The sequence below is a fragment of the Mustelus asterias genome, chromosome 11, assembly GCF_964213995.1.
Source record: "Mustelus asterias chromosome 11, sMusAst1.hap1.1, whole genome shotgun sequence".
Classification (NCBI taxonomy): domain Eukaryota; kingdom Metazoa; phylum Chordata; class Chondrichthyes; order Carcharhiniformes; family Triakidae; genus Mustelus; species Mustelus asterias.
The window spans coordinates 95602452-95746630 of record NC_135811.1 but is presented as its reverse complement, the minus strand read 5'-3'; the positions used below and the strand labels follow the sequence as shown (position 1 = coordinate 95746630).

Here is a 144179-nt window from a genome sequence, read left to right as displayed (position 1 = left end):
GTGGTTAGCACTGCTGCCTCACAGTGCCAGGGACCCAGGTTCAATTCCCAGCTTGGGTCACTGTCTGTGTGGAGTTTTCATGTTCTCCCCGTGTCTCTGTGGGTTTCCTCTGGGTGCTCCAGTTTCCTCCCACAGTCCAAAGATGTGCGGGTTAGGTGGATTGGCCATGCTAAATTGTCCCTTAGTGTCAGGGGGACTAGCTAGGGTAAATGCATGGGGTTATGGAGATAGGGCCTGGGTGGGATTGTGGTCGGTGCAGACTCGATGGGCCGAATGGCCTCCTTCTGCTCTGTAGGATTCAATGATTCTATGATCTTTCACATGGCCCTTGAACTGAATGGTTTGCTAGGCCATTTCAGAGGATAGTTAAGAGTCAATCACATGTCTGTGGCTCTGACGTCATACATATGAAACACCAGGTAAGGATAGCAGACTTCCTTCTCTAAAGGACATTCGTAAACCAGGTGAGTTTTTATAACAACCAATGATAGTTCCATGGTCACTTTGGCTGAGATGAGGCTTATATTCCAGGTTTTTATTAATTAAATTTGTAAATTCCACCAGCTGCTGTGGATGTTGTTCATGCTTTTCCTTAACATCAGACTATGCTACTAGCTGACAATGAATTGGAAGAATGGGAAGTTGTTCCAGTCTCCTCGACTCCCCCAAAAGTGCCAAAGTTTATTCAGTTTGTGTGTGTGTGTGTGTGTGTGTCTGTGTGAGTGTGCGTGTCAGAGTGCTTTGCTCTCTGACCATAGAACCATAGAACCATAGAACATTACAGCTCAGAAACAGGCCTTTTGGCCCTTCTTGTCTGTGCCGAACCATTTTATGCCTAGTCCCACTGACCTGCACTTGGACCATATCCCTCCACACCCCTCTCATCCATGAACCCGTCCAAGTTTTTCTTAAATGTTAAAAGTGACCCCGCATTTACCACTTTATCCGGCAGCTCATTCCACACTCCCACCACTCTCTGCGTGAAGAAGCCCCCCCTAATATTCCCTTTAAACTTTTCTCCTTTCACCCTTAACCCATGCCCTCTGGTTTTTTTCTCCCCCAGCCTCAGCGGAAAAAGCCTGCTTGCATTCACTCTATCTATACCCATCAAAATCTTATACACCTCTATCAAATCTCCCCTCAATCTTCTACGCTCCAGGGAATAAAGTCCCAACCTATTCAATCTCTCTCTGTAACTCGGCTTCTCAAGTCCCGGCAACATCCTTGTGAACCTTCTCTGCACTCTTTCAATCTTATTTACATCCTTCCTGTAACTAGGTGACCAAAACTGTACACAATACTCCAAATTCGGCCTCACCAATGCCTTATATAACCTTGATGTGGAGATGCTGGCGTTGGACTGGGGTAAACACAGTAAGAAGTGTAACAACACCAGGTTAAAGTCCAACAGGTTTATTTGGCAGCAAAAACCACACCTGTGGCTTTTGCTACCAAATAAACCTGTTGGACTTTAACCTGGTGTTGTTAAACTTCTTATATAACCTTACTATAACACTCCAACTTTTATACTCGATACTCCGATTTATAAAGGCCAATGTACCAAAGGCACTCTTTACGACCCTATCCACCTGTGATGTCACTTTTAGGGAATTCTGTACCTGTATTCCCAGATCCCTCTGTTCAACTGCACTCTTCAGAGTCCTACCATTTACCCTGTACGTTCTTCTTTGGTTTGTCCTTCCAAAGTGCAATATCTCACACTTGTCTGCGTTAAATTCCATTTGCCATTTTTCAGCCCATTTTTCTAGTTGGTCCAAATCCCTCTGCAAGCTTTGAAAACCTTCCTCACTGTCCACTACACCTCCAATCTTTGTATCATCAGCAAACTTGCTGATCCAATTTACCACATTATCATCCAGATCATTGATATAGATGACAAACAACAATGGACCCAACACCGATCCCTGCGGCACACCACTAGTCACAGGCCTCCACTCAGAGAAGCAATCCTCCACAACCACTCTCTGGCTTCTTCCATTGAATCAGTGTCTTATCCAATTTACTACCTCCCCATGTATACCTAGCGACTGAACCTTCCTAACTAACCTCCCATGACGGACCTTGTCAAAGGCCTTGCTGAAATCCAGGGAGACAACATCCACCGCCTTCCCTTCATCCACTTTCCTGGTAACCTCCTCGAAAAACTCTAATAGATTGGTCAAGCATGACCTACCACGCACAAAGCCATGTTGACTCTCCCTAATAAGTCCCTGTCTATCCAAATATTTGTAGATCCTATCCCTTATCACACCTTCCAATAACTTGCCCACCACCGACGTCAAACTTACTGGCCTATAATTTCCCGGATTTCTTTTGGAACCTTTTTTAAACAACGGAACAACATGAGCCACCCTCCAATCATCCGGCACCTCCCCCGTGAATACTGACATTTTAAATATGTCTGCCAGGGCCCCTGCAAGTTCAACACTAGCTTCCCTCAAGGTCCGTGGGAACACCCTGTCCGGTCCTGGGGATTTATCCACTCTGATTTGCCTCAAGACAGCGAGCACCTCCTCCCCTTTAATCTGTAAAGGTTCCATGGCCTCCCTACCAGTTTGCCCTATTTCCGTAGACTCCATGCCTGTTTCCTCAGTAAATACGGATGCAAAAAAACCATTTAGTATCTCCCCCATCTCTTTTGGTTCCATACACAGTCTACCACTCTGGTCTTCAAGAGGACCAATTTTATCCCTCACTATCCTTTTGCTCCTAACATACCTATAGAAGCTCTTTGGATTTTCCTTCACTCTGTCTGCCAAAGCAACCTCATGTCTTCTTTAAACCCTCCTGATTTCCCTCTTAAGTAGCTTCTTGCACTTTTTATACTCCTCGAGCATCTGATGTGTTCCTTGCTGCCTGTACATTTCATACAACTCTCTCTTCCTCTTAATCAGTGTTACAATCTCCCTCGAGAACCAAGATTCCTTATTCCTATTTACTTTGCCTTTAATCCTGACAGGAACATACAAACTCTGCACTCTCAAAATTTCTCCTTTGAAGGCCTCCCACTTTCCATTTACATCCTTACCAGAGAACAGCCTGTGCCAATCCACACTTCCCAGATTCCTTCTCATTTCATCAAATTTGGCCTTTTTCCAGTTCAGAACTTCAACCCGAGGACCAGATCTATCCACGATCAGGTTGAAACTAATGGCATTATGATCACTGGATCCAAAGTGTTCCCTCACACTCACATCCATCACCTGCCCTAACTCATTTCCCAATAGGAGATCCAATATCACAACCTCTCTAGTTGGCGTTTCCCTTTAAAGTTAAAGTTTATTTATTGGTGTCACAAGTAGGCTTAAATTAACACTGCAATGAAGATATGGTGAAAATCCCCAAGTTGCCACACTCCAGCGCCTGTTCAGGTACACTGAGGGAAAATTTAGCATGGTCAATGCACCTAACCAGTACATCTTTCAGACTGTGGGAGGAAACCGGAGCACCCAAAGGAAACCCACACAGACACAGGGAGAACATGCAGACTCTGCACAGACAGTGACCTAAGCAAGGATTCGAACCTAGGTCCCTGGCACTGTGAGGTAGCAGTGCTAACCACTGTGCCACCTTGCCACCAATTCTCCCTCCCTCCCTCCAACCCTCATAGTAAAGGCCTGATCTTCTTTTCCCTTCTTCCTTCTTTCCCTCTCTTCCTCTCTCTTTCTGTAGTTCACTAATGACTCTAAAATTGTCTTGTCAAATAGGATTGGTCTAACTTCAGAATCAAACCAGTCAGTTATAATGACTCAAGGCAGAGTAGGCTGTAGCATAAGAATAGAACCACATTAAAGCTAAGTTACTGAAATAGTCATACCCCTGTAGTTAAACTTAATTCACTTATGAAGATGATAATCAACAGAAGTATTCAGGTCATATGTTATCTTGGCTAACTGCATCAGTGAATCAAACAGGCAGAACGTTCATTTGGGTCCCACTTAATGTTTGTCTATCTCCAAGCACACACAACACAAATCAAAAGGGATCATCACAGGGCAAACGCCTTTTGTCATCAGGGTATCAACTTTTGTACCATTATGCTAAGTTAGGCACTGCAAAACACTTGCTAATCCAATGGCCTGTCCAGATTAAACAAGAATAGAGAAACAACTGATCACATCTGCTAAAGAGGTCAATGTATCATATCGCGTGTCTATGAGGGAAGATACAACAATGGATAAAGGATAACAGAAACAGAACTAAAAACATTGTACCAAACTGAACACCAAAGCAGCTTTGTACATGAAATACCATACAAACACAGGAATGTTTTCAAATTACTCAAGTTCTCCTGCACCCCTAGCTGTGGGGTAGGGGTGTTGGGCATTGATATTAAACAGGCAGTGTCACACTGACCACCCCATGCCCCAAGTAACACTGAGGGCTCAATTGTACCATTGCGTTGAGCCAGTTTTCGGGCACGAAAACTTGGTAAAGTCGGGCTTGAGGCGAGTAGCGCGATCCGAACCCGTCTCCGTGCCGGTTCCCCCTTAACCAAGGCCTGAAAATGGCCACGATTGGGACCGTGCCCGAAAAGGGCGCAACGGCCATTTAAATGCATTTGCATGCATCTAAATTGACTTAATGGGCTGCCCGCCCAACTTTATCGGCACTTCCCGCTTTGCTACCACATTTGTCCATCCAGAATCGGCGCGAAACAGACATGCTCCGTAGAAGTCCAATTTGGGCGCTCCAGTTAGTGAGGAGGTAAATGCCGAGTGTCCGACGGTCTTCTGCTTGAGATCGGTGGGGAGGGGGGAGGGGGGGGGGGGGAGGGGGGTCTGCTGCCACTCTGCCTGAGATCGATGGGGCGGAAGGGGGAGGAGGGGCCCACGATCGGTCTGGGTGGCGGGGGGTGGGGGGAAAGGGGGGTCAGTAATGTTGTGGGGGTGGGGCAATGTCTATGGGGCCCGGGGGATGTAGCAGGGGAGCAGCATTCTATCTTCTTTCTGCGCATGTGCAGTTGGAGGCGCCGATCGGAGCTGCAGGTTTCGAGGGCGTTAAGCCCCGCCCACAGGCTTCTGCAGCGCGATTCTGAATCGCTGATATTTTTTCAGGCAGGGTGCGTATGGAGGCGCCTGAGAACGGGTCTAAAAGTCGGATCTGAAACACTCCCAGTTTCAAGTCCACCCAGCACTTAGAATCAATAAGGCCCTTAGCTCCTTTGAATCAATCAATGGATTGAATATTGAGTTGGGAGTATAATGGGAGGCCAGTTCCATATTGTCTGTTCTGCACTAATGTCTAAGATGTAGTTCTACAGTGAAGTGTGGTTCACTGTCCACAATGTGCTGAGCTATGGGCCATTAGGGTGCATGTTCATGTTTTTCTTTTGAATTGGTGACCTGGTTAATGCATTCACTTCAAATTCCTTTGGTCATGACATTACCAACTCATTTAAAATGATCAAGGTTGACTGCCTCAAAGGCGAGTAATAAGGAACTGAACACAAACACACTGGTTAATGTGTCAACAGAGTAAAGTAAATGCTGTGGTGAGTCCCCAGGTTAAACAGTCACCGCTAGCCACCTTCTCATGCACCCTGGTGATCAGTTACACCTCAGAATTGCCCAAGCTTTTGGAGCGAGTCACCTCTCGCTCCGCTGACAAAAGAAGATTATTTTAGTGTGAAAAAGGAAAAAAATAAATAAAGAAGCATGTATTTCCCTCACATGTGAATGCCCGGGGACTGTACAGCATTTAGTACAACAGGGCTATAACAGATTAGTTGCAACAGCTGTTATAAATGCTTCCTACGAAATCTGTATTGTTGCTTTTCCTTTGGTGAAACGGATTGATCTCGTAGCAAAAGGTTCCCATTGAAATGAGCAATCCCATTCACGGGGTGACTGGCATGGATTGTGGATGCAACAATGAGACCACTGGAAGCTGTCTGCAGCCACATTTGAGGATTGTATGATGGATTATTTTGCCTGATCTAAATGAGAGAGAGGATCAAACACAGGTGGTCTTGTGGGACTCTTCATATTGACAGCTACAGTGGCGTCACTGCCACAGCTTCTACATATTCAACCCCTTTGTCGATTTTCTCTGACACTGATTTTCATGTACGCTCGATCACTGACGCAGCCTATTCACATTCACTGTCGGGTTTTTTGATGCCGAAATAGTTTCTTTAAAAGATAGGTAATTGCTTTCTTGAAAATAGTCATGGCGGCAAAATTGTGATGATGATAAAAATAAAATAAGTAATTGTAATTTAGAGCACAGTTATAGACAGTCATAAAAATAAAGTATAAAATGATAAAAAGATTGCACAATTATGATCATTTCAATATAATTACAATCTGTTGCAAAGTGTTAGAGAATACACGGTGGCAAGCGCTGCTCCCTCACAGCACCAAGGACACAGGTTCAATTCCTGGCTTGGATCACTGTCTGTGTGGAGTCCGCACGTTCTCCCCATGTCTGCGTGGGTTTCCTCCGGGTGCTCTGGTTTCCTCCCCCACTCCAAAGGCATGCTGGTTAGGTGCATTGGCCATGCTAAATTCTCCCTCAGTACCCGAACAGGTGCCGGAGTGTGGCAACTAGGGGATTTTCACAGTAACTTCATTGCAGTGTTGATGTAAGCCTACTTGTGACAAATAAATAAAACTTAACTTAACAAATGAAAGGTCAACTATATTCTGCATGTTGTATTAGAGTCCATTTGTATGTTGAGTTAAATTTTCAGTCATAATATTAATAACTGAGCATTATTTTAGACCTGTTGGCATGAAATTCTACCCCTTCTATAGGTAATATGGGCACTGTTCAGTAACCAAAATGGCACCGCCACAAGAACATTTTGACTATGAGTTGCTCCAGACACCACATTGATAAAGGCATTAGCACCTGCATAGCTAAGATCCTCCAGACTAATGCAGAGAAGGCAGCTATGAGAGCAATCAGCATGCAACACTGAATTGATGCCAACACTGCCACTTTGGAGCTGCATTCTCCAGCCAGCACCTGCTCTTACCCTCGCACAGCTGAACACATCATAAACAACATGAAGGACCCTCCACCAACACTACTTAAAAAGATCAGCAACTACTTACAGGTTTATTGCCAGTTGATTTTTTTTTAATGGTGGTTGATATAATTTTACAAGAGTTTGTGCTTTTCAAAGTAATTCCAAGTAGCAAAGATTTACAGGGAAATACTAAATGATTTTTTTGTTGACTGCTGGTTTTCTGCACAATGTATTTGCAGGCATGATGGCATAGTCGAGCTTCCTTTTGGCATTGAGGATGATGAAGAGAATGACCAGAGGTTACACAGAGGTTGAAGGCCACTTAGCCCTTCAAGCCTGCTCTGCTATTTAATAAGATCATGGCTGATCTAACTAAATCTACTTTCCTGCCTTCTCTCCATAACCCTTAATTCCCCAACTGATTAAAAACCTATCTAGCTCCGCCTTGAAAATATCCAAGAACTCAGGCCTCCGAGGCCTCCTGGGGTAAAGAATTCTAAAGATTCACCATTCTTTAAGAGAATAAGTTCTTTCTCAGATACGTCTTAAATGAGAACTCCCTTATTCTGTGACTACGCCCTCTGGTCCTACACTTTCCAATGAGTGGAAACATCCATTCAACATTTATCCTTTCTAACCCCCTAAGAATCTTACATGTTTTAATCATATCCCCTCTCATTCTTCTGAACTCCAAGGAATACAGACCCAACCTATTCAATCTTTCCTCATATGGCAGTCCCTCCATACCTGGCTGGGATCATCCTAGCAAACCTCCTCTGTACTGCCTCCAATGATACTATATCTTTCCATAAATAAGGGGACCAAAACTGTACACAATGTTCTAAATGTAACCTCACTAGCGTAAGGGTCCTGCACCATAATCTAAGATATATTATGAAGCCAGACTAGACCCAAACAGTATTTTTATTTTGTCATAAATGTGAGGAAAGGATACTTCCTTCTAGGAATGATCCCACTGACAAAGAAGTTTTTTTTATAGACAACATTATTTAATAACACAGTTTAAATATAACTCTAACAAATTAAACAGCTGAACTATTAACAGTTGAATAATATTTAAAAATGAAAGGAAGCAACTTTACTTTCTAGTTTATGACTATCCCAGTTCCAAATAAGCAATATTCTTTTTACATACTTAAATTTCACTTTAAATACAGTTAGCAATCACAAATATACTTTCTATAATAGATGTAGGCAGCCGTGAAACTTTCAGAGAAAATACATTTCAGAGCAATTTGCAGAAGCCTCAGTCTTCAAACAATTCCCAGCCAGAACTGCAACTCTGAACTGCTTTCTGCAAAAGTGTTTTTCCCTCTCTTACAGACGCAGCTCTGCACATTAACCACATCATCACATGACCCTGTCAATTACTCTAATCAGGAATTTCCAGGGGGACTTAAGTAAACAAAGGTCCATTAGCTCTACATAAAATAAACCCTTTCAAGGCTGAAATGAGTAATTATCCTGCTCTCCCAAATTCTGTGCTGCATTCCCACCAGACACACTGACCATCTGAGAAGCCTAAAGCTGAACGTATAAACGTTCCCTTCAAAAACTAAAAAAAATCCACATAAATTGCAGTATGATCATCACACTACTGCCTTGTAAAGTTGCAGCGACACCTCTTTACTTTTATACTCCAGTCCCCTTGAAATAAAATACAGCATTCCATTTGTCTCCCCATTACTTTCTGTACCTGTTTGCTAACTTATTGAGTTTCATGAACAAAAATCCCCGAGTCCCTTTGTGCTACAGCTTTCTTCAGTCTCTCTCCATCTAAATAATAATCCACCTTTTCATTCTTTCTTCTAACATGAACAATCTCACTTCCCTCCACATTGACTTCCATCTGCCAATTTCCTTCCCACTCGCTTAACCTATCAATACCTCCCTGTAAACTATTGACATCCTCCTGCCTTCCCTTCCACCTTTTGTATCATCTACAAGTTTGGCTACAGTACACTCTGTTCCTCCCTCCAAATCATTAATATATACGGTGGTCCCAGCATTGATCCGTGCGACACTCCACTGGTTACTGCTCTCCAACCTGAGAAAGACCCCCTTATTGCAACTTGTAGCTTCCTCAACACTGGCTAATTGAATATTAACCCTCACCTTCAGTGGATTAGGACATTCAGCCAGATGGTGGGGGAGTCCAGAACCAGGGGTCATAATTTGAGGACAAGGGATAAACCTGTTCGGACCGAGGTGAGGAGAGGTATTTCACCCAGAGGGTGGTGAATGTGTGAAATCCACAGAAAGTAATTGAAGCCAAAGCATTGTATAATTTCAGGACGAAATTAGATGTAGCTCTTGGGGCAAAAGGGGTCAAGGGATATGGGGAAAAGGTGGGATCAAGATATTGAACTTGGTGATCAGTCATGATCAAAATGAATGGCGGAGCAGGCTCGAAGGGCCGAATGGCCTACTCCTGCTTCTAGTTTCTATGTTTCTATGCCTTTCCAGTTAGTTCATGCTGCTTTCAGTTGTGAGGCACCTTTTACCACAGGAGAGTGAGTGGTGTGGAATCTGGATAATGAGGCTATTGTATTTGAATAGTTTGCAGTGTTTGCAAGCCGTGCGATGTGGGTGTAGGGCTACAAGCAGGGCTAAGTGTGTGAGGGCGAGGTGAAACAAGATGAATGTTAGGTATGAGTCGGATTGCTCGAGATTGTTAGTGGGTGAGTAACAAGGGTGTGGCGAATTGAGGAGTGGCTGAGCTCAGTGGGGCAATTGGTGGGACAGGGCATTTGAAGATACACTCACTGTCCTTGACTACTCAATTATGTCCTTGAACTTCTTGCATCACAATATCTTCAGGGCTGCACTCATGGCAGTGATTGCCACAACTATCTGCTCCCATTGATTTTCTAGCACATCTTTGGGAGACATGTCTCTGGTGAACTGTAGATACACAACCTCTCTCCTCCCTTCCAAACTATCCACCAAAACTATGCAGCATCAAGAAAGTTTGGAGCCCTCGCTCTTCTGGCATTCCTCGCTGTTTCCTAGGTCAGGTTCACAATTCTGGGGATCTGCTAGTATTCAGTTCCCTTTTACAGTGCAGGTTAGCCAGACAGAGTGTTCGGATGTTATGATTTTGGAGCCCTGGCTGATGTGTGCAGCCAGTGAATCACACAATGAGCATTGGCTGCACACAGAGACCATACCAATGAGCAGACAGTGGTAAGAGGGTGTGTTACCACAACTAATTGTGATTCAAATCCCAAAGTCCATTATTGAACTTGCAAGCATCGTTTAAGACTTACCTGGATAGTCACATGAGCAGCCTGGGAATGGAGGGATACAAACGATTGGTCTAGTTGGACCAAGGAGCGGCACAGGCTTGGAGGGCTGAAGGGCCTGTTTCCTGTGCTGTACTGTTCTTTGTTCTTTGTTCTTATTATATTTCAGAGTTGATGATTAAAAACTGAAATTTCACGAGTGCACTGACACATAATGATCAATAAAACAGGATGCTCCATGATGCTTCCCAAACCTTTTAAAGTAACGTTGATTTATTTGTCACAAGTAGGCTCACATTAACACTGCAATGAAGTTACTGTGAAAATCCCCCAGTCGCCGCACTCCAGCACACAGAGGGAGACTTTAGCATGGCCAATGCACCTAACCAGCTCGTCCTTGGACAGTGGGAGGAAAGCGGAGCACCCGAGGAAACCCGCGCAGACACGGGGAGAATGTGCAAACTCCACACAGACAGTGACCCAAGACAGGTTCCTTTTGCTGTGAAGCAGCAGTGCTAACCACTGTGCCACCTGCCGCCTTTTCTTGATGTGACTCTATTTAATGCCCCAGACTTCACATGACCCCGGAGTGATAATTTAGTGGGTAAGGGAGTTCATGAGCCGAGGTTAGTGGCGGGTGGGAGGGGGTGTGGCTTCAGCTGCTGGCCATGGGTTGGGGGAAGGGGGGAGGAAGGGGAAGGGGAGAGATGAGGGGTGGAAAGGAGAGGGGGAGGGGCAAGGAGGAGGGGAAGGGGAGGGGGAAATAGGGAGGGGGAAGAGGAAAGGGAAGGGTGAGGTTGAAGAGGGGGAACGGGGAAGGATTGCAGAGGGAGGGTATGAAGGGGAGGGGTGGCAGGAGGAGGAGTTGCAGGGCGAGGGTATGAAGGTGAGGAGTTGCGGGGGAAGGGTTTGCAGGGGGAGGGGTTGAAGGGGAAGGGAGGGTTTGGAGGGGCAGGGGTTGCAGGGGGAAGGGGTTGCAGGGGGAGGGGTTGCAGGAGGAGGAATTGAAGGGGAGGGGTTGCAGGCAGAGTGGTTGCAGGGGGAGGGGTTGAAGGGGGAGGGGTTGCAGGGAGAAGGGTTTGAAGGGGGAGGGGTTGCAGGGGGAGGGGTTGCAGGAGGAGGGATTGAAGGGGAGGGGTTGCAGGCAGAGGGGTTGCAAGGGGAGGGGTTGAAGGGGGAGGGGTTGCAGGGAGAAGGGTTTGAAGGGGGAGGGGTTGCAGGGGGAGGGGCTGCAGGGGGAGGGATTGAAGGGGAGGGGTTGAAGGCGGAGGGGCTGCAGGGGCAGGGGTTGCAGGGGGAAGGGTTTGAAGGGGGAGGGATTGAAGGGGAGGGGTTTCAGGTGGAGGGGTTACAGGGGCAGGGGTTTCAGGGGGAAGGGTTGGAGGGGGAAGGGTTGCAGGGAAAGGGGTTGCAGGGAGAGGGGTTGAAGGGGGAGGGGTTGCAGGGAGAGGGGTTGAAGGGGGAGGGGTTGCAGGGGAAGGGGTTGCAGGGGGATGGTGTTGAAGGGGGAGGGGAGGGTTTGAAGGCGGAGGGGAGGGTTTGAAGGGGGAAGGGAGGGTTTGAAGGGGTGAGGGAAAGGATTAGCAACCTTCACTTAACACCAATATATTATTTTTCTTCTCACCATGCGAGACTATGCTTAAACACATGCCTTTAACCTTCTTATAACAATAAAAATGTTTACTTTTGTAATCAAAGGGTATAACTATTTTGTTCAGCTTGCAGTACACCTCTCTGTAATGCCTGGCTGGAACTTGGAAGTCTGACCCAGTAAGCTTGGCACAATCACCATCGAACTCACCAAAGGTTTATTTGAAATCTAGCCCAGCTGCACACAGCAGCTCTGAGTAATATTACCAATTGCACACTTTGATTAAGACACTTGCCTTTTCATGGCCTTTTTTTTTTGCAGCAGGATTTTGGCCTCATAGATCTGTCGGTTAGGCCATGCTCACCAAAAACACAAGGATTGCAAAGGGCGTTGAAGCCACTGGCATTCAGTCCGAGCTCCACGGCAGTCAGTGCTGCCTGGGAGGCCACAACCCTAGAAATCTAATCTCATGACCCCACTGTTTAGGAAGCTTCGCATTGAGACACAAGCTGACATTTTACTCAGTTGCATGCCAACAGCTCACCTCAATGGCAATGCAATGATTTCCACAAAAGGCACTTGGCACATGCAGATGTTCAATATTTATCCACCATTTAAACCTGGATCGTGCTAGATAATAACAATCACTGAATGTCAGAGTAATTCATTGCGTGAGAAAATTGAGAGCCATGCACTCCCTCTGCGTCCAATCAAATCGTAAATATTTATCTTGTTTTTACTATTAGAAGTTGATGACAGTTCTATTAATATATGAACGATTAAGCATTTTGCATAACTCGCTATGAAATATTTGGCGTGTATTAAAAACAGCTCAGAATGAAGCATTTAGAAGACAACAGGGCAATGATCTGCCTTAGGGAGCACATGTCCAAAGATGTGCAGGTGAGATGAATTGGCCACTAGGTGACCCAAGATGTGCAGGTTAGGTGGAATGGCTATGCTAAGTTGCCTCTTATTGTCCAAAGATATGCAGGTTAGGAGCGGCACAGTGGAGCAGTGGTAGGGGCGGCATGATGGCACAGTGGTTAGCATTGCTGCCTCACAGCACCAGGGTCCAATCTTGGGTGACTGTCTGTTTGGAGTTTGCACGTTCTCGCCATGTCTGCATGGGTTTCCTCCGGGTGTTCTGGTTTCCTCCCACAGTCTAAAGATGTGCGGGTCAGGTTGATTGGCCATGCTAAATTGACCCTTAGTGTCAGGGGATTAGCAGGGTAAATGCATGGGGTTACAGGGATAGGACCTGAGTGGGATTGTTGTCAGTGCAGGCTTGATGGGCCGAATAGCCTCCTTCTGCACTGTAGGGATTCTATAGTTCTATGATTGGCCATGTTAAATTTTCCTTAGTGTCTAAAGGTGTGTAAGTTAGGTGGATTAGTCATAGGATCATAGAATCATAGAATCCCTACAGTGCAGAAGGAGGCCATTTGGCCCATTGAGTCTGCACCGACAACATTCCCACCCAGGCCTTATCCCTGTAACCCCACAAATTTACCCTGCTAATCCCCGTAACCTACGCATCCTGGGGCACTAAGGGGCGATTTATCATGGTCAATCAACCTAACCACATGCTAACTGAGCGAGGTTACAGGGATAGGGCAGAGGGGAGGACCTGGGTGGGATGCTCTTTTGGAGAGTTGGTGCAGACTCGATGGGCCGGTTGGCCTCTTTCCGCACTGTAGTGATTCTGTGGCTCTCTGTGATGCATTTTCGCATACAGTCAGTCGGGGAATATTTTGAACATAAACTGTACACTTTCCCCTTTTCTTCAAACAAAGATCCATTTAGCCATTGATTTATAGAAATTGCGATCATTCACTCGCATTTTCCAACTTCACACATCAGATTGGGTTATTCTCACTGGCTCATTTCACATAATTTTTGATGTGGAATGAACACAACAGGAAATAGACAAAATTAAGTCTAAAATTGCAGTGTCAGGTTCTGCACACAGCGTGGAATGTAATAACCTCATTGACCTGGTGGATTGTAAAAAATTAACAATAATTGTACAAAATAGCTGGAATTTCTAAGAAAACTCTCCAAATTCAGGTTCGCAAGAAGCCACGCGGCAGAAAATATGATTAATTAATAAGTTAATGATTTCTCTCAGAGTGAACAATCTACATTTTGATTACCCTTGTTTGTTTCACCCCCTTGTGTGTGCCACTGAAGGTGTTTTTCGCTGTGTGACCTCTTTCGTGAGATGTGTTTGTGCCCAAGCCTTTAGATTATATTCACCAGTGCTACATCCATTGCCAGCTGTGGGGTGAGCGGAAGGGCACACACTTCACGGCAAGGAAGGACAGAGTGCGAAGTGCAGAGAGCAAGGATCAGGCTATGGCAAAGTTACTCCCCCCCCCCCGCCCCCCCCCACCGCCGGCCGATTCTGGGGCGGTAAGGTTCGCAGAATGGCATTCTCTGTTGGCCTCGGGCAGGATTTTACGAGCCTCAGGTGGGCGAGACGGTAAAATTCTGGCTTCTGCGTCTATTTTATACCTGTTCTGGTGGCCAAGAGGAACTATTCTTTTCTGCAGTATCTGAGTCATTGGTTGGAATTTTACCACCCCACCAGCCATGGGAACCGGAGCAGGCGACGAGTGGAACATGGAAAGGTCCATTGGCCTCAGGCAGGATTTTATAGTCTCAGGACAAACAAGGCCATAAAATCCTGTCCATTGTTTTTGCAGTAGAAACACTGACCAAATCACATAGTAATCTTCAGACAGTCCGTCCAATGACAAAAATGATCGCAGATAATATACTTTTAACAAAGCCCCCTGAATGAAGAATAAATGTTCGGAATTTCTTTTTTTTTTCATAGAATCCCTACAGCGCAGAAGGAGGCCATTTGGCCCATCGAGTCTGCACTGACCACAATCCCACCCAGGCCCTATCCCCACAATCCTGCTAATCCCCCTGACATTAAGGGGCAATTTATTATGGCCAATCCACCTAACCCGCACATCTTTGGACTGTGGGAGGAAACCGGAGCACCCGGAGGAAACCCACGCAGACACGGGGAGAATGTGCAAACTCCACACAGACAGTGACCCAAGCCGGGAATTGAACCTGGGTCCCTGGCGCTGTGAGGCAGCAGTGCTAACCACTGTGCCACCGTGCCACCCCGCTGCTCTGTCCTTGTTATTCATTCATTGGATGTGGACATTGCTGGCTGGGCCAGCAGTTATTGGCCATCCCTGAGGTCATTTAAGAATCAACCACATTGCTGTGGATCTGGAGTCACATGTAGGCCAGACCAGGTAAGGACAACAGCTTTCCTTCCCTAAAGGACATTGGGGCGGCACAGTGGCATAGTGCATTGGCCGTGCTAAGTTCTCCATCAGTGTACCCAAGCAGGTGCTGGAGTGTGGTGACTTGGGTATTCACACAGTAACTTCATTGCAGTGTTAATGTAAGCCTACTTGTGACACTAATAAATAAACTTAATTAGTGAACCAGATGGGTTTTTACAACAATCAAAAATGGTCGCACTGTCAAATTTCACAATCTGCATGGTGGGATTCGAACCCGGGTGGAATATTATTCTGGGTTTCTGGATTACTAGTCCAGCGACAATACCACAACACCACCATCTCCCCATTTTCTTCTCTTGCCGTCTTAGCCAAATGCTTCCAATGATAACAGCTGAGGTGCTACAATATGTCATAGACCAGGGCAATAAATTAGCAGCGAATAAAAGCAAATTACTGCGGGTGCTGGAATCTGAAACCAAAAGAGAAAACGCTGGAAAATCTCAGCAGGTCTGGCAGCTTCTGTAAGGAGAGAAAAGAGCTGACGTTTCGAGTCCAGATGACGCTTTGTCAAAGCTTTCTCCCTGCATGGGTCTCCTCTGGATTCTCTGGTTTCCTTCCACAGTCACAAAGATGTGCAGGTTATGTGGATTGGCCATGCGAAATTGCCCTTTATGTCCAAAGACGTGCAGGTTATGTGGATTAGCCAAGGTAAATGCATGGGGTTACAGGGATAGGTCAGGGGGCTTGGGCCTGAGTAGGATACTCTTTCAGAGAGTTGGTGCAGACGCGATGGTCGGAAACTCCAAAAATGTGCGGGTTAGGTTGATGCTATGCTAAATTGCCCCTTAGTGTCAGGGGGATTAGCAGGGTAAATGCATGGGGTTATGGGGATAGGGACTGGGGTGGGATTGTTGGCGGTGCAGACCTCAATGGGCCGAATGCCTCCTTCTGTCGGGGTTCTATGATTCTATGGCTTCCTTAGAATCTCTACAGTGCAGAAGAGGCCGTTTGGCCCATCGAGTTTGCACCAACCCTCTAACAGAGGGATTCTATGGGATTCCACTGTTGCCTGTAGCAGGGAATTCCAAAGACCATGTGAGAGAAGAAATTCCTCCTCATTTGGGTCTTCACTGGGAGACTTTATCTTTAAACTGTGCTTCTCAGTTCTAGATCTGCTGCATGAGAGGAAACATCCTCTCTCAGCATCTCAGAATCTTCTTATCTATTGCGATAAGATGAGCTTGCAGTTCTCACTGAGATTGACACATGAAGAGTGAGTGGGGAGCTGGCAAGTTCTGCTGCTACATGTTATCACAAGCCATAGACAGGTGAAACTGAACGGAAAACCGCCAGGAGCCAGCCTGTAGAACACACTTCCACGGGACTGGGTTATGGTATATAGCTTCACAAATAATCAGTTGCCATGGCGATGATTGTGGCAATTCAGTTTGAGAGCGCAGGCAGCTGCCTGGTGCAGTTAGTCTAAGTGTGGTTAATAATAAGGTTGCAGTGATTCAGTATTCTGGTGTAATTTTCTCGGTTTAGATGATGGGGTTGTTACGGTAATCGTAACTATTAAAGTAATAATTCAAAAAGTACCAACAGCTGTGTCAGCTGAACGTCTGATGGGAAGAGACAGCGTGAAAGCCTCGCACTGGGATGTTCAAGACCGGCTGGACTGGGTTTGATTGCAAAGTCAAAGTAATTGTCACATACTGCAGCTTGTCATGTTTTAGTGAGTACAATCTAGCAGCCCAAATTGTTCAGTGTTTCTTAGAATTAACAATATTCCCAGCTAGGAGATTGAGCAATATTCATGATTGCAAGCTATCCAAAAAGTGCTTCGCTACAGAAATGTAGTCCATAGAAGCCCTACAGTGCAGAAGGAGGCCATTCGGCTCATCAACTCTGCACTGACTCTCTAAAAGAGCACTCTATCACCCCCCACCCTATCGCCATAACCCTGCGCATTGATCATGTCCAATCTACCCAACCTGCACATCATTTGGATGCTAAGGGGCAATTTAGCATGGCCAGTCCACCTAACCTGTACATCTTCGGACACAAGGGGGCAATTTAGCATGGCCAGTCCACCTAACCTATGCATCTTTGGACTTTGGGAGGAAACCGGAGGGCCCGGAGGAAACCCACGTGGTCAGGAGGAGAACATGCAAACTCCACACAAACAGTCACCCAAGGCCAGAATCGAATCCGAGACGCTGGCGCTGTGAGGCAGCAGTACTGACCATTGTGCCACCATGCCACGTGGTAAGTCCTTGTAAGAGAGAGAAACACAGCAATCAATTTGTTCCTAGCAAGTCCACACAAAGAGCAATGAGAAAAGCAAGCCAATTTAGGGGGAGATGGTGGGGTAATGGCACTATTGCTGGATAAGTAATCAAGAGGCGAATGCTCTGAGGGTGCAAGTTCAAATTCAACTGCAGCTTGTGGGATTTAAATTCTTTTAATAAAATCTGAAATTAAAAGCTTTGCTCAGTAATGGTGACCATGAAGCTATCATTGATTGTAGTAAAAACCCCTCTGGTTTACTAATGTCCTCGAGGGAAGGAATCTATCATTCTTACTTGGCCTGGCCTACACGTGACTCCAGATTGACTGTAATGTGATTGACTTTTAACTGCCCTCTGAAGTGGCCTAGGAAGCCTCTCATTTCAAGGGCAATTAGGGATGGGCAACACATGCTGACCTTGCCAATGACAACTATACCTCATGAAGGAATTTTAAAAGTTATGGGTGGGATTTTACGGCCTTGCTTGTCCCGAAAACGTAAAATCCTGCCCGAGGTCAATAGACCTTTGCATGGGCCACCCCCACCCTCTACAATTCCCGAGGCAGCGGGATAGGAAAATTCCGCCCAAAGGTCTTTTCTTGAAAGTACTTTCGTTTACAATATTAACTATATACAAGTTTACAGAACATCAAGACACAGAGCAACTACTCTCTTAGCTTCTTCTCACTCTCCTCTCTCTGAGTGAGATTATTATGTCATAGTTGCTTATGCACATGCTCAGTGGCTATCATTAGGGTTGTGTTAACATTAACCGGTTATCATCAGCAATGCTCAGGTGTGAGAAAATGGCATGTTCATTTTGATCTAAAGTAAAGATACCTTATAGATTGGATTGATACCTGTTCGGATTTACTGTGCGGATTCTGGACAATCTGGGATCAAGAATTCACATCAACTTTGCCACTGTAACTATGACGGTGTGTGAACTGTTACCAGGTGGACAGCTGTGTCAAAGCTGGTTTGGGTGCCCACTAGGTGAGGTGGTGAAGGTGGTGAAGGTGGTAGGCCTGCTTGTACTGAAGAAAAAAATGCAGGCGTTGATTCCCTCGATGTAAAGGCTAATGTCACTGTGGCTGTGATTTCCTTTTCAGAGTGTTTTCAATCTGCAGCTTCGCTATGGGACCCACTTCTGTCAGTCCATTGTACTCAGTGCCTGTATCTTCCTGGCATCTGATATGGGCACAGGAGTCAGGAACATTGTGAATTCGGCACAGCACCAGGGACCCCGGTTCGATTCCTGGCTTGGGTCACTGTCTGTGTAGAGTTTGCACACTCTCCCCGTGTCTGTGTGGGTTTCCTCCGGGTGCTCCGGTTTCCTCCCACAGTCCAAAGATGTGCAGATTGGCCATGCTGAATTGCTCCTTAGAGTCAGGGGGACTAACTAAGGTAAATGCATGGGGTTATGGGAATAGGGCCTGGGTGGGATTGTGTTCGGTGCAGACTCGATGGGCCGAATGGCCTCTTTCGGCATTGTAGGATTCTATGATCTATGACACCAGCCAGCAGATCCACCACCTTGTTGTTACCTCAGGTGAGGCGGCAAGAGGTTGCACGCAAATCCTGCCCTAAGAGAAAATCTCCGCAGATGCCTCCCCAGGTTGGGGATGCAGCATTGCCAAGCTATGTCCAAATTCCTGCTGAATTATTTCACTGGGTGATCAATGTAGTTATGACATTATTGTCTACCCAGTCCCACATTAACCCTTACACCCTACAGAACAATTTATCTGACATGTTTGGGATTTTTGTTCATCGTTGACCTTGACCTTTGGTTTCCTGGAGAAAACCTTGGACAAACATTGCGGAGTTCCTGTTCATGAGCTTGTGTAATACAGACAGGAATCAAGTTATGGAAGTTGATGTTGGCATTTGCCCAAATAATAACACAAGGCAGACAGACCCTTAAAATGAGTTGGATAACTCCAATCACTCTTCATGCCTTCCAAGGAGCTTCAAGTATTTCATTTCCTGTGCGATTCTCAGCATGGTCTGCTATTGTCTGATGCTTTGTAGGGGGTGGGAGCGGGGGGGGGGGAAACCTGGCAGTGAAAACAAATCAAGTGTTAGCCAATTGTTTTTTGTATTGGAACAAAGTTTATGGGATTGTTTTTCCATGCAGCACCTCAGGCAGGTGTAGTATTAGATTCCACCATCGATGAAATGGGATAATATTAAAATGCAAAGCGTTCTGTTTTCTTATCATGCTCCTGGGGATTGTGGAATGGTATTTTGATGCACAGTCAGTTTGAGGAGGAAGGGATATCTCCCATTACGTGACCTGAGGCTGAGGGTTGGTAATATTGGAAGATTAACGGTAAATTCACAGATTGAGAACTCCAGTACAGCATTGACTCAGAGAATTTCTGTTCGAGTTGTCACATCCTCACAACAAAACAGATAACCTGAGTGAAAAGTGCTTTTCGCTTATTAACATCTCTATTTCCCCCAGTACTGAAGTTTAAAATTTTAAACTTTATTTATTAGTGTCACAAGTAGGCTTACATTAACAAAGAACAAAGAACAGTACAGCACAGGAAACAGGCCCTTCGGCCCTCCAAGCCTGTGCCGCTCCTTGGTCCAACTAGACCAATCGTTTGTATCCCTCCATTCCCAGGCTGCTCATGTGACTATCCAGGTAAGTCTTAAACGATGTCAGCGTGCCTGCCTCCACCACCCTACTTGGCAGCGCATTCCAGGCCCCCACCACCCTCTGTGTAAAAAACATCCCTCTAATATCTGAGTTATACTTCGCCCCTCTCACCTTAAGCCCGTGCGTGACCCCTCGTGAACGTCACTTCTGATCTGGGAAAAAACTTCCCACCGTTCACCCTATCTATCCCCTTCATAATCTTGTACACCTCTATTAGGTCTCCCCTCATTCTCCGTCTTTCTCGGGAGAACAACCCCAGTTTACCCAATCTCTCCTCATAGCTAAGACCCTCCATACCAGGCAACATCCTGGTAAACCTTCTCTGCACTCTCTCTAATGCCTCCACGTCCTTCTGGTAGTGCGGCGACCAGAACTGGACGCAGTACTCCAAATGTGGCCTAACCAGCGTTCTATACAGCTGCATCATCAGACTCCAGCTTTTATACTCATAACACTGCAATGAAGTTACTGTGAAAATCCCCTGGTCACCACATTCCAGTGCCTGTCCACGGATGATTAGGGGATTTTCACATTAACTTCATTGCACTGTTAATGTAAGCCTACTTGTGACATTAATAAATAAACTTTAAATCATTCGGGTACACTGGGGGAGAATTTAGCATGGCTAATGGACCTGACTAGCACATCTTTCGGACTGTGGGAGAAAACTGGAGCACCCGGAGGAAACACACGCAGACAATGTGCAGACAGCTACCCAAGCCAGGAATTGAACCCGATACCCTGCCGCTGTGAGGCAGCAGTGCTAACCACTGTACCACTGTGCTGCTCTGAAATCTATAAGGTTGCACTGTTACAGCCACTTGACGCATTTCAGGTGCCTTCGTATGAATTTCACCTGAACAAAAAAATCTCATAACTTGGGACTGCTCGTCCTGTCGGATAAGCTGTTCATCCAGAAGAATGAGAGGCTCCGTGTGTGCTCCTGTTCCATTTCTTCACATAATGTACCCAGCTGATTATCCAGCACTGTCGCAACCCTCATCAATCTCAATTAACAGTTACGGAAAGTTGAAAACATTGTAAGGTCAAACCTATTATGTGCCAGAGTGAAATAAAACATTGTGTGATCTTCTTGTGACATGATTATTTCTGCATGCTTACTCATTTTTCCAATGTAAACATGAGCACTTTTCAGGAAGTTCAATTAGATTTGGTCAGAAAACAGGAAGGTTAACAGGGCAACATTCAAAATATCCATTCAGCTTCGATTACGCAACAAAATGAAATTTGTTTCAAAACATCAGGCGCGTGGGTGCAAAGAACATGTTTCAGCTTATGGACATGATTAGTGAGTGTACAACACCTACAAATATTATAAAGAATCGTCCCTTCAGAGTGAGCACATCAATGTGGCTCTTGTATTATCACACACTGGAATGTGGACAGACATTCGCTCAAGGTATTACACAATGGGTGAATACTTTAATTCACCTGAGTTCCCCCAGCTCACAATAGGTCCAGCTTTCAGACACTATTCATTCTATGTGTTCAGACATTAACACCAAGCTTTACAAGAGGGTAACAGGAAAGGAATGCTCGGGGTGGTATCAACAGAATGTGACACCTGACAATGTTTCTGATACTCTTTAACATTCCTTTGCTTTTGATCCTTACAGGCCCTTCCTGCAATGATAAGATGAATGCAACAAATATTTATTCATAGTTCTGTTGGAATCTAGACTGGATTGCCAACTGTGATTAAATATGTTCCTGGAGGTTACATCAGACAGGGTAGATTCAGAAAGAATGTTCCCGATGTGGGGGAGTCCAGAACGAGGGGTCATAGATTGTGGATAAGGGGCGAACCTTTTAGGACTGAGGTGAGGAGAAATTTCTTCACCCAGAGAGTGGTGAATCTGTGGAATTCACTACCACAGGATGTAGTTGAGGTCACAATGTTGTGTGATTTCAAGAAGAAATTAGATATAGCTCTTGGGGCTAAAGGGACAAGGGATATGGAAGGGGGGGTGGGGGCGGGGGGGTGGGGGGGGGGGTGGTGGGAGGCAGGATTAGGATATTGAATTTGATGATCAGCCATGATCAAAATGAATGGCGGAGCAGGCTCGAAGGGCCGAATGGCCTACTCCTGCTTCTAGTTTCTATGGGCAGAATTTTATGTGCCTCGTTCATCCTGAAACTGTAAAATCCCGCCCAAGGTCATCAGACCTTCCCATTGTCTGCCCCTAGCCCGTTCCGATTCCCATGGCGGGCAGGGTGGTAAAATTCCGGCCTATGTTTCTATATATCACATGACTTGCTCCCACGCTCCAGCCATGAGTTGGCCTATACATCCATCTTCCATCCGCTTATTGGAAAACAAAAGGACTCATTACTTGATGAGTGACTGTAAGTAGTCTCACAAAACCAGGTTAAAGTCCAACAGGTTTATTTGGTAGCACGAGCTTTCGGAGTGCTGCTCCTTCATCAGGTGAGCGCCTGATCAGGCACTCACCTGATGAAGGAGCAGCGCTCCAAAAGCTCGTGCTGCCAAATAAACCTGTTGGACTTTAACCTGGTGTTGTGAGACTACTTACCGTACCCACCCCAGTCCAACGCCAGCAACTCCATATCATGACTGTCAGCCAAACAGCCTCTTTTCCATTTTCAATATTTTTATATCTGGTAAAGAAAAATGGTCAAATAAAATGACAATAAAACATTATTTAATGTCCCAATGCTTTTTCTCCAGGGTTGCACACAGTAGCTTCCTTTAGATGGATCTTTAATTCAGACCAATCCTGAAGTATTGGCAACCCTAAAGGTCTGTTTGATTTTTGAATATGTTTTCTGGAATGTGCTGATCACTGTTTAAAATATAGAACATTGATACTAAAACTTCAAATTTTGGGCTATAGCATTGTTTGTCCCCAAGATCCAAGGATTCCCCAAAACCCAAGGGGTCCCTGAGCATCTCTGAAGGGTGTGCCGTGCAATTTAAGTTCATTTGAAAATAGCACCAAAATTTTCAATTTTTTCAAAATATATTATTCCTACATTTAATTAAAAGCAATAATTCGTTAATGTTTTACTTTGTTTTCATTTTACTGTTTTATACATATCAGTGGGAGGGGAGGTGGGAGAAAGGGTTGGGGTCCTAAAGAATTTCACAATATATTGTACAGTACCTTAACCACAAAACCACTGGTTTCTGTCCAATAAGTGGGGATTCCCAATTTATACTGGAATTTGCTTCACATTGCCAATTTCCCCGTTACATTTTCTATATGAATCATGGAATCCCTACAGTGCAGAAGGAGGCCTTTTGGCCCATTGAGCCTGCACTTACAACAATCCCACCCAGGACCTATCCCACCTCTCCCTGCTAGTCCCCCTGACACTTAGGGGCAATTTAGCATGGATGATCCAACCTAACTTACACATCTTTGGACTGTTGGAGGAAACTGGGGCACCTGGACGAAATCCACTCAGACACGGGGGCGAACGTGCAAACTTTGCACAGACCCGAGGCCGGAATTGAACCCGGGTGCCTGGTGCTGTGAGGCAGAAGTATTAACCACTGTACCACCGTGCCACCCTATGGCTATTATCCATCTTAACATTGAGTGCAGGCTATTTGATAATGTTTGTTACATATGCTGCTGCATTTTCTGAATTAACTGCTCTCCCAGTTAGAAGTGGAAGAGCAAGTCATCACAATCTGTAATACTTGTTCTACTCACTTGGTTTGTCTAGCATTGCTGCCTGATGCATGGGAGGTGAGGGTTGAAATGTCACAGGAGTCGAGCACAAATCTTGGTTCAACTCTTTCTGTTCGTCTGAGTGACCTTGTGAACTCCTCTTCCGCCCGAACCCTCAAAACAAGAACAACATGTCCTCTTGCCCATGTGATGGTAATGGTGCCAGAACCACCTTCATAACACAGGCTGCTAAGATCTGTAAACTGATGATCATGCTGGCCACAACTATGTCGGGATTGGTAAATATCATTCAAGCCAAAACAAAACTTCTTAAGCATTGGCTGGCCTCCCTAAAGTTGATTTCAATTTAAGAGTTAAGGGAGGGAGGGTGGTAGCCATTTAAATTCTATTGCTTTTGAAAGAAATACAAACTTAAGAGGACAATATTTTAATTTCTTTATTCATGTGATGGATTGATCAGTTGCTGACATGCCTGACATGTGCATTGTACATGTTGGGAAGGCTTTGGGAAGTCAGGGCGGCACGGTAGCACAGTGGTTAGCACTGCTGCTTCACAGCTCCAGGGTCCTGGGTTCGATTCCCGGCTCGGGTCACTGTCTGTGTGGAGTTTGCACATTCTCCTCGTGTCTGCGTGGGTTTCCTCCGGGTGCTCCAGTTTCCTCCCACAGTCCAAAGATGTGCGGGTTAGGTTGATTGGCCAGGTTAAAAATTGTCCCTGAGATGTGTAGGTTAGAGGGATTAGCGGGTAAATATGTGGGGGTAGGGCCTGGGTGGGATTGTGGTCGGTGCAGACTCGATGGGCCGAATGGCCTCCTTCTGCACTGTAGGGTTTCTATGTTTCAGGGGGTAAGTCACTCACTACTGAATGCTCAACCACTGACCTATTCTTGCTGTCTACATGTGAATTGTCCAGTTACATTTCTGGTCAGTGGTGACCACCAGGTTGTTGGTGTGGGGGATTCACTGCTTGAAATGTCACTGAATGTTAGGGAGAGATGGTTAGATTCTCTCTTATTGGTGATGGTCGTTGGTTGGCATTTAGGGGTGATGCAGAAACTCAACTGGACTGACCACATAAACACAGTGGCTACAAAAGCAGGTCAGAGGCTAGGAATACTGCGGCGGGTAACTCACCTCCTCACTCCCCAAAGCCTATCCACCATCTACAAGGCACAAGTCAGGAGTGTGATGGAATATTCCCCACTTTCCTGGATGGGTGCAGCTCCAACATCACTCAAGAAGCTTGACACCATCCAGGACAAAGCAGCCCGCTTGATTGGCACCACATCTACAAACATCCACTCCCTTCACCACCGACGCTCAGTAACAGCAGTGTGTACCATCTACAAGATGCACTGCAGCAATTCACCAAAGATCCTTGGACAGCACCTTCCAAACCCACAACCACTTCCATCTAGAAGGACAAGGGCAGCAGATACATGGGAACACCACCACCTGCAAGTTCCCCTCCAAGCCACTCACCATCCTGACTTGGAAATATATCGCTGTTCCTTCGCAGTCGCTGGGTCAAAATCCTGGAATTCCCTCCCTAACTTGTGGGTCAACCCACAGCACATGGACTGCAGTGATTCAAGAAGGTAGCTCACCATCACCTTCTCAACGGCAACTAGGGATGGGCAATAAATGCTGGCCAGCCAGCGACACCCATGTCCCATGAATGGATTTTTAAAAATGCAAATATTACTTGGCACTCAGCAGCCCAAGCTTGGACATTGTCCAGGTTTGGTTGTACATGAACATGAACTGCTTCATTATCTGAGGAGTTATGAATTCCCCACTTCTGACCTTATAGAACATAGAACAGAGAATAGTACAGCACAGAACAGGCCCTTCGGCCCACGATGTTGTGCCGAGCTTTATCTGAAACCAAGATCAAGCTATCCCACTCCCTATCATCCTGGTGTGCTCCATGTGCCTATCCAATAACCGCTTAAATGTTCCTAAAGTGTCTGACTCCACTATCACTGCAGGCAGTCCATTCCACACCCCAACCACTCTCTGCGTAAAGAACCTACCTCTGATATCCTTCCTATATCTCCCACCATGAACCCTATAGTTATGCCCTCTTGTAATAGCTCCATCCACCCGAGGAAATAGTCTTTGAACGTTCACTCTATCTATCCCCTTCATCATTTTATAAACCTCTATTAAGTCTCCCCTCAGCCTCCTCCGCTCCAGAGAGAACAGCCCTAGCTCCCTCAACCTTTCCTCATAAGACCTACCCTCCAAACCAGGCAGCATCCTGGTAAATCTCCTCTGCACTCTTTCCAGCGCTTCCACATCCTTCTTATAGTGAGGTGACCAGAACTGCACACAATATTCCAAATGTGGTCTCACCAAGGTCCTGTACAGTTGCAGCATAACCCCATGGCTCTTAAACTCCAACCCCCTGTTAATAAAAGCTAACACACTATAGGCCTTCTTCACAGCTCTATCCACTTGAGTGGCAACCTTTAGAGATCTGTGGATATGGACCCCAAGATCTCTCTGTTCCTCCACAGTCTTCAGAACCCTACCTTTGACCCTGTAATCCACATTTAAATTAGTCCTACCAAAATGAATCACCTCACATTTATCAGGGTTAAACTCCATTTGCCATTTTTCGTCCCAGCTTTGCATCCTATCTATGTCTCTTTGCAGCCTACAACAGCCCTCCACCTCATCCGCTACTCCACCAATCTTGGTGTCATCAGCAAATTTACTGATCCACCCTTCAGCCCCCTCCTCTAAGTCATTAATAAAAATCACAAAGAGCAGAGAACCAAGCACTGATCCCTGCGGCACTCCGCTAGCAACCTGCCTCCAATCCGAAAATTTTCCATCCACCACCACCCTCTGTCTTCGATCAGACAGCCAGTTACCTATCCAATCGGCCAACTTTCCCTCTATCCCACACCTCCTTATGATGGAGGGAAAGTCACAGACTTGCAATATTCATCTCTGCATGTGTGTCTTTTATACATATATACATGCAGTCCATCCCTAACAATTTTCCAGCTATTTTTCGCGACTTGTCAGGCTACCTATGAGTACAGAACACGTACCTTCAAACTGGCAACAATCCCAGGACAGAGGAGTTGCTGTCTAATTTCACATACAGGACAGCCCAGCTAGATCGCATTTATTTGCAATAAATTCTGGACAATTTTGCTTCTGGGGTGCTTGTGTTCTTCTGGCTTGTTCTCTCAGTAGATTGCTGAGAGAACACCCTGGAGACTAGCTCTCTGCCTATCTCAGTTCCACCCTGTAGCTAGCTGTCCAAATAGAACCCAGGGTGACTCTTGCTGTATCATTTCTGTAGGGAATGGCTAGATCTTTTCTTGATTGTTGTAAGTTGCCCATGTTTCACAGTCATACAGGAAGACACTGAGAACATAGACTTTGTAAACAATCAACCTGGAATTTAGGATCAGCTCGATGTTATTCATATTAGGAAGTTGGAATGAAATGAAAAGAATTTGATGAAACAGGAACTGATATGGATTTAGCTGCACGGAGGACTTAAGATGCAGATTAACCTCGTAGCAGGCTGAAACAGATACTTTGTTAAGCAAAGTGGAAACTAGCAATCCATGGACCTAGGTCATAGCAACAGCCACTTACAAATCAGAGCTCCCAGAGAATCCAGATATTGTACAGAAAAGAAAGCAGAAGTCTGTGTGAGACCCCATAGCCAGAATTTTACTTCCTCGCTTGCCCCAGAATCGGGGAGGGGTGAGACTCGCAGAACGCTATTCTCCGTTGGCCTCAGGCGGGATCTTATGAGCTTCAGGCGGGTGGGGCGGTAAAATTCCGGCACATAAGTTCTATCCTAAGCTAGAAGAATGGTTTGCAAAAAAAAAGCTACAGGTCCTGTGAAGTAATTATTTGCTGGATTTGACTCATTATGTTAAAACCTATGGGATGTTGTTTTGGAGAAGGTATATTCTCAGAGTTTAGCAAAGTAGATAGATTTAGATCAGGAAGCAATTAAGTTACAGGCCCTGTGATGTAATTATTTGCTGGATTTGGTAATATTGCTAAAACCTATGGGATGTTGTTTTGGGGATGATATATTCTTGGCAAAGTAGATAGATTTAGATTTTGGGAGGAATTAAAGCATATTGTCTGGATAAAGATTATTGTAGTTAATTGTAAATGTTGCCCTTTACAGTTATCATTCTTGTGTGTTTTAAAAACTTTCTGTTATTTGAATAATTTATGGCAAGACCGACCCTCTTCCTTACCGGGTTTCATCGCTTTGTTCTAATTTTTTCCAAATCACAAAACTAAGTAGTTAAGAACCAGCTTTATAAATTTCTGCTCTGGGATTTGGGATGCCCTTGCATTGAACATCAGAGAAGTTCATAACATTCCATGTGTGATTTGTGATTCAGCCAAAGATGATAGCTACTTCCCTGATGCAGGTACCAAGTTCTGCATCAAAGGACAGATTGTCTGTCACCATGAGGTAGCAGAATTTGCTAACTATTTCTGGGGGGGTGGGTGGTTTTAATGTGATCAGGACGGAGATGCAACACCAGGCCCATGGTTTTTTGACATTTTTCAGGGAGAATAAGTTACAGGCGTGGGAGAGACGGTTTATGAGTCTGTGTAGCGGTGCTTCCATGTGGGTGATCAGAGGAATCCTGTGATCAGGACGCAATGTGCTTTCCGTATGGGGAGGTAGCTGGAGCCACGTGGGACATCCAAAACAAGGGGAAGATGTTTCCATTAGTAAGAGAGACTAGGATCCAAGGGCACAGCTTCGGAGTAAAGAGACGACCCTTTAGAACCGAGATGTGGAGGAATTCCTTCAGCCAGAGGGTGATGAACTTGTGGAATTCATTGCCACAGAAGGCTGTGGAGACCGTGTCATTTTAAAAATTAATTCATGGGACATGGGCGTCACTGGCTGGTCAGCATTTATTGCTCATCCCTAGTTGACCCGAACAGGCGCCGGAGTGTGGCGACAAGGGGAATTTCACAGTGACTTCATTGCAGTGTTAATGTAAGCCTTACTTGTGACTAATAAATTAACTTCACTAGTTGCCCTTGGAGGGCAGTTGAGAGTCAACCACATTGCTGTGGCTCTGGAGTCATATATAGGCCAGATCGGGTAAGGATCGCAGATTTCCTTCTCTAAAGGACATTAGTGAACCAGATCGGTTTTTCCGACAATTGACAATGAGTGTATTTAAGACAGAGATAGATAGGTTCTTGATTAGTAAGAGGATCAAAGGTTACGAGGAAAAGGCGAGAGAATGGGGTTGAGAAACATATCAGCCATGATTGAATGGAGGAGCAGACTCGATGGGCTGAATGGCCTAATTCTGCTTCTATATCTTATAGTCTTATGGTGTAACTCCTCTTGAACAATGTTTGCAAATGTGACAGGAAGATCCTAGACATCAATTATCACACCTGGGATTCACTATCTGATGGCAACCCTTCCTGTGGGGTGGCATGTGCCACCACAATGTCCAGTGGCTACAGATGCCAGTGCTTAAAACAACAACCCACAATGACATTCTATAGCTTCACGTGTGGCATTTGTGGTAGAATCTGCCTCTCAAGGATTGACCTCTTCTGCCTTCATGTATAAAGATACACTTGAAAAGGATTTGTTTGCTGGGTGTCCATCATCTTTCACCATGGGAAGGATACTGAAACTTGCTTGTTTACATTCTTGAGGTTGGGTATTCTTAGCACCTTAGTTAGCACTGCTGCCTCACAGCACCAGGGACCTGGGTTCAATTCTGGCCTCGGGTCACTGTCTGTGTGGAGTCTGCACACGCTGTGTCTGCGTGGGTTTCTTCCAGGTGCTCCGGTTTCCTCCCAAAGTCCGAAAGACGTGCTAGTTGGGTGCATTGGCCGTGCTAAATTCTCCCTCAGTGTACCCGAACAGGCGCTGGAGTATGGCGTCTAGGGGATTTTCACAGTAACTTCATTGCAGTGTTAATGTAAGTTTTTAAGGTTAAGTTTATTTATTAGTGTTACAACACTGGTGACACTAATAAATAATAAAAATTAATAAGGATCCAGCACACTTTACTCTGTTATTTTATGGTACTCCATTGATGAGGGGGGAGATCTTACATTTCTTTCTGATCCTGGTTTTCAGTTGATGGAACTGGTTTGTCAGCTTGTCACGAATCCCTACATTTCTGGCCCCTCACACACAAACACATTAGTAAATCATGATACAGCTGAGAACAGAGTTCTCCTGGGAATGTTAATTCATTGTTTGGTTCCATTGTTGCTGTTTGCAAGTTGCGAAGTTTACATTGGCTGTGCTTTTATTTTTTTTCCCTGCTTGACCTTTTTAACTGAACTTCCCAGCATTGCGGCGACTTTCTAAACTTTTAGGAGGAACATTCTAACCCCTAGGTGTTTACCGTCAAACTCATCAGCAGCCAACACGCCATCCTGAATCTAGTACCATTGGACAAAGTGGTGTCAGAGCATGAATACTCAATGGCTCAGATTTTGTGGTGGTGTTGACAGTGAACCAGTCATATTTCCACTGAAAGTGGCAGCAATTGTGGGATCTTGGCTGTCAGTGACTCTACACTCGGATGCCCGACTTTGATCTCCCCAGACTGCAATCTTCAAGCAATCACTGAATTGAGAAAATCATTCACTTTTATGCTGCTAGTCTTGTAAAAACATTCAGAAAAATTACATCTTGTTGAATGCAATTGGATGTTTAATGGCACCCTAATATCGTAATTACTTTTTCCCCAGGGTTGAAGGGTCAATTACTCGGGGACATTGGTTGAAAGTGAGAGGAGGAAAGTTTTAAAGGGAGGTAAGGGGCAAGTTTTTCTCACAAGAGGGTGGTGAATGCCTGCAACGCACTGCCAGAAGAGGTGGTGGAAGCAGATTCGATAGCAACGTTCAAGAGGTATCTGGGTAGATACATGAACAGGCAGGGAATAGAGGGATACGGACCATGTAGAGGCAAGGAAATATTAGAGAGGCATCTGCGTCAGCACAGACCTGGTGGGCCGAAGGGCCTGTTCCTGTGCTGCACTGTTCCTTGTTCTGCTAAATATCCTTTCTGGTACTGAAAAGTTAGCTTTATATTTGCACAATGTCAAATTTCTCCATTATGATTTTTAAAAATCCTCATTTTTAAGATTGGTAACAACTGAAACTCATTTAATAAAATAATCCATAACCCATAAGTTAATGGCACAGTGGTTAGCCCCACTGCCTCGCAACGCCAGGGACCCAGGTTCGACTCCTGGCTTGGGTCACTCTGTGCGGAGCCTGAACGTTCTCCTCGTGTCCGCATGGTTTCCTCCGGGTGCTCCAGTTTCCTCCCACAGTCCAAAAGACATGCTGCTTTAGTTGAATTGGCCATGCTAAATTCTCCTTCGGTGTACCCGAACAGGCACCAGAGTGTGGCGACTAGGGGATATTCAAAGTGATTTTGTTGCAGTGTTAATGTAAGTCTACTTGTGACACTAATAAATAACCTAAACTAAAATGTAACTGCTGCTTATAAAATGAAAGTAAAAACTAATTGTGACATAAAATGAAAGAACATTTGATCCATAGACGTGAACCTTTGCTCCCCCAGTCGAGTACACAAGTGTTGAGAATCCCCATGCCCTACTAATGCCCCGATGCAAACTTAGTGCTAAGTTATGCTGCTGATATCCCACTCATGCTCATGGTTCTTTTAAAACCTAAACTTAATGCCAACCCATTCCCTTACCCAATCTTTATACCCTCCCTGTAAAAACATCTAGTATGCACCATAGGCAAAGCTCAGCAGCTATGTTGAGCTAAACTAAAACTAAGTTCGGATCATCTACTGTAGACTTCACTATTTTTAAAAAAAACTCTGATCGATAAAAGTCCTTCAATACATTTAAATCCCTTCAGGTACTTCATCCCTTATAAAACAAATATTTGTATTTATAGACCCTTTTCAAATCCCGATAATCCCTTTGTAACCACTTGAAGCTGCCAATCAAACTGTGAACTTGCAGCACATACTGCACCCCCCAACCCACTAGGATACCCAAATATGACTGGCTATTCAGCCCCTCCCGTCGCTTCTGCCATTCAGTTAGATCATGACTGAACTTTCGGTTTAACCCCTTGTATTCATCTTGGTTTTGTAATCCTAACAAATTTATTAATCTCAGCTTCTGACATGTTCAAATGGGCAGCACAGCGGTTAGCACTGCTGCCTCACAGCACTGGGACCCGAGTTCAATTCCAACCTTGGGTGACTGCCTGTATGGAGTTTGCACATTCTCCCCACGTGTGCGTGAGTTTCCTCCAGTTGCTCTGGTTTCCTCCCACAGTCCAAAGATGTACGTAGCATCTCTACAGTGCAGAAGAAGATCCTATGATGATTTTATGAAATGAGCACAATTCTTTGGAGCAGTGTATTCCAGACTTCCATAACCCTTCCAACATCACCCCAAATGTCCTAGTTCAAATTTTTAAGGTTAAGTTCCCTAAATCCTGAATTTCTCCCAACCAGAGGGAAGAGTTCGGCTCCATCGAATCTATCAAATTCCTTGCATTTTTTAAAGACCTTATATTAGTCATCTCTTAATCCTCGAGCTTCAAGGGAAACCAAAGTCAGTCTACGGAAACTGTCCTAATAATTTTACTCTTTCAGCCCCACTCCCTTTCCAAACGGTTTAATGACAGTTGGATTTTCAATAAATGAAAGGTGGCTGAATTAAATAATATGTTTTATTGTTTGTAAAAAAAAAACAGCACATTACAAGGATAATGTCAAACAGTACCTTTGCTATCAGTTTGGCTGTCAGGAATATTGCATAAAAGAAATTGTACATTATATTCTTGTTTGTGGAAGTGCTGATAAAAGCAGCATTTTAAAGGAAAAACATTTAAGATTATTACATTTCTGGTCCAACAAACATGCCGTATCTTAAGGATTTTAATCAGGCAAACATAGTCATCCAGTGGAATTACAGTAGTTAATTATGGAGTTTGAGTATTTATCCACCTGATTCCCAATATAATGGTTATATTCTTCGTAAAGCCTGTGCTCATGCCATTGCTTTGTACATCAGGATGTGGCATTTCTACTTTACTATTGAAGCAGGTTTCTTTTTGTGATGTGAAAATAAGGAATATTTTCTGCTAATTCCAAACCTTTCAAGCAGAGAGTTAAAAACGCACTGTTCTTTTTCCCTGCATGCACCATTAGATCAAGCCCACTGTTAGGCCCAAAACTTCTCCTGCCTGTAGTGGTGTGAGGAGGTGTATATATGCAAGACTTGTTCATTCTAAGATATTATTCTCCTTTCTTTTATCACTCTGCAACATCTGCCATCTGCATTTGGCACTGCTTGTCCAGTCTTCAGCTGTGGTCCTTTTGAAAGGCTATTGATAACTCGGTCTCCTTTCAGAATCGCAAGTGTTGACATTCTGATTTTTTTTTCTTCTTTGAATATTTAAACATGCTTGAATTTCCAGATGGGTTAACGATGGCACAAAAACGTGGAGCAAAGAGGAATTCGTCTGCGCTAAATGTCCTTTTTTTAAGAACGCAATTTGTTCCGAAACCCACAGTAAAGGGAGACAGGAATAGAAGCTGCTTTGGCTGTTATTTGATCATGAATCCATTCAACATAAACTGGTTAATGACTACTAGGATAGTGAGTGGAGGTCCCCAACGTACACAAAACAAGTGGCAACATTAAACAACAAACATTTTACCTTAACTAAACTTTGTCAGTTTTTCAAAATTAAATAACATGGGTCACTCTCTCTCTCGCCCTCTCTTCAGTTAACCTGACAGTCAATTCTGGTCACAAGGCAGATTTCCACAGCAGCCTTAACATTTATCAATTTAAAAATTCCCATTTTCACAAAGCAATGCTTATTGAGCAATTCTATTCCAATCTGTGGCAGCCTGGCATTAACACGTGGCACTAATGCGTTACCATGGTCTTTGCTGCTCTCCCTCTGCCACACAAATAATACATTTAAAGCAACTCTATCGTTTGGAGGCCAATTCTGTGCTCTGGAAATTCAGTTCCCTTGCTGGGATCTGTTGGAAAACGCCTCATGCCAGTGTTGACTGTCAGTATTGGTACAGAATCATCCCAACGTTACTTTAAGCAGGAGGTGCCCATTGAAACAAACCAAAATCTCCTTATTTGTTCAGCGTCATCTTTACACTTGGCCGACAGACTCTGTATGAGGAACACGTCTGAGTAATTCTTTCATACTGTTGAGGATACAATACAAAGTTTAATCTCTCAAAAGCCTTTGAGTCCTATAACAGGAATATTGCACGAAACAACTTTCAAGTTGAACGATCAACTTCGTGATAGGAAAAGATTGCTTTGCCATCAACCTCTCGCTACATCTTGCAGTCCACAACTTTATTTTGGTCTAAATTAGTCAGGATTTTCAAGGAAAGGGGACTGAAAGAGGGCAGACTGTGCACCCTTGTGCAGATAACACTGGCTGTTGTCATTTATTGGAAAGAAAAGGTTTGTCTTATTACACAATGCTCCTCTTTCCATCCCTCCTCCTCCAATTATGTTCATGTTGAATGTGCAAACACCAAAAAGGTCAGGATTAGGCCATACCCAGAAGCGCAGGCTTTTGCTAATTAGATCTCGTACATCAGGCCTCAAAAGTGAAATACAGGACATTTGCTAGCACAATATTTCATGCCTGACTTGTTTGATTCTTGGTTTGAACATTCACAGTTTACAGTACAGACCGGGTTACTACACTAGCCTACAGTGACTTACTTCTAGATTTCCTAACATTATATCAGTGACAAAAGAAAATAAAGTGACAATTTTTGTGTGTCTGCTACATGTGCCACAAAGGTGCTCTTTGCCTCCAGCAGCCCACCCTTGCCCCCACCCCGCTAGGGCATTCCTATGTTCTTCAGGCCTGATAATATCAAATTAATTCAAAATCCACCTATCCATTCTGATCCCGAACACCTTGAATGTTCCCGGACCCACAACGCCCAGCTAAGTATCAAGGCACTGTCAATTTTTAAAGCACAAGGGCGCGAAATTATCCGCCCCTTCATGCCACGCTCCCGCGGCAGCGAAGACGGAGAATTTGGCCACAAGCCAAATCTCAGTTCGCTGCAGCGGGATGGGCAAATCCCGCTGGCGTGAACGGTTGGGAAATTGCAGCCTATATCTGTATGTCTCACACAGTCTCAAGAGCTGTACGGTGCATGTGCACATGACTGGAGAAAGGGAGCCATGACTGGGTAATCATAATGCATGTCAAATTGCTTTGATAACAAAGGCTGATACATTTCTGCAATATTCTCCAGAAAATCATTACATTCTAGTCCCTGACAAAAATCTTTTGACAATCAGAATACAATAAATAAGGAAAAAACACTTATTCCCTAAACCCAAAGACAACAAATTTTGTGCACCAGTGCTCTATGTGCCACTATTTCATTGTCACGCAACACATTCCAATGGACAGCTTCGCAAGGACATTTGCGCAAGATGTCCTGTAGCCCACAGAATGACAATTACTATTTAACCTCATCACCTGAATTTTAGACTCCACTGACCTCAATCCTGGCACTCTCCTCCAATTCAATAAAAGAGACACAAGCTCAGCATTGTACGATTACAAGGTGGAAGAAAGTCAGAGCCTATAATTGAACTGAAATGATGAGATCCAAAGTGGAACTGTCTGCTGTACAAAACACAACATTATCATTGTATACCTTCGAAGCAAAATGAAGAAAGCGTACCTATTAACAATTTGGCAATTTTACTGGCAATTTTTCCCACCTGGAATTATTTTTTTTTAAGGGCTGTTTAAGAACAGCATTTAATTTGCATTTCCAACTAGAAATAAACCCAAGTATAAAATGTTCTTCTGCAGGGGGTGAGGTGGAGTTAAGATAGTCGGAGTCATGTTTGTCAGTATACTGGAACAAAGACTATTCTCCAGTTACACTGTAAAGAGAGGCTCCTCCCACTAAATCGCTGAGTTAAACTCAAACAACGCAAGCTGCTTTTTGGCTTAAAGGAGCAGTGTCGAAGAACGTTTCTTTTAAAAAAACCCACAGAGGGACGATATCTAGCTGCCAACAAAACAGAGAAAACTCAACAGTATTGGATGAATGTAAGATTGTCACTCTACGGTTAGCTTTCTGATACAAATCTTTTCCATGTTGCCCATTTGAACAATCACAAAACTCACCTTCTCATGAGTAAATAATGAGATGCAGAATTCATAGGTTTGATTAGCAAAGCTGCTGTGATTTTAACCAGGTCTTTCCATGCCAACCTCTCAGTTCTTATCACCAAGCTTAAGAGGGCACTGTCTCCCCAGAAAAAAGACTGGGCGTTTCTCCTTAAACCCGTGTGCCTTATTCAGGCCACCCGCTCTAAATTAACACCAGGCTGATGCCCAATAAAAAGTTGATCGCCCTAAGTAATGAAAGCCTGCAGAGCATTCAGCCGTGTGGCACACGAGGCAGCGGACAAATGCAGTGCTCCGTGTAGCAAGGTGAAGCCAGCGTACTTGCAGTCCCGTATCGCGTTAAGCACTCAGAAAATCTCGCAGCGTCGAGAAGGGCTCCTCAAATTTGAACTGTTTGTGCACTGTTGCTCGCTCAATCTCAATGTTCTTGTCCAACTGCCTACACAGTGTGTAGGAAGCCATTAGCACCAGTTCCTCAGAATCTGGGCTGTTCTGTTCGGACTGCTCTTCCTCTGACTCAGTTATGGGTTTTGGCACCTCCAGTTTGGAAGACAGCCACGGGTGGTCTAAACATTGTTCCGCGTTTGCCCGTTTCCTATAATAACAAAGCAGAGAATTATTACAGACACTGCTGCCCTCCAAATATTTAATTATATACAACGTTGTTCTTTCATCTGTAATCATGATGTCTACCAGAAACATAAACCCTTTGCAAAATTAATTTGGACCCATCCATAGCAGATTCTTCGCAAACGCCAATCGCAAAAAGTTGATACACGGGTTGAGATTAAATTGCATGATGGAGGAATACTTCAAGTGTATGACATTATTTTGTTTGCTATTTTAATGAGGTGTTCCTTGGAATAAGCAATGGATGAAGGAATTTTAACACCCACGGCATAATTTCAAGGCTAACATTTATTTGAAGAGGGATTTCCTCTTTTCAACTGAAGTTAAATAGACCCCTGTTGAATAGACTCCTGTAAAAATGTGGCACAGATTTTTATTGCATTGTTTTGAACTTTGCCTGGAGAAATATCAGTGGAAGAAATTTCTTCCCGTGAATTACCAATGATAAAAACAACACCACCAACTGCTGTTCTTTATCCAAGAAGAACTACAAATGTACTCATTAATTTAGTTCAAATGCAACATTGAACCACATTACGCCAATGTGACATTTGGTCTGGCCAGCCCAAACTTGTGTCATTCTTCCATCTGAAGTGTTCTGATAATCCCGTGCGCCCCTCATAAAGTCATTAAAAGGAGCAGCTGAATTTGAATAAGCGATATAGCAGCCTAGGTATCTAAAGAGTGTGATTTGTAAAGAATCATTGAATCCTTACAGTGCAGGAAGAGGCCATTCAGCCCATTGAGCTTACACCATCAACAATCCCACCCAGGCCCTATCGCCATAACCCCACGTATTTACCCTGCTAATCCCCCGACACTAATGGTCAATTTAGCTTGGCTAGTCCATCGAACCTGCACATCTTTGGAGTGTGGGAGGAAACCATAGCATTGAGGGAACCCACGCAGACACGGGGAGAACATGCAAACTCCACACAGACAGTCACTTGAGGTTAAAGTTGAACTCGGGTCTCTGGCGCTGTGAGGCAGCAGTGCTAACCACTGTGCCACCATGCCACCCAAGCACTGATAGTGATGGAAATCATAGGGAATTTGAAACTTTGCAGGTTGGGGTCTTTTACTTTTAGAATCATAGAATCCTACAGTGCCGAAGGAGGCCATTCGACCCATCAAATCTGCACCGATCACAATCTCACCCAGGCCCTATCCCCATAACCTCATGCATTTACCCTAGCTAGTCCCATTGACACTAAGGGGCAATTTAGCACGGCCAATCCACCTAATCCGCACATCTTTGGACTGTGGGAGGAAACTGGAGCACCCAGAGGAAACCCACGCAGACACAGGGAGAATGTGCAAACTCCACACAGACAGTGACCCAAGCCGGGAATCGAACCCGGGTCCCTGGTGCTGTGAGGCAGCAGAGTTACCCACTGTGCCATCTTTAACCAACAATAGCAGTTAATAATAAAGATGGTTCATCACAGTAGTACTAAAATCATACCTGGGATCTTTAATAAGGAGAGTCTGAATGAAATCTAAAGCCAAATTGGAGATGCCTTCAAAGATGTCTTCTGAGTAATCAATGTCCACTTTGGAGATATTGAGATACGTGGTTTGCTTGTCATCTCCAAGGAACGGTGAAATGCCCGTCAACATGACGTAAACCAATACCCCGATACTCCTGGAAAAAAAATAATCAAAAGAAAACAGCATTATGGCATTGTTATTCTTCACCTGAATGTGAGCCAAACCTCAATGATAATGCCAAGAACTGCAATAATACTCTTGTTTCCAATCCAGGAATAGGGAGAATAAATAATTCAACATCACTGTTGACATTTATAAAGGATGCATTCACACTACAGGTTTTGGTGAAGAAGTGATTTCCACTTGGCTCAATCAGTAGTTAATCCGTAGGAAACTCTGAAGCAGTGGTGGATGCAACTGATTTTAGCTAAGTCTCTCGAAACTTCCCCCATCTCCTGCCAAGGCAGGAAATTAGAGGAAAGGTTTGGAGCTTCCAGGCAAAACTCTATTGGAACCTTCCGAATGATGCCAAACTCTTGATTGGCTATTCATGGCGAGGAGCTGTGCTTGTAGGCAGGGCTGGTGGGAAATTATGAGCTTGCAGTTTTTCTATCAACACCTTGAAGCATTTTGAGGCAAGTTGGAACAATGGCCTTTGATAATTGAGTGGTTTCACTGATTTAGTCCATAATTCACACATCACGAGATAAAATATATAAGGTGGGATATGGTAGCATAGTGCTCACGTTATTGGACGGGTAATCCTGAGGCCTGGACAATGATCTGGAGATGGGAGTTCAAATCCCACGTAGAGCAACTGGGGCATTTAAATTCAGTAGATTAAATAAATCTAGAATATAAAGTTAACAATGGCAACCACTACCAGATTATTATAAAATCCCATCTGGGTCACTAATGCTCTTTAGGGAAGGGTAATCTGCTGTCTTTATCCACATGGCCTGCAGGTTCCACCACCAACCCCCTGACCACACCCATCTGGCCACGCCCCTCCCCACCCCACCAGTCGCATCTTCTGTCACTTGTTTTTCAGTTCTGCTTTCACTGAACACTGATTTTTGTTCCCCTATTTACACAACTGTTATCTTACCTTTATGCCACTATCTACATCTTCCATAGTCTTTCCTGCTGCCATTAACACTTCCTCTGTCTTGTGCCCTACACATCTCAGTTGCAATCTCTCCTAGCTCCCACCTATCGCCGATCTCCTACTTTGCTCCACAGATGGTGCCAAACCTGCTGATGGTTTTCCAGCATTTCCTGTTTTTAATACCATGGAATTATGGTTGATACTTGACTACCCTTCGAAATTGCCCCACCAAACCACTCAGTTATACTCAAGGTGGCAGCTCACCACCACCTTCCAGGAGTAATTAGGGATAGGCAAGAGATGCCAGCCTTACCCCAGTCTCATAAAATCCCTACATTGCAGGAGGCCATTTGGCCCATCAAGTCTGCACCAACCACAAACGCACCCAGGCCCTATCCCCTTAATCCTTATTTACCCTTGCTCATCCCCGTCACTAAGGAGCAATTTAGCATGGCCAATCAACCTAACCTGAACATCTTTGGACTGTGGGAGGAAACCGGAGCACCCTGAGGAAACCTACACAGACACGAGGAGAATGTGCAAACTCCACACAGACAGTCACCCAAGGTTGGAATTGAACCGGGTTCCTGGCGCAGTGAGGCAGCAGTGCTAACCACTGTGCCGCCCCCATCCGTGACACCATATCCAGGGGATAATTTTTTTAAAAACATTTTCTAACTTTGTGTTTTTGGTGAGGTTGCGCCCATTGGTAAGTCATGCTGGGGACAAGGTTCAATATGAATGTCGATCAGAAAATTAGCCCCAAAATCTACACTCACTAATATTCCAAAAATGCGCACTTACCACATATCTGTCGCTGTTGTGATTGCCTCATAATTTAATATTTCAGGAGCTAACGGAATAAAAAAAATAATTAGATACCTTGACATTTGAGTATCGTTACTTATGCACAGACTACTAACCATTTAACACTAAGTGGCTTCACCCTCTGCACAACATGATTCTGCTGGAAGCAATTCTCATAGCTTAACATTTGAGCTGCTGTGAAATCAGGTGCATCGCGCTGGATGTCTTTTTTCGCAGTCATTTTATCATTGTTTATTTATTATTGTCACAAATAAGGCTTACATTAACACTGCAATGAAGTTACTGTGAAAATCCCCTAGTCGCCACACTCCCGGGAGAATTTAGTATGGCCAATCAACCTAACTCGCACATCTTTGGACTGTGGGAGGAAACCAAAACACCCAGAGGAAATCCATGCAGACACGAGGAGAACGTGCAAACTCCACACAGACAATCATCTGAGGCCAGAATTGAACCTAGGTCCCTGGCGCTGAGAGGCAGCAGTGCTAACCACTGTCTAACCATGCAATGTTAGTTCCTGACGTATACATTTGTGGATTGCGGATAATCTTAGGAAGGTGATGTTGCTCCAAGCTGACACTTACCTACATACTCTGGAGTGCCTATAATTTCCCGGATCTCTTCAATGCTGTCCACTCTCCTGGACAGTCCAAAGTCAACGATCCGGATATCGCCCAATGGATTGCAGCTGGTCAGCAAGATGTTCTGCGGCTGAGAGAAGGGAACAGAAGTAGAGTTTTAGTACATAATTCACTTGTTTTTCAGGCTCATAGCCCAAATACTGTCAAGAATGTAGAATGCAGGCTTCCTAAATACACTACAGCCTTGCCAGAATATTTCACATAGTGTAAAACACTGTATTGGAGTGCCGTAATCTAGACTTTACATTTTGAGTTCATAAAGATTGCTTGCAAGTAATAAAAAGCATCATAATTTTTATACCAGACTGCATTTATTAGGAAAACATATATATGAGAAAACTGTTTCTTCTTTATTTCCTCCCACAATATAGATAATACAAGGAAAGTCACAGACAGGGTGGCACAGTGGTTAGCACTGCTGCCTCCCAGCGCCAGGGACCCGGGTTCAATTCCTGGCCTGGGTCGCTGGAGTTTTAACATTCTCCCCGTGTCTACGTGGGTTTCCTAAGGGTGTTCCGGTTTCTTCCCACAGTCCAAAGATGTGCGGGTTGGGTGCATTGGCCATGCTAAATTGCCCCTTTGTGTCAGGGGGACTAGCTGGGGTAAATGCATGGGGTAATGGGGATAGGGCCTGGGTGGGATTGTGGTCAGTGCAGACTCGATGGGCTGAATGGCCTCCTTCTGCACTAAGGGATTCCATGATTCCATGAGTTATTGCCCATCGCTAGTCACTCTGAAATTGTTTGGAAAGTTACTCAGTTGCTTTAAAAACTCCAGAGGGCATCAAAATTCAATCTCAAAATATGAGCTAGAGTTGCATGTGGATCTGGGTTGTTAGTTCAGCATCATAGAACAGAATCCCTACAGAAGGAGGCCATTTGGCCCATCGAGCCTGCATGAACAACAATCTCACCCAGGCCCTATCCCCTTAACCCCATGTATTTACCCTGCTAATTCCCCTGACACTAAGGAGCAATTTAGCATGGCCAATCAACTTAACCCGCACATCTTTGGAGAAAACCAGAGCACCTGGAGGAAACCCAGGAGGACATGGGGAGAACGTGCAATCTCCACACAGTCACCCAAACCCGAAATTGAACCCGGGTTCCTGGTGCTGTGCAGCAGCAGTGCTAACCACTGCGCCGCCATTATCACAACCCTTACAGGATCAAGGGCATCTTTGCAAAAGAGCTTCAGTTCAAAGTGACTTTATAACAGGAAATGGGACAGTGAAAGAAGCTAGGTGCTGACTGAACTGGATCGTACGAGTGCAATGATGATAATCAACTTTGCGAACTACCAGAACTTGACATGTATGGACAATTTTTATGTTTAAAAGGGCACATTCTTTGCAAACAAAATGTTTGGAGATTCGTTTTTGTTTACAAACTGAGAATGTGATGATGAAACTGTGCCGGAAATAAAAGATTGTGCCAATTATGTTTCATGTAATCACAACCAAAGCAATCAACATTACTTCTGGATCGTATTCCCCCCCCCCCCCCAACCCCCGGCTCGCCCACCTCTCAGTAATAAACAAACTCTATATTTTGGGTGAATTGAGGTCCAGTTAATTCAATGGGCTGTGATGCAAATATATCTCAAGCACCCAGTATTGTAGATTCACAAAATAGATAGGTGCCTGCAAGTTCTGAGATCGCTTCCCAAAGTCAGAGACAATTCCTTGTGTCTTTCGACTTTGCACACAAGTTAGCTGCATCATGAAGCTGTTTTGCCCGAGGCAAATTTTTGTCTCAACTGTGCTGACTGGATTCTGTCGTCTCACCTGAGGCAGTGGTGCTGCAGATGAAATATGTGCCATTGATGTGCACAGTGGACTCACCAGAACCAGTCAGAGCTGACAGGTTTCTGCCGCTTGCCTATTAATTTTGTAAATGTTTAACAAATTAACTGCGCGGTTTTATTTTCGCGGGGATCATTGTCTGCTTCACTGCAATGAGCTCCTGATAATCCAGATGGTAAAACATTACATTGGCCTGCCCTTGATAGTAATCGAGAAGCTTTCTCACTAAAATGCAGAGTTCCTAGAATCCCGACAGGATGGAAGGAGGCCATTTGGGGGCCCATCTAGCCTGCATTGACAACAATCTTATCCCCATAACCACATGTATTTACCCTGCATGGCCAATCAACCTAACTCGCACATCTTTGGAGTGGGAGAGGAAACCGGAGAACCCGGAGGAAACCCACGCAGACACGGGAAAAACATTCAAACTCCGCACAGACAGTCACCCAAGGCCAGAATTGAACCCAGATCCCTAGCGTGAGGCAGCAATGCTAATCAGTGTGCCACTGTGCAGCCCATAATTCTTTTTTGTTTCTGGACTTCCATATCCACTTTGATATCCAAGAGCCTGTGCATTATGCCATCTGTAAGTTGTCCTCTTAGGTATAGTTCCCACATGTCATGCAGTGGTATTTCCATAGTAACTTATAGTTTACACTACTCAACATGCATCAAGTTCAATATAAGGATATGTGAAAAATGCACAGAAACCACGGAAACTCTCCAGCTTGATGGAATAAAATAATTCATTATTTTAATTAAGAATTCACAATATGTAATAGGTCACTTGGATAGAATTTGTAATTTTCCCCCTTGGGTGTGGCGAGGCTGGAACATCCCAAACAATTCCCCAATGGCCCTAACATAGCTATCCAAAGAATAACTGAGCCATGCCACCAGGAAAGTCTCACTCTTGATTTCTAATCTACGCTAAATTAAGGTGATTGAAGGTAGACCAGTGATTGATCGTGGCACCTCTGGGCTACATGCATTTTCTAGCATTTCAATGTATGTCAGGCATGCTACTTGTTAGCTGCCACTGTCATCAAATGGCAAGACATTTGATATGTTTTTTTGAAAAGAAATGTGCTCATTTTCAGTTTATGTTTTTAAGTTGATTTATTATTGTCACAAGTAGGCTTACATTAACACTGCAATTATGTCACTGTGAAAATCCCTTAGTCACCACACTCTGGCATCTGTTCGGGTACACTGAGGGAGAATTTAGCATGGCCAATGCACCTAACCAGCACGTCTTTAGACTGTGGCAAGAAACTGGAGCACCTGGAGGAAACCCATGCAGACACGGGGAGAACTTGCAAACTCCACACAGGCAGTGACCCAAGCCGGGAACCGAACCCGGTTTCCTGGCGGTGAGAGGCAGCAGCGCTAACCACTGTGCCACCATGTTTTCAGGAAGCAATTTCTGAACACGGCGCAGAATTTGACCCTCTAATCCCCCAGACACACGTGTGCGCCGAGAAATACAGGCTTGAACTTTCACCCATTCCAGTCCTAAAGGGCTTGCTCTGCAGATAAATTTATTCCTGTTTCGATCAGATTGTTGGTTAGAGTAGAAAAAAAATGACTCTCAGAATAGCGAATTTCCCAATTTGAATTAAGCTCCAGGCATATTGTAATTTCGTTTTTCTAAAGTTAATAAAAAGCAATTATTAGTTGCAGTGTTACAAATAGCATGGAATTTCTGTGGAGAGAGAAAAAGACAATGGTCTATTATTGACTTCTGCAAGTTTTTTTTTTAAACCCTACAGCACAGAAAGAGGCCATTCAGCCCATCGAGTCTGCACCGACCACAATCCCACCCAGGCCCTACCCCCATATCCCTACATATTTACCCACTAATCCCTCTAACCTACGCAACCCAGGACACTAAGGGAAATTTTTAGTATGGCCAATCAACCTAACCTGCACATCTTTAGATTGTGGGAGGAAACCGGAGCACCCGGAGGAAACCCACGCAGACACGAGGAGAATGTGCAAACTCCACAGACAGTGACCCAAGCCGGGAATCGAACCCAGGTCCCTGGAGCTGTGAAGCAGCAGTGCTAACCACTGTGCTACCGTGCCGCCCCACAAGTGTTACATACATACTGTTCACCAGTCAAGACTTGCACTTTTCCTATCAGTTGCTAAACAGTTACCAGCGAAAAACAAGGATTCAGCAGGTAATTACAATCTGGCAAGTGTACCACAGAAATTCAGAGAAATCCACAATCCACTTAGCTACAGGCGTAATGAGAGTAGTAGACAGAAATCCTGTCAAATCAGAGCCAATGCAGCATCTGTTCTATAGATCTTACTGCATCATTAGGTAGTTTAAATCTATTAAGAGCAAGTACAAACAGGTATGCTATGAATTCTCGCTTAAGACACATAAGGAATCCAACACATGGCGCGAAGTTCTAAGCTGACATCCCAATGGTGATATTAGGAATACAAGGAAAACCCACCAATGTCACTTTGTGACAGATCTGCCCCTTTAATGTTCGAGCGCGAAGCATAATTTCACTAGCGGAGTGTATATACAGGAAATTCCAATGGGAAAGTTTATATATATGCACAATTTCAACCAGAAAAACAAGGCTAGTGGAACACACATGGTTATATCTGCCCCTTCTCCATGGAGACAAAGCTTCCTGCTGGAGCATTTTGGCTCATTCACACAGTGACAAGGGCAGCAACGGGGTTTAAAGGTATGACTAACTGAATGAGAGCAAAGTGGTCTTACTGTTTGATTCATTCATCAGTGTGCACCACACTAGCCAGAGAGCCCTCAAAATCTTGATAGATTTTAGATGAATACCAAGAAACCAACAAGAGCCTTCCTCAACATTGCCTTAACCCGAGAAGCCTTTAAAATTATTTTGACTAGTCATACGATTGCAACCTATGATGCAGGGGCAACAACTTTATTCAAACAACAGAATTATTTTGTGTTCTTTCTCGTTATATAGGATTGGCAGCAATGAATCTGAGGCATCAAATGTGCTAAAGAATAACCTTACCTTTAGGTCTAGATGTACGATATTATTCCCGTGCAAATAGGAAACGCCATCCAGGATCTGACGCACAAGGCGGATGACATCTTTTTCTTTGAAGGCCTCATCTTTGTCAGCGACACACTGGTTAAAGATTTCACCACCTGCTGCACTGTGGGGGGGGGGGAGGGAAAATAATTAACATCAAACTTACTGGATTAAAAAAAAAAGCAAGATCTAAAGTTTTGAAAACTTCAGGAATATCTTTCGTAACAGTTTCCTCCACCTCATACGGGATTCAGAATTCCCGATGGTATTGAAATGTTTTGATGCCAACTTAAACTCAAGTACTGAATGTTTATCACTTGTCTAGATACTCATTTAATGAGCAAAATATCACAGTAAACTTAGCAAAAGAGCATTTTCATTCCCTCCTCCTAGGCTTGACCAGGTATCGCTGACTCAATTTGCATGATCAGTTGTAACTTCAATAAAAAGCTGACTGTGAGATTAGCAGACAATTGTTCAGCAAGTTTTATTTCTCTGTCCGCCATTATACACGGTGGCACAGTGGTTAGCAATGCTGCCTCACAACGCCAGGATCTTGGGTTCGATTCCCAGCTTGGGTCACTGTCCGTATGGAATTTGCACATTTTCCTTGTGCCTGCGTGGGTTTCCTCCGTAAGGAGTCTAACAACACCGGTTAAAGTCCAACGGGTTTATTTGGTAGCAAACGCCACTAGCTTTCGGAGCGCTGCTCCTTCGTCAGGTGAGTGAGAGATCTGCTCATAAACAGCAAACAAGACATATAAAAGCTTTTATATGCCCTGTTTGCTGTTTATGAGCAGATCTCCCACTCACCTGACGAAGGAGCAGCGCTCTGAAATCTAGTGGTGTTTGCTACCAAATAAACCTGTTGGACTTTAACCTGGTGTTGTTAGACTCCTTACTGTGTTTACCCCAGTCCAACGCCGGCATCTCCACATCATGGGTTTCCTCCCACAGTCTGAAAGACTTGCTGGTTAGGCGCATTGGCCATGCTAAATTCTCCCTCAGTGTACCCAAACAGGTGCCAGTGTGGGGCGACTAGGGGATTTTCACAGCAACCTCATTGCAGTGTTAATGTAAGCCGACTTGTGACACTGAAAAAAAGTCACTGAAGCAGCAGTGACATAACAATGCACTAAAATAACTGGAACCTAGTGTCAAAAAACTGTAAGTGGCAGGCTTGGATGTTTCAGTGCAAAAAACAGTCAGCTGGATAATAAAAGTAACACTTCATCAATGGAAAACAAGCCACACCCTGCATTTTAAACAACTGTTGATGTGGAAAACTACTGTCACGCTTGCATTCTCCATGATGTTAGCCGTGCCACTGAAGGAAAAAGATGCGTCATTATACATAATAATCAACCACCTGATGATACTGGATCGGGCAAGATTGCGTTCATAAAATATGGAAAGATGTTTCGCAATTAAAAGTATAAAAGGGACTTGCTGTAGAATTATTTTCTCTCAAGTATTAAACAGGTGGAGTGGTTAAGTATACTCTTCTAGTCCATGATCGTAACTGGTACCCCTCTTTCTTTGATTCAAAGGACAATTGGCCAACTTTGAAAAAAATAACTGAAGGCGAAAAGTATCTCTTTTTTTCTGAAATCCAAGGTCTGACTGACTCACTGGTTAAGATATGCAAACCATTTGATTGAATAGCAAGTTTTACAGGAGGGAGGCAATGGCCTAGTGTTATCAACGCTAGACTATTAATTCAGAAACTCAGCTAATGTCCTGGGGACCCGGGATCGAATCCCACCACGGCAGATGGTGGAATTTGAATTTGATAAAAAACATCTGGAATTAAGAATCTACTGATGACCATGAAACCATTGATGACGGTTGGAAAAACCCACCTGGTTCACTAATGTCCTTTATGGAAGGAAATCTGTCATCCTTACCTGGTCTGGCCTTCATGTGACTCCAGAGCCACAGCAATGTGGTTGACTCTCAACTGTCCTCGAGCAACTAGGGATGGGCAATGAATGCTGGCCAGCCAGTGACGCCCATGTCTCATGAATGAATTTTAAAAAATCATTCATTACTATTAGTAACTGATTTTATTTAGTTTTTTGGTGCTGCTCAGTCTCGAGTTGCTGTCCAACATTCTGCTTTGCTCGACTTACCAACTAAGTATTGTTAAAGAAAATACATTTGTAGACTTGTTGCTTTTTCCTTACGAGTTCCCGACAGAACCTCCCCCTAGCACAACAAATGAAGGAGATTTTCAGGAATTTTGATCACTCCCTGGCCCAACAGGTTACGATGAGAGTGATACAGCTGGAGGCCAAAAGGACATTAGCTAAACAGTTCAGAAATATTTCCAGAAAATTAAGAATAAAGAAATTTTCATTTAAACATCAAAATAGGAAAAAAGAAAGTTGTTTTTCTTTTGATTATGGAGCTGATTGTGACCTGAAGGAATTGCTTGGCAGCTATCAAAGAAATTTAAAAAGTTCTCCAAGATTAGAGTAATAATAGGTCATTATTATATGCATGCCATGGTCAAAAAAGGCAATGTTCCACCTTAATAGTAAACTGTAACCCATTCGATTTTCTATTGGGGAAATAAAGAATCCACCCTTAAAGCTTTCTCTTGGATCCAAAGCCGCTGGTAGGACCTAGGAGTCTTACAGCAGTTTAGACATGAGACACAGTGGCAGAGTGGTTAGCACTGTTGCCTCACAGTAAGAAGTTTAACAACACCAGGTTAAAGTCCAACAGGTTTATTTGGTAGCAAAAGCCACACAAGCTTTCGGAGCTCTTAGCCCCTTCTGTGTTTACCCCAGTCCAACGCCGGCATCTCCACATCATGACTACCATCGACGCCTCACAGTGCCAGGGACTGGGGATTTGACCCAAGCTGGGAATCGCTGTCTGTGTGGAGTTGGCACATTCTCCCCATGTCTGTGTGGGTTTCCTCCCACAGTCCAAAGATATGTGGGTTAGGTTGATTGGCCACGCTAAATTGTCCCTTAGTGCCAGGGGGACTAGCTAGGGTTATGGGGTTAGGACCTGGGTGGTATTGTGGTCAGTGCAGACTCCATGGGCTGAATATGATACGAGTGGGGCGGCATGGTGGCACAGTGGTTAGCACTGCTGCCTCTCAGCGCCAGGGACCCGGATTCCATTCCGGTCTCGGGTCACTGTGTGTGTGAAGCTTGCACATTCTCCCCATGTCTGCATGGATTTCCTCTGGGTGCTCGTTTCCTCCCACAGTCCAAAGTTGTGCGGATTAAGTTGATTGGCTGTGCTAAATTGCCCCTTAATGTCAGAGGGATCAGCAGGATAAATACGTGAGGCGAGTGGGATAAGGGTGGGATTGTTGTCGATGTAGGCACAATGGGCCCAATGGTCTACTTTTGCACTGTAGGGATTCTATGAAGTCAACTTAAATTCCTGCAAAAGCTCATCTAGACATCAACAGGAAGTGAAGCGGATAGGTTCTGATTTGATAAGATAAGCCCCAACAAGATGCAGACACCTCTCACAGACTGTGGTGTGTTTCTTCACCTTGCACACAGGTATACACACCCTTGCAGCAGTCAGACCACATCAATTGTATCAGCTATGGCTCAGTCGGTCGCCCTCTCACTTCTCAGTCAGAAGGTTCTGGGTTCAGGTTCCACGTCTCAACTTGAGAGCAAGAATAAAGACTGACACCACAGTGCAGCACTGAGAGAGAAGGCAACATTGGAGGTGCCTTCTTTTGGATGAGACTTTCAACTGTGGCCACATTTCTTCCCCCCCCCCCCCCAAAAACCCTAACCGCCAAGGTTATCCTCAAAGAGCCCATGGTGCTGTTTTTCAAAGAACAGCCTGGGAGTCAACCCTGGATCCTGGCCAATTTCTATCCTGCAATCAACATCACAAAAACAGATTATATGGTCATTATTACATTGTTCCTCATGGGAGCTTGCTGGCATGTGCAAACTGCCCAACATTACCAAAGTACTCCAGGGACATTCTGGATTCATAAAAGGCACCACATAAATGGAAGTCTATCTTTCTTTCAACTCAACATTCATAACAGCTTTCAAGTGACTCCGGCTGGCCACTTGGCATTCCTAAACTGGGCACTCATGTCTCATCCAGTGCCAATTGCCAACTCAGCTGTTATGACCTCTGTGGCTGGTTATTTTGTTGACAATCATTGAAAAAAAACGGCAACTTTGATGTAGCCGCCCATGGGTCAGTGCTCCAGGAAAGTAGCAGCAAGGGGGGAAAAGTACTGAAGCAGCAAATGCTGCTGCAATTGTAGGAACGTTAGCGTTTTGAAAACGCTATTAGAAATCTATGCAGCAAAAAAAAATAGAAGTGTTTGATGTCGGTTGCTCTTGCATTTTAAGAATGTCCCCATTATTGCTCTGATTTGACCCAGACCTTCTGTGCATTGTAGTGATTTACTTAACTCATTTCTGTCTAAAAGAAAAATAATCTAAAGAACGACCGCAAACAGAATGCAAGAAAAACCTATGGTCAGGCAGACAAGCCTGCATTTATATAGCACTCTTTCACAGCCACAGGGCTAATGAGGTAGTTTTGCTGTAACCCAAGCAAAGCAACAGCCAACAGCAATCCCCCAAATAGCAGCGACAGATCTGCTTTTGTGGATTCGATTGAGGGATAAATAATGGTTGACTCCTTGTTGTTTGTAAGGTCACACTTTATACAGCTAAAACTTCGATAAGGTGTTTGATTATGACTCTTGACTGCTTTTCATGATCCCAGTGGCAAGGAAGATTCAAGACATCTGGCTATTTTAACAGCCATGATGTGGAGATGCTGGCGTTGGACTGGGGTGAACACAGTAAGAAGTCTCACAACACCAGGTTAAAGTCCAACAGGTTTATTTGGTAGCAATTACCAAAGGTATTGAGCAAAGGTAATGAGCAAATTATGGTATTTGCTACCAAATAAACCTGTTGGACTTTAACCTGGAGTTGTGAGACTTCTTACTATTTTGACAGCTGCACTGGACGGTCAGTACTGCCTTTTACCACAGTCCAGTGAGGGTTATGAGTAGTGGTTTATGCCATGATAGTACTGAGGCAAGGAGAGAAGGTATAGGCCCCAATAACTACATTGCCAGTACAGGAACTGAACCACTGCTGTTGGCGTAATCTTAGCCAACTGACGAAACTGGTCCCACCAAGGGAGGATGCTGGGGACAACTTCCCTCTTTTCTTCAAAATGGTGCCAAGCGATCTTTCACAATGATCTGAGAGGTCAGATGGGACCAAAAGATGCACCTCCAACAGCACAGCACTCTCTCAATGCTGCATACGAGTGTTAGCCTTGATTTTTGTGCTCAAGTCCTGGGGTGAGACTTGAACCCACAACTCAAAGGCAAGAGTGCTACCTATTGAGTCACAGCTGACATAACTGTACTCAATGTTCCGTCGGGAAAAAGATACAAAAGTTTGAGGTCACGTACCAACCGACTCAAGAGCAGCTTTTTCCCTGCTGCCATCAGACTTTTGAAATGGCCCATCATATATTAAGCTGATCTTTCTCTACACCCTAGCTATGACTGTAACATTATATTCTGCACCCTCTCCTTTCCTTCTCCCCTTTGTACTCTGTGAACTGTATGTTTTGCGCAAGAAACAATATTTTTCCCACTGTATCCCAATACATGTGACAATAATAAATCAAATCAAATCTCTTAATTCTTCTAATCAAAATATTCTAACCTACATGATTGATGCGTTCTTCCCCCATCCACAACCTAACTACTGAAATCAGGGTTCATTTCATACTCAAAACTGGGAACTCCGTACCCCTCAGGTCTTCCCTTTCTCCTAAAATCTAGACTTCTTTCAAACCTAAACCTAACATTCACTGATCACTATTACCTAATTTACCTCGACTTTGATTTTGTTTCTAGCTTGGTGACGTCCTTACTCTATATGAGCCTTGGCAATTTGAACTTGGCTTTTCACTGTATGAAAACATAGACTTGTCATCTGTCCATTCCCTTGCTTGAGGGCAGAAGGTGTATCTCTTTCTGTCTGAGATTTCCTGATTGATTGGTTAAGATCTGTATCTCAGTTCTGCATGGTGCGGTGCACTAGTAACCCAACTTGGAATTCTACTAGACCAACTCCATCTACATTTCCAGATTCTTCAGATAAAAAGGGAGCAACTCCCTGGGGAAATATGCTTAAATTGAAGAAAAATACCAGAGAGTGGTTGTATTGAGGAAGGCTAATGAACACAAAGTTGGGGGTGGGGGGAGAAAGTGCTGATTATAGTTCAAGAAAATAACTTTCGCAAAATATTTCAACAGGATAAAGTTGCGGCAATATAAAACTCAACTGCCAGCCATCGAAAAATCAAAAGCACCGCACATTTTTAGTTCTTATTGTTCTTGGCTGTGGTTTCTACACAGATATCGCTTATCCTGAAATACAGGCTCTTGCCTGTGCAGGGTATTAAAGTTTATTACTCTGCTACCAAGCGGATTTAAGTACAATGTTTACCCAAGGCAGAATTCCTTGAACATTTCATTGATCGGTTGATGTGTTGCCATCTTTATTGACTCAGGAATGTGCCTTCTGCAGTATTGTAGGCATCTATTTTCAGCTTTTAACTTCAGTTACAACCAATTTATGTCCAGGAGGCCTCTTGGCGATCACTGACAATAGGTTTGAGGGAGGCCTGTGACTCCACTGCCACTTTGCTTTTCCAGAGGCCTTTGCTCAGGGAGAGTGAGAGGACTGGTGTAACTTTCAAAAGGCTGCAAGAAAGCTTTTAGCTGTTGGAATGCAGTTCAAGTTAAGGGAAAAAGAGACTAGAGATTTCTTTTTTACCTACTCAGCAGGACACAACTCTTAGTTCCAAAGGCACTGAAATTACACTGTGATTGTTGGTAATATGCATTGATGCAAAGTTCGTCTTTGCTCTTTCATGGGGGCACTCAGTCATTCATTTCAAACAGATTAACACCTTCACAGATAGCAGAGGGAGACCGGATCATCCAGCGAACACGCTGTGCATTTGAATATGGTGCAATTTCAAGACCAATAAATTCATGAGTGATTTTCTTTCATTGAGTGAGTGTATCTGGTTCTCAGCTGGCTCATTCAGCTGGGGTCCTTGTGCAAAGAAAAATCAATAAGACAAGTTTCTGCTTCACAAAATTGCCCAAATTATTCTTTGCAGGATTGGGGAGATAGCAGGTGTTACCGGCTTGGGAAAACAGACTTTCATCCCAAGATATCAGTGCATTTGGAAACTTTCCATTGAACCCACTAACGGAACTTTATTCTGACCAAGCAGGTTTTCTGACAAGGCTCCCTTTCCCAAAATTTACAATCGGACTCTGGATAGCCTGGTAATTCTACCACGGAATGACTATCCAAGCACAAAGCTACACAAAGAACAGGGATTAGAAAATGAAACTCATACAATTGCTGGAAGCCAGAACAAATGCCTTCTGGACTTAACTTTGGTCATTTTTAACCATATTGTAGGACAATGGTGGCACAGTGGTTAGCACTGCTGCCTCACAGCGCCAGGGACCTGAGTTCAGTTCTGGCATTGGGTGACTGTATGGAGTCTGCACGTTCTCCCCATGTCTGCATGGGTTTCCTCCGGGTGCTCTAGTTTCCTCCCACAGTCCAAAAATGTGCAGGTTAAGTGGATTGGCCTTGCCAAATTGCCCCTTAGTGTCCCAAGTTGTGTAGGCAAGGTGGATTAAGGGTTACAGGGATCAGGCTGGCAGGGACTGTGTGGGCCTGGGTAAGATACTGAGTCGATGCAGACACGATGGGCCAAATGGCCTCTTTCTGCACTGTAGGGATTCTATGAAATGTAGCACTGGTCTGGAAAATGCTACCTGTTCATTTAAATCTCTCTCTCTCTCCCTCTTTCAGAATCGTATTTGTCGGGACAATGTTAATGATTGGGTTATCACTACTCTAAGAGTTTTTATATCTGAACATGGACTTACTCACCTGTTTCACCTTAAGTGAGTGCCTGATGGAGCTTGCAAAATAATGCAGTCTTAACACATGAAGATCACTTCAAGTAACAACGACCAAGATAAGACAAGTGAGGGGGAAGCAGCAACTAGAAATCAAACAGTCACGTGCCGCAGACCGGCCAAAATTAGTCTAGTTCACCACTATATCTCTAATTACAGACACTTCTTCCTTTGTAATCAAAGGGGAAACACAGTCTCTCATAATGGTCCTTTGAAATGCAGGCCATCTACCTCAAGAGCTTTTATTTTATTGAAATATTCTCACCAGTGGAAAAGGAGGTCGTAGACTGGAAATCTCCGACCTTGCTCGCGGTTGGGGTTCTCCAGTCCTGCTACAGTGAATGGAGATTTGGCTGAGTGCTAAATTCCACACTCCCCCGGGCAGTGGTAAGACATGGGAGAATTCCAGCTGTGATCTTTATACCCCGAGCGAGTAAACTGGACTCTCGGTTCAGTGGCAACAAAAAGAGAAAATGCTGGAAAATCTCAGCAGGTCTGACAGCGTCTGTGAGCTCTGACGAAGGGTCATTCAGGCTCGAAACATTGGCTCTGTTCTCTCTCCACAGATGCTGTCAGTCCTGCTGAGATTTTCCAGCATTTTCTGTTCTTGTTTCAGATTCCAGCATCCGCAGTAATTTTGCTTTTATCTTGGTATCAGTTTCACCCTCAGTCAGAAAAGCAAGTTCCACTCCAAGATGCAGCACTTAAGCTGGGCTGAAACTACTATGCAGTGTTACGGTTGTGCTGCATTGTCAGGGGAGCTGTTTTTCAGATGAGACATTAAACCAAGGTCTCACCTGCCTGCTCAGGTGGAGGTAAAGAAGTTGCATGACAGGCTTGGAGGGCCAAAGGGCCTGTTCCTTTACTGTAATTTTCTTTGCTCTTTTCTCTTTGTCCTTTGACTAAAGTAGAGCAAAGGAGTTGCCCCTAATGCCTTGGCCAATGTTTAAACCTCTACCAAAGAAAGCTTTAATTTTGCCTCATTGCTGTTTTAAACCCCGTTGTGTGCAAATTGACTGTCATATTCCCAACATTAATAATGATTATGCTTCATATGCTTTACGTCTCAAGATGGCGCCGGAGTGAGGTGACTTCTTGCAAGCTGTGCCCAGCAGACTTCTAATTCCATCTTTTACTCTCATTCTATGCTTCTAAAACTTTATTCTAACTCTTTTAAACTCTCTAATAATGCTTTAATGCAATATCTTACAGATTTGGCGATGGACCTACCTTGCATTAAGTTAATCTTCCTCTACACCCTAGCTATGACTACAACACTACATTCTGCACTCTCTCGTTTCCTTCTCCATGAACAGTAAGCTTTGTCTGTATAGTGCGCAAGAAACAATACTTTTCACTGTATACTAATACATGTGACAATAATAAATCAAATTCAAAGTTATTTTTCATTCTTTTTTAAAAACAAAACTATTTTGGGATATGGATATTGTTGACAAAGCCAGCATTTATTCCCTTCCTTAATAGCCCTTCAAAGAAAGGATTGTGGTGAGCCGCTTCCTTGGACCACTGTAGTCCATGTAATGTTCACCCACAGTGCAGCTAGGGAGGACGTCCAGGATTTTGACCTGGCAACAGTGAAGGAACAGCAACATAATTCTAAGTCAGGAACTCAAGCGGGGAATATGGGTGGCACAGTGGTTAGCACTGCTGCCTCACAGCTCCAGGTACCGGTTTCAATTCCGGCCTTGGGTGACTTGCTGGTGTGGATTTGCACGTTCCCTCCACGTCTGTGAAGGGATCCTCTGGGTGGCCTCCTTCCGCACTGTCGGGATTCTATGATGAATTTGCAGGTGGTGGTGCTCTCATCCATCTGATGCTCTTGCTTTGCAAGATGGCAGAGGTCGCTGGTCTGGGAGGTGGCATCGAAACAGCCTGGTGAGTTGTTGCAGTGTGTCCTGCAGGTGGCACACACTGATGCCAGTGTGTGCCAATAACAGCGGGAGTGAATGTTGAAGGTGGTGGACGAGGTGCTAATCAAGCGGGCTGCATCGCCTTGGATAGCTTTGAGCTTCTTTGGTGTTATAGGCACCGTGTTCATTAAGAACAAAGAAAAGTACAGCACAGGAACAGGCCCTTCGACCTGACAAGTCTGTGCCGATCATGATGCCCTAACTAAACTAAAAGAAAAACCTTCTGCCCTTACTCGGTCTGTATCCCTCTATTCCCTCCCTAGTGATGTACCCATCCAGATGCCTCTTAAATGTTGCTAATGTGCCTGCTTCCACCACCTCATCTGGTAGCGTGTTCCAGGCACCTACCATTCTCTGTGTGGAAAACTTGCCACGCACATCTCCCTTAAACTTTCTCCCTCTCACCTTGAACCCTGTGCCCCTTTATAACTGACACTTCCACCCTGGGAAAAAGCCTCTGACTATTCACCCTGTCTGTGCCCCTCATAATTTTGTGGACCTCTATCAGGTCTCCCCTCAGCCTCCGTCTTCCCAGTGAAAACAATCCTAGTTTATTCAACCTCTCCTCATAGTCAACACCCTCGAGATCAGGCAACATCCTGGTGAACTTTCTTTGCACTCTCTCCGAAGCTGCCACGTCCTTCTGGTAGTGTGGTGACCAGAACTGCACGCAATAAATACTCCAAATGCGGCCTAACCGAGGTTTTATATAGTTGCAGGGCATATTTCATCATATTGTCAGGGGAGCAGAGATTACACGGCTTCATCTAGCTACTTTACCAATTTTTCAATAGGCAAGCACTGCAGCATATGTAAAGCACTGAATAATCAGAGGACCCTAACCTGCCCCCATTAGATTTGAATTAAAGGAATTCAGTGCCGATTCATAACACAATGTGAACGCAACACCCCACTAAATGCTAAATAAAGCGGATCCTGTGTCCCAAGGTAGTTGGCACTGTACATTTTGTGTCACTGTAGAAATGGTGGAGCGTGCTGTGTGAAAGCAAATTACTGCGGATGCTGGAATCTGAAACCAAAAGAGAAAATGCTGGAAAATCTCAGCAGGTCTGGCAGCATCTGTAAGGAGAGAAAAGAGCTGACGTTTCGAGTCCAGATGACCCTTTGTCAAAGCATGCTGTACGTTGGCAAGATGCAGTCAGCATGGACAAAACCTCGTTACTACAGGTTGCTGTCATTAAGGTGTTTAATAAAAGGCCCATTTCGATCAATCACATGTCAGGTGTAAACAGAGTGGCTTTTATACTGCGAGAACCACCGTGACATTCTATTCTGTGTTAAAGAATGGTCAACATTATCTTTCAAGTGCTTTGTAATTATACCTGTTCTTCCAGGACACCCGACACGTTTAGTTGCAGGCTCAACAATCCTGCTTTAGGAGTTTTCCTTTTCTATTTTGTTTTAAATGACAGCTATTGCATTTTGTCAAATATTGTAAAAACCTGTTCTGGTATATCTGATACCTCTTTCTCAGAAGTCTAAACCTAGTATCAATGTTACCAAACATTGTAGAGATCTTTCAGTTGTGAAGCTCTGTTAATGCAGTGAGCGTGTGCTGGAGTTTCCAGCATCAGTTCAGCATAGTTGCAAGTACATTTAACTAGTGCAAATCAACTCTAAACATGCCACAAACCTAACATTCAGACTATCCAATGCAGGCTAAGGCAGGGTAGAATCATATTAACCAAAAATGCCTCATTTTCAACCTCCTGGACTTTGCTGGGTAAAATAACAACAGCATCAGCACTTACTGTTGAATAGTCTACTGATATTCATGTCACCCAGGGCAATTAATAGCCAAATAAGCACTTTTGAAGCAAAAACAGTACACAGCAGGTCAGTCAGAGAGAAATAGAGTTCATGATTCAGGTTGCTTATCTTCCATCAGAACTGGAAAAAATTAAACAGCCTGACTTTTCTGTAGCCTTTTCCAGTTCTAGTGCAAAGGCAAAATCAGGGCAGATAGCAACACTTGGAATAAATATCCTTACATATGGAGCTTTAGAAGAAAGTTACACCTTGAATAAAACTGTCAGACGGAACAATACAGGGACCCGGGTTTGATTCCAGTCTTGGGTCACTGTCTGTGTGGAGTTTGCACGTTCTCCCCGTGTCTGCGCGGGTTTCCTCCGGGTGCCCAGGTTTCCTCCCACAGTCCAAAGATGTGCGGGTTAAGTTGATTGGCCATGCTAAATTGCCCCTTAGTGTCAGGAGGATTAGCAGGGCAAATATGTAGGGTCAGGGGGATAAGGCCTAGGTGGGATTGTCGTCAGTGCAGTCTCGATGGGCTGAATGGCCTCCTTTCGTACTGTAGGAATTCTAAGAATATTACATTTCGGCTCCATTTCTACATTACAGTCGTAGCTACACTTCAAAAAGTACTTAATTGGCTTCAAAGAGTTTGGAGACATCCAGTGGTTGTGAAAAATGTGATACAGATGCCAGTTTTTATTTGTTGAAACAACTGACAAAAAAAATCTAGACTTTTGTTTCTGAAACTTTCAAAGCCATAGAGACAGTTACCAGTCTCCTGAGTGAAATGTGTTTCCTGGATCTTGCAGGTGTTAGCTTTCACCCTTCAATAGAAAAGGTTATTTTCAGTCAGTGGCAGGCAATCAGTTCCTTCGTGGTTATCAGCCAGCAAGGCGTATCAGGTATCAGTGTGAATGTAGCAGCTTGAGCTCTTGATACTTCACTAACAGGTAATTACTCTGCTGAAAAGCCAGTGAAAGAAATGGGATCTACTTGGTGCCAAAACATTTTCTCTGATCAGTGTAGGATAATGCACAGACTGGGGCAGCACGGTGGCACAGTGGCTAGCACCGCTGCCTCACAGCAACAGGACCCAGGTTCAATTCCGGCCTTGGGTGACTGTCTGTGTGGAGTTTGCACGTCCTCGCCAGGCCTGCGTGGGTTTCCTCCGAAAGCTCTGGTTTCCTCCCACAGTCCAAAAATGTGCAGGTTAGGTAGATTGGCCATAGTAAATTGTCCCTTAGTGTCCTGACATATACATGTTAGGGGAATTAGTAGAGTAAATCTATGGGGTTACAGGGATAGAGCCTGAGTAAGATGCTCTGTTGGTGAGTCAGTACAGACTCTATGGGCTGAATGGCCTCGTTCTGCACTGCCAGGATTCTGTGGGTGTGCTATCCCTGGACATGTTCAGCTGACCTTATGGACCTCAAAAATGTATTAAGCAATTTGAACCACAAGGCAATGTACTGTAAATGCTAAAAGGCTATGTTGTATTATACATCGGAGGCTATTTTTAATCTACTTTTGATGAGAATACATGACAGTAGCATGCGAGCTGAACCACAGTTAATTGTGCAATTTCAATGCACATTATAAGGAATAACACACCTCATGCATTTTTTTCAAATTATTCTTTGATGGGACGTGGGCAGCGTTGGCAAGATCAGCATTTAATGCCCATTCTTAATTGTCCTTGAACTGAGTGGTGGGATTTGAACCCATATTCCCAGACATTAGCTTGGGCACCTGGATCACCAGCCCAGTGAAATTACCAGTACACCACCATCTCCCAGTGATGAGGACATGTTCCAATATGGCAGCACAGTGATGATACAGGATTACACTCGTGAATGGAGGAACAAGCTCTGCAACCTTCCCACCTTAACACATCAGCCAGTCTAACTCTCTCTCCTCCTTATGGGTAGCGTGTGGAGTCTCGATTGAAGGCAAGACTGACAATGAAGGGGGCAAAGCAAGGCTGGAACATGAAGGTTTATTGACCAAAGTTGGGGGGGTGGGGATTGCCTGGCTATTAAAAGTTACAGAGATAGGATTGCTAGGTTTGGATCAGGTGCAATTGGAACCCTACACCAGCCCATTTAGTACAATTCCTCCGAGAATACAAAACAAAACAGTCCACAGTAGTTCCTGCAACAACTTCTATTGTTAGAGGGATCGACCCTATTCTTGCTGCTAATAGCCATTTAATTTCTTTTTCATTTAAATTCGGATCGCTTCACTGTTTGGCAGCAACTGAACACGGGCAAACTTGAGAACCTCACAGCGGAAATGCTGAAGTCTGAGGAAGTGGTGTGAAGGATGTATGTAAATTCTCATTATTTGAGCACATTTTCTAGAATGGTGCTCGCTGAGGTACCAAGTGAAACCATCGGTCGATAAGTTACGTGTGAATCTAGGACGTGTGCTCGATGGAATGAATGTCTGAGTAGACCACATAACCGCCACCTCTCCATGCACATTGTGCCTTGCTTTTAAACGCAAGTTACCTCGATAAGTGCTGATTTGTTGCATTCTCAGATGTTGCAAGCAAGGTTGAAAAATGCAATTTTAACGTTTTCCCGACCCACTGCTAAAGATAAATGCCAGGTTTCCAGGACAACGTCAGCACAATGGATAGGAAATGTAAAGCTTCAATTTCGTTCCGAAGTGAATAAGAGGAAACCATCTTCTGAAGGCAATCCCTATTCAAGAGAAACATTGCCCATTTTCTAATTGAAGGATGTCAGTCTCTTTTTGATCACATCAAGGGGAGGCAATGGCCTAGTGGTACTATTGCTAGACTATTAATCCAGAAACTCAACTAATGTTCTGGGGATCCAGGTTCGAATCCCACCACGGCAGATGGTGGAATTTGAATTCAATAAAAAATATCTGGAATTAAGAATCTACTGATGACCATGGAACCATTGTTGATTGTCAGAAAAACCCATCTGGTTCACTAATGCCCTTTAGGGAAGGAAATCTGCCATCCTTACCTGGTCTGGCTTACATGTGAGCTATAGCAATGTGGTTGACTCTCAACTGTCCTCGGGCAACTAGGGATGGACAATAAATGCTGGCCAGCCAGTGATGCCCAGGTCCCAGGAATGAATTTAAAAAATCTACTTAGCTCAGTATTTTTCCTGGGACAACACAAGTAGACAGAAAGTTTGAACAATATTGCATCTGAAACATGCAAAGTTAAGGGGCCACACTTCATGTGGGAGTTAGAAATCTGGATGCTGCAGCTACGAACTGTAGAATAAATTCTACACAACATAAAGGCTTCAGTAATTTGGAAAATGTGAAACTTAAAAAAGGCTAAAAGCCATCTTAATGAAAGATTCTGAAAAGAAAAATCCTTCAACTCCTTGGAGTTCATAAGTGTACTGCCTGTTGTGGGCATAGCAACATAGACTAAGTTGAATTCTTGGTCTATATTATACCAAATGACTTCAGGCAGTAAGCTTAAGGATCCTATAATGGGCCAAGGTCCCAATCTTGGATGGCTATTGAGTGATTCCTGTTGGAAGCTGTGAATCTGCTTAGACTGCTTAAGGATAGGATTAGGCTTAGATTTAATTTCTTAAACTCAGTCAAATTATCTGCCACTTACTTGGGGTGGCACGGTGGCTAGCACTGCTGCCTCAGTGCCAGGGACCTGGATTTGATTCCACCTTTGGGTACCTGTCTGTGTGGAGTTTGCACATTCTCCCTGTGTCTGCGTGGCCTCCCTCCGGGTGCGCTGGTTTCCTCCCACAGTCCAAGAATGTGCAGGTTAGGTGGATTGGTCACACTAAACTGCCCCTTATTGTCCAAAGATGTGTAAATTAGGGGGATTAGCGGGGTAAATATGTGGGGTTACATAGTAAGATGCTGGAGAGTGTAGATATGATGGGCCAAATGGCATCCTTCTGCACTGTAGGGATTAGAGTCATAGAGGTTTACAGCCCAACTTGTCCATGCCATCTTTTTTTTTTAAAACCCCTAAGCTAATCCCAATTGCCCGCATTTGGCCCATATCCCTCTATACCCATCGTACCCATGTAACTATCTCAATGCTTTTTAAAAGATAAAATTGTACCCGCCTCTACTACTACCTCTGGCAGCTTGTTCCAGACACTCACCACCCTGTGTGTGAAAACATTGCCTCTCTGGACACTTTTGTATCTCTCCCCTCTCACCTTAAACCTATGCCCTCTAGTTTTAGACTCCCCTACCTTTGGGAAAAGATATTGACTATCTACCTTGTCTATGCCCCTCATTATTTTATAGACCTCTATAAGGTCACCCCTCAGCCTCCTACGCTCCAGAGAAAAAAGTCCCAGTCTATTCAGCCTCTCCTTATAACTCAATCCATCAAGTCCCGGTAGCATCCTAGTAAATCTTTTCTGCACTCTTTCTAGTTTAATAATATCCTTTCTATAATAGGGTGACCAGAATTGCACACAGTATTCCAAGTGTGGCCTGACCAATGTCTTGTACAACTTCAACAAGACACTCCAACTCCTGTATTCAATGTTCTGACCGATGAAACCAAGCATGCTGAATGCCTTCTTCACCATTCTGTCCACCTGTGACTCCACTTTCAAGGAGCTATGAACATGTACCCCTAGATCTCTTTGTTCTGTAACTCTCCCCAACGCCCTACCATTAACTGAGTAAGTCTATGATTCACTTTCTAAGATCATGTATTAAGAATGACCACTTGACTGAGAAAGTGCAAGGGAGTCAGGACCTGTGGAACTGTACCCCTGAATGTGTCTTCAGGGAGAAGGAAGACAATTAAGAGCAGAAATTTAAAAAAACTCCAATCTGGTGAATGGACATAATAAAACCACCCCATATTTTTACACCAACAGTTATCGGATTGCAACATTAAATCATCTCCTGTGTCTACTTGTGTACTGATTGATCTTGAAAGATACCAGGACCAAAAATATAACATTCATCACTTTAAAAAGCTATCTCTTTGACACAGCCTTTCAGAACCTTGGTTTTGGCTTCCTCCATTGCTTTAGTTCTACTTGGTGTCCCTGTCTTTTCTTTGTAAAAAGGAAAGACCTTGTGGTGAAAGTTTTCCTCAGGTTGTAAAGCGAGTGCTCACTAAGTCTTGTGAATACAGTGGTGGCATAAAGTGTCAACCAGACATCTATGGGTTCAAGTTTCAGGGCTGCCTATCCTCAACACTGACACTAGCACATTGGGATCATTGAGCTTCCTCCATAGTTTGCAAGCAAATATTACAGGTTCTATCTACAATGTGAAACTGCTGGTGAATAGTAGTGCTTGCCTTCTACACATTTTGTGCTTCAATCTATCACAGAATCCCTACAGCGTAGAAGGAGGCCATTTGGCCCATCAAGTCTGCACCTACTTTCTGACAGAGTATGTTACCCAGGCCCTTTTCCCCCACCCTATCCTCGTAAACCCACACATTTGCCATGGCTAATCCACCTAAACGACACAACTTGGGGCATTAAGGAGCAATTTAGCATGGCCAATCCTCCTAACATACACACCTTTGGACTGTGGGAGGAAACCAGAGCACCTGCAGGAAACCCACGCAGAGTCCGGGAGAACGTACATACTCCATCCAAGGTTGGAATTGAACCCAGGTCCCTGGCGCTGTGAGGCAACCACTGTGGCACCATGCGGCCCCTCTATGTACATGTCTTGCGACAGTGAAGTACTGTTCAAGAATATCAGGCAATGCAGTTCATAATCAGCTGGTTGCTTTTAACATTGCCTAACTCAGTCAGGGCCCATCAATTTGTAACATTGTTCTCACAGACATGCCTGAGGAACCCGAGACATAAAGCCCTGGTTTATGGGCCAATGTAGAATTATGATCACTCCATATCGCCATATATGGACACAGTCTATATCATTCGCAGCCTATCTTCTGACAGTTACGGGAGAAGGTCTGATTTTGGTTGTGCTGAGGATGTGGCTTCACAAGTTTGTCTGCTTTTGTAACAGGAAGTGCGTGCGAGTGAGTTACAGCTGTTTCACCTCATTAATATTCACGTTCTCACAAGTCTCAATTCTACATTTTAGTAACTCAAGTCTCAGTGAAATAGAAAAAAATATTTCTTGCTACATCAGAATTATGAAGTCTTTCTAAATCGCCTCCAAACAACGCTCTAGGTTTTTGTTAACATCAACACCACCAATACTTAGGGCATAGAGAGATCTTTTCTCTCTGTAAAAGTCCAGCACTTTAAACTCACTGGGGTAGACGTTAGCCTTCACTGCCTGGTCAGCAAATATTATACTTGTCCTGGTCAAAAGTTCATTCCATTGGTTTCCATGATGGATTCTATCAAAAGGCTGGTGGTTTGTCGTGTTATATTACTGTCCAAACAAAAATCTGTACCACATACTAGATACAGCAGTACTCTAATATATTTGCCATTGAGGGGATGCTATCCACTCTACAGATCAGGAACTTCACTTGCATCACTGTCCTTTGCAGCCCCTAATTGTTGATACAAAGTAATAGAGTCATAGAATCCCTACAATGCAGAGGGAGCCCATTCGGCCCATCGAGCCTGCACCAACAACAATCCCACCCTATCCCCATAACCCCACGTATGTACCCCGCTGAACCCCCTGACACTCATGACCCCACCCCACCCACAATGGGCGGCCAATCCACCTAACCCGCACATCTTTGGACTGTGGGAAGAAACTGGAGCACCCGGCGAAAACTCACGCTGACACGGGGAGAATGTGCAAACGCCACACAGACAGTCACCCGAGGTTAGAATTGAACCGGGGTCCCTGGCGCTGTGAGGCAGCAGTGCTAACCACTGTGCCGCCACTAATAAATCTTCATTCCCTAACCAGGGCTGAATGGTTAGTGGGAAGCACCAACTGCAAACACAATAAAATACTTTTGTGGGTAATAGGAATTCCAAATGTTGCCCATGTCTGTGTTAATATCACATCACTACTTTCCTCAGAAACCTTTGCAATGTCATTTATTTTGGAATTAATGTGAAATAATTTAGTGGCAAATGTGATTGCCAATGTCACGCATCTCCAACCATATTGTTGAATCTTTGGTTTAGAAGGCTGATAACACGCACTGACAAAGTAGCCATTTCTTAAACATTCTTGCACTTGTCACTTGCGAGCACTATAATGGCCAGATATGTTATCCTGCATCTGCTTTAAGCAATTTGTTCAGTCCCAAATATGACCGATTTGCATAGATTTCACTGTTTCGATCTGTTCAATGTGAAAAGCTCCAGGAGGATGGGCAATTTAGGGGAGGATCATTTTATAGTTAAAGTAGTAAAGAGCTTATCTATGCATCCTCACAATATCTCAAGTGTTTTTCATTATTCTTTCATGGGACATGGGTGTCACTTGTTTTACAGGAGAATATGCATTTACTAAATTAGGCAGCATACGACATCCAGAAGGCTCAACTGTCTTATTGTAACCCGCTAGCTGAGTACCAACACTGGATTCCACTCTGCCCTTCCGCATCCTCTCCCACAAGTGTTTTTCCATCCCCGTTTTCAACAGTTGGGAACGGGAGAGGGGGGGGAAAATTGAGCGGAGTCCCAAAACGGCATTTACACCGGCAGGATTTCCCCGTTCAATTGTCTCCACCAGTGACATTCCGGGGTTCCCACCACTGCAATGATGAGATCCCCTTTATAATGTATTTAAATATGATTAGTGGGCCTCTCCACAATAACATCCCCCCCTCGCTGGAAAATCCACCCACCATGGCGTGGTTCATGACAGGTTTTGAAAAACAAGGAACTGACAAACTTATTGGGGGTACACAGGTAGGTGCCGCCCATTGTGGGTGGGGTGGGGTCATGAGTCATGCCCTGGCATTGCCCAAGTTGATGGCTCATTCAGAACTCACCTTGTGAGCATGATGTGATGAGACTCGTCTCCTGTTTTTTCTCCCCCGAAAGTGTTTAGAAGCAGGGAGCACAGCCGGCGGGTTATACACCGCTTTTCCTGTCCAAGTTAACACTTTGAAGAAAAAAAAAAATCAGGAAATTCTGCCCCCCCCCCCATCTAGAAACTTTCCCAAATGGGGAAAGACCCACAAGCTTCAGTGAGCATCACCTACTCTCAATCCACTCTGGAACAAGACCTGGTTTACTCTTATAGGGACTTGTGATTTTAATAGTCACCATCGCTGACAAGGCCAGCATTTGCTGACCAACCCTAATTGCCCTTCAGAAGTTGGCAGTGATCCACTTTCCTAAACCGCTGCAGTCCACGTGGTGTAGGTACACCCACAGTGCTGTTAGGAAGGGAGCTCCAGGTTTTTGACCCAGCTACATCCAAGCCAAGATGACACGTGACTTAGAAACATAGAAAATAAGTGCAGGAGGAGGCCATTCGGCCCTTTGAGACTGCACCACCATTCAATATGATCATGGTTGATCATGTACTTTCAGTATCCCACTCCCCCTTTCTCTCTATACCCCTTGATCCCTTTAACCACAAGGGCCACGTCCAGCTCCCTCTTGAATATATCTAACGAACTGGCCCCAACAGCTTTCTTTGATAAATAATTCCACAGGTTCACAACTCTGATAGAAGAAGTTCTTCCTCATCTCAGTCCTGAATGGCGTATTCTTAGACTGTGACCCCCTAGTTCTGGACTTCCCTAACATTGGGAACATTCTTCCCACATTTAGTCTGTCCAGTCCCATCAGGATTTTATATTCCTCTCGGAGATCCCCTCTCAATTCCAGTGAGCACAAGCCAGTCCATCCAGTCCCTCTTCATATGTCAGTCCTGCCATTCCAGAAATCAGATGGTGGGGAACTTGTTATTCCCATCTGTCTGATTCCCTGTCCTTCAAACTGGTAGAGATTGTGGGTTTGGAATGGGTGCTGTCAAAGGAGATTTGGCAAGCTTAGCATCTAATTAATTATTTTTGAATTTCAGTAACTCTTGTTACGTTGATAACAGTGACAACTAATGAGATAAATGATTTGTTTAGGTTGAAGGATCAATCTGGTCGGGACCATGGGAGAACTCCTTGTGGTTCTTAAAACCTCATCAAAATGGCAGCACTTCTGACAATGCATCGCTGACGTCAACTGAACTCTCAGGTTAGATTAACTGGTCAAGTCCTAGAGTAAGAACATATACTTGAGAATCGTAGGCTGCGGGTTTAAGTTTTCCAAAGTGTACGCAAAACGGCTGATTAATGCCTCCTGTGGTTCTGACTGCTTCACCATTTCAAGCATCCCATCAGATCTTGCTACCCAAAGCATTTTAACAGCCTTGTGGAAATGCCGAGCCAGTCGATTCTTCGAAGTAAAGCACAAAGGGTATTTCCCTCCCATGTTAATCGACCGCATCACCTTTTTCAGAAATGAGCGTCATTTATTCACTGACAGATAAAATGTCTGTAGGTTACTGGTGACAGAGCAATTAAGATCTGGGTCAACTACTTCACTGCCCTGAAAAAAGGGATTTACATTTGTGCGCTTGTAGAAACTACTTTGTATGGTCAAAAACAAAACCTCGAGTAATTACTACAAAGGGCCATTCAGCCCTACGAGTCTGCTCTGCCATTCCATGAGACCAGGACTGATCTGATATGATAATCCTCAACTTCACTTCCCCACCTTATCCCCATAGCCCTAGATTCCCATACTGATTAAAAATCGATCTCAGCCTTGAACATATTTAACAGACCAGCCTCTGCAGCCGTCTTCGGTAAAGAATTCCACAGATTCAATAGCCTCAGAAGAAATTCCTCCTCATCTCGGTCTCAATGGACAACCCCTTACTTTGGTCCCAGGCTCTCCTTTCAGACAGGAATTCCGTACCGCACATCAAATGTGAAGATCCGACATCTTAAGAGTTCAGGTTGGGTTTATCATTGAAAAGACTCAAACATTTTGCACTGACAGACAAGGAGAATACATCAACATTCTACTTACTACTCCAGCACCAGGATGATTTCTGAAGTCGTCTCGTACACTTCATGCAAATCCACCACATGAGAGTTGCTTTTTGCTATCTCAAGGATTGCGATCTCGTTAATAATATCCATGCGGCAATCCTGTCCCTTCCTTCGTTTCCGTAAGAACTTGGCGGCGTAATCCTTCCCAGAGGCATTTTCCATGCATTTCTTGACAACAGCAAACTTTCCCCTGTGAGCAACAGAAAACATTCACATCATTGGCTGACGCCTTTAGGTAGAGAATCGTGTTCAACATGGTCTCTACCCCAGAGCTGGAAGAAGACATTCAGATTTTGACCAACAGACCAATATTCTCAAATTGGCTCTTAATTTCTGAACACTTAGGTGCTACAACCTATATCAACAATATAAAACTGGATAATAAGGCTGCAGACTTATAGATCATACTTATTCAACATGTATTGTGGAATATAGTCAATGTAGTATTGCTGCAAGCTTTACAATTTTTCACTATTACCAAACTAGTGTAAAATCTCAACAATCTCTAACTTGGGACTAACAATCGCATAAGTAGCTGAACACCACCCCAAAGTGTCAATTTTCAACAGCACCGTAGTGAACACTGAAGTTCCGATCACTGATAAGGTAGTCAAAAAGGCATACAGCACGCTTGGCTTCCTCGGTCGGGACATTGAGTATAAAAATTCGCAGGTCGTGCCGCAGCTGTACAGAACCTTAGTTAGGCCTCATTTAGAATACTGTGTACAATTCTGGTCACCACACTACCAGAAGGATGTGGATGCTTTGGAGAGAGTACAGAAGAGGTTTGCCAGGATGTTGCCTAGTCTGGAGGGTATTAGCTAAGAGGAGAGGTTGGATAAACATGGTTTGTTCTCACTGGAATGATGGAAGTTGAGGGGTGACCGGATAGAGGTTTACAAGATTATGAGAGGCATGGGCAGAGTGGAAAATCAGATGCTCTTCCCTAGGGTAGAAAAGTCAAGTACTAGGGGACATAGGTTTAAGGTGAATGGGGAAAAGTTTAGAGGAGATGTCCTAGGCAGATTTTTTTTACACAGAGGGTGGTGAATGTCGGGAATGCGCTGCCTGGGGAGGTGGTGGGAGCAGGTACGATAGCGACATTTATGGGGCAGCTAGACGAATACACGAATAAAATGGGAATGGAAACATACAGACTCTAAGTGTGTATGGTTTTAGTTTATTTAGGGCATCATGATCGGCACAGGCTTTGAGGACCGAAGGGCCTGTTCCTGTGCTGTACTTTTCTTTGCTCTTTGTTCGAAAGCGAAAGCACGAGATTGTCTCTGACACAATACCTAAGATTTAAATCGTGACTGCAGAACCATGATCTGTTCACACCATATAATGATGACTGTGCATGTCCTGTGTTCATAGAATAATAGAATCCCTACATGCAGAAGGAGGCCATTCGGTCCATCGAGTCTGCACCAACCACAATCCCATCTAGGCCGTATTTTCTAACCCCACATATTTACCCTGCTAATCCCCCTGACACTAAGGGTCAATTTAGCATGGCCAATCAACCTAATTTGCACACCTTTGGCAGTATGGGAGAAAACCGGAGCATCCGGAGGAAACCCACGCAGACACGGGGAGAATGTGCAAACTCCACACAGACAGTGACCTGAGGACGGAATTGTATCCGGGTCCCTGGCGCTGCGAGGCAGCAGTGCTAACTAAGGTGCCATTGAAGGTAGGGTAAATGAGACACAATCTGATCGCAACAGAAGACCATCAGGACTGGATAACATTTGGTTCAAGATCAAAACAGAAGCAAAGGATATGTCCAACCATTGGGAAAAAGATAAAGAACTGCTTCCTTCTCTTTTTTTAAAAAATACAGCTCATGATTTGTGACTCTACATTCTGGATTTTCCTTGCGTGTATCCAACCCAAGTCTGCGGTTATGCCTTTCGATCAAAACCTCAGGAATGGAGAGGAGAGAAGCAGATTTGTTTTCATTTCCTCAAGAGCTCGGTAATCAGTGAACAGTTCTAGACAGCATCTTTCCACATTTACTTTAATGGCTATTTTCACCACCTGGAAACTCCCAGCACACAAGACCTCAAATCTTGGACATAACCGAGAAGTTTGAGATGTTTGTGGGGTTTTTTTTCAGACCATTAGTTTCTGATTTTATATGTCACTTCAAATAAAAAAAAATAAAAACAGCACTTTAAGGACATGCATAATGTTAATTGTGCAATGCACCGCAGAATAATGTTGCAATAATTACAGTAATTTTTCACAATTAAAGTATTTCCACCTCAAATGCTCCGTTCTGTTTTTCACATCTCTAAGTATTGCATGTGAGCTTCAGTGGAATGCAAGAAACTCCCTAGAGACCCCACATCTTTTCCCCAAAAATCATTTTAATTTTTTTAAAGTCAATAGAATGTGGTGGTTTGGCACCTTTCCAATTATCTTGGACCTTGCGGCATGGAAAGAGAGGGAGTCACAAAACACTTCTGTTCTGAAGACAGAGGAGATTATGTTGCATACAGTTCAGGTATTAGATTTAATGTTTACTGGTTCCCCACCCTCGCCCCCTGCACCCCATTCCCAAAATTTTCCCCCAAACCCCTCCAACCATCCATCATGTTTCACCTTGTGGGGGCAGGGAGGGAGATTTCTTTTCCCTCCAGGTTTACAACTTTGGAAACATAGTTGGTGGCCAAATGATACAACTGGCTAGCAGAAGGTCACTGGGCTTTGTTAAGTGTTGAAGAATGTACTCCTCCACCGCAAGACCTTTTCCATTCTAAGCGACAATGCTGGCACAGTGGTTAGCACTGCTGCCTTACAGCGCCAGGGACCCGGGTTCGATCCCTGGCTTGGGTCACTGTCTGTGCGGAGTCTGCAAGTTCTCCCTGTGTCTGCATGGGTTTCCTCTGGTTTCCTCCCACAGTCAGAAAGATGTGCTGGTCAGGTGCATTGGTCATGCTAAATTCTCCCTCAGTGTGCCCGAACAGGCGCCAGAGTGTGGCGATTAGGGGATTTTCGCAGTAACTTCATTGCGGTGTTAATGTAAGCTTACTTGTGATACTAATAAATGAACTTAACCTTAAACTAAACAATGCTGCTGCATTTTCAAACAGGTGCGGATGTGGCAACGTCGACCACAGAGTCTAAAATACAGCCAACAGTTCAACCTTTATCATAACTAATCTTTAATCTAATGGTTCAATATGAATCAGTCAAACGTGGCTAGCTCATCAGTCAAGACAGAACACGCAAGGCTAGTGCCACGTAGTAATCACTTCCTCCATTTATTACTCCACATGAAGCCAACAAAAGAAAGTATCTGGCAGAATATTAGAAGTGATAAGTGGCAGCATTGACCATGATAGCAAGAGTGCCCAACCTACTTCATATGTTATTGAAGATAATGGTTGCTAAATCAATGTCCTTGGCAATGAACTATTTTGACTCTCAGTTTAAATGCTATAATTATTGGCTGCTCAGTGCATACCAAACAGCTTAATCCTTATACCCAAGGGTTTAATTATTTCACTTAGTTTGACATTTTAAACTGTCCAGTTTTCAACAGTAGCTCTAACCTATACACGGGTTTCAAGAGTTGCAAGGCTAGTTTGAATCAAGGTATCTTTTGGTCTCTAAGGTAGCTGCATCGAATTGAATGTTAGCAGCATAAAAGATCAGACTAGACATGCAACAGGATGTGGGGGACCCACTTTTAGTTAGTGTTTGCTGCCGAGAGCGGAGCTCGCTTGACTTTCATACACTTTGGTTTCCTTTGTTGTAAATGTGTAGTTTCTGACACCAGTGGTGTGTCCAGCACGGCCAATGGCTACCATTGACTGGGTGAACTGAAAGAACGGAAGAAGTATATCGAATGGGGTAGAAAGGAATATGCTTGAAAACAATGAAGGAAGGGAGAAGAGAGTGTCAAAAATATGGGCAGAGGTAACAAAGTGAAAGGCAGGATTACAAAAAAGTGTTCCCAAGTGGACGTAAGAAAGACATGGATAAAATCAGAGCTATCCACAGTGCAATCATAAGCCTGTTTGCATGTTAACCTGCTAGTAATCCTATTTAAAAGCGGTACAAAAGGGCTGGATATATTCACACATTCTATATTGGTCATTGCCTGTAATGATTAAGCATTTAAGACAATTAAAATCTCCTTTCCAAAACCAGAATCCTTCTTTCATAGTTCTGAGTGCAGTTTCTTTTGAGAACATAACAATAATCAACTTAAGACAGATCAGTCCAAGTGTAACAAACACACTAGAATGGAGCAAAATTTGTATTTGAACAAAGCAAACTTTAAGACATTTCCAGAGTAGTTTTACAGATAAATGTTTTTTAAAAATTCACAGCCGATGGGTGCGATAAGGTGAAACACATCGAGGTAATGCATCACCTTAATGGAAGTTTCTCAACTGAAAGTCAATTGCCTCAGTTGTGACATTGCTAATCAGCACCTGAAGTAAGTATTATTAACAGACAGCTAAATTGTCCTTGGAGAGATTTAACTGGCTAACTTGCACTTCAAATAGCTCAGCAGTGCTGCACAGTTACAAGTTGAGGGAAATGAATGTAATGAAAGTATTACCGTTCTTTTTATAGCACCTTGCGTGCTGATCAGGTAAGAAGCTTGAACATAAATTTAATCAGCTACATGGGAGCAAGGCAAGCAGGGTGCATCATGGGATCAGAACGACACATTACAGATTACTGCACATTTGGATCATTTGATCCCACTAAGTTCAAAATGCTTGGTTTCAGACAAGACATACAATGGTTAAAGAATACATAATCTTTACTGCACCAAACAATTTTGGATGCAATGGTAGTTTCATAAGTTCATAAAATATAGTAAGCAGTCCCACAACACCAGGTTAAAGTCCAACAGGTTTATTTGGTAGCACGAGCTTTCGGAGCGTTGCCCCTTCATCAGGTGAGATGGGGCAACGCTCCGAAAGCTCGTGCTATCAAATAAACCTGTTGGACTTTAACCTGGTGTTGTGAGACTACTTACTGTGTCTACCCCAGTCCAACGCCAGCAACTCCACATCATAAAATATAGGAGCAGAATTAGGCCATTTGGCCCATCGAGTCCACTTCACCATTCGATCACAGCTGATATCCTCCTCATCCCCATTTTCCTGCCTTCTCCCCTTCATCCTTCAACCCATTACCAATTAAAAACCTGTCTAACTCCTCCTTAAATTTACTCACTGTCCCAGCATCCACCACACTTTGAGATAGCGAATTCCACAGATTCACAAATCTTTGGGAGAAGTAGTTTCTCCTCAACTCTGTTTTCAATTTGAATTATTCAGACACAAATATTGAATAAGTTTGTACTGAATCTCTGAATGACACATACGTACAGGGTTTTAATTTTTTGTTAAAAAGGGTTACTTGAATAATTGCAAAACTATATTACAATAGACGGAGACATATTATATACTTGACACAAAAACAAAAAATGCTGGAAAATCTCGGCATGGTGGCACAGTGGTTAACGCTGCTGCCTCACAGCGCCAGGGACCCAGGTTCAATCCCAGTCTCGAGGGACTGTCTGTGCGGAGTCTGCATGTTCTCCTCGTGTCTGTGTGGATTTCCTTCAGGTGCTCCAGTTTTCTCCCACAGCCCAAAAGATGTGCTGGTTAGGTGCATCGGCCATGCTACATTCCCCCTCAGTGTACCCGAACAGGCGTCAGAGTGTGGCGACCAGGGGATTTTCACAGTAACTTCATTGCAGTGTTAATGTGAGCCTACTTGTGACACTAATAACTAAAGCATCTGTGGAGAGGGAATAGAGCCAATGTTTTGAGTCTGGATGACCCTTCGACAGAGCTTGAGCCTGGTTTAGCTGCCACAACCTGTCTTACCTGTGTGTAATGCCCACTCTATGGAAATATGGCTACGCTTCCAGAAGTGATTCAGAAAACATCCACAATACATCCAATTTTACAGTTTTGCCTGCCGAATAACCTTCCTAAAAATGTAAACACTGATCTTTTAAAAACCGTGCTCTCCGAATTGCATTTTGCACCTACAATCATATTGCATTATAGATGGGTCGAGTCAACTCATTATAGTTCCTTACTTTACCAAAAAGACTTATTAAAAGACTATGGCGTGATCTTACCTGCTGTTCACGCCAGACTCCCGCTGCAGTGAGGTCGGAGAATTTGGCACCCAGCCACTGTTCACCGCAGCGGGATGGGAAAATCCCGTCGGTGTGAACGGTGGTAACATTCCGGCCTGTAACTGAGCGCAGGTTGACATGCTGAGCACTTGTAGCTAAATCCAAGCTCAGGAGCACGATCTGGTTACTGAGCTCTGGGTAAACTCTGGGTTTAGCTCCAGAATGATTTAATCCAAAGGCTAGACCCATGAAACATCAGTTCCATGTTATTAGTGATAAGCAGTCCAGTCTTTTGCTCACTTGGTGTGTGAATATACATGGATAAAGATTGTTTCTCGAAAATAGAACTGAGTGGGCACATTTCTTCAAAAATAAAATGTTACACTTTTGAGGCACATGTCAAGATGTTGGGTGAGATTCTCTGGCCTTCCAGCCCCATGTTTCCTGCCGGCGGGAGGTGGCGCATTGTTTGCGAGCAGGGGGATTCTCTGATCCCACTGCTGTTAATGGGAATTCCCATTGACGTCACCCTACACTGGCGGGAAACCCATGGGCGGGTGTGCGCTGCCGGCGGAATCGGAGAATCTCACCAGAGTGAACGGCCGGATGAATTGAACTAAAGTTACATGAGGCCCTTTCTAGCGCAATTGGTTTTTGTTTCTCATTTAGATCTGCTGATTTGTCAAAGTATTATACTGGTATTCATCTCATTCTCTCAACAATTTGAGAGAAAAATTCCTTCAGAAAGTTTCTACGCTTCGCACTGGGAAATGCTACTGTATCTCGTTCACCATTTTCCTGATCTTCTGATTGGGTTTCTTTGCAAGAAGCAGAAAAAAACAATTGGGCGGCACGGTGGCACAGTGGTTAGCACTGCTGCCTCACAGCTCCAGGGACCCGGGTTCAATTCCGGCCTTGGGTCACTGTCTGTGTAGAGTTTGTATGTTCTCCCCGTGTCTGCGTGGGTTTCCTCCGGGTGCTCCGGTTTTCTCCCACACTCCAAAGATGTGCAGGTTAGGTGGATTGGCCATGCTAAATTACCCCTTAGTGTCCTGGAATGTGTAGGTTAGAGGGTTAGTGGGATAAATGTGTGGGGTTAAGGATAGGGATGGGATTGTTGTCAGTGCAGACTCGATGGGCCGAATGGCCTCCTTCTGCACTGTAGGGTTCAATGTGAACAGTTGGTAGGTTGAAATGTGATTGAAACAGTATTTTCAGAAACCAGGTAGCATTGAGTGCTAACCACACACTAAATTAAATTTAAACTTTACATAAGATAAAAGCAAATTATAGCGGATGCTAGAAGCTGAAACAAAAACAGAAAATGCTGGAAAAATCTCAGTCGGTCTGACAGCATCTGTGGAGAGGAAATAGAGCCAACGTTTCAGGATGACCAAATAAAAGCAAATTACTGCGGAGCATTTTCTCTTTTGGTTTCAGGATGACCCTTTGTCAAAGCTGAAGATAAGGAAAATAGGACAAGAGTTATACTGTGAGAGTGAAGAGATGTTGTAATTGATAGCGATGGCATAGACAAACGGAATGTAAATGGTGAGTGATGATAAAAGCTAGGCATGGAGCTAATAGCATCCATTAAGAGGTCGGAATGTGTAAATGTACATGTGTAAGTTTGACATATTTCACTTTATTAAAAAAAATCATGAGATTCATTTTTTATTCATTCAATTGCAGGTATTGTACTTCACATGTTTGTCTCCAAGCAGAACTGGCATTGAGTTGTCATTGTGCTGTAAACTGATCAAGTGAATAACTAGCCAGACTAGACAATATAAATTTATGTTTCATTCCAACCTGCTCTCGACTTCATTTGAATTAGGCTAACGTGAACAAACGCTATTTAATCATTCCTGAGAATTATGTCAAAGCCCATTTCTGAGCCTTCAAAGGCTCAGGAGCAACCAGCAAATGATTAACAGACCTTGAGGTTGTTATGTATACATGAGCTGTTTTATTCCACAATCACTTTGCAATGCAAGGCTGATAAAGTGAAGGGGAGCTGTTGCATGCAAGCTGCCTTGGATGTCTTTGAATTTCTGATAACAAGCTCACGGAACAAAGAAAGTTGCTGGCTCCCGAAGCATTGAGTTGATGTTATCTAGATGGTTGCAAACCTCACCGTTTGAGCTAAAATTGCTCATGGGAAGAAGGGCCTATGGCCAATTTGGGTTTTACTTTTAAGCTATTTGTTCAAAACCGATGGAAAATTCACTTGTTGTGAAGTTAGTGGCTAACCATGAAAAGTTAAAAGGAAACAGAATGGAAAATGGATAAACAGCTATTGCCGGCTTTGTAACGAAGTGAAGTTGTCATAGTCCCAGATGACCATAGGCTGGAGAGCTGACTGGTGGTGATTTAACCCGAGGATCACCATATCTCAGCAAGGGGCAATGTTGAGAACCAGGGCCATGAATAACCTCAGCCGGTGTGGGTATTGAACCCACAATGTTGACATCACTCTACATCACGAACCAGCTGTCCAGTCAAGTGTGTTAATTGACTCCTTTGTACCTGGAGAAGCAACCACCACTTTAGTATCTGACACACAGGAGGAAAAGCATTTTCCTTTTTGGTGGTGTTAAATTTTGGAGACATTAGTAAGTTGGGCATGATGACATGGAGGAGTTGGCCTGTGTCACATCTGCAAGTCGGTGCTTCTGCCAACTGTCAATTTTCATTTGTGTGTGGGGGTGACAGATTCCTTGTCAATTAAACATTTGTCGAATCCAACAATTTTAATTTACACAGGACCATTAACATAGGCAGAACATCCCCAGACACTTCACACAGTTTCAAGACAAAGGTGAACCATAGGGAAAGGTGGCCAAGACCTGAGGTTTTGCAATGATGACCTGAGTCCCGGCTTAGCCCGAGGCCTTTATCTGGAAGCCCCGCCTCTGAACTAAGCACCTACCATTTTGTGGGAGGTGTGGGGGGATGGGAGGAGGGTTTGCTGGTGTATAAGGACAGGTTGTACTTTGCACGTCCTGTGGTTCAGAAAGGCAATTGCACATGTAAAAGTGCAGCTGACTTCAGTCAAACCTAATTTTTGTTAGTGGGATGTCCGTCAGGACTTTTGGACCTAGCAGAAGGTCTAAAGTTAATGGAGTTCTTTGGAAGGTGGAGTATCCTTTTGGATGGTGGAGTATTCTTTTGGATAGGGTCTGCAACACGCTTGGGAGAGCTAAGGTACCCTTTGGGATTGTTAAAATTAGATATTGTGTGTAAAAAGTGAACAAACTCATTGGAACTGTCAAGGGGGCTGTCAAGGCTTGTGAATCTCCTGTCCTTTAAACATTTGAAAAAAAGACTGACTACAGTTTTAAAATAAAAATCAGTGCTTAATATTTCACTTTGTTGAAATCATTACAGGATTAGTACCACATGACTGATTTCACAATCTCAGTGGCTGCTTGTCAATTCATAGTTTGATTTACAGCTCCAAGTGTGTGTATAAAGTCTTTGAAATTGTTGTTATAAAGCATTAGGTGATTGGAATAATTTAAATATAGTGAATGGGTTTTTAACCAATGCCTGATTTTTTTTTTTAAAACAGTGAATTCGCTGATAGCATTTTATATTTTCTCTCAGCCTAGATTCTGAGGTCTGTCCATGGTGTTTACTGGGCGATTTGACATGGGTTGACATGAATTGACCCTACGTTGGCAAAGGGTCATGGGATGGATAGAGCACATAATTTGGCATGGATTGTAACAGGGGCCAGGAGGGTGGTTGGGCGGGGGGGGGGGGACATGAAGTGACATGGATTGGGAGTGTAGTATCTAAATTGGCCATTAGAGGCCCAGTTAAAGAGGTGCGGGCTATAGGGATTTTATTTTGCAGTTGAAACAAATTGCTAGATCATTGAATCTGCTACATCCTGTCTCTGTCCTGGGCATCCTCCGTGTTGCCTCTGAACTCTCTCTCTGATTAACACCTGATTTCTCCCTCCCTCCCAACCCCCACCAACCCAAAACAAAATTGGAATATCCAGGGCAATGTTTCAAGAGTTGAGTTCATGGAGCCAGGAATTCTCCTGACTCTGTACGTGTATTCTGGGAGCAAAAATTCAGGTCCAAATTTTTGATTAAAGAGGTCAGTTCAGGGTCTTACGAAGGGGAGGGGCAAGTTGAGATGCAGAGGAGGTTAGGGAAGGAATTCCAGAATATGACAAGCTTTAGGATCATTGACCAATGGCGGGGTAAGAAAATGACACAAAGTTAAAGTTAACTTATCAGTCACAAGTAAGGCTTACATTAACACTACAATGAAGTTACTGTGAAATTCCCTAGCCGCTACAGTCCGGCGCCTGTTTGGCTCAATGCACCCAACCAAAGGCCAATATCCGAAGAGTGAAGATTTTGGAAGACGGCAGGGAATGTGGTTATGAGAGAAGGGAGTGTATCATGTGGATGGGATGAGCTTCGAGATGGCATTCAAGAAGATGAGAGAGAAACCAGAGGTATGGGTTCGGGAAAAGGGCAGTGGGAGGCTGGAAGAAGGGCTGACATGGTGAGAAGGGAGGGGCAGCTGAATAGATCGTCTTCAAATTAATGGCAAAGAAATTGATGAGCTCTTGTACTTTTGAGTTAATCCAGACAAACCTAGTAACTGATGGCGAAGCCAGCAATATGGGAATAGAAATTAGCGAGAGTTACTTTGAGGACATCCTGTTCAACATTCTACAAACTAGGAATCAGCAATTAAGTTGGAATGGCCACACCCTTTAAATGGTTACTCTAACCAGATATGTGATTTGACAGTACCCAAGATTTGTAAACAGAGGAAGACATACGGATGACTAATGTGAAATTGAGGTGATGGTGCCATTCGTTACGAACTTCAAATTTCAAAAGAAAAGTATTCTAAAACCCAATTATATTTCAAATCTAGCTGTGGAGCCAATGTTATGTTGCAAGAGCAGGTTATTCATGAGCACGCAACCTTGCTGACACCTCACAGACATGGATTGAGTGCTTATCTAAGGGGCAGCAGCAGACACTGGCATTATCCACCATCTTTAGTCCAAATTTCCAAAAGCATAATGTGTGCTGCTCTTGCCTAAACTAGACCCAATAAATCAAAAAGCATTCACCAATAAGTGCAGTATGATCTTGCAGACTCAGGTTAGTTTGACTGGCCATGCAGTATTGACCCTAGTATCAGGGGGATTATCAGCGTAAATATGTGGGGTTATGGGAATAGGGCCTGGATGGTCAGTGCAGACTCGATGGGCCGAACGGCCTCCTTCTGCGCTGTCGGGCCTCTGTGATGAGCGGAAGAAATATATGGAGCTGCTGTCTGCCATATGACCTCACAGTGTGAGCTCACACTGTGCACCCAAAGGTGCCGACCTCAGCCCTGTTCGAAATGGAGCCTCATCTGCACAAAAGTGGCGAACAGTTGATGCCAAGTGGGTATTCCAATGGAGCTCGCTGGGCGAAGACACAGGAATTTTGACTGGTTCAGATGCTAAGCCAGCCCCCACAAGGAAGTCCTGGAAGGTTGGAGAAGGAAAGTCAGAAGGGTCAGGCTCAGAGGACAACCTCCCTGCTCCACAAAATTGAAACTGTGAAAGGCCATCCTTATCCTTTTTGTTGGCAGCTTCCAGTTGTTCCTTTAAAGGAACAAATGGACTGAGCAGATGGATCACAATCTCTGCCCAGTTGATGGCCAATTTCAATCGGGGCCCTGTCAGTGATGTTCAGGCTCTAAATTTGCATACACTGGGCCTCTAATGGCCGATTTAGATGCTGGAACAACTCCAGGGAAAAATTGGGCCCAGTTAGACCCAAAACACATCCCTCCAATCTCAATTTCTTTTATCTAAAACAACCGTGAGACGGGATTGAGTTTCTTCCCCCATACCCGTCACATTTATCCCATGGTTATTCTCAGGGGCCCTTGACAGCACCAGCACCTGCCCGACATCCTTTTTTTGCACCCTAATAGAATTTCTAGTTAAACTCCCCGTCTGCCATCTCAAACCCACACCATATCCCACCTGGCAGCATTACTTGTTCTGAAGCCCTGATAAAGGAATGAAGTCTTGCGCACAAGAGCAGAATTCGGATGGAATTCCTGGCGCGAGCCATAATACTTATTTCTTCACCTTTTGGCAGTAAAACTCCACTGGTGACCAACGCTGACACATATCAGTTGCTTGCTGCAATTGCCCCTATAACCTGTGCCCGCTCCCCACCCAGAAATACAGGCTGGGACAGGCACTAGCTGTCACTGTTTGTTGCACACACAATGCACTGTTTTACGGGAAATAAAAAATACAAAAGCAAACATCACATGAAAAGAGCAACCCCTGACTGACAGGAACATAAAGAGGAAATCAGCAAGTCCTTTTACATTTCTTTAAAGTCAAAGTTATCAGAAAGGAACAACGTTCTGCTGAGGAAAAAATTTGGAAAGGACGGTTCTTACAGCGCCAGGGACGCGGGTTCGATTCCCGGCTTGGGTCACCGTCTGCGCATTCACCCTTGTGTCTGCGTGGGTTTCCTCCGGGTGCTCTGGTTTCCTTCCACAGTCCAAAAGACGTGCTGGTTAGGTGCATTGACCATGTTAAATTCTCCCTCAGTGTACCCAAACAGTGTGGTGACTAAGGGATTTTCACATAAACTTTGTTGCAGTGTAAATGTAAGCCTAATTTTGACACTAATAAAATAACAATCTTAAAAAATAAAAAAACTTTAAGGGTTCAAGGGAAATCTCAATTTGGAGCACTGTAAGGACCGCTGTACTTGACTACAGGGTGAATGTAATGTTTCTTTCATTTATACATATATTTTACTCAAAAACAAACCAACCTCCTATGCCCTCAACTATGCATAAGATCTGGACCATTTTCTAGAACAGAATGCCACTTGTATCTCTGAGAGCAAGGAATCCATCAGGGACTGTGCAGTGTCCCCAATGCACAGAAGGAAAAGGGAGTGTGGTTGCATTGCACAAGTGGGTTTCCGTAGCTGACCAGACCAATTTGACATTTTGACCCAGAACAGATTTTGGGTGCTCCCTCCCAAAAGTGTAATAGCTCTATTAGCAATACCAGCAAGATCCAACAGAACATAGACATAGAACATTACAGCGCAGTACAGGCCCTTCGGCCCTCGATGTTGCGCCGACCAGTGGTACCAATCTAAAGCCCCTCTAATCTACACTATTCCAATAACATCCATATGTTTATCCAATAACCACTTGAACACTCTCAACGTTGACGAGTCCACCACTGCTGCAGGCAGGGCATTCCACGCCCTTACTACTCTCTGAGTAAAGAACCTACCTCTAACATCTGTCCTATATCTCTCACCCTTCAATTTAAAGCTATGTCCCCTTGTGCTAGCCAACACCATCCGAGGAAAAAGGCTCTCACTATCCACCCTAACAGAAAGAGGACAGAACACAACATGGCTCTGGCTTCATGCTGCAAGAGACTAATTTTGCGTCTCTCATGATAGAAAATAGCACTTTGCAGACCCCACAAGAGGACAATGTGAAAATTAATTTGAAGCAAACACGTGCTGCTATTAATTAAAACAGTTTGCATAATTGCCTTGCTAAAACTATTCCCAGCAGGCATTTTGATTCCTTCTCAGCTAACCCCTTTAACAGAACCTCAAGCTTGTTGCTGTGTTTAATTTCTGATATTTGCTGAACGTTTGCAGAGCTCAGTTAGTGTGCAAGATTCACATGGCTTTCACCTGTTTGAAATGCAGCAAGGTGGGGAAACGCTTACTACTGTATAAAATCAAAGTGTGTCTGGAAGATCTAAAGGAGAATTAATATGATCTGCAAGGTAAATGATTCCGATCTCAAGGGGTAGGAAGGTTTATGTTAACTTCAGTATTATCTCTCAGTAGAATATACCTTGATTCACTAAACCTTCTGAAATAAGCGGAGTTGCTTACTGATCGCTTACTAATATAGAAATTATCTGTGAGACAAAACAGTTGACATAATTAGCATTTTTTTTTGAGTGGATTTCAAGACAGAAATTAGATTCCTTAGGAGTCCATCCCTTACAATGTAACAGTTATAGATTCACTCTGAATCTATAACTGTTACATTGTAAGGGATGTTAGTGTGACTGATTCGGGAGTCAGTTCTGTAGTTACAAAAGGAGTTACACTAGGATTTTTTCTGTCTAACATTTCTTGAGCAACTATTAGTCCCACAGAACTGTCCAAAGTGTATGATGCTTGATCAGAGTCGGAGACATTCACAGAGGTTCTGGAGAGCAAGGGAAATCGCTCGCCAGAAGTTTAAAGTTCCTAGGCAATTTTCACAGAGGTCAGGGCATCGGGACTTCTGAGGGGTGGGGGTCGCTGGTCATACGTCCACTCTCCGACAATCCGGAGCAAAGCACAATCCAAACTTTTCCTATTCTGAACACGGTACTGGAATTGGTCTGAGGTAAATGAAAACCAATCTTCCATTTGCATATTGTCTTTTTTTTTCCTCGCGGTTAATTCTTTTGTTTCCCTTAACGGATCAGGTAAAGGGCCTTGGAGTTCTCCAACTCAGGCCAACCTGTTTTTCTGATGCTGATTGATGGAAAATATTGGACAGGATACTGCAGCTAACTCCCCTGCTCTTCAAAACAGTGCCATAGAATCTTTTATATCTGCCTGAGAGGGCAATTAGGGCCATAATTTAACCTCCTATCCAAAAGCCAACACCTCCAGCAGTGCAGCATTTCCTTATTGGAGAGATTAAATTTAAGTGCTATTCCTACCATGTGTGTAGGATACATCAGTGTAATTGGCTAGGGTGGAAAATGATAAGCCCCACTGGTATGCCAGCCTTGACCTTTGTGCTCAGGTCCTGGGATGGGAATTGAACCCAAAACCTCCAGATTCAGAGGTGCTACCAGCAGAACCACAGGTAACATGCAAAAGATAAGATATATCTACAAGATCCAGGCAGTAGTCCAAAGAGATGTTTTTAAAACAGAATTGTCATACGTGATATTTTTCATTTGACAGGAGATCAGGTTACTGAGTGACAGAATAGCCTATTTTACTGGATCATAATATTCCTGTAGATGACTCCTTGTTTTCTGAAGTGGCCTTTGGAGCCATTTAAGAAACAATTGATCCATCAAGACTTATCATTCTCCACCCTAGCCAATTGCACTGATATATCCTACACACATGGTGAGATAGCACTTAAATCTAATCTATTACAAAATACCTTCTGGCAATGATATGGCAAAACATCAACCTTTATAATATCGTGTGCAGTGATTGGTGTAAAGATAGAAAGCACTGGAAGTACTCAGCAGGTCTGGCAGCTTCTGTGGAGAGGGAAACAGAGTTAATACTTTGAGGCCAACATGAATTTTCTTCAAAACCGTACTCTGTTTCTCTCTCCACACATACTTTATTTCTCTCACGACAGCTGAAGGGAAGGGGGGGGGGGGGAAATCGGGATATTGAATTCGATGATCAGCCATGATCATAATGAATGGCAGAGAAGGCTGGAAGGGCTGAATGGCCTCCTCATGCTTCTAGTTTCTATGTAATTCCAGCATTTTCCATTTTCATTTCAGATTTCCAGCACCCACAGTATTTTGCTTTTATTTTTGTGTAGTGAATTGGCCAATCAAAGCTAACTTTGATTGAAGTGGCGACCCCAGAGTTCCAAGTCTTCTGTAACCCAGTGTGAAGAGTGCAGTATTAATGTCATCCTGAACTCTCTTGAACCCACCATTAGATTACACTGTTCAAGGAAACACTGGGACCCTCCGACAAATAATAACAAAACTGGTATTCCCACTCAGGTTTAAGAGGAAGAGTTTGTACACAATTTGTTTCCCCCTACACCAGTGGGCACAAGTCCCATCACTGCGAGCTTTTAAAAGGTCGGAAAATGGGAAATTACCTCAAAACAGATTACTGGCTGATTTATGTTAAAGCATTCTTGTAACATTACACTGTTGTAACAATCAAAGGTTAATGCTGCGTTATCGAAATGCAAATTGATAACAGACAATGGAAAATTAGGTCCAGTGTTCAAATGGCGCTTGGAAAGCTGATCGACCTTTGGCCTATTGCATGCCTGAACCCTTTGATGAGCTAACAGATCACAAATGTGGGAACAGGAGTAGGCCATTCAGCCCATCAAGGCAGTTCTGCCATCCTGTCAACCAGTGTCTCAACTCCATCTACCTTTTCAAGAAATGCAACCACACAGAGTGATAATAACTCTACTACATGGCATCATCTCCTTCACTCAGACTCTCTCATTTGCATCATGTTTCCAAATTGAGGAATGATTTAGGAAATGAAATTTGACTGGAGTGAAATGTTCTTGTAGAAAATTGACAACTGATTTTTTCTTTCAAATTACTTTACAAATAACAAAGAAAATGACAGCACAGGACCAGGCCCTTTGGCCCTCCAAGCCTGCACCGACCATACTGTCCGTCTGAACTAAAACCCCCTACCCTTCCAGGGACCAAATCCCTCTATTCCCATCCCATTCATGTATTTGTCCAGATGCCCCTTAAAGGTCACTATCGTATCTGCTTCCACTACCTCCCCTGGCAGCGAGTTCCAGGCACCCACCACCCTCTGTGTAAAGAACTTGCCTGTTACCTCTCCTTTAAACCTTACCCCTCGCACCTTAAACCCATGCCCCCTTGTAATTGACTCTTCCACTCTGGGGAATAGCTTCTGACTATCCACTCTGTCCATGCCCCTCATAATCTTGTAGACTTCTATCAGGTCGCCCGTCAACCTCCATCGTTCCAGTGAGAACGAACCAAGTTTCTCCAACCTCTCCATACCAGGCAACATCCTGGGGAATCTTTTCTGTACCCTCTCCAAAGTCTCCACATCCTTCTGGTCATGTGGCGACCAGAATTGAACACTATATCCCAAGTGCGGCCTGACTAATGTTCTATAAAGCTGCAACATGACTTGCCAAGTTTTAAATTCAATGCGATGAAGGCAAGCATGCATAGATTTATATTTCCCAAGACTTTTAATTTCAAACTAACTCAGAAAACAATTCACCAGAGAGAATTTGATGAATTTCAATGGAAAGAAGTTTAAGTGCATGGGATGCGGTTTTGCTCCAATCCTGTTTTGCATTGACGGCGTAGACCAATTTTACCTTCTCAAAATTCCAAAAAAAAGCATTAGCTTTGGATTAAACTACAGACCAAGAGGTCAAAACTTTCCTAAGCCAGCATGAAGTGTGCATATTCAATAACCCGAGTCCAAAACAAAGAGGAAAGTCAGCTACAAAGAATGGCCTGTTCATTAGGAAGCTGATCTGATTAGCCATCGAAAAGACAGCATCTCCGACAATATAACACCCGGGGCATAAAGGGCGATGAGCAAGATTTCTCAGACACCAACTTTGTCCTTACAAGCTTTGAAATTGTTCATTTTTCCCCCCCTGAGCAAAACATTTTTGATCATTAACGTGAATGCATGTTGTAGTTTGAAATTATAATTGGACTACTCATGCAATGCTTGAGGGACACCGAGCCTCCTGTATAATAAATTAGACATAACATCGTCAGTCTTTATTGCAGTGGCAGTGCCATTAAAGGATTCTACTGTATGTAAAATAACGACACATTGATGGATGGTCAGAGATGGTTAGGATGGAAATGCTGACATGGAATGGAAGAGAGGCCTTGATGGAAATACAGAAAAACAGTCAAACAATGTTTCTATAAACATTAGCGTCAACAGTGTGTCAGCTTGGTAAAATTACTTTCACGGAAAAACTGAGGAGCTTGAAAGAGACAGCAATTGTTTTAAAGCGCTCTAGTGTGGAGATGGCCGATTTCTTTGGGCAGCAATGAGGATATCACACTCACCTTGCTGTCCCAGAGTAATGGAACAATGGTAAAAGGGGGAAAAGAAAATGAGTTTCTGCTCCTGACTGTAACTTTAGTGATCTCTACTGAAAAGTGCATGTGTGAACATCAGATGAAAACAGGAAAAGAGATAGCACACCTTTGATCAGACAACTGATACTCACTGTCTCAGCTTATATACTTAAATATTTGAGTATAGGAATAGGGATATTTGACCACAATTGTACAGGGCATTGGTGAGGCCACATCTGGAATATTATTTGCATTTTTGGGGTCCTTATCCGAGGAAGGTTGTCCTTGCTGTAGAGGGAATACAGCGAAGGTTTACCAGCCTGATTCCTGGGATGGTAGGTCTGTCATGTGAGGAGAGACTAATTCGGTTAGGATTATATTCACTGGAATTTGGAAGAGTGAGAGGGGAATCTCACAGAAACTTATAAAGTTCTAACAAGGTTACACAGGGTACTTTCAGAAAGAATGTTCCCAATGGCGGGAGAGTCCAGAACTAGGGGTCATAGTTTGAGAATAAGTAAGATAAGTAAACCTTTTAGGACTGGGGTTAAGAGAAATTTCTTCACCCAGAGAGTGGTGATGAATCTGTGGAATTCACTACCACAGAAAGTAGTTGAGGCCAAAACATTGTCATTTCAAGAAGAAATTAGATATTGCTCTTGGGACTAAAGGAATCAAGGGATATGGGGGGGGGAAGAAAGGGGGGAAATCAGGATATTGAATTTGATGATTAGCCATGATTGTAATGAATGGTGGAGCAAGCTTGAAGGGCCAAATGGCCTACTCCTACTTTCTATATTTCTGTTTCTAAGACCGAGCACTTGATGAGATAATGAAGGGCTCCACCGTGGAAAGATGACAAAATTCAGGGCATTCAGGCGAATAAATCAGAAAATAAAAAGGATGTTTCTAGAAATACACAGCTTGAGGCACTCTAGAGTTAATAAGCCTTCATTTTTTGAAGCATTTTCAAGGAAGATTGCCCAATGCAACCTTTCACAAAGTTCGAGCAATGACAGGACTTGTTGTGAGTGCAATCTACTGTTACATGAGCATCCATTGGCAGATAAGAGTGTCGATAAGATCTCTTTATTACTTTTGAATTTGTGCCACTTAATGCCAGCATCAACCTCTGGACCATCTACATGCAGGAACGGATGTCTTCCTGATGATAATGCATCTGTACTTTGTTCGGGAGGTAGTGCATGTTTGTGGAAAGGTGGAAGAACAAATGGAGCTTATAATATACACAACTCTTAACACAGTAGATCCATAGGAAAGGTCAACATTCTGAAAATTAGAAATTAAAATACATACAAAACCAGGGATTTGACACTCATAATCCACAGTAGTTCAAGAGAAAATCTTTGCACAATACAATGTGTTCAAAAAGGGGCCAAGACCCCAATCCTACCCTCACAAGCAGCGATTGGTGTATCTTTTTTTGCCACATTTTCTAATCAGAAAAGGCGGCTCCGTGATCCTCTTCTCCAGCCAAGATTGTTGGGAATATCGGCAGTCAATCTAACTTTCCACTTTGAAGGTGACAATAGGAAAAGGAGGATTCAGATTCCTTTTTGCCCTATCTAGCAACGCTAGAATGCTCAAGGGAGAATGAGGCGTGTCAGCCAAACTGGCACCGGGGATTTGTAGAGCTTGTGCTGGCCATGATATCATTCCCTTTCCCTTGACATCCAGTCAGATTGAACAACTACTTCGGATAACATGACTGTACAAGTTTTTCTCTGACCAACACCTTTGGATAAGAGATTTGCATTAACGTTTGAACGTTGCTCAATCAAATTCCAAGAAAAATGATCTAATATTTCTGTTTTATCTAGCATGTTTACTCTATGGCAACAAGTGTTGCAGTGATATAATGTACTGTAGTTTGTTTCTGATCAATGCAGACATCCTTTATTGGTAAACTGGTAAGTGGGGGCTGGTTCAGAACAGAGTTGAGGAGGAACTTCTTCTCTCAGAGGGTAGTGAATCTCTGGAATTCTCTGCCCATTGAAGTGGTGGAGGCTACCTTGTTGAATATGTTTAAATCACGGGTAGATAGATTTCTGATCGATAAGGGAATTAAGGGATATGGGGAGCAGGCGGGTAAGTGGAACTGATTCGCTTCAGATCAGCCATGATCTTGTTGAATGGCGGGGCAGGCTCGAGGGGCTAGATGGCCTACTCCTGCTCCTATTTCTTATGTTCTGATGTTCTTAAATGAACTTGTGTGGCTGAAGTTGAAAGTCGTTTCACATAGCTCTGTTTTCATAATTAGCAAAACCTGCTTTTCTTAGTGCTTCTTGTCACTTGTGCGCGGCACGGTGGCGCAGTGGTTAGCATTGCTGCCTCACAGCTCCAGGGACCCGGGTTCAATTCCGGCCTCAGATCACTGTCTGTGCGGAGTTTGCATGTTCTCCCCGTGTCTGCGTGGGTTTCTCTGGGTGCTCCGGTTTCCTCCCACAGTCTAAAGATGTGCGGGTTAGGTTTAATTATTCATGTTTAATTGCCCCTTAGTGTCAGGAGGACCAGCAAGGCTAAATACGTAGGGTGATGGGGATAGGGCCGAGGTGGGATAGTGGTCGGTGCAGACTCAATAGATTAAATGGCCTCCTTTTGCACTGTAGGGATTCTATGATCCATTTATATTACAGATAAGGCCAAGAGTCTGAGGTCACATACCAAACAACTCAAGGACAGCTTATTCCCTGCTGCCATCATAATTTTGAATGGATCTACCTTATATTAAGTTGATCTTTCTCTACACCATAGCTATGACTGTAACACTACATTCTGCATCCTCTCCCTTCCTTCTACCCTATGTATTCAATGAACGGTATGCTTTGTCTGTATAGCACACAAGAACACTTTTCACTGTATCCCAATACAGGTGGCAATAATAAATCAAATCAAAGTTCTTGGATTTACTCTGCAATATAAGCAACAGCCACTGGAAGTAGGAGGAAGATGCAATTGACATTGAGGAAAAAGGGACAAGGATAGGGACACTTCTTTACACGGAGGTCAGAACCCCCCAAATAAGACATGCTTGTGTCTACAAACCAATCCCATATGGCACACGTCAAACGGAAGCCTACGATTACCAGGTGCTGCTTTTATGGCATTTATGTTTATTCTGGTGCGAGGCTTATCAGAGGCCAAAGACATGCAACGGACTGGGAAAAGGAAATGAAAATTAGCTCAGTGTGTTTAAGAGAACACCCAAAGTGGGATCCATCAAAATAGGCATCTCCAAACGTCACCAGGGCTCCCAAGGTCTTGCACTCTACAATAATGGGCACCATCAGGCAGAGTGGCACGTAGATTGATTGTGGGAAAACCACCAGACTGCCTTTAACAGCGCCACCATGGAAAAGTAATTATAGTGAGCACAAAGAGGATAAGGTGTGCATCATATGTCAGATCATCACATATTGCTCAGCAAGGTTTTGAGAGGAAGTTCAAACAACACATAAAGTTACTCAATGTATCCGCATCTCATTGCTAAATATTTATTTGAACGAGAATTTGGTAAAAAAAAACCGTTACCCAACCAACACACAATTATTGATGCTTTGTGATTGTCAGCGCAAATAGATAGAGGGAATGAAGAAATCAGCCTGGCTTTAGATCTTTCAGCATTAAAATACTTATGACCAAAATAGTTAGGGGATTTTCACAGTGGCTTCATGGCAGTGTTAATGTGAGCCTGCTTGTGACACTAATAAATAAACTTAAACTTAAATAGTTAAGATAATTCTGAATTTTAGGAGACACGAATCCTTGATCCCATGTTCACACACGCATAGGTATGGTTAGAAATGACAGCACAAAGGAGGCCATTCAGCCATCATGCCTGTGCCAACTCTTTGCAAGACTATCTAAATTAGACCTATTCTCCTGCCTTTTCCTTGTGGTGCTGCAAAGGATTTTTTTCTTTGGAACCTATAAGGGTTGTAGGTGTAAATACCGCTGCGAGATCTGGTGAGCTACTCGATTCCTCCCCCAGTAATGTTTGGACAGTCTGCATGCTCAAAGCACTCAACTAATTGAGAGGTAGCTCCTCAAAAGTTCTTGTGTAGGCAGTTCTGAGACACAGATCAAAAAAAAACTTACTTTACTAATGTGGGCAAGAAAGATTGAATCGTTCTGCATTTGCAGTGCAAAGTTGCTTCTTTTGGATTTCATTGCACTTCCTCATTCAAATGACTGTAGTTTCAAGATGTTGCCTTTGAGTGTTTCCCCCAAGAGGCCACTACCTTGCCCCTCAGACAGAGATGGTCCTTACATTGTTTGCATAGCAAAGGTTCAAATTTTACACCACTCAAACTGGTGTAAAATTTGGGAAATATTGCACTATTGAGACAAGTTAAAATACAATCATCCCGAACTGATATAACATAGCGCCACTAACTGAGGGGGTGGCGCTCTCTGCCTCACTTAATGTCAATTGTGCGACAATACAAGTCATATGACAATATGAGTGCCATTTAGAAGCATGGTTAGAAATGACAGCATAAAGGAGACCATTCAGCCATCATGCCTCTGCCAGCTCTTTGCAAGATCCATTTAAATTAGACCTATTCTGCCTTTTCCTTGTGGTGCTGCAAAGGATTTTTTTCTTTGGAACCTATAAAGAAATAATTTCACTGATATGCATTGTAAAGGTTTCTGCTGAAGCATAAGAAATGACTGCAACATATGATGGACTCTGAACCGAGATCACAAAGTTTGTTGTTCCATGAACTTAATTCATTGGAAAATATCCCAGTGACAACATAAACTTGCAACTTTAGACTTGCATAAATTATTTTATTGAGCTCACTAAATTAAGTACCATTCCAAGTTACACATTATAAGATGACGATTGCTCTTAAATTACTGTAAGCTCTCTTACACTATTGATTTGTGGTAGTTCCTTGGAGCTAAGCACGCAAGGTAAGTATGGGATATAAAGCTGGATGGGGAACGCACAAGGTCCAGTTCATTTTGCACTTTCTGAAGGAAGGTCAGAAGGTTAATGAGGGAAACTGGTCAGTGGTACTTAGTGTAACTTTAGCTGCTTTTATATTGTTCTTTAGCCGCTGGCTCTGATAGCCTGGGCCTCGGACAGCAGGTGGCGAGGAATATCCACTTTTTTTTTTAAACCCGCTTGGGTCTTAGCGCCTGCTATCAGCCTTGCTTGTGCTTGTAAAGCCACTGATGTTATTAGACACACTGCCTGATGATGTTACACCACTCATCAAAGTGCCCCCTTCCATAGATAACTTGTGCACAGTGATGCCACTGGCTGGTGATGTCATGACACAATTCTGTTGAACAGGCACAGCGATCAATTTGTCATGGTCATGCTGGACATGTGCTTCTCTTTTGCTCCGAGCACACAGGGGCACTAACAATGCATTTGAAGGGAAGATTCAGAACAGCTGCACTCTTTGGCCACTTTCCCTTTGATGTAGCTTCAGTATGAAAGGCTCTTTTGAGAGCTGCGGGCAGTAAGTTTGACAATCACTTGAATCTGGCCTGATCTGAAGGGGATTGAATCATGTATACTAAATAAGATAGTCAGCATTCCATAACTCCTGAATATTAAACTCTTTTGACAGAACTTCAATTGTCACTTAAGTTGATGCTCTGTTATATTTTCTACAGACAGGCTTTCCACAGGGGTTCAACATAGGAATTAGGAACAGAAGTCAGCAAATTCAGCCCTTCCAGCCTGCTCCGCCATTAAATTAGATCATGGCTGATCTCTCCCTGGTCTCAAATCCACCTCCCCATCTGTTCCCCATATCCCCTCATCCCTTTCTTTTATTAGAAATATATCCATCTCCTTCTTGAAACCATTCAATGATTCAGACTCCACCGCGCTATGGGGCAGCGAGTTCCACAAATTCACCACCCTCTGCGAGAAGCAGTTCCTCCTCATCTCAGTTTTAACTCTGCCGCCTCTCAACCTATACCTGTGACCTGCTGTTCTGGATTGCCCCATAAGAGGAATATACTTTGATGGATAATATCACTGGAAACCTTGGTGAAATAGCGCAAAGGGAAATAAACTCTGATGAAGACTAATGTCACTTGTGGAACATAGAACATAGAGAACATAGAACAGTACAGCACAGAACAGGCCCTTCGGCCCACGATGTTGTGCCGAGCTTTATCTGAAACCAAGATCAAGCTATCCCACTCCCTATCATCCTGGTGTGCTCTATGTGCCTATCCAATAACCGCTTAAATGTTCCTAAAGTGTCTGACTCCACTATCACTGCAGGCAGTCCATTCCACACCCCAACCACTCTAACCACCAAGAATGTGCACAATTTCATCAACTGGCCCATGGAAATTAGAATCAGGTTAAGACAAAGGGATTGCCATGCAATGTCGATCTAAACAAAAACAAAATTGAAATATACCAATGGCAACCAATCTGTCAACTGGTTAACTACGGCACCAAGGCATAATTTTTGGCACATGCTGCAAATTATTTATTTTCGGCGGCACAGTGACACAGTGGTTAGTTAGCATTGCTGCCTCACAGCGCCAGGGACCCGAGTTTGGTTCCGGCCTCGGGTCACTCTGTGTGGACATTCTCCCCGTGTCTGCGTGAGTTTCCTCCGAGTGCTCCGGTTTCCTCCCACAGTCCAAAGATGTGCGGGTTAGATTGATTGGCCATGCTAAATTGTCAGAGGGATTAGCAAGGCAAATATGTGGGGTGACGGGGATAGGGCCTGGGTGGGATTGTCGTCGATGTAGACTCGATGGGCCAAATGGCCTCCTTCTGCATTGTAGGGATTCTATGATTCTAAATATTGTTTAAGCGCTTCAGGAAAAAAATTAAGATACCATGAATAATAAATGTAAAAATCAAATCCTTTTCTTCAGGTCATGTACTCTCCCCACAGTAGCCAGGGCATCAAGGGAGTCTTAATTCAGGATAAGCACTTCCTCAACGGCTCTTCAAATCTCCACAGCAGACCAGGAAAGTAAACAAACACTGACCATCGAGTGTCTTGAAGGAAGATATTCTCAAGGCAGGTGGCTGGGAGTAGGACAAAGAGCAGGGACTTCATTGCTTTAAAGACTCGAATGGGCATATTAGCCAAGAGCGGGCTGTTTACTGTTTAAGTTCCCTCAACAGGAAACTGGCCAGGGAATTGACTCAATCACGTGTATGCCTCAGCAAGTGCAGTTTTGCAATGAGCGATGCATTGCTAAAACATTTGGTATTTCAATATCAATCTGCAATGTGTCAGGGGCTTACCTCACACCACCAGAGTGAATGATCAAATAATGTTGCATGTGTCACAAAAGAGGGAGGAAACCTTTCTACAATCCATATAACCTAAATCTTAAACATTAAAAGGGAAAAACCTTAATGTGAAGGCTTCGAAACGTCAATGCAGCTTTGATCATATCAAGTGTCTTTTTAGTAATCATAGAGTCATAGAGGCTTACAACATGGAAATAGGCCCTTCGGCCCAACTTGTCCATGCCACCCCTTTTTTTTTAAACCACAAAGCTAGTCCCAATTTTCCACATTTGGCCCATATCCCTCTATAGCCATGTAACTGTCAAAACGCTTTTTAAAAGACAAAATTGTACCCGCCTCTACTACTACCTCTGGCAGCTTGTTCCAGACACTCATCACGCTCTGTGGGCAGCACGGTGGCACAGTGGTTAGCACTGTTGCCTCACAGCACCAGGGACATGGGTTCGATTCCCAGCTTGGGTCAGTCTGTGTGGAGTTTGCACGTTCTCCCCGTGTCTGTGTGGGTTTCCTCCGGGTGCTCCGGTTTCCTCCCACAGTCTGAAAGACGCGCTGGTTAAGTGCATTGACCCGAACAGGCGCCGGAGTGTGTCGATGAGGGGAATTTCACAGTAATGTCATTGCAGTGTTAATGTAAGCCTTACTTATGACTAATAAATAAACTTTAAAAACTTTTTTTAATTGCCCCCTTTTGTAATCATGTGCTATTTTCACTAGAATTAAATATAGCAATAAAAATATAATTCACCATCTTCCCAACAAGCTTATCAGGCAATGGCACTGTTCGAGATGTGATTGAATCCTGAGGTTTAATTTTACTTCTTTGGTCCCTGGTGAGTTAACTAGCCTGGTTAGTAGATGGGCTCTCCCATTGATCCCAACAGCACCCAGCTGGGGACATGAGAAGTGGTCAGGTTTCCAGTTCCTGATCATTAATCAATGATGGGAGAGTGGCTATCAAGTGAGTTGTGATATACCCCATGCAGCAACCTGCCATCATTCATTCTCTCAGGCGACATGTGAAGAATGAATGCTTTGGAAGAGATGTCGAGAGCTGATAAACTGGAATGCAATTCCGAGGAGCTGAGTTATCATCGCAGGAGTGAAAGGGTGAGGTCTAAATGACAGAAGTTTGTTTTTTAAATTTTTTGTTCCATCCAAAAATACAAATTCAGATTGAATCCAATCATGGTCCCTACGAGAGGGACAAACAAGATCCAAGATGATAATATGAGGCATTGTATATGGGCTTGATCTGACGCTTAGCCAAAAGGCCATTTAGAGTCATAGAATCTCTACAGTGCAGAAAGAGGCCATTCGGCCCATCAAGCCTGCACCGACAATAATTCCACCCAGACTCTATCGCAGTAACCCAGGTATTTACCCTGCTCATCTCCCTGACACTAAGGGGCACTTTAGCACAGGCACATCTTTGGACTGTGGGAGGAAATCCACACAAACACGGGGAGAACGTGCAAACGCCACACAGTCATCCAAGGCCGGAATTAAATCCGGATCCCTGACGCTGTGAGGCAGCAGTGCTAACCACTGTGCCCTATGCCGTCAGCAAACAGAAGTTATCAGAGGACAGGCAGACCACTTCCTACCACCAGTCACCATTAGTTCCCAGACACTAAGCTACCCCAGGAAGCAAGCCTATCCGCAGAAGGCCCAGCCTAACTACAATGCTCTTCAAGTCCCTACATCTCTCAAACCACTTCTCCGAGTTGTTAATATCCCTATAAGTCTGTGCTATATAGCTCTGAAGAATATATTTTACAGAAGTTTTCAATTTTCTTGCCTATCGTAGCTAACCTGACCCAATGCTTGCGTCAGCTGCAGCTCCACTGAAGGGTGCACTCAATTCGAAATATCAACTGCTGAGAGCTCCCAGGGTACAGACATAGATCTCCCCCGATTCTGTTTGTGAAAGAAGGAAGTGTTGAATGATCTGCCTGTTGGTGTTGAGCAGAGCTTTCTTTTCCCACAGAATGCAGCTGATGATTTGTATCTGGCCCATGCATCGGTCTGGTGTCAGCATATCAATTCCACCCTTCAAACCCCACAGACTGTGGTTAATAGATTCTAGTCTGAACTCATGACAAAGTGAACACTAATTATGAAAGAAACCTTAACCTGACTAACAGTACGCACATCTCTTCACACCAACTCTCCGCAATTCCACCTCAATTGCAATTTTTAAAAAAAGTTTATTTATTAGTCACATTAACACTGCAATGAAGTTACTGTGAAATTTCCCTAGTCGCCACACTCTGGCGCCTGTTCGGGTCAATGCACCCTAACCAGCACGTCTTTCAGAATGTGGGAGGAAACCAGAGCACCCGGAGGAAACCCATGCAGACACGGGGAGAATGTACAAACTCCACACAGACAGTCATCCAAGCCGGGAATCGAACCCGGGCCCCTGGCGCTGTGAGGCAGCAGTGCTAACCACTGTGCCACCCTTCCATTTAGTCACAAATCCTGCATTTTTATGAACTAAAAAAGTTTCTGTTCACTGAATCGTGAAACAGCCAGCAGCTTTCCTGTTGAATTTGACATCCTGGTAGTTGTTGGCTGCAAGAACTAATTCTAATGTGGATGGTTTTGGGAGCTTGCAGGTGTATTTGAAAATAGCCATTATCCCCCGCAGTCCATTCCACTGAGCGTATTCTGGGCTTGCTGCTGTTTTTCACCCCCTCCCCAACTGTGACTGATAACTGCATGAGAACCTGCTGAAGAAATGAGCTTAAGATGGGAAGAGAAACAAGTGTTTTGAATATTTTATTCCCCACAAGGTCATTGTGCATGAGTGAGCAGTACAGTGCATTTGCTCAATGTTCTTGTGTCTTTTTTATAAATATCTTTTCAAACCTTTAAGTGGTTTCCTCAGCGAAGTCAGAGAGGGAAGGGGGGGGGGGGGGGGGGGGAAATAAAATTTGAGTCACGAATGTATACGGCCAGATGTAAAAATAAAATGGAGTGTCTGAGCAGACAGCATCTGCATTTTCTGATGCATGGGATTCACTAATATGTTCAAGGGTGGCACAGTGGTCAGCATTGCCTCACTGCACCAGGGACCTGGGTTTGATTCACAGCTTGGGTCACTGCAAGGAGAGTGCACGTTCTCTCCGTGTCTGCGTGGGTTTCCTCCCACAGTCCAAAAGACATGCTGGTTAGGTGCATTGGCCATGCTAAATTTTCCCTCGGTGTACACAAACAGGTGCCAGAGAGTGGCGACTAGGGGATTTTCACAGTAACTTCATTACCGTGTTAATGTAAGCCTACTTGTGACACTAATAAATAATGTGCCTTTTCGCCCTGCCCATTTGCAGCATGTACTTCAGCGAGTAAGATCCTTCTGATCTTGAGGAAATTACGGTTCAAAGCTGCCCTAGATCATTCAACATTCCAAAAAGATGGTGGATTCCACAACCAATCCCACATCCTTTTACAATACCAAATGCAGCACTAGACTCCAATGCAAACGAATCCTTCCCAATGTGAAGGGACAATAGGGCAGAACATTCAGAATCGGTTTCGGTCTACCATTTGATGAGTAGCAGCAGCAAGACTGATGCAAGTTTGCAATTGTGGGAGCTCTTTCAAATCTTGTCCTCCTTCTGCAAACTTCCAGGGGGCCAGAGTTCTATCTCTTGTTGGGCCCTAAGCAGGGCGAGCCACAGTGTGACAATGAGCAGGATTAAAACTGTATTGACTGAATACAAGGCAAGAGATTCTGCACATGCAGCACAATCCAATCCAGTTCGTATGTTCCTGAAAGCATTCCTTAGTTCCTAGACAGAGGCCAAGTTATAAAAACACGAATGTCAAATTCTTTGGAAAATTAATCAGCTAAAAGCAGCAGAAAATCTAATTTCCTGCTGTACAGAGCTAATAAAAAGACATGTTGGAGCAAGTAATCATCATCAACTACTGGAGGGGTGATAATGTTACAGCTTTGTACTTAACGTTATAAGCTACTTGTTTTAATCTCCACCATGTTGGAATTAAGGTCTACTATTTTACTTTAATTAGATTAATTAGATTTACATCTTCATCCACAGGGATCTTGCCTTTGCACTCAAGGGGGAGGAAGATACAGGAGCCATTCTGGCACAATGCCCAGGTCGGACCAGGAAATCTGTGGCTGATCTTAATCTGACAGCTGGCAGTGTCACCACAGATTCCAGTCTGGGGATTGCTCCAACAGAGAGAACCAGTGTATAGGATAATACAGATCATGGGATGGGAAGGAATCCTGCAGCTATTTAATGTAAGATTACTCAAGCCCTGCTACCATGAAGAGGCGACGCTCCCAGAAATATTCCCTCTTTGCCGTCAGCATTCCTCGGCAGATTAATAATCTTCAACAGACATTTTGTCTGAACTTTGTGAATAGCTGGCGCTTTCTGCTTGCGAGTTCAGGCTAAAAGGCACCAAGGCTCGAGTTACCGGCTATAACTTTGTTGAACAATTCGAATTACAATAAAGATGTTCGAAAAGACTCTCAGGTTTATTCAGTGACCTAATAAAAACCAGTAAAAATGTAGAGATTCACTTAAAGTCAATGATTATAGATAGTCCTGATTTGCACTTTGGATGTGGACAATCTCTACAGCAGTCTCAAATAGACTTAAACATAGAACAGTACAACACAGGAACAGGCCCTTCAGCCCACGATCTTCTGCTGCACATGATGCCAAGTTAAATGACCTCATTACCTACCTTGGTCCATATCCCACTATTCCTTCCATATTCATGTGCTTATCTAAAAGCCCCTTAAATGCCCCTATTGAATCTGCCTGCACCACCACCCCTGGCAGTGCGTTCCAGACACCTACCACTCTCTGTGTAAAAAAACTTGCCCCTCACATCCCCTTTGAACTTTCCCCCTCTCACCTTAAGTGCATGCCCCCTTGTATTAGACATTTCAACTCTGGAGAATAAGATTCTGACTGTCAACCCTATCTATGCCTCTCATAATTATATAGACTTTATTATGAAGTCAGTCTGATGACAAGTAAAATTGGTCACCAGTGAATAACTTTAAACTGGAGAGATATAACCAGAAACTGATTTTATTTAAGTTTGCACAGAAAATGGGGGTATACTTCAGCCTTTTCATACAAATACCCATCATTTTAAAGGATGAGTCATCTTGCAAAAGTGAATAATACTGTCAGTATTTTTGAGACTTTCCAAAAACATTATTACTGATGCCTCTAAAACATGCCATGCTGGATAACCCCAGCCGTGCAATGCTATTTCTGCACAAGTCCCTTGTAAAATAATACAAGTCTCCTTTAAAAATGCAGAATCCATGCATTGCCTCTGTTACCACCATAACACTGTAGCTCAGGAAGTTACCATTGTTACATTTTTTCTTAAGATACTACCGAATTGCATTCTAAAGTGGTGAATCCGACTAGATGACATTTGTAAGACATTACCATTTTTGAGAGACATGTGCAGACAGACCATCTCTTATATTATGTAATTATTCTTGGAATCGCTCTTGTAAATTGGAATTATTTCCACTAGATTCATCACAAAGCAGCCCAAGATGGGTCCAGGGTACTTAAAAAAAAAAAGTCTGCTTCTGTCATTCAGCTAAACTGACTGGGAATTATTGGAAGCAAACATGCCGGTGTGGATATTTAGTGGCAGTGAGGATGGGAATGACCTCAGTAGCCTTTGACTTTGATAGTCAGCTAGCTGACCAACACTCACCGATAAGGCTGAGAGATGAAGAACAGCCATGTTATTGAGATACTGGGTAGTTGCTCAAACATCACATGTGGAATGATGTTCCAGCAAGACTCAGAACCTTCAAGGAATGTGAAGAGAAAACATTGAAATGAAGATGGGTGGGAGTGGGGTAGCAGGGAGAAAGAAGAGACCAGCTCCACTAGAGAGTGGATGTATTCAGTTGGGGATCAGCACGGGTACTATTGCGTGATAGATCCAAACGCAAATGCATCCAAATTTTTTTTTTTATTCGTTCATGGGGTGTGGGCACTGCTGGCTGGGGCAGCATTTGTTGCCCATTCCCAATTGCCCCTTGAACTGAGTGTCTCACCCGGCCACTTCAGAGGGCAGCTAAGAGTCAACCACATTGCTGTGGGTCTGGAATCAGATGTAGACCAGACCAGGATAAGGATGGCAGATTTCCTTTCCTAAAGGACATAAGTGAACGAAATAGATTTTTATGACAATTGACAATGGTTTCATGGATCATCGTAGACTTTCAATTCCAGATTTTTACTGAATTCAAATATCACCATCTGCAGTGGTGGGATTTGAGTCTGGGTCCCCAGACTCAAATATCACCATCTGCAGTGGTGGGATTTGAGTCTGGGTCCCCAGAGCTTTCCCCTGGGTCTCTGGATTACTAGTCCAGTGCGGCACAGTAGAACAGTGGTTAGCACTGCTGCTTCACAGCTCCAGCGACCTGGGTTCGATTCCCGGCTTGGGTCACTGTCTGTGTGGAGTTTGCACATTCTCCTCGTGTCTGCGTGGGTTTCCTCCGGGTGCTCTGGTTTCCTCCCACAGTCCAAAGATGTGTGGGTTAGGTTGATTGGCCATGTTAAAATTGCCCCTTAGTGTCCTGAGATGCGTAGGTTAGAGGGATTAGCGGGTAAATGCGTAGGGATATGGGGGATAGGGCCTGGGTGGGATTGTGGTCGGTGCAGACTCGATGGGCCAGATGGCCTCTTTCTGCACTGTAGGGTTTCTATGAGTCCAGTGACAATACCACTACGCCACCGCCTCAGATGTATAAATGGAAAACTGACACTTTCTCAGAATAGGGTTACACATTAACCTATCATTTTATCTTATCTAATATATGCAATTCCCGGTGTGAATTAACACATAGAAACATAGAAAATAGGAGTAGGCCATTTGGCCCTTCGAGCCTACTCTGCCATTCATTATCATGGCTGATCATCAAATTCAATATCCTGATCCCAGCTTCCCCCCGTATCTCTTGATCCCTTTAGCCCCAGCACACAGTATAGAAACAGCTTATCCACTTCTATCTTCAGAACTTATTGGTTACTTCGTAGAATCCTTCAGTGCAAAAGGAGTCCATTCGGCCCATCAAGTCTGCAATGACCACAATCCCACCCAAGCCCTAACCCTATGCACTTACGCTAGCTAGTCCCCCCTGATATTAAGCAGCAACTTAGTATGGCCAATCCACCTAACCTGCACATCTTTGGACTGTGGGAGGAAACCGGAGCACCCGGAGGAAGCCCACGCAGACACGGGAGAGAACGTGCAAGCTCCACAAAGACAGTGACCCAAGCCGGGAATCGAACCCGGGTCCCTGGTGCTGTGAGGCACCAGTGCTAACCACTGTGCCACCATGCCACTCTGAAAGAACTCCACCCCCACATTGTATATACGTAATAATAGAGCCAAAATCATTGCTGTCTAATTCATTAACAACTCGTGAGGTTTAGCAACTGGGGGAAAAAGAAAAATCTATATCCTTTCATCCCAGCCAGCCTGGTTCTTAGAGTTAACCACAAGTCACTGTTCTTAATCTATATGTAACCCCCTGATCAATAACAAAAGTTAGGAAACTTCTATGAAGGCGATTGATTGATAGGACACATTGGTTAATGTTGCTTTGTTAACTTACAGGGCCTAGGGAAGGAGGAATTCTAAACATCAATAATACTGGCAACATTGGACACAATGAGGTTCTCAGATGTCACACTGCTTCTTCAGGAAAGGCTAACAATTATTTATGATACTATGAAATAACGCCAAGCTATGGATTCACATCCAATTAGGGGAACCACAGATGCCTATTTTTCAGACTTGGACATCATCCTTTGACTTTCAGAAGTATGTCTCAGGTTGCCTAACCTACTTTTAAAAACTAGCAATCAATCAAGGCACTTGAAGCCGCAATTAAGCCTCAACTGGATGTGGGTACTGTCTGCAGATAAATCTATCTGTGCTGAGTGAATTCATAAATATCCCACAGAGAACTTAAATCAATGAGAACTCAGAAATGACTTTAGCATTCACCATGGGGTTACAGCAAAAAAAAAGGGGGGGAATGATTGCAATTAGACACACACAGAACAGCACCTGAGCAAATATCTGCAGGAAGCAAGAATTATGTCTAAATTCATAAGATTCATTCTCCGAAAATGTTTTAAAAAAAGAACATATTTAACATTTAAAATTTACTCCAATAAGTCAAATCATAGAATCTCTACAGTACAGAATGAAACCATTCGGCCCATCGAGCCCACACCGACAACAATCCCACCCAGGCTCTTTCCCCGTAACTGTATTTACTCTGCTAATCCCCCTGACCCTAAGGGGCAATTTAGCACGGCCAATCAACCTAACCTGTGGGAGGAAACCAGTGCACCTGGAGAAAACCCACGCATATACGGGGAGAACGTGCAAACTTCACACAGTCAGCCGAGACTGGAATCGAAACTGGGTCCCTGGCACAGTGAGGCAGCAGTGCTAACCACTGTGTCACCATGCCTTGCCCATCAAAGCTAATGAAAAGAGTAATGTGTTTGCAAACAGTGCCAGTTTGAAATTGTCACTGACTTGAGCATCCATCTGAATATGTGTCCTTACTGAAAATTTGAATGGACAGTGCAAATGTACGGTATGCTTGTAATGGACAGAAAGGTAACACTTACATTCTTCATAGCTCTCAACCCTGTAAAAACCTGCAACCTGATGATACTAGGGATTGTTACATAAAAAGTCATCCAAAAAGAATTAGAATTAATCATTCAGGCATAAAGTGACCAGAGTCTTTCTCTCTCCCCCCCCCCCCCCCCCCCCCCCAAACAGTAAACTAAAATACAAATTAAGTAATGTTCAAACTATGATTAAATGTATCTGTGGCACTTTACATTCTTTTTTTAAAAAGTGTTCATTACCTAGAGCTGCGCAGAAAGTTAAACAGCAATTAAAGACACTGAACTGGTAATTATGTATGCTAGCACTGCATAAATTTAACAAAAGCAAACCCGTGCAACTTCTCCAGACTCGCCATAATGCAGTCGCTTTAACCCTTTGAACCTTTGAAAATAAATTCGAATTTGCCTTTGTCAGATCCTGAATTGAGAAATCTTGTGATTCTATCCCACGCAGAGAATGTTCATTAAACATTAAATGGTATTGATCCATCAGACTCCCCCAATATAATATCAATGTATCATTTTATGCCCGATAAAGCTGTTTATTGATAATGTCCCAGCGATTTATTTACACCGATCAATAAGGCTGACTTTGACTTAAATGGACTAAATGACAATGCGTCCGCTGGACGGTTCGCCGCACTTACCTCCCTAACTCCTTTCCCAGGAGAGTGTAATTGCTGCTGAAGGAGTCGGTCCGTATTCGGGACAAGATCTTGGCCACCATCCCTTTGCGATTCATCATTGCAGCTTCGGGCATTCACAGCAGTCGCGGGCACAGCGAAAGGCACAAAGAACCAACCTCTCGTTTATCAGTCACAGGAGAGGCGAGCTTGCTGCACACTGTTAAATGTCTCAGGGTAACAAGGTGGCAAGTTCAGTTCTCTGTGTGTGTAGCAGATTCCAGCAGTCTTTAAACTTGTGCAGTAAAAGGGAGCTGACAATTCTCTGTCTCTCTCTCTCTCCTGCTTAAGAGTCCCGCTGTGAACTGCAAGGGATTGAGTAGCCACACGGTGCAATGGGCTGAGTTCTCATTCAGCTCAGCGCCTTCCCCTGATCTCTCTCCACAACACACACACAAGTTAGACATCAAAACACTCCGAGAAGCTTAGCTCCAAGTGCGGCAGAGCCAATCACAGGCAACACGGAAGCAGCTAGAATCTGGGAAACTGAGCGACAGCACAGCGCCTGTGGCCCAATTTCGAACTGCACCATCCAAGCTCCATTCTGTACAAACTTGGCACATTAGAGCTCCAGCAAGGAAGCACCTTTTTTTATTGGCAAAGACAACCAGGTAGGGAGCAGAAGAATGAACCATAGAATCCCTACAGTGCAGAAGGAGGCCATTTGGTTCATCGAGTCTGCACTGGCAACAATCCCACCTATGTACCCCACTAATCCCCCTCACACAAGGGGCAGGATTTTATAACCGAGGTCGGACGAGGCTTGTAAAATCCCTACGGAGAATTCCGTTCTGCGAGCCGCGCCCGCTCCGATTTCGGGGCGGGCGAGACGGTAAAGTTGCCTCCTAAGGCTGGAATTTTACTGCCCCACCCGCCACAGGAATCAGAGTGGGTGAGGGGCGGACCATGGGAAGTTCCCATTGACCTCGGATGGGATTTTACAGTTTCGGGGCGAGCGAAGCCGTAAAGTCCCACCCCTTGGGTCAATTTAGCATGGCCATCAACCTAACCCACACGTCTTTGGAGCGTGGGAGGAAACCGGAGCATCCGTCAGACATGGTGAGGACAGGCAAACTCCACACGGGCAGTCACCCAAGGCCGAAATTGAACCCGGGTCCCTGGCACTGTGAGGCAGCAGTGCTAACCACTGTGCTGCTGTGCCACCCCTAAACCTGCATCTTGATGAAGAGGTCAGCACATGTATTCGAAAGGCCATCAACTGTGGTGAACTAACACAGCTGGCATGGAAAAGCAACAAACTGACTTGCAGGATCAAGGTGCTATCTATAAGGCCTGTATCCATTTCTGCACAAATTTGGCACATACAATTTCCAGCAATGAAGTACCTTTTTTATTGGCAGGTAGCAGAAGAGTGGGAGCCAGATTTGAGCGATTCCCAGATGTCTGCTTTCCTTCAGCTAAAAAAATTAATTGAAAACCTTGTAGGGGGGGGCAACAGAATTATACATTAGGTGATTTTTTTTATTTGGGTGTCTTGAGCCTGAAGCCTGGATTGTAAGGAGTGGGAATGTTGGAGGAGGGACACTTGATGAGATTTACCAGAATGCAGGCCTCCTCTGCAAGTCTCTCCACCGAAGGGTGGCAGGAACGCACCCAAGCCTGGAGGGTCATTATGAGACCACCCCCTATCCCACCAGCATTGAGAGGTGGGCAGCCCTATCATCAAAGGTGGAAGCTGCTGAATGCTGGCCTTCATATCTAAAGGGCTGGAGTATAAGGATGCAGATGTTTTGCTGCAGTTGTACAAAACCCTGGATAGACCCCTCTTAGAGTACTGTGAACACCACCATCTTAGGAAAGTCCCCTGGGGGGACTTCAATGCAGGTTTCCAAGAATGATACCTGGACTTCAGGGGTTAAGTTACGAGGAGAGATTAGATAAATTAGGCCTTTATTCTCTCAAATTCAGAAGGTTGAGGGGTGATCTGATAGAAGCTTACAAAATATTTACAGGGGAAGGACAGGGTGGATAAGGATAAACTGTTTCCATTGGTTGAAGGCTCTGGAACCAGGGGCTACAATCTAAAAATTAGGACCAAGCCACGAAGGAGAGATGTTAGAAAACAATTCTACACACAGAGTGGGGAGGTTTGGAACTCTCTTCCTCAAACGGCAGCGGATGCTGGTTCAATTGTTTGGTTTAAGTCTGAGATAGACAAAGTTTTATAGAGCCAAGGTATCAAGACATGGGCCTAGGACAGGTATATGGGGTTAGGCCGCAGATCAGCTATGATCTTGCTGAATGACAGAGTGGGCCGAATGGCCTACTCCTGTTCCTAAGTAGGGAGACTGCATCTCCAATCACTATCATCAGCAACAAACATGGGGAAATAGGGCTAAAATGGTGAGGGTTTTCAGTCAGGAGAGGGAAAGACACACACACACACAAACACACACACATGGTAACAGGGACAGCTGCGGGCACCATTGAATGGAGCGCCCGGTTCTGGAGGTTATCCAGCCTGAGGCACCCTGCTGTAACCTGGGCAACCTGCTGTACCAGGGCAGGTAGCCAAGCCTGAATCACCCTGTACTACCCTGAGAACCCTGTGGAGCCAGGACAATGTTGTGGAGCTGGCAAGGTAGGATTTCAAAGAGCAAAGAAAATTACAGCACAGGAACAGGCCCTTCCCGCCTTCCAGGCCTGCACCGACCATGGTGCCCACAAACTAAAATCCCCTACCCTTCTGGGGACCATATCCCTCTATTCCCATCCTATTCATGTATTTGTCCAGATGCCCCTCAAAACTCACTATTGTATCTGCTTCCACTTCTTTCTGCTTTTGGACCTACCCCTCTGGGCAATGGTAATTGAGTGTTATGAATGTTAAATTAAGCTGCTGAGAGGGAAAGGGTTGAGTACATGTCCACCACTCCCACCCCACCCACTGCCCAATTTCCTTTTCCATTGTAATCAATTCGGGGTGGAATTTTCCACTCTGGGACTAAGTCCTACAGTGGGGGGAGGAACAGGGTTACCTGCCATGGAGGGTGTTGGGAATTCACGCCATGTCACATGGCACTGGTCTAATTAATTATGCAGTCGAGTATTTCCCAACATTGGGAGGGCTGGATGGCTCGTGCCTCAGTGTCACATAGAATCACTTGGTCCATTGAGTCTGCATTGAGTCCCTGACAGAGTACCTTACCTAGGCCCTTTCGCCTCTCGTATCCCTGTAACCCCACACATTTCCCGTGGTTAATCCACCTAACCTACACACCTTGGGACACTAAGGGACAATTTAGCATGGCCAATCCACCCAACCTGCACATCTTTGGACTGTGGGAGGAAACCGGAGCACTCGGAGGAAACCCACGCAGACACGGGGAGAACGTGCAAACTCCGCACAGACAGTGAACCAAGGCCGGATTTGAACCCTTGTCCCTGGAGCTGTGAGGTGACCCACCACCAGTGCCAAATGGAAAAATATAAATCCACTGTCCATGATTTTCCACTGCACCTTTGCGATGAATGAGATACTTCACGCCAGAGACTTCAGAATACTTAGATCATCATTTTTATTAGGTGGGATTCTGACACTTTTCCCCAGTGTTTCAGGTGTTGTGTTTGTAACTCATGCCCTTCCTTTAATAAAAACCACAAATGATGAGGTACAGGAGTAAATAGGAAAAATTAATTTCTTTCCTAAGAATCAGATTTTTGTTCACAACTTGAAATGTCTTCACTTTCCTCCTTTATGGAATCAAAGGATCTTCCAGCACAGGAGGAGACCATTTGACAATTGTGCCTGTGCCAGTTTTTGGGAGAGCTATTCAATTTAGTTCCACACCCTGAAAATTAGTACAAATTCAATTGCCTTTTGAATCTTTCTCTGGAATCTGATTCCACCATTTTAACATACTGTACTTCAGCGCTGGGCAACCTGTGACCTGGGGACCACATGCGGCCCATCTGAGTTCTGAGTGCAGTCCACAAGACATTTTGTTGACCATTGTCCATGCGCATGGGTTGCCACATTCCACTGATTTCCATCTGCGTATCTTTTTTCCCACCAGTATGACTGAAGTGATTCGCACTAAAGCAAGGATAAGTGAAGTGAGGTGTGTGCTGATTGCTCACAACACTGACTGTGAGAGCCGTGCGCTCCCTCTGTGTCCAAAGTGTAAATATGTATTTTGTGTTTACCATTGACGAGAGCTCCATTAATATATAAATGATTAAGTAATTTCTATAACTTGTTATGAAATATTCAGTGTGTATTGGTTTGTATTGTATCTGGTTTCCTCCCACAGTCCAAAGATGTGCGGGTTAGGTGGATTGACCATGCTAAATTGCCCCTTAGCGTCAAGAGGACTAGCTAGGGTGAATGCATGGGGTTGTGAGGATGGGGTCTGGGTGGGATTGTGGTCGGTGCAGACTCGATGGGCCGAATAGCCTCTTTCTGCACTGTAGGATTTTATGACTCTATGGTTAGTGAACAAGGCTGATTTCAATCTTGCGGCCCATTGAGACGAAGGAGGGCCACTCATGCAGCCCACTCACTAGCCTAGGTTGCCCATCACTGCTGTACTGTGTTCCAGATCTCAACAACACTGTGAAGAAATTTCCCCATATTTTCCCTTTAGTTCATTTGTCACTTATTTTAAATCTATGACCTGCAACTGTCGACCTCCTTGCCCTGTGAAAACCCCTGATAATTTTGAAAAAGCTTATTAGGTTTCCCCTCAGTCTTTGCTATAAGGAAAACAATCTCAGCTTGTCCAATCTCTCCACATAACAGAGCTCCCTCATTCCTGACATAATCTTCAGAATACTCCTCTGTATCACCTCCTAAAGATTCCAAAATCTCTAAAACTATTTTTCCGGAAGTGTAAATCCTAGAGTTGTACACAATACTCCTGCTGAGGTCTTGATTTGCAAAGGTTTAACACAACTTCCTTGTTTTTATATTCAGTGCCCTTACTTAATAGACAAATATCTCGTACCCTTCCTGAATTGCCGCATCAACATGTCCTGCCACATTCAAGGATTTGTGAATATGCACCGGTAAGTCCCTTTACCCTTGCACACCCTCAAAGCAGGACCATTTATATTAAAGGGCTCCTTAAAACTACCTCTTTGACCATCTGTCCAAATGTCTTTTTCTTTACTTCTGCGTCTTTTTTGTCCTGTGCAGCACCTTGGGTAGTTTTACTCTGTTAAAGGTGCTATATAAATGCAAGTTGTTGTTGACAATAAAAACTGGCTGATAGCAAAACTTGATTTGATTGCCTTTGATGAACTTGGAATCTTGTATATCAAATAATGTTTGAACATAGCGCAGTCAATGCTCAGATCATTTGGAATTTCAACACTGGTAAACTCAAAGAGCAAGAGGTTTCAGAATGAATTCACTATCCAGCAGCTGGCCTCAACATGGCTTGTCACATATTCGGTGCTGTGCGAACACAGCTCTCCGGCATCAAGTTTTATCCAGAGGCCATTGGAGCGGCACGATGGCACAGCAGTTAGCATTGCTGCCTCACGTCTCTGTGGACCCGAGTTCGATTCCAGCCTTGGGTGACTGTCTGTGTGGAGTTTGCATGATCTCCCCGTGTTTGTGTGGGTTTCCTCTGGGTGCTCTGTTTTCCTCCCACAGTTCAAAGATGTGAAGGTTAGGTGGATTGGCCATGTTAAATTGTCCCTTAGTATCCCAGGATTTTCAGGTTAAGGGGATTAGCGGGATACGGGAATTGTGAAGGTGTGGGCCTGGGTAAGACAGTCAGAGAGACGGTGCGGGCTCGATGGGTCAAATGGCCTCGTTCTGCACTGTAGTGATTCTATGATTATGCCTCTTGGTCCTGCTGCAACCCAAGTGGATCAGAGGTTGCCCACTGGAGATGTGAGGGTTTACCACTCTTAGAGGAACAGAGAACGGCCAGGGCCATGTAATTTTCTAGAGCTAACCAAGGGTTGTGGCTATAAACTGCACACATCAAGACCACATCTGCAGAACTATAGATTTTCATCAGTGACCAAGCTGTGCAATGTATGGACTGACCCAATTGATTACTCATCTGCTCAACCGGATACCTCAGTAAGAAGTTATTTTGTCTTTAACAATTTTTGCCTTTTGTTACTGGTGGTTAATATAGTTCACCCATTTCCAGTAAATTGCTGCACAATGCACCTTTTCACTCTGTTTTCACCTTGTGCTTCAGGGCACTGACACCCCTTTGTGACACCATCTTGTTGCAAAGGCACAGGTGAACATGACTGTATCTTTTGTTTATAATGGAAATTTCAAAATATTGCAAAGAAAATCTATACATTATTCAGGACCTTCCCTGGAGCACATGTTTCTTGTCCACAAACCTCACTTTCCCTTGTCATAATTTTTAGTCAGTTATTTTTTGCCGACATTGTAAGTTGCTACATTCACCTTTTAATTATATTATGTTAACTGTCACAATGTAGTTGCAAGGTCTAGCCACCCTGAAACAAGATCCTACCGTCTGTTACCCAACACCATTGCCATTAGCAAAAACTAAGATTCATCAACTGACTCTGGGTAAATGCCACAAGCAATTTACTCGTGAACTACACATACCAGGCAGCTTAATCTAATGTAGGGTTAAGATGGTTTTTATAAAATGCATAGATTTAATTCTTGGAATTAAATTCTTGGAATTACACTCCAGGTATCCACTGTAAGTTTAATAGGGTAGTTTGACTTATATCTTTCGAGCGCAATCAGGTGCTTATAGAGTCCTTCCCTTTTCTATTGACTTTTTTATTCTAGATACTACCTGCGGTTGGATAGAGGAGAGAAGTTGCTCTCAGGTTTCTGCCAGCACAACTGAGAAACCAATTTACTAGGAAGTGCTTTTGTGTGGCTCACAGTGACTCACTCACTGACAATATGGGCAATTGCTTAAACCTACCGAGCACCTCTTTGCGATGACATTGCTGTGACTGGGAACCCAGATGGTAGGGGATTGGTAACTCAGAGATTAGTGAGTTGCAGGAAGATGTTGTGCCCTATTGTATGGAAACATAGAAAATAGAAGCCGGAGGAGGCCATTTGGCTCTTCGAGCTCGCTCTGCCATTTGTTTTGACTATGCCTGATCATCAAATTCAATATCCTGAACCCACCTTCCCCCACCCCCCCCCACCCCATATCCCTTTAGCCCCAAGAGCTATATCTAATTCCTTCTTGAAATTATAGATTCTTATAGAATCCCTATGGTACAAAAAGAGGCCACCCGGCCCATCGATCTGCACCTATTCTCCGAAAGAGTATCCCACCCAGGCTCTCCCCTCCACCCAATCCCTGTAACCCTGCGCATTTACCATGACGAATCCATTTAATCTGCACATCTTTGGAGTGTGGGAGGAAGCCGGAGCACCTGGAGGAAACCCATGCAGTCACGGGGAAAATGTGCAAACTCCACACAGTCACCCGAAGCCAGAATTGAACCCGGGTCCCTGGAGCTGTGAGGCAACAGTGCCACCGTGCCACCCTATTCTGCAGTGAAGAATGTTATTCTTCCAGAATGTTGTTTGACCATTCAATACTGAGAACAAACCACAGCTTCAGTGGACAGAAAGTAAAAACAATAAAACAAGATGATATTTTTGTACATGTTTATTTCAGTTTGCCCATTATAGGTATTCATGAACCACGCCAATTGTTATTTCATATCAGGAGACATTTGTATAGATTTCTCCTCCATGGAACTATCTATTATTTTGCTATGCCACAACACGATAGCACAGTGGTTAGCACTGCTGCTTCACAGCTCCAGGGACCTGGGTTCGATTCCCGGCTCGGGTTGCTGTCTGTGTGGAGTTTGCACATTCTCTTCGTGTCTGCGTGGGTTTCCTCCGGGTGCTCCGGTTTCCTCCCACAGCCCAAAGATGTGCGGGTTAGGTTGATTGGCCATGCTAAAATTGCCCTTAGTGTCCTGGGATGCGTAGGTTAGAGGGATTAGTGGGTAAATATGTAGGGATATGGGGGTAGGGCCTGGGTGGGATTGTGGTCGGTGCAGACTCGATGGGCCGAATGACCTCTCTCTGTGCTGTAGGGTTTCTAAGATTCTAAGATTTCTAAGAACATCTGGTGTTAGATACTTTCCAAATTAAGAGCTAACTCAGCATCTATCACCATTTGTTGACACATTTATCGCTAATCGACATTTTAGTCAAGCATTTGTAAATGGGATGGTGGAGTGTAATTTCCTCTCCTGTTTAAGATACTCTTTTAAATGTCTCCTCCAGTATATTCACATGATGTTCCTTACTGGGGTGTGACCTAAACAGTACATTAACAGTTACAATGCAGAACAAATAGTGGTGAATCTGTGGAAGTCTTTGCCGCAGAAGGCTGTGGAGGCCAGGTCATTGAGTGTCGTTAAGACAGAGATAGATAGGTTCTTGATTGATAAGGGGACCAAGGGTTATGGGGAAAAGGCAGCAGAATGGGGATGAGAAAAATATCAGCCATGATTGAATGGCGGAGCAGACTCAATGGGCCGAGTGGCCCAATTCTGCTCCTAAGTCTTCTGGTCTTGGTAGGATTTTATTAGGCAAGAGCATTAGGGTTATCACATTGAGGTGGGTAAATGGAGATAAGATACAGATCAACCATCAATTAATTGAGTGGTGGAACATGTTTGAAGGGCTGAATGGTCGCCTCCTATTTCTTTCTTCCTATGTTTCTAAGATGCCACCTTATTTTTTAACATTTCTTTAGTAATGCTTTAGTTCATTCAACTGGGTAAAGTGTATTGTCAGCCATTGCTCTCATGAAGGCCTCACCTGCTCAACCTTGCCCCTTGCCTGAGGTGTGGTGATCTTCAGGTTAAATAGCCACCAGTGAGCTCTCCCCCTCAAAGGGGAGAGCTGCCTCTGGTCATCTGAGACTGTGGCAACTTTACCATTACCATTTTACCTATTTTCTTCAGTTCCCCTTTGTTAATGGAACTGAGTTCAAATATCATGTCAAGGAATTTGAAAGTTCTGGATTTCTGTAAAATATGTTGAACCACATTAGATAGGGTGGCAATGTGGCCTTTCACAAAGTGACCAATCTGACGAAGTTTGATGTAGACTGTCACAGGAACTAAGCTATAACCACAGCTTGCAACTTCTTTAACAGATCCTGTTGGTTGTGGATGATCACAAACTTCCAGAACCTTTGGGTTGCAGTTTCTATTTATGTAAAAGACACATCATGATCTGGATGCTGAACTTGAAAAATGCTTTCAGCGAGGCTTAGCGTGTAATATTCAAAACTAAGCAGGTTACCTTTCTCACTGTTGGGCAAGGTCATAAAGAATTGATTTGTAGAAATGCGGCAAAAGTAATCAAGGCTTTTGTTTAAGATCGGATCTCATGCGGTAATGAAGTACGCATCAGTCCGAAACTGAACTGATTCAAGCATTGCCCTCTGTGGGAGTCCAATAAATATTGACAAATTGTGTTAGAATACAGTCCATAAGATTTTTTTACACTGTGGACTAGTTTTAATTACAGTGCATAGCAGTTAATAGAATTTGTTAACAATACTTAGCATTATTTCAGTGTTCTTCTAGCCAGTGTCCCACCTATCATCCTCCATAAACATGTACTTCCCAAATTTCTACTGCCCATATCCTAACTGGCACGAAGTCTCACTCACCATCACCCTGTGTTCACTGACTTATGCTGCACCTGATCAGGCAATACCATGATATGAAAATTCACTTTCTTGTGTTCTAATCCCTCCATGGCCTTGTCTGTCCCTGTCTCTGTAATCTCCTCCAGCCTACAATCCTCTGAGATCTCTGCACACCTCCAATTCTTAGCTTTTGCACATTCCCTTAGAACCATAGAAAAGTTACAGCACAGAAGGAGGCCATTCAGCCCATCCTGCCCATGCTGCACTGAGGATACTCAGGTGGCCTTTCTAATCCCACCTTCCTGCACCCAGCCCATAGCTTACAGCAGTTAGGATGCAGATCCAGGTACTTTCCAAAAGAGCTTAGGGTCTCTGCTCCACCATCAGTTTGGGCAGTGAATTCCGGACACCCACTTCTCTCAGCATAAAAATGTTCTTCCTCATGTCCCCCACGCATTTACTGTAGCCAATCCCCTTAACCTACACATCTTGGGGCATTCAGGGGCAATTTACCATGGCCAATCCCCCTAACCTACACATCTTGGGACACTCGGGCAATTTACCATGGCCAATTCCCTTAACCTACACAGCTTGGGACACTTTAAGGGGCAATTTAGCATGGTCAATCCACCTAACCTGCACATCTTTGGTCTGTGGGAGGCAACCGGAGCACCCAGAGGAAACCCACGCAGATACAGGGAGAACATGCAAACTCCACACAGACAGTGACCCAATGCTGGAATTGAACTTGGGTCCCTGGTACTATGAGGCAACAGTACTAACCACTGTGAGGCAGCAGTGCTAACCACTGTAAGGCAGCAGTGCTAACCACTGTGCCCTTGGTTTCATGAATGGTTTTCATGAATGAGAGGTTTTCTCTGTATTAAGCGTGTGTGAGTGAGAGCTCTAATAGATTGTTAGGAGCTTATTTTCTTCCTCTCCACGTGTCTCCTGAGGTCTCCAGTAATGGAAACTGGGTGAATGGCTATGGAGGTGGCATGGGGAAGGATGGGGCGGCATCAGAGTGTGTGGAGGTGGGAGTGAGGGCTAGAGGGCAAGTTGGGCCTTCAAACCAACCTCAGCACTCGCCAGCCTCCACTGCCACCTCTGAACTGCCTCTAGAAGTGGCAAGCCTGACTTGGTCACACGGGCAGTGACACACACAGCTCTTCCTCCCCTGACAGGGAAGCTGGTGCCGGGAATGAAATCATTTCGGTGCAACAAACAAATACCATCTATTGGATGGGCACAGACACACACAACACACGTGTTCACGGGGAGTCTACATGTGGCGGTGCCCTTGTGTTCTTGACATAGAAATCGTCTACCGAGTTGGCTGATTTCTCCATTTGAGCTTCCCATCTCCATTGCAAAATCCAGCCCTAATTGTTCAATTTTATAATTCAACAGGGCCAAACTGTGTAGACTATGTGAGGGACATCCCATGGCCAAATTTATAACTATTGCGCTATGTCCACGAATATTCTGGAATTATTTCCTCATGTGTGAATGGCGCATATATACATAATATCAGGAACTGCAGAGGAGATTTGCTAATCCTTTCACCATTGCAGGCCAAATTCACACCGAGCCCAGATCAATGGGATGTTCATCTTCTTTCTTTTCCTATTGCAAGGAACTTACTGTGATTTACTTGCACAACCTCAATTCAGCCCCAATTGACAGTGGAGAAAACTCTAAGAATGAGCACATACATGAGATAGAGATGCAATTGGGTGAAATGAAAGGTAGAATCACAGAATCCTAAAATCCCTACAGTGCAGAAGAAGGCTATCTGGCCGACTCTCCAACAGAGCATCCCATCTAAGCCTTAACCCCATAACCCCACCCATCTACCCCACTAATCCCCCTAACCTACACATCTTGGGACACTAAGGGGCAATTTGGCATAGCCAATCCACCCAGCCTGCACATCTTTAGACTGTGGGAGAAAACCGGAGTACCCGGAGGAAACCCATGCAGACACGGAGAGAATGTGCAAACTCCACACACACAGTCACACAAGGCCGGAATTGAATTTGGGTCCGTGGCGCTGTGAGGCAGCACTGCTAACCACTGTGCCACGGGCCGCCTTTTAGCAACTAAGGGTATTTTCCAACAAGCCAGAGATAAACTCCTTTTTGATGAAGAATGATGAAAACAGTGTGTTATACTCAGTTATGCTGCATTTGATCTTAAACTATTTAACACTGTTATTTAAAAATCAAAAGTGGAAAAATGTTTATGTCCCCCAACATAACATACACAAAATAATTCACCAACATTAAATATGTTTCTTCAGAAGGAACTCTTCAAATGCAGATAATGAAAATATAACCGAACTTACTCCAACTTATAAATCAAAGAAAGGGTTTAAGACAGTAACTTCATTACTCCAAACTTGGGGCCGTGCCCTGGGCCACTCCAAGCTCCACACAATTCCAAACAGGTTCTTATTTATAGTGAGTCAGCTGGTCAGCTGACTATCACATAATTCTGTCATTGGTTCCATGTTTATTGGGTCAGCTGACCCTTACAGCTTGTTACCATTGGTCATATTATATCCAATACAAAGTTGTCACTGGTTACATTCGAACAAAATAGAACTGGAAGCTATTAGAAAGCCAGTTCCACAGTGAGGCTATTTGCACTATGTTTGACTTACATTCAAATTCAAAATGAAATGGACACCTCAGCTGAGTTGAAGTGAAATCCGGATTGATTCATTTTATCTCATTTATCATCACTTACTGGAAGTTCAATGTGTCCTCCAATCGCCCCAATAAATGTGTCGTTACTGATCTTAACATATAACACAGAGAAAATCACAGGGGTTCTAATATTCCAATATTTATTGTATTTTTGTGGCACAGTGGGTTAGCACTGTTGCCTCACAGTGCCAGGGACCCGGGTTCGATTCCTGGCTTGGGTCACTGTTTGTGTAGAGTTTATGCACTCTCCCCGTGTCTGCGTGGGTTTCCTCCGGGTGCTCTGGTTTCCTCTCTCAGTCCGAAAGACGTGCTGGTTAGCTGTATTGGCCATGCTGAATTCTCCCTCAGTGTACCCAAACAGGTGCCGGAGTGTGGCGACTAGGGGATTTTCACAGTAACTTTATTGCATTATTAATGTAAGCCTACTTGTGACACTAATAAATAAACTTTAATTACAACAATACTTGCTGATCTGAAAACATTAAGGCTTGACATTAACAAGGGCGAGGGGAACTGTGGTAGTTGGGGAAAAGCTGGGAGCAGTGAGGCCCTGCTGAGTTTAATGAACGCCCCAATTTAAATAAATTTCACTCCCGGCAGCCAGGTGGACAAATTGAGAGCCTGCTCAGCAGGAAATTGAAGCTGGCCACCTGTGGAGCAGTCCAGAGCAATCGCTAGAGGCTGATGTCTCCAGGTTACGATCGGGGCTGGGGATAGTGAGGAGCAAAGGTATCGGGACGCCTTCAGGGTTGTAGGATGAGGATGAAGATGAAGACCAGGATCCAAGCTTGGGGAGGGAGAACCAGGACATTGGGGCCACCATTGAAAAGGCAGGGGGGTGGGGAAGGAGGGAACAAAGACATCATGAACATGGTAAGGCTGGAGTGATGTTGAAGGCTTCATTGTGAGGCCTGAAGCGATCCCCTGCTGCTCCTGATGCATAAGGAATGCTAAAAGGAGCAGCTTTTCAGCATTTACCATGCCCAGTCAGCACGGCAGACCTATTTTCTTTATCCATTCATGGGACATGGACATCGCTGGTTGGGCCAGCATTTATTGCCCATTCCTAGTTGCCCTTGAACTGAGTGGTTTAGAACATAGAAAATAGAACACAGAAAAGCTACAGCACAAACAGGCCCTTCGGCCCACAAGTTGCGCCGAACATGTCCCTACCTACTAGGCTTACCTATAACCCTCTATCTTACTAACTTCCATGAACTTATCCAAAAGTCTCTTAAAAGACCCTATCGAATCCGCCTCCACCACCACTACCGGCAGCCGATTCCACGCACCCACCACCCTCTGAGTGAAAAACTTACCCCTAACATCTCCTCTGTACCTATTCCCCAGCACCCTAAACCTGTGACCTCTTGTGGCAACCATTTCAGCCCTGGGTAAAAGCCTCTGAGAATCCACTCTATCAATACCCCTCAACATCTTATACACCTCTATCAGGTCACCTCTCATCCTTCGCCTCCCCAAAGAGAAAAGACCGAGCTCTCTCAACCTATCCTCATAAGGCATACCACCTACTCCAGGCAACATCCTTGTAAATCTCCTCTGCACCCTTTCTATGGTTTCCACATCCTTTCTGTAATGAGGCGACCAGAACTTGGCACAGTACTCCAGGTGGGGTCTGACCAGGGTCCTATACAGCTGCAGCATTATCTCCCGATTTCTAAACTCAATTCCTCTATTGATGAAGGCCAGTATTCCATACGCCTTCTTAACCACAGCCTCTACCTGCGACGTTGCTTTGAGCGTCCTATGAACCCGGACCCCAAGATCCTTCTGATCTTCCATACCGCCAAGCGTCTTACGAAGTCATTTCAAAGGGAAGTTGGGAATCAACCACATTGCTGTGGCTCTGGAGTCACATGTAGGCCAGACCAGGTAAGGATGGCAGATTTCCTTCCCTAAAGGAACATTAGTGAACCAGATGAGTTTCTCCAACAATTGACAATAGTTTCATGGTCATTAGTAGATTCTTAATTCACGGTGGCACAGTGGTTAGCACTGCTGCCTCACAGGGACCCAGGTTTGATTCCCGGCTTGGGTCACAGTCTGTGTGGAACAAAGAACAAAGAACAATACAGCACAGGAACGAGCCCTTCGGCCCTCCAAGCCCGCGCCGCTCCCCGGTCCAGGATTGAATCCTGAATCCAGGATCCCTGCCCAATTTTCCAGCCTATCTACATGCCAATATCCTATCCACCGAGCTGTCCCTCACAGCTACGATGCTTTGTTCATCACAACCTATTAACTCACCCCCACCCCCCCATTCCAGACCATGTGATCTCCAGGGAGAGGCGAAAACCCAGAGTGAAAACCCCAGGGCCAATATGGGGAAAAAAAATCTGGAAAATTCCTCTCCGACCCCCTGAGGCGATCGAAACGAGTCCAGGAGATCACACTGGCCCTGATCGGAAAATGCTTCCCAACCCTAGTCATTTCCACTTCCACGAACACCATATGAATTCCCTGCCCCCGAGACAGGTTCCCAACTATCCGCAGTCTCGCTCTGTACTGGCACCAGCAAGATGATCATAGAATGAAGCCTTGAAACGAGAAACAAGGAACAATTAGCCCGCGCCGCTCCCTGGTCCAAACTAGACCACTCTTTTGTATCCCTCCATTCCCACTCCGTTCATATAGCTGTCTAGATAAGTCTTAAACGTTCCCAGTGTGTCCGCCTCCACCACCTTGCCCGGCAACACATTCCAGGCCCCCACGACCCTCTGTGTAAAATATGTCCTTCTGATATCTGTGTGAAACCTCCCCCCCTTCACCTTGAACCTATGACCCCTCGTGAACGTCACCACCGACCCGGGGAAAAGCTTCCCACCGTTCACCCTATCTATGCCTTTCTTAATTTTATACACCTCTATTAAGTCTCCCCTCATCCTCCGTCTTTCCAAGGAGAACAACCCCAGTTTCCCCAATCTCTCCTCATAACCAAGCCCCTCCATACCAGGCAACATCCTGGTAAACCTCCTCTGTACTCTCTCCAAAGCCTCCACGTCCTTCTGGTAGTGTGGCGACCAGAACTGGACGCAGTATTCCAAATGCGGCCGAACCAATGTTCTATACATCTGCAACATCAGACCCCAACTCTTATACTCTATGCCCCGTCCTATAAAGGCAAGCATGCCATATGCCTTCTTCACCACCTTCTCCACCTGTGACGTCACCTTCAAAGATCTGTGGACTTGCACACCCAGGTCCCTCTGCGTCTCTACACCCTTTATGGTTCTTCCATTTATCGTGTAGCTCCTCCCTACATTATTCCCACCAAAATGCATCACTTCGCATTTATCAGGATTGAACTCCATCTGCCATTTCCTTGCCCAAATTTCCAGCCTATCTATATCCTTCTGTAGCCTCTGACAATGTTCCTCACTATCTGCAAGTCCTGCCAGTTTTGTGTCGTCCGCAAACTTACTGATCACCCCAGTTACTCCTTCTTCCAGATCATTTATATAAATCACAAACAGCAGAGGTCCCAATACAGAGCCCTGCGGTACACCACTAGTCACAGGCCTCCAGCCGGAAAAAAGACCCTTCCACTACCACCCTCTGTCTTCAATGCCCAAGCCAGTTCTCCACCCATCTAGCCACCTCCCCCTTTATATGGAGTTTGCACATTCTCCCTGTGTCTGCGTGGGTTTCCTCCCACAGTCCAAAGATGTGCAGATTAGGTGAATTGGCCAAGCTAAATTCTCCTCAGTGTACACAAACGGGCACCGGAGTGTGGCAACTAGAGGATTTTCACAGTAACTTCATTGCAGTGCAAATGTAAGCCTACTTGTGACTTATAAATAAACTTATATTTTTTATTGAATTCAAATTCCACCCTCTGCTGTGGTGGGATTCGAACCCAGGTCCCCAAAACATTAGTTAAGTTTCTGGATTAATAGTCGAGCGAAAATACCACTAGGCCATCACCGCCCCACCTGTTAATGGCACTCCCACTGCCCACATCTCTCCCAAACTAATGTTAATTTAAGCTGCACCGCCAATGACGGCAGAAGGTCACGACATTTAAATTAAACCCCTGTCTACCTTTTACAGCAGTATTGTCTATGGTCTGGACTTACCTTTGTTCAATGGTAAACAAACGGGTTGCTACATCCCGATACTCTAAGCCACACCCCCAACCCTTCCCATCATGCCAGGGTGTGGAGATTATGGAGGGCAGGGGTTAAAATCGAGACCACTCAGTCTACTTGCCAACTCTCGACACCAGCACAAACAAAGTCTGCACTGATTGCTGCTTTCACCCAGGTATCTTCCATTCTGTCTCAGTATCATTGTAAGTTATCTCTGAGCATCTTGCTGCATTCATGTGAAGTGTGAAATGTGCGGCGTGTTAAATTCTCCATAACCTACAGTGGATGTATATGTACCTAAATGATACAAAATGCCATTCTGAGAAACAGCACCAATATTTAAGGAACTGTGATTTTCCATACAGTAAGTGCTAAACTCCAGGACCACTGGCCCATAGCTAGAAATGTCTATTTAAAGCTCTGGGATTCTGAATTCTGAAGTGGGGGAACATGACATGTAAACTTTCTCAAAACCCAAGTTTGCAAGGCTTTTAACTTGTACGCAACCAGGAAATAACAATGTTTTGATTTGATTTGATTTGATTTATTATTGATTGATTATTGTCACATGTATTGAAAAGCATTGTTTCTTGCACATAAGACAAAGCATACCATTCATAGATAAGGAAAGGAGACAGTGCAGAATGTAGTCTTACTGTCATAGCTAGGGTGTAGAGAAAGATCAATTTAATGTGAGGTAGGTCCATTCAAAAGTCTGCTGGTAACAGGGAAGAAGCTGTTCTTGAGTCAGTTGATACATGCCTTTTCCGAGGCAGCGGGAAGTTTAGGCAGTGGCATTAGGTGGGAGGCTGGTTTGAGTGATAGACTTTGTTCACGGCCCTTTGTAGTTCCTTGCGGTCTTGGGCAGAGCAGGAGCCATATCAAGCAATGATACAACCAGAAAAAAATGCTTCCTATAGTACATCTGTAAAAGTTGATAAGAGTCATACTGGACATACCAAATTTCCTTAGTCTTCTGAGAAAGTGGAGGCGTTGGTGGGCTTTCTTAACTATAGTGTCGGCATGGAGGGACCAGGACAAGTTGTTGGTGATCTCGACACCTAAAAACTTGAAGCTCGCGATCATTTCTACTTCGTCTCCGTTGATACAGACAGGGCCCTGTTCTCCAATACGCTTCCTGAAGTCGATGACTATCTCCTTCGTTTTGTTGACATTGAGGGAGAAATTATTGTTCAAACATTTAAAATCAGAAGAGTTCTTGACGCCCATTGTGCTATCAAAGATTGGTACTCAGAGGAGACTAAGCATTTCCCCATGGAGAAAATCAGAATGAAGGCTACTTCAGATGGTTTTTGATTACTTTGTAGATTGCGGAGTAGCACTGATTGAAATGTGGACACAGAATACAAGCTGATGCACGATAAATCACACGGGAGGCTGGATGTACCCGGGAAATAAAGGCTTTTATTGCCAACAATAACGGAGCTACTACATACAATATACAATCCCAGACTAAAGGGTCACCAGGCAGAGCAGTGACCTTTATACCTTTCCCGGAAGGCAGAGCCATCTGGGGTGTACCATAGGACTATATTAACAGGTAGAACAGCCCAACCCTAACCCCAACAGTAACATATCTACAGACTCATAGTGCTGGCCAAACCATGGCTCAGCACTCCTGGTGGTAACCAACAATGGTTCACCACACAAGCCTTCCCTCTTCACCTGGCACAGAAATGCTTCATAGGTGAGATGAGATGTCATCATGATTTTGACGTAGAATAATAACTTGGATTTGGCGGTACAGGGGATAATTTCAAAATTTGCAAATGACACAAAATTTGGAATGTAAGAAGGTGAGTAAGTTACATTTCAAAAGGACAGATACAGACCACTGGAATGGATGGACGCACAGCAGATGAAGTTCAATAGAAAAGTGTGAGGTGATACATTTTGGGAGGAAGAATTTGTTTTTATTCATTCGTGGGACATGGGCATTGTTGGCTGGCCAGCATTTATTTGTCTATCCCTAGTTTCCCTTGTTCAGAGGGCAGTTGAGAGTCAACCACATTGCTGTGGCTCTGTAGGCCAGACCAGGTAAGAACTGCTGATTTTCTCCCCTAAAGGACATTAGTGAACCAGATGAGTTTTTCCCCAACAATCGTCAATGGTTTCATGGTCATCAGTAGATTCTTAATTCCAAATATTTTTTATTGAATTCAAATTCCACCACCTGCCATGGCAGGATTCGAACCCAGGTCAGCAGAACATTAGCTGAGTTTCTGAATTAATAATCTAGTGATAATACCACTAGGCCATCACCTCCCCTAGTGTGAGGTGGTACATTTTGGTAAGAAGAATGAGAAGAGACAATACAACCTAAAGGTAGTACAATTTTAAAGAGGATGCAAGAAGAGTGAGACCTGGGGGTATTTATGCACAGATCTTTGAGGGTGGCAGGATGGGTTAACAAAGCAGCTAATAAAGCCAATATCTGATCTTTGACTAAATAAATAGAGGAACAGACAGAAGTTATGTTAACCCAATATAAAATATTCCTTACTGGAATATCTTTGTCCCGTTCTGGGCACTAGACTTTAGGAAGGATGTGAAGGTGTTGGAGAGAGTGCAGAAGCATTTTCCTAGGATGGCTCCAAGGATGTTAGAGTGGTTCTCCTTGGAGTAGAGGAAGGCTAAGAGGAGATTTGATCGAGGTGTATAAAATCATGAAGTGTTTAATGAAATAACTCCTCAGAGGCCGGTGTCCCTTCACCAGATTCCCTTTATTTCCAAACTCAATTCCACTCCTAAGAGTTCTTCAGGTACAAAGTCAGAACCCGGAGTGTCAGTAGCCCCGACACTCCTCATTATATACACAGGTGAGACTCCCTGATTGGGCAGGCAATCATCACCAATCTTTTTGGCAAACAAAGTAAACTAACTCAAATTAATGAGGGAATAAATTAAAAGGGGCAGCTCCCAAAAAGGAGAGGAATCAAAAGACAAAGTGGAAAAGAAACTTAAAACATCAAATCAAAATAATGCACCCCAGTCCCTGCGGTGCCCAGCGGGCACAGAAGGCGTTAACGGTGCCCTCGGGCACCACATGCTCCCTCTCCAGAACTTGGAGATGGCAAGTTTTGCCAGCAGGCAGTCATTACCTCAATCGGGGAGCTCATACTCTAAGAGGCCAACCTCAATGGCCTCCTTGAGGTCATTACATTTAGATAAAGCGAAGTTCTTTTCAACGACTGAAGGGATGATCATGAGGAGGGACAGATTTAAGGTGATTGGAAAAAGAACAAGAGTCAACTGTGGGAAAAACATGTTCTGTGCAATAAGCATCTGGGGTTTGGAATCAACTGCTGAAATCAGGTGGTGGAAATAAATTCAATAGTAGCTTTCAAAAGGGGATTGGATAATTACTTGAAGGAGAAATAATTGCAGATGTGGGAAAAGAATAGGGGAGTGGGACTAACTGGATTGCTTTTTGAAAGAGTCGGTATAGGTTTGATGGGCTGAATGGCTTCCATCCGTGCTGTACCATTCTGCAATTCTAGGATAAAAGAACCCTGGAAACAATGTTAAATGAGCTGTTTAACAGCACAGTAAACTATTCAATTTGAAACTGAAGGTTTCCCTGTTCCATTTTTCTCTCTGTGTCTTCTATAGACAATGAAAAATGGATGTTGTCTGTTTCCTCAAAGTAAACAGCGCTTCTAAAGTCTACATGTAAAAGGATCACTTGTCCACACAGCAAGAGAGAGAGAGCTGGTCCAGAATACGTACAGATTTTACAACACTTGTTTATAACATTAAACATTGGGGGAGGGGGGGGGAACACTCAGTGAAGGTCATAACTTGACAAAACACTACAAGTCTTCCTGTCACAAGCAAACAGCTTCATATCACAGTGCGCGTCACTGGCTTGGGTAGATTGGGAGGTGGTGGTGGGTTGGGGGAGATAGTTATCAAAATAATGAATACCTTCGTTGAAATTGCTTGAAAGATCTTTGCTTGTTCAAATGATCAACCCTCCTATCATATAATTGTGTCTCCTGGGAAACAATAACACACTTTCTCATGATTAATTTTCTTGAGAATGGAGGCATGATACAACCTCAAAATGATGCAGTAAAACATTTTAAAAGCTTTAGGTAATGTTGGTATGTGCTTCCAAGCACCACACAGGAGACGAGCACAATTTGGTGGCCAATTAACTCCAAATTAATGACCAATAATTCTGAACAGGCAAACAGATTTTTATAAAGTATCAGTCTTAACCCTGTTTAACCTTTACTGACTTCCTCTGGCTGGGAGGGTTAGATGGATATGGGTGTGAACTTCTGCATAGTTATTCTCGCCATTGTTTGCAATTGGTTGATGTGAAATAAATTTCTGTGGGAACTGGACTTGGCAACATTTCCTTCTTGAAGTGGCAAAGCTAAAGACTCTGGTGAGAATTAGCAAGCTATTGTGTTCCAGTGACACTCAAAGTTGTGGTTGGAACTCAGATGCTGAACTTGGGAGTCCAGTGTTCCAGGTTCTGTTCGCTGGGATCCTTTCTTTCTGTCTGGTGTAGCTGTGGAGAGAACAATCTAATTTTACAAGCAAATCAGCAATGGGCTGAGAACAGACGCACATATTCCAGAATTTGCTGATCAGAGAATCATAGGTGGCACAGTGGTTAGCACTGCTGCCTCACAGCACCAGGGACCCAGGTTCGATTCCCGGTTTGGGCCACTGTCCATGCGGAGTCTGCATGTTCTCCCCGTGTCTGCGTGGGTTTCCTCCGGGTGCTCTGATTTTCTCCCACAGTCAGAAAGACGTACTGGTTAGGTGCATTGGCCATACTAAATTCTCCCTCAGTGTCCCCGAACAGGTGCCGGAGTGGCGACTGGGCATTTTCACAATAACTTCATTGCAGTGTTAATGTAAGCCTACGTGTGACACTAATAAATAATTTTTTTAAAAAATTAGAATCCTACAGTGCAAAAGAGACCCTTCAGCCCATCAAGTCTGACATGCAAAAAACATTTGAACTCCCACCTAATCCCATTTACTAGCACTTGGCCAATAGCCTTGAATGTTATGATGTGCCAAGTGCTCAGAAAGGTACTTTTTAAAGAATGTGAGGCAACTCACCTCTACCGCTCTCTCAGGCAGCACACTCCAGACCATCACCATTCTCTGGGAAAAAAAAGTTTTTCCTCACCTTCCCGCAATCCTCCTGCCCCTCACCTTGAACCTATGTCCCCTCGTGACGGACCCTTCAACTAAGGGAAACAACTGCTCCCTATCCATTCTGTCCATGTCCCTCATAATCTTGTACACCTTGATCAGGTCGCCCTTCAGTCTTCTCTGCTCCAACTAAAACAACCCAAGCCAATCCAACTTCTCTTCATAACTTAAATGTTCCATCCCAGGCAGCATTCTGGTGAATTTCCTCTGCACCCCCTCCAGTGTAATCACATCCTTCCTTATAATGTGGCGACCAGAACTACACACAGTACTCTAGCTGTGGCCTCACCAAAGTTCTATACAACTCCGATATGATTTCCATGCTTTTGTAATCTCTGCCTCGATTTACAAAGACAAGTTTCTTTGTAGCCTTTTTCACCACCCTACTAACATGCCCTTCCATTCAGAGATCAATGGACTGACACGTCAAGGTCCCTTTGTTCCACAGAACTTCCCAGTGTCATGCCGTTCATTGAATTCTTCCTTGTCAAATTACTCCTTCCAAAGTGTATCACCTCACACTTTTCAGAGTTAAATTCCATCTGCCACTTATCTGCCCATTTGATCATTCTGTCTATATCTTCTTGTAGCCCAAGACACTCAACCTCACTGCTAACCACGCAGCCAATCTTTGTGTCGTCCGCAAACTTACTAATCCTACTCCCCTGCGTAATCATCTGTGTCGTTTGTGTAAATGATGAATAATAGGGGACTCGACACTGAACTCTGCGTTACACCACTGGACATTGGCAGCCTTCTGTCATCACCCTCTGTCTCCTCCAACTGATGAAAGCATTGGCCAAGAATTTCCTTTGAACTGCTCTGATCCTCAATTGTGCCTGAAGTGTGGTGGAAACCCCGTTGATGCTCCAGACGTGACTCCTGCCCTACTTCCAGCTGAGCGATGGTGATGGTACAGGTGCAGGTGTTGGAAAATCGCCAATCATTGAGTAAGTTATAAAAGAGGCTCATTGAGGCCCGAAAACAGGTGTAAAAATGAGCCATGTTTGATGTCTGGTCTGCACTTTAAATTCATTCATGGGATGTGGGTGTCACTGGCTAGGCCAGCATTTAATGTCCATTCCTAATTGCCCTTGAACTAGGCAATTTCAGAGGCCTTTAAGAGTCAATCATATTGTTGAGGATCTGGAGCCACATGTAGACCAGACCAGGCAGATTTCCATCCCTAAAGGAAATTGGTGAACCAGATGGGTTTTTATGACAATCAACAATGTTTAATGGTCATTATTAGATTTTTAATTCCAGATTTTTTTCTATCTGCTATGGTGAGGTACGAACCCAGCTCCCCAGAGTACTAGACCAGTGACACAGCAACTAGTGCAACTACAATACCACTTCCTTCCTCCCTTTTATATACATATATAGGGGAGTCAGTTAGCTCAATTGGCTGGATGGCTGCTTTGTGATGCAGAGGGATGCCAACAGTGTGGGTTCGATTTCCCCGACTGGCTAAGGTTATTCATGAAGGCCCTGCCTTCTCAACTTTGCCCCTCACCCTCCCCCTCACAACTTGAGGTGTGGTGATCCTCAGGTTAAATCACCACCAGTCAGCTCTCCCCCTCAAAGGGGACAGCAGCCGATGGTCATTTGGGACTATGGCAACTTTATCAGCAACACCAACTAGGACTGGGTGGGTGGGTGGCGAGTGAGGTTGGCTTTAATGATCTGATCAGACTCATTCTCAAAGCTCACACAATGAACATTTCGGTATTGTACCACGAATGATTGTCATCTATAGAACAACATCCATGTCAGGGAATCAATACCTTTGGAAATTAGAAAGGAAAGGAAGGGAGAACATTGGAAAGAAAATTGTAAGGAGGGGATCCACTTTTATTTATCCTAATCGACATGAGTAGTCACAATTTCAGAAGAATGTGGTAGTAAAAGACATAAAAAGAAATAAATTGAGTTTAGCTTTCACGTATACTGGACATGTTAAAGACCTTTAAAACCAGTGAAGTACTTTGGAAATGCAGTCACTGCCAAAATGTAGTGTAGTCAGCAGATAAATTACACGCAGATGACACTAAAATAAGGGAGTGTGGTTATCTTTGAAGAAGATTGTAAATGATTGCAGGAGTATTTGGATAGTAAGTGTTTGGATGGGCGCCAGATGAAATGTAATTCAGTGAAATGCAAGGCAATACATTTTGGGAGGTGAACAGGTGAGGATATATACACTAAATCATAACATTTTAAACAGTGTAATGGAGTAGAGAGATTTACCGGTTTAAATACCCATCTCTTGAACATCTGGGGGAGAGGGTGGTTGCAAAATCCTTTGGAATCCTTGGTTCCTAAAAAGGATGTAGAGTGTTAAAAAGTAAAGAATTAATGCTAACTAAAATACAAACATGCAAACTATTGGTTAGGCTGCAGTTAGAGTATTAATTCCTGTAATTGGCCCCTTAATTTAGTCAGGATATCAAGGCCCAGGGACAAAAGTCTTCAATTTTGAGGAGTGACTGGAGGCACTTTTCATTAAAACACTGACGGTTAAGAGCAGATCTGACAAAACTGTTCAAAATTTTGAGGGGAAAACTTGTCCAATGATCTCCACTGGTCACAGATGCACTAACTGGAGAACATAACATTCAGAGCATTGCCAATGAAGGTAATGAAGGGAGACATTGGGCAGAACTTGTTGTGGAGTTGGTTTTTAGGATGTGGAACACCCTTCTCAAAACAGTGATGGAAACAAAATTTATCCTCACTTTTAAAAAGAAGAGTTGCTAATTCCTTTTTTCCCTCATTGCACCTTGAGTTAACACTGTTGTTACAGAATCCTAGAAATGGCACAGAAGGTGGTCATGGCCAGTGTATGCATCTTCACATAATTCTGACCCAATATTTCCACCAACTTGTCACCTTGCTCAATGCACCATATCCATGAGTAGACTCTCATTCTCAGGATGCAAGCTTAATACTCCATCTCATCCTCACATCCATTGCAATTACTTCAGCCTCGATAGACCTCACGCTGTCTCCACATACTTCCAGCTATGGCACACAGGACACTCAAGCACAATCGCTATCATTCTGTCCTCTGAACTGCAGTACAAGGTGACCCATTACAGTAAGGAGTAGCAGAGAACTGATGAAGGCCAGGCGCTCCTTCGCCCGATGGAGGAGCTGACGATCTGTACCAGGGAGCCAGCTCCTGTCGGACACAAAGCATCAGATGTTGCCTAGAACATTCGGGATATTATATGTGGCTTCCTAATATCCCTTCTGTACATCCATTCTGGCATGACGAGCAAGGAGTGGATAGTGTGACCTTAGACCTCTTGCTTTAGACCCGAACTCTCCCCTCATATTTTGCTTTTAGATACCCAAAGACTGCTGCCTCAGTAGCCCAAGGAGGAAGCAACATCAGCACCAATGAAGAGACTCCTTCACTTTATTTGACACTTGCAGCCACCAGTTCAGACACTGGCACTGTGCCTCCTTCAGAGGATAATGTAGAGTTAGGATCTGCATGTGGCAGATCATCAAGCATCAGTAGGCGGCAGCCAGGCCAGGGTAAAGGATAACTCATGTGCCAGCTCATTGGAGACCTGGGTCGTGAACAGGTTCTGCTGCAGAGGACTCAGATGAAGTCTATGATGGAACAATGCACAGGAAAACAAACACCTCAAGGTGCCAATGATCCTTCTGTCAAAGAGGCATGAAGCCATCCTGCTTCAACATGTCAGAGTTTGCAGTTCACCCTTTTCACCATAGATGACCAACTCCATGACAGCGCTAGCAGACCAAAGAGCGATGCAGGATCTGGGGCCAATGTCTCAGTTTTCAATGCAGGGCAGGCAGAATCTACCCAATGTCGCAGTGCTACAGTGGAAGCTCAGATGGAGGGCATGAGGTCCATGCTACCTGCCAGGCAGCTGAGACTATCGTGATCATGGCCATGGATCTTAGTGTTCAAAGAGGCACATCGAGTCTGGCAGTAGTCTGTGTTCCAGCAGTTTACAATGATCCGGAAGAAACCGCAACCACAGCCCCCATACCTGATCCAGAATTGGGCACCAGGTTTGCCCTCCCTGAATATATGCTGCAGCTCACCACAAAATCTCCAAACATAAGGCTCAACACTTCCGCTAACCCTGCCATGGCACTTGGCCCTTTAACTAGTGCTCGTTGCAGATAGTTCTCCCTATCTCCCTTGTGATAGGGAGAAACTCTACTGGAAAACCTGCAGTAGGGGTGCGCCGTCAGCGAGACCGTAAGATCCCACCGGTGTGAACTGCAGCAAGATTTTACAGTAAAGCCAAGAATAGTGGTCCATATTCAGAAAGATTTATCAGCTCACTCAACAGGTGGGATTTTACAGACCCTCCCACCAGGGGAGGATTTCCAATCCCACCACGTCAATGGACCTTTGAATGGCTCACTGCATTTTCCAGCCCTGCCCCCACCGCAAGAGGGACGAAGAATTCCATAAGAGGGTGACGGGAGATTGTGAACACCATAGCATTGATTTTAATAGTCTCTTAAGGCACAATGGCTAAGTGTGGTGATTTGCAGTGTACAATCTGCACTTCAATGGGACTCACTGTCCTGTCAAAAGAAGGATGTCTTTTTTAGGTAGCCCATAGAAGAAGACATCATAACAAATCTATTATCTACGCAGATAAGACTGTGCAGGCTCAGTTACACTTCTTAACAAACCAGGTTTTGTTACCCAAATGAGCAACTAAAGCAACTTTCATGGAAAGGCTATTAACTACTTCATGACTGAAGTGATTGAGATAATCTCTGAAATGACATAACTGCTACAGGACTAGTTCAGAGTAGTGATTATTTGCACAACAGAATTGCAGTCTCTCTATAAAGTAGAAAGGCTGTACTGAACAATGGAATTTTATAGTTGATCTAAAATACTTAGAATAGCTTCTTTCAGTCCCCATTGTATAATTCTGTCAATAAAAAATGTACAACTGCATTAATAAAATGATATTCTCGTGTTAACCGTTAAGAAGATCAGCCATTTGATGTAGCGTCACACACATAATTCCTCAGATAGTAAGGCGGTGATTTCCACAGAATAAGGACAAAGCAAAACCCCAAAGGAAATGAAAGGAATCAGAGCACAAATCAATCTGGAATTGTTCCTCTGCATTTCTTAGCATCGGTTACAAAGCAGGAGGAGATCATAGAATCACCACAGCGCAGAAGGAGCCCATTCGGCCCATCGAGTCTGTACCAACCATAATCCCACCCAGGCCCTATTCCCGTAACCCCACATATTTACCCTGTTAATCCCCTGACACTAGAGTCAAATTAGCATGGCCAATTAACCTAACCCGCACATCTTTGGACTATGGGAGGAAACCGGAGCACCCGGAAAAAACTCATGCAGACACGGGGAGAATGTGCAAACTCCACACAGATGGTGACCCGAGGCCGGAATTGAACCTGGGTCCCTGGCACTGTGAGGCAGCAGTGCTAACCACTGTGCCATCGTGCCGCCCCTTGATCATGATAAAATTAATGTGTGACATAGCTGCCCAATCAGGAGAAAAATATAATTTAAAAGTGTGTCTGTAAATATGACTATAAGTAAGTGTGTTTATGTGTATGCACATCTGGACATGGCACTGGAAAGTTATGCCCAAAATTTAGATTTGACCATCTAAAAAATATAAGATTGAATATTGTCATGAGGGTGGATTAAATTCCTCTCTAATGGAGATGTTAATCATTTAAATTATTTAATTTATATCTTGAAATAGTGAAGGAAGGAATTTGATACAAATATGCTAAGTATTTTAACAGTTGTGTTGCTCACAGTCACTTCCAAACCTTAGTATTCCAAATTTGGTATCTGATCTGAGGCCCAAATCTCTTGTTGTGTTTAAGCCTGAATACAATTATCCTGATATGTGTTGCTTTGGGCCCTTGCAGTTCTTTGTACCTAGGCCAGCACTCAATCGCTTGCACTCAAAGTTTGAGAAATATGACTTCAAATCAGATGAACCCTAGACAAGCAACCTGATTCTCTAATCCTTCCCTGATGAGTTACTCTCAGAGAGGGATTGTCCAAAGGATTAAACTGGGAAAACATAGAGGTTTTAACAGATTGAAAGAACTGATAATGACAATGTTAATGTGACTCAAAAAAAAATGACCTGACATGACCTGACAGTTGGCGGTGGCTCTCATGTCTTGAGAAGAAGGTTAAAGGTCCAAGCATTGACCCCTGACTAGGGCCTCGAGTTCACACCCCAATACAGTGCATTTCTCTGAAGTTTAACACTGATTTTCTACACAGACTTGCTCAGGTTAAGTATATATCAAACATAACGTAGCAACATTTAAAAAAGTACAGAATAAACTTGGCTTGTACTTATAAGCAGAAGAACAGCAACTGAACTCAATCGGAACAGTCTATAACATATTTTCCAAAACATTTCTGAAAATCCAGTCTTGTGCCCATGCTGTTGCTATTCTTCCTGAGGTCACTGTTTCCTGCTGTTACTCTCTTATTCAAATTTAATCAGTATAAAAATCTCAAACCCCTGCTGACACAAGAGCTCTCGCTACATCCTCAACAGCTAGAACATGTTAGATATTTACATTTCGACTTAAACATTTCAGAGCAGAAATTCAATCAAGAAGGATTCTTGAGGCCGTCCTACCTGGCAGGAGATAATAATTAGGACATGTGAAACCTTTCGCAAGATATTAACTGCTAATGTATATTTTTAACTTATCTATGTATCTTTTTCATAATTACCCTCTGGGATGGTATGAAGGGATGTACCCAGTTGATATGTACTTGGGAAAAATAAATTTACAGGGAAGGAGGGTTAGTTCAGTCTCTTCTGATCTACAGGATGAGTATGAAGAGCTCCTACGTTATGCTGTAGTGACTCTGAAGTGGGAGTCTAGTGTCTCAAACCATCACATTGCGTAACAAAACTTGTAACAAGCAGCAAAGATTCGAGTACAATGGCGGGTGACCAATCTCCTCAGCATTCTGCAGGCATGATTTCAGAAGAAAGACGTGAAAACCTTGTAAGACAGCAGAGTGCAGACATAGTAATGGCCCCAGACAAACCTGATTCAGCAACAAAAGGAAAACCACCAGAAGACTAGGAGGTTCCCCATGGGATTCCTGTTTCATGGCTCTCAAATACAGGCTTACCAATTGGATCACTTGCTTTTGCTTGAAAGAGCCCCTTCTCATTTGCCAGATTTAGGAATGTCCAACCCTGTATGTCAGGGGCGACACGGTGGCACAGTGGTTAACACTGCTGCCTCACAGCGTCAGGGACCTGGGTTCCATTCCCGGCTTGGGTCACTGTGCGGAGTCTGCATGTTCTCCCCGTGTCTGCTTGGGTTTCCTCCGGGGGTTCTGGTTTCCTCCCACAGTTCGAAAGATGTGCTGGTTAGGTGCATTGGCCATGCTAAATTCTCCCTCAGTGTACCCGAGCAGATGCCGGAGTGTGGTGACTAGGGGATTTTCACTGTAACTTCCTTGCAGGGTTAATGTAAGCCTACCTGTGACGCTAATAAATAAACTTTAAACTTTATAGAATTTAGGAAAAAGTCAGCTGATGATATTTGTACTGTGAGATTAATGATGTGGACATTGAAATATTTCTTAACTACAAGTATCTACAAAGTAGTTGGTAAGTTGAACAGGAGGGAATGCTGTGTTAATAGGACCCAAGCATGCAGGTGAAGTTGAAAACAAGACACAGAGCATTTCTTTATAGAATGTACTTATTGACTTGTTCTGTCTCGTAGCTCTCCTCCCGCACACATGTGCCGGAGTTCTCTGACCTCGTCCGTGGCTGGGATTCTCTGCTCCCGCTGCTCTGAATGGAGATTTGGCTGAGCGCCAAATTCTCTGTTCTCACGGGCAGCAGTGGCAAGGCGTACAATATTGGAGAATTGCGCACTTAGTGTCCCAGCGATCTCCTATGTGTATTTTTAATAAAGCAATAATAAATAAACTAAACAAAAATGATGGGTGACAGCCCCTGGTGGTGCACTGTAACTAATTTAAACGTCAAACGGAGAATTAACTGATTAAATTAAAATATCATTGCCAGGAGGTGATGATGCACCACAGCCCCCACAGAGTCCTTTGATTGTGGAAGTATCTCCTATTTATATGTACTCAACGTGCTTAATTAAACAATGCCCTTCACCTATGTATCCTAATGATATAATTAACATATTCTGACGCTACTGTGCCTTTGAGGAATGCACTTTAATCCTGTTTCCCTGCAGTTTTTTGAAAACAGGCACCAAGCTGCCTGACCTTTTATTGTTGCTAGAGTCATATAATAGGCTTTTTGTTTATTTTTAATTTGGCCTAATGCACTGTCCTGGAGTTTACAACCCTTTTGAATTGTTGGGAGAAGAATGGTTGACAGGTAAGGTGGGACAGTTTTTTCTTTCCTGCAGGAGAACGTCATTTTCAGTTTGGCTAGTTAGAAGCTGTTGGGACTCCAGACTGCAAGCAGCGTGTTTCTGGATCTCTTCCTGATATTGGAAATTTAGCTCTTGGCGGCTGGTTAGCTAGTAACTACAGGCAAGGAGGTGGAGGTCCTCACCAGCAATGATCACAGCTAATCCCCCCAGTGGGGATCAGATGTGGTGGTCTCAAGCCTCGCCGATGGGACCGAAGACCATTGAGCCCTCCCGAGTGGCCGGGGACAGGGCAGGGCCTGGCATGATTTGATGCTAGGCACATTTATCTATTTTGTAAATTTAACTTCTTTTGTGCATTACCTTGCATTTTCCCTCTCCCATTTGAGCTCCACGGTCTGGAACAGAGACTTCTCGATAACCATTAATCCTGTTTCGAGAGCTGCGAACAGGATGTGGGATTCAGGTGAGCAACCAGGATTATGCGCATTTCATCTTTCTAAACCAGTGTGGCTAAGTTTCACGCATAGGCTTCCCTGCATAAGGTAACATTCTTCATTTGAACTCAATTTAAATTTGGTTCGAATTATTCAAAAGCTCAATAAAATTCAATGATGAAACAATAAACCTTTGTGGCTTTCCAAAATGATTTGCAAACAACTGTTCTTTCAAAACCTCAAGTGGGATTTGCTCAAGCCAATTTGACACAATATTGGAAAATTTCATCAGTGACCTAATCGATTGAAGTGTTTAAATGCTATTCGCGTGATCAGTTCATGCTCTTTGCAATGTAACTTGAATCTAAATGTGAAGTTCCCAATTTGCAACAATGCGAGTTTTACTTTTTCAGAACGAAACTTATTGTTCGATAAGCCACCTTTTACCGCCTCCAGCCCCCCCCCCGCCCCACCCCTCCCCAAAGGAATACTGAACCGTCTGGAGTCTGACAGCACAGAGAGCTGCAAAAAGAACTTACCATGAAGAGCTAAAAGGCCACACAACAAGACTGACATAAAGGACTTGTGAATGTAAAAATCACAAAGCTGTAGACTGCACAGGTTCATTTGATTTGATTTATTTAAAATAAAAGAGGAAAGGGAATAAATTTGATGCCAATTGTGTGCCATGTGTAATTGAACATTTTACCTGGTCAAAGGGCAATCGAGAGCCAGCTGTAAGAAAGTTGACCATTTCAACACCCTCTCTGCATGTGGCAAGATAAAATATCCTTGTGAAGCGTTGGTTCTTGGCATATCATCTGAGCTCACAGGTTCTTATGTTCTTAAAGATTTAAAATATGTACCTGCATGCTCAGCCAAGTGATGACTATGGAAAACTGAGAAGTTCAGGATAATTTAGTTTACCAACTGTTTTGCACAGTTTTATTAGCTCACGGTGAGTGAATATCACTGCTGCCTCACAGGGTTCAATTCTGGCATCGGGTCACTGTCTGTGTGGAGTTTGCACGTTCTCCCCCTGTCTGCGTGGGTTTCTTCCGGGTGCTCCGGTTTCCTCCCACATTCCAAAGATGTGCAGGTTAGGTGAATTGCCCATGCTAAATCGCCTCTTAGTGTCCCCAAGATGTGTAGGTTAGATGGATTGGCCATGATAAATGTGTGGGGTTTTAGGGATAGGGCAGGGGAGAGGGCCTGAAATTCTGTCAGAGAGTTGGTGCAGGCTCGATGGGCTGAATGGCCTTTTCTGCACTGTGGGGTTCTATGATTCTATGATTCATTAACAGTTGTCCCTCAATTTAGAACTTTTATTTTAGAAAATTGCAATTTGAAAATTATTGCAGAGTAACTGAAGCCCAACCTTTACCCTGGAGCGGAATGTGGGACAGCTTTGTGTGATGGATCATTCCTGCCTTTAACGACTAGTGTGCAACCCACACAAAACTGCCCAAATAAGACAACGATGAGCCTTTGAGCGAAGTCAACTGTCGTTCACCCATTAGCATTAAGAAAGCTGGCTGCCTCACTGAAATTGTATGAATAGCTGAGATTTCATAGCTCCACGTGTCTGAACTAGCAGCGTATTTGACTTAGTGTTATCCTATCACCTTAGCAACTAGACATTTTGTTGGATTTTTGAGTCAGAACAATAAGAGGCGGTTCACCTCAAAAAGGGTTTGGAAATATTAATTGAGGATGTTACTTTCTTTCCCAATATGTATTTTCCCAATTAGGCAACAACGACCAATTCATTTGATTGAGACAGCATCGTTGATGTGAATCTTGCTTCTATTCACAATCTAATTCATGGATTTCCCAAATAGGACCAATAAATCGTGACTGGCAATTCTTGTTATGTTCTTCTGCTTGTCTGTATACAGGCACATTAACACACAGAGGGGGATTTTACCATTTTGAGCCTAAGTGCCGAATCTGGGCATCAAATAGATCCGCGCCTGGAATCCTCTTTCCAGCGCGCCCATAAGCGTTTTGCCGGCTCCAGTCCGATCCGCGCCGTGGCCGGGGCTTAGCGCTGGCGGACTGATCGGAGCTCTGAACTGCACATGCGCAGTTCAAAAAAAATCTGACAGAGTGCACCCGGGCGGGAACAAAAAAGCAGAAAGCAGCTCTCTGACGATTATTCTCTGGTCGGGGGTCTGGTCGGGGAGGGGGGGGGGGGGGGGGGGGTGGAGTGGGGGGGCGGGAGGGGAGGGGGTGTGACCGATCATCCCCTGGGGGGGGGGGGGGGGGGGGGAGAGGGGTGTGACCGAACATCCCCTGGGGTGGGGGGGGGGGGAGAGGGGGTGTGACGTCTCATCCTCTGCTCGGGGGGGGGGTTGGCTGCCAGTCTGCGGCCGATGCCTCCTGCCGGACTGGACGTGCGGCCATGCCATCCCACGAAACCTTCAGGATGAAGCGATTCCTCGCAAAGAAGATGAAGCAGAAGCGGCCGATTCCACAGTGTAAAGGGATACACCATCACTGGTACACTACCAGCCACAGCCATCTCTCCCGCTCTCTTGCCCCTGCAGGGAAGGGTAATCTGTGGCTGGTAGTGTCCCAGTGATGGCGTATCCCTTTACAGGCCCATCTTGGTCCTTCTCCAGTGTCTCCTCTTGGACTTGTACTGATCTTGTTGCCGGTTTCCATGCAGATCCACTGTGGAATCGGCCGGTTCTGCTTCATCTTCTTAGCGAGGAATCGCTTCATCCTGAAGGTTTTGTGGGATGGCATGGCCGCATGTCCACTCCGGCAGGAGGGATCGGCCGCAGACAGGCAGCGGAAGCCCCCCGACCAGAGGATGAGACGTCACACCCCCTCCCCCCCCACCCCCCCAAGGGGATGAGACGTCACAGCCCCTCTCCTCCTCCCACCCCCCTCCTGCCCCGACCAGAGGATGACCTGGGTCAGAGAGCCGTTGCAGTCTCTGACCCCGCTCTTCGGAGGCTGCAGCGGCGACTTCAGACTTTTATTTTGCAGGTCGGTAACAGCGCGGACGCGGATTGGGCCAGAAGACGGTAAAGTGGGATTTGGCAGTAGAGTTGGGCGCGCGGTTCATTAAGTCGATTTAAATGCATGCAAATGCATTTAAATCGTCGGGCCGCCCGATTCGGGCGCAGGCTGGACCCGCGCCCGAATCGGATGTCGGTAAAGGCGTGATCTGCTCAGATTCGGGTGCAGATCGTGTTAAAGGCCTGAGGCCCGACTTTACCGCGATTTCACGCCCATTTTGGTAAAATCAGGCTCACAGTTACATCATTTATTCATCTATTGACAGGTCAGTTTTTGATTATTTTAACATTTATTTGTATACTTTTAAATTGATTTTTTTAAGGGCACTGCCAAGGGGCAAAGTGGCAATGCCCAGAGGAAACGTTGGCACTGCCCACCAGGCATTGGGCGGTGCCAAGGAGGCAGGGTTGGAGATGTGGTGGGGCCAATGAGGGAGGCAGGGCCTATCAGTGGGGGAGAGGGTGGCGCTTGGTGAGTGGGGGTCCCGCTGCCACTCTGCACTTTGAATCATAGGCAGAAGGAGGGAGGCTAGCGATTGGGGCTGCCATGGGGTGGGGGGGAGTTGGCCTGCTGGGGGGCTGCTATGGGGTGGGGGGGGGGGGTTGCGAGGCTGCGGAGGGAGGTGGGTCAGGACTGCCAGTGGCGGTGGATGTGGGTGGGGCTGCGGAATCAGGAGATCAGGACTGCCATTTTGGGAGGAAGGGGAGATTCGTGGCAGGCCAGGGGGGAGGGGGGCAGTGGTTGGGGCTGGCCCAGAGATGTCTGGAAGGCCAGCGATCGGGGGGGTGGGGGGGGGGGGGGGTTGCACAGCCAGCGATGCGGGGTCACAAGGCTGGCCAGCAATCGAACTGGCCAGCAATTAGGAGGCTGACAGTGAGGGCTTCTGCGTATCCTCCGATCTCAGCTCTGACAGACCGGCGCATGTGCAGTGGCACACTCAGCGCTATGCTGCTGGCCTCTCCAGCGGGAATAGGCCCTGCCCACAGCTTTTCAGCATGATTTGCGCTTGTATATTCCGCAATGCTCAGAATGTGGGACATTCATTTTGAAAATCCTGCTGAAATAAACAGTGGGATTTACTCCAGTTTTTACGTGAATTCGGCACTTTAATTTTTTTTGGGAGACTCCCAAGCATTGTCCGGGATTTTCCACCCCTCCCACCTCCTCCTCCTGTGGCATGTTTTGTGGAGGTGGCCCACCATTTGGCCGGCTGTGGGATCTTCCAGTCCTGCAGCTGTCGACAGGTTTTCCCGTTGTTTGTCCCAGAAGATCCTACGATGGGGAGTCGCCGTCAATGAGACCAAAAGATCCTGCCGGCGGGAATGGCCAGGAAATTTAGCTAATTCTCATTCCTACGCTGCTCGTCTCAATAATGGATTCGATTGAATTTATAGCCCATTGACACAACTGGGCCAAGCTGGTATTTATGCTCCACATCAACTCCCTCTCACCCTTCCTCATCTAACTCCATCAGCAAAAGCTTCTATTCCTTTTTCCTCATGTGTTTATCTAACTTCCTCTTAAATATGTCGAATACTATTTGCCTTAAATACTGCTTCCGATAGTGTGTTCCACATTATTACCACTCAATGGGTAAACAAATGTCTCCTGAATTCTCTATGAGATTTATTGTTGACCATCTTACAACCTGAAAACAGAGGAAAGAAAAGTGTTTGAGTGCCATCAGCCTCTGCAGTAAAACCTTGGAAAAGCAGAGCATGTATCTGAAGAACTGTTGTCAATGATTGGGCTGAGTGCGCAACCAGATGTTGAGCCAAGCTTACTAGTTGGGAGTGAGCAGCCCCTGAAGTTAGACAGTCATTCAGCTGTACCTCTGGTTCTCAATTTTTATCCTATGTGAAATATAGGCTAAACGGCAACTACAGTGAACATGGGCACAGCTAGGCTGATTCTGCAGTGCAGTACTGAGGGGATGCTGCCCTATCGGAGGTGCTGTATTTTGAATGAGACATTAACCCAAGGTTTCTTTGCAAACGATCCCATGACCTGGGTTCGAATCCCGGCTTGGGTCACTGTCTGTGTGGAGTCTGCACGCTTTCTCCATGTCTGCGTGGGTTTCCTCCGGGTGCTCCTGTTTCCTCCCACAGCCCAAAAAACGTGCTGGTTAGGTGCGTGCTAAATTCTCCCTCGGTGTACCCAAGCTGGAGTGTGGCAACTAGGGGATTTTCACAGTAACTTCATTGCAGTGAATCCCAAAAATGGAACGTTGATAAGAAATCACTGCTATTTTCTACTGTATTTTACCACGAGAAAGTCCATGTACTGAAATCAGGAGCCAGAAATTTCCAGTACCACTTTTGGAGATTTTAAATATTAAATTAAAACATCTATTAACAAAAGGAAACTTGAACACATGAGATTACACTTACGTAGTTGCCATTAGGTCTAGAAAACAGTTCCCTAAAAAGACTCCGACTTGGTTAGACAAATAAACATCCCTTAGGCAACAGTTCTTATAGATATTTCATCTATAAAATTCCAATAATTTTGCCACAAGGCACAACCCACTATTGCTTTACGGGAGTTACTTCACAGGGCTTCTCTGTCTCTCACTCGGATATGGAAATTCAAGACTTTAAAACATAACCCTGTTTTCTGGAACAACCAGATAGCTCTCTGGGGTGGCTGAAATCTGCTCACTTCACTTCTTCACAGCTCTGTTCCAGCACAGGGCACTCTTCAGGAAATCTTACATCACTACACCCAACACTGATCTCAACCTCTTTTGTCTTTTCCCATTGTCTTTATCTTTCTTTGAAATTCTCCTTTCCCAAGATGCGAAATCTTTTCTGTTCTCCTGATGGCCCCCACCTTTGAGTAAAATGAAATGTAATAACTTAGCCTTATTTATTTATGACCTTTTCCCAGCTATAACCTCCTTTTTACTACCCACTGAAGTTTAACAGCTGAACATTACAAACCTTTTTGATCTCCTGTTGCAAGTTTCTATCATGTCTTATTTACCTGGAGAACATTGAACTCAACCCTATTCACATCAAATGCCTGCCTTTCACACCTAGCCCTATTGATATCCTCAACTTTGTAGACACTTGGTCCCTAGCTTAATTAAATTAGTCATATACACAGGGATAGACACACACACACAGCCCCTACAATCCTGCTTTACAGAATGCAACAGTGGGCCCCAGAAATAGTTTTAAAAAGTAACATTTCTCTGTAGTGATCAAGTTTCAACTTTGGCTGATATACATACTCAGGTCTCCTCAACGTACGAGCTGAATGGTGGCACAGTGGTTAGCACTGCTGCCTCACAGTGCCAGGGACCCGGGTTCAATTCCAGCCTTGGGTGACTATGCGGAGTTTGCACATTCTTCCTGTGCCTGCGTGGGTTTCCTCCAGGTGCTCCGGTTTCCTCCCACAGTCCAAAGATGTGCAGGTTAGGTTGATTGGCCAAGCTAAAATTGCCCCTTAGTGTCAGGGGGATTAGCTGGGTAAATACATGGGTTTATGGGGATAGGGCCTGGGTGGGATTGTTGTCGGTGCAGACTCAATGGGGCAAATGGCCTCCTTCTGCACTGTAGGGATTTGATGATTCCAACATGACGAGTTATTGATCTTAATGGCAGAATAATGCAGATCCAACGTGGCAGCCAGTAATAATTAGTAGGAGGTTCAAACCAGATCCATGAGCGACCTCTACCAACCCACGGTGGAACGTGACAGGGAGAAGACCTTCTATCCTCTCCACTGGAATCCAGGGTATGTGACTCAAGAAGTTATTAAGAGTGGAGGAGTAAGGGGAAGAATGGATTAATGAGGAGCCTCTGACCTTATTTTCCAGAATGGCGTTATCACTTCTAAGGATTGTAATTTTCAGAAAGGTTCAAAAATCTTCTGAGAAAACCTACCTCGCTTGGGTTTTTCTGATTATTACATTCGAGAACATTTTCTTAATTTTTGTCCATTTTTTTCCAAGAATTAGTTGAATAAGTGACAACCCTAGGCAGGAAGTAATAAATCTCTGACTATCAGATTAAAATGCAAAGCATTATGTTACAACTGTAAATGACCAGTGAAAGCTCTGTTGATGATGCATCACACAGCGTGAACTTAGAAAACAACATGTCATTTGTAATGGCCAAGTTGATTGATGTGGTGGATGAAAATAGATCACTTATTGTATCCACTTTATCTTTGAGAAATGCAGTGTTTAAATTGAAAACACCTGGACATGGGACAAGTGCTGAAATACAGACAGTAGCAGGAACAGGGGGAGAGACATGGATTCAGTGCATGTTTTCCTTACAGCTTTTCTTTCATTCTGCTCAGTCTGAAACATATGAAACATTAGCGATGAACCAACTTCACATTTTGCTTTGAGGCTATTTTGCATTCTATTAACAGTTCACTGCGAACAAGACAAATTGATTTGCAAAATGGAAATGAGAACCATGATATATGTTTACATTCAGGCTAAGATAGTTATTACACTGGCGGACAAATGTTTCATTGATTGCAGTTAATGATGGGAATTATTTCATCCAGATTCGAGAGTTGTTACTTTTGCAAATACTTTCTTGCGGTTACATATTTTCTGCCAGCTATGATCATAGAATCATAGAATCCCTGCAATGCAGAAGGAGGCCTTTCGACCCATCGAGCCTGCGCTGGCAACAATCCCATCCGGGCACTATCCCCGTAACCCCATGTATTCATCTTGTAATCCTCCTGACACTAAGGGGCAATTTAGCATGGCCAATCCCCCTGACCTGCACAGTTTTGGGGTGTGGGAGGAAACAGGAGCACCCCGGAGGAAACCCACGCAGACATGGGGAGAATGTGCAAACTCCACACAGACAGCGACTGAGGCTGGAATCAAACCTGGGTCCCTGGCGCTGTGAGGCAGCAGTACTAACCACTGTGCCATTGTGCCACCCAGTGATGTTAGATACAACATCTATAGGATTCTACATTCTACATTCATTATAAATTTATTTTCATTGCCACGTTTTGTCTTTGGAGCTGGTTTAGTGTCCATTGACTTAACCTCTCACCCTCATCACTGTACTCTTGGATAGTATTTGGATGGTTCTTTCATGCAGCTGCCACAGGCATGAGGGGCCAAGTGGCCTCTTTCTCTGGTGTCAGATTTTACTGCATAGCAGCAAACCAAGGGACACAATATATTTATTTTTATTCATTCATGGGACATGGGCATCATTGGCTGCCCAGCATTTATTGCCCATCCCTAGTTGCTCGAGGACAGTTTAGAATCAATCACATTGATTTGTGGTTTGCCACAACTGATTGACACAAGATACAGTGCACTGCAATGTGACGTGGTCCGGGTTCCGATGCCTGGTTCTCCAAAGAACAAATCTTTGAACCTGTCCAAGTTGTTCAGTGAGGGTTCAAACCGTCTTCCAAAAGGAAAGATGGAATAATCAAAGGGAAGTTGTTTGACTTGCTCACTCATTCGCAATGTTATGAAAGGTAAAATCACCACTGTCCCAGATGGCCATAGGCTGCTCTCCCCTTTGAGGGGGAGAGCTGACTGGTGGTGATTTTAACCTGAGGATCACCACACATCAGGTGAGGGGCAAGGTTGAGAAGGCAGAGCCTTCACGAATAATCTCAGCCGGTAGAGGAATTGAACCCGTGGTTTTTGGTGTCGCTCTGCATCACGAACCAGCCATCCAGCCAACTCAGTTAAACCAACTCTCCAATATTGTGATGTCAGTGCAGCCAAGATTCTATACAAGTTATCGGAATCAGGCTACCATGAAACATAAAGCTCCAAATGAATGAGTTGCAGAACAAAAGGGCACTCTTGTAGAAGATCTGGGATTTTGTGGCAAATTAGCTCTTCTTTCCTTTCACAAAATTGAGGATTTATGTGATATTCCATCTTAACCCCCTAAAGACCATGTCATAATAAAAACCATCTCATTATGGGTGGCATGGTTGTAAAGTGGTTAGCACTGCTGCTCACAGCGCCAGGGACCTGGGTTTGATTCCCAGTTTGGGTCACTGTCTGTGTGGAGTCTGCACATTCTCCCCGTGTCTGCGTGGGTTTCCTCCGGGTGCTCCGGTTTCCTCCCACAATCTAAATGACGTGCTCCTCACCTCAGTCCTAAAAGGTTTACCCCTTATCCTCAAACTATAACCCCTCGTTCTCGACTCCCCCACCATCCAGGAGCGTGGAGGCTTCCGGGGGGGTCGGGGGGGTCGGGGGGGGGGGTGCGGTTACAGGCATCACTCATCATCGGCAACTCAGGGTCTGATTTAGAAGTATCAAGAAAGGAGGGCTCACTGGGAGCCACACCCCTTTCTTTGCTGCCGACCCTCCCCCGTGGCCCCCATCCTCATGATCTGGGCCCCTCAGTAATCCTGGGCCTGGGATGGGTGCATTACTGACAGCAGATATGGCCACTTTGGTGGCGTTGCTGAGCAATGCGTAGCTGCTGACCTCAAATTGACCGGCAGCTCTTGTGGGGCTGATGATGGGGTGGGCGGGGGTGGGGGGAGGGGTGGGCGGTAGGTGGGGCCGCAAGGTCCTTGGTCCTGAGGAAGACCCACCTCTGCCCAGTTAAGTGCCTTACTTCAGTGGAACTTTGGTAATGCGGGGCTCTCACTAGTTCACCCAGTTAGTCGGCGAGAACCCCATCGTGTATGTTAAATTCTTTCCCACCTTTCATAAAATCATAGAATCCCTACAGTGCAAAAGGAGGCCATTCGGCCCATCGAGTCTGCACCAGTTGTCCAACAGAATATCTTACCGAGGCCCACATATTTACCCCACTAATACCCCAACTTACACATCTTCGGACGCTAAGGGTCAATTTAGCATGGCTAATCTACCTAACCTGCACATCTTTGGACTGTGGGAGGAAACCGGAGCACCTAGAGGAAACCCGCACAGACACGGGAAGAATGTACAAACTCCACACAGACAGTGACCCGAGGCCGGAATTGAACCCGGGTCCCTGGCGCAGTGAGGCAGCAGTGCTAACCATTGTGACATATCTAAAAGGACAATCTACCTGCCGTTGAAGAAGAAGATTCACTTGCTGGAAAGTTCTGAAATCAGAAGCAGCGCTAATCACTGTACAACCACACCGCCCATCTCGCAAAAGCAATTGGATTGCATTGTTCAATGTTCAACATTGACCCTTTCAGAAGTTTGCCCAAAGCAACTAACAGGCAGGTGAGGAGGTCGGCTGAACTCAGAATCTGAGCGTGAACTCAGTTTACCTCATTATAGAGTAAACCGAATTCACTGCTTATGCTCTCTTCAACAGGTTTATTTGGAATCATGAGCTTTCGGAGCCTTCATCAGGAGCTCCAAAAGCTCATGATTCCAAATAAACCTGTTGGACTTTAACCTGGTGTTGTGAGACTTCTTACTGTGCACACCCCAATCCAAAACCGACATCTCCACATCATGTTCACTTGGTACCAGATGTGCCTCATCGACGTTGATCCATTCAGAGCCCATTTAAATATGGAACTGGACGGCACGAGGGCACAGTGGTGAGCACTGCTGCCTCACAGCGCCAGGGTCCCAGGTTCAATTCCGGCCTTGGGTCACTGTCTGTGTGGAGTTTGCACTTTCTCCCCGTGTCTGCGTGGGTTTCCTCCAGTTGCCTCTCACAGTCCAAAGATGTGCAGGTTAGGTTGATTGGCCATGCTAAATTAACACTAGTGTCAGGGGGATTAGCAGGGTAAATGCATGGGGTTGTGGGAATAGGGCCTGGGTAGGATTGTGTCTGGTACAGACTCAATGGGCCAAATGGACTCCTTCTGCACTGCAGGGATTCTATGATTCCCTTTGTCAGTATGTATATGATGAAAAAACAGTAGGTACCAGTGGGCGTTTTACTTGGCCCCAGACATTTGCTAGAACAGCTTTGCTAATCTATGAGAAGTAGAGGGTCTCTACAGTGAGGCAGCATAGACTCAATGGGCTGAATGGCCTCACTCTGTGCTGTAATGGCTCTATGATTAACTAGTACTCTGACTAAGAGAGGAGTTCTCCCATTTTTAAGGCTAAGTGTGGTGGTGGGTGGCTCCAGGGGCCAGAATGGCAGGATCCCATGCCGTATTCTGCACTTGGAACCTCATTAATTATGCACTGGCACGTTCCCGCCAAGTCACCTGGCAGGCCAGCAGCTGATTTGTCCACCCACAATCAGCTGACAGGTTCAAAGGTCCCGGCGTCATATTTAAACACTAGTCCAGCACACTCACATCAGTCCCTCCAGCCCTCCTGTCTTCACCAGACTGTGCAGGATGTCAGCAACCCAGAGGAAAAAGGCTAGCAGCCCCAAGGAGGAGTCTGTTCCTTGATTAAAGCCATGGACCCATCACCTGCGAGGCGCCCATATGCCAGTTGGACATCTACCCATCCCCTCTGGAATCTTCACACATCCCCTAAAGGGTATCCCTTTAACCCCGCGTTTGTGAGCTTTTCATTCAGCTTTGTCGGAGTGCGGCTTCCCTCCCCTCAGTCTTCCCCTGCCTTCCATTGTTCATTTTCTTCGTCCACCTCTTTGCCCCTCTGCCTGCCATCGTGAGCCCCCACCCTCTCCTTGCCCAGTCCTCCTTCCACATTGCCCCCTTTGATTTTGTCAGGCCAACCTCCGCCCCACCTCAGCCCTCACCTCACACTCCATACCCCGTCAAACTTCAGATCTTTGTTGCGGTGGCTGCATGAGTCCCACAGCACAGCACTGGTGTGTGGCACCAGGGGGGGGAGGAGACTCCAGTACTCCCCAGTCCATGGCGCAGTACTGATCTGAGACGGTGACACAAGAGGGTCGATGGGTC

At 44.4% G+C, this 144179-nt stretch overlaps 1 protein-coding gene across 1 annotated transcript; it reads right to left on the bottom strand.

Annotated features, from left to right (window-relative positions):
* Positions 1-32476: 32476 nt before the first annotated feature.
* stk17al (serine/threonine kinase 17a like) lies at positions 32477-102311 on the bottom strand. The gene is made up of 7 exons (XM_078224009.1): positions 101815-102311; positions 67177-67389; positions 45512-45656; positions 40622-40748; positions 40014-40062; positions 38076-38255; positions 32477-36575 (listed from the first exon to the last, which is right to left on the bottom strand). The coding sequence occupies exons 1-7, from the start codon at positions 101925-101927 to the stop codon at positions 36320-36322; spliced, it is 1083 nt and encodes a 360-aa protein (XP_078080135.1). The 5' UTR covers positions 101928-102311; the 3' UTR covers positions 32477-36319.
* Positions 102312-144179: the final 41868 nt, after the last annotated feature.

Coding starts and splice junctions, on each gene's coding strand:
- stk17al (XM_078224009.1), bottom strand. CDS start 101,927: ATGCCCGAAGCTGCAATGATGAATCGCAAAGGGATGGTGGCCAAGATC. Junction 45,657..67,176: donor ATCATCCTGGTGCTGGAGTA/GTAAGTAGAATG, acceptor CCCCCCCCACAG/TGCAGCAGGTGGTGAAATCT. Junction 40,749..45,511: donor TCGTACATCTAGACCTAAAG/GTAAGGTTATTC, acceptor CCCTTCTCTCAG/CCGCAGAACATCTTGCTGAC.